The sequence below is a fragment of the Carcharhinus amblyrhynchos genome, chromosome 1 (assembly GCF_965287045.1).
Source record: "Carcharhinus amblyrhynchos chromosome 1, sCarAmb.v2.hapA, whole genome shotgun sequence".
Taxonomy (NCBI): Eukaryota; Metazoa; Chordata; class Chondrichthyes; order Carcharhiniformes; family Carcharhinidae; genus Carcharhinus; species Carcharhinus amblyrhynchos.
Genome location: NC_137324.1, coordinates 141949641 through 142071536, shown reverse-complemented (window position 1 = coordinate 142071536; position 121896 = coordinate 141949641). Strand labels below are relative to the sequence as shown.

At 44.4% G+C, this 121896-nt stretch overlaps 1 protein-coding gene across 1 annotated transcript; it reads right to left on the bottom strand.

The window, feature by feature from the left end:
* Positions 1 to 8604: 8604 nt before the first annotated feature.
* rbm46 (RNA binding motif protein 46) lies at positions 8605 to 91748 on the bottom strand. Its single transcript, XM_080199657.1, has 4 exons — positions 91598 to 91748; positions 64087 to 64554; positions 27957 to 28751; positions 8605 to 8807 (listed from the first exon to the last, which is right to left on the bottom strand). The coding sequence occupies exons 1-4, from the start codon at positions 91746 to 91748 to the stop codon at positions 8605 to 8607; spliced, it is 1617 nt and encodes a 538-aa protein (XP_080055783.1).
* Between the last annotated feature and the right edge of the window lie 30148 nt (positions 91749 to 121896).

The window sequence follows — 121896 nt, the reverse complement described above, 5'->3', positions numbered from 1 at the left end:
CCTTCGTATCGTCGGCGAACTTATTAACCCATCCCTCCACTTCCTCATCCAGGTCATTTATGAAAATGACAAACAGCAAGGGTCCTAGAACAGATCCCTGGGGCACTCCACTGGTGACTGACCTCCATGCAGAAAAAGACCCATCCACAACCACTCTCTGCCTTCTGCAGGCAAGCCAGTTCTGGATCCGCAAAGCCAAAGCCCCTTGGATACCATGACCTCTCACCTTCTCAAGAAGTCTTGCATGGGGGACCTTATCAAATGCCTTGCTGAAGTCCATGTAAACCACATCCACTGCTCTTCCTTCGTCAATGTGTTCAGTCACATTTTCAAAGAACTCAACTAGGCTCGTGAGGCACGACCTGCCCTTGACAAAGCCGTGCTGACTATTTCTGATCATTCTAAACTTCTCTAAGTGCTCATAAATCTTGTACCTCAGAATCCTCTTCATCAACTTACCAACCACTGAGGTCAGAGTCACCGGTTGGTAATTTCCCAGGCTATCCCTGTTCCCTTTCTTGAAAATAGGAACCACATCCGCAATCCTCCAATCCTCCGGAACCTCTCCCGTCTCCATCGACGATGCAAAGATCATCGCCAGGGGCTCTGCAATCACTTCCCTCACCTCCCACAGTAACCTGGGGTACATCCCATCTGGTCCCGGTGACTTATCTATCTTGATAGAATTTAAAAGTTCCAACACAGCCTCTTTCTGAACGTCCACATATTCAATCTTTTCAGTCTGCCGCAAACCTGTAGTACAACCTCCCAGATCACTTTCCACCGTGAATACCGAGGCAAAGTACTCATTAAGCACCTCTGCCATTTCTTCCAGTTCCACACAGACTTCTCCCCCTTCACCTTTTATAGGTCCTATCCCTTCACTTCTCATCCTTTTAGAACATAGAACATAGAACATTACAGCGCAGAACAGGCCCTTCGGCCCACGATGTTGCGCCGACCAGTTAAAAAAAAACAATGACCCACTAACCTAAACCAATCCCTTTTCGTCCATAAACCTGTCCACAGACCTCTTAAACGCCCCCAAACTAGGCGCATTTACAACTGCAGCAGGCAGGGCATTCCAATCCCTCACCACCCTCTGGGTAAAGAACCTACCCCTGACATCTGTCCTATAACTACCCCCCCTTAGTTTAAAGCCATGCCCCCTCGTGCTAGATTTTTCCATCAGAGGAAAAAGGCTATCACTATCCACCCTATCTAAACCTCTAATCATCTTATATGTTTCAATAAGATCCCCTCTTAGCCGCCTTCTTTCCAGCGAAAACAACCCCAAATCCCTCAGCCTCTCCTCATAGGATCTCCCCTCCATACCAGGCAACATCCTGGTAAACCTCCTCTGCACCCTCTCCAAAGCCTCCACATCCTTCCTGTAATGTGGGGACCAGAACTGCACACAATACTCCAAGTGCGGCCGCACCAGAGTTGTGTACAGTTGCAACATAACGCTACGACTCCTAAATTCAATCCCCCTACCAATAAACGCCATATTTGTAGAACGCCAAATAGCTTCTTTGTTTGCCTCTGTTTACAAACCCCAGGATTCTATATGCTTTATTAACCACTTCTCAATCTGCCCTTCCACCTTCAGTAAGTTGTGCACATTTGTGTTCTTACACTTGATTATATTTATGATGTTATGAGATTATGTTGAGAATTGTATCTTTTGGCTAATCAAATTACTATATTTTCAGACGGTAGCTTTAAATGTAAGATAAATTAAAGGAGTCATGTGACTTGTGCTCGTGTCTGCTTGACAGTAAGCCTGGGTGGTTTAATTCTTAAAGATGTGAGGAAGAGTCAAGTTGTTTTATTAAGGCAAGATGCAAGTACTGAATATACTGTCAAAACTCCAAGGACAGTTTTCCAATGGGTTTAATGGTGAGCGGTGTGGACAAATCAGCAAGAGCTGAAAAATTGTTTACTTGCCAGTGTGAAATGATGCCAGGAGTATGCACTCCTGCCGTTCGCCATTTCCACCAGAAGCCAGCACGATTCTATTTTGCATCCTGTTACTGGAATGCAGATGAAGTCGTGACTGCAATTGTACCCGCCATCCAATTTTCCGCATTGCCAACAGATCCGGAACACATCGACACCAACTTGGCAAGTAGATGTCAGGACTTACTGGAAGAAAGCATGGGGTGGGTTGTGAGATTGGAAAATGGGAGACCCCCAGTGATCATGGATCCTGAAATATTACGTGCTATGGGGGTGGATGGTGCGTCAATAACATGGATTTTCTCATAGCAGCCTCCAGGGAGTGTATCTTCTAGCTGCTGATAGTCGGCTGCGTAAGGGCAGCGATGAGCTTTGTGGGGAGGAGTCGGAGGGGAGATTTGACAAGCAGGAGAAGAATAAAGAGGTGAGATGAGTGTGGAAACCCTGAAAGGCCATGGATGTGCCATGAGGGTCATCGAATGGCAAAGGTATTGAGTGGGAGGATGGGAAGGGCCATTCTGGAGCTCAGGCAGGGGTAGGATTGTGCAGGGTAAAAGCATGTGGGCGTGTTGTGCAAGTCTGAATGGGCATGCTGGGAAAGAGGGGAAATGGATTTAGAGGGATTTGATCTCATTTAGTATTGTCACATGTATTGGTATACAGTGAAAAGTATTGTTGCACGCTCTACATAGGGAAGGGAAGAGTGTAGAATGTAGTGTTACAGTCATAGTTGGGTATAGAGAAAGATCAACTTAATGTGAGCTATATCAATTAAAAGTCCGATGGCCCCGATGGGAAGAAGCTGTTTTTGAGTCGGTTGGCACATGATCTCAGACTTTTGTTCCTTTTTCCTGATGGAAGAAGATATATCAGGGGTGCATGGGGTCCTTGAAACTGGATGCTTTTCTGAAGCAATGGGAATTGTAGGTAGTGCCAATGGATGGGAGGCTGTTTTTGTGATAGACTGGGCTTCTTTCATGATTCTTTGTAGGTTTTTGCAGTCTTGGACAAAGCAGGAGCCATACCAAGCTCTGATGCAACCAAAAAGAACACTTTCTATGGTGCATCTGTGGAAGTTGGTGAGAGTTGCGGCAGACATGCCAAGTTTCCTTAGTCTCCTGAGACTGTAGAGGTGTTGGTGGACTTTCTTAACTATAGCATCCGCCTGGAGGGACCAGGACTGGTTGTTGGTGATCTGAACACCTAAAAACTTGAAACTCTCGAGCATTTCACGAAGGTTGGTGGTATTGTGGATAGTCTGGAGGGACGTCAGAAGTTGCAGCGAGACATAGATAGGATGCAAGACTGGGCGGAGAAGTGGCAGATGGACTTCAACCCGGATAAATGTGTAGTGGTCCATTTTGGCAGGTCCAATGGGATGAAGGAGTACAATATCAAGGGGCAGAAGGACCTTGAGATCCAGGTCCATCGGACTCTTAAATCGGCCTTGCAGGTGGAGGATGTGGTCAAGAAGGCGTATGGTGTACTAGCCTTCATTGATCGAAGGATTGAGTTTAGGAGTCGGGAGGTAATGCTGCAACTTTATAAGACCCTTGCCAGACCCCACTTGGGGTACTGTGCGCAGTTCTGGTCACCTCACTACAAGAAGAATGTGGAAGCTATTGAAAGGGTGCAGAGGAAGTTTACAAGGATGTTGCCTGGATCGGGTGGGATGCCTTATAAGGATAGGTTGAGGGAGCTAGGTCTTTTCTCCCTGGAGAGACGAAGGTTGAGAGGCGACCTGATAGAGGTTTATAAGATGTTGAGAGGTATAGATAGGGTGGATTCTCAGAGGCTATTTCCCAGGGCTGAAATGGTCGCTACGAGAGGACGCAGGTTTAAGGTGCTGGGCAGCAGGTACAGAGGGGATGTCAGGGGTAAGTTTTTCACTCAGAGGGTGGTGAGTGAGTGGAATCGGCTGCCGTCGGTGGTGGTAGAGGCTAACTCTTTGGGGTCTTTTAAGAAACTTCTGGATGAGTACACGGGATTTAATGGGGTTGAGAGTTATAGATAGGCCTGGTAGGTATGGATATGATCAGCGCAACTTATGGGCTGAAGGGCCTGTTTGTGCTGTAGTGTTCTATGTTCTATTTCAACTTCATCCCCGTTGATGTAGACAGGGGAAACGCCCTCCAGCTTCACATGCTTCCTGAAGTCGATGACTATCTCCTTTGTTTTGTTGACATTGAGGAGAGATTATTGTCATTGCATGAATTCATCACATTCTCTATATCTTTTCTGTACTCTGTCTCATCATTGTTTGAGTTCTGACCCATAATGGTGCAAAATCAGCAAACTTGAAAATTGAGTTGGCGGGGAATTTGGCCGTACAGTCAAAAGTGTATAAGGAGTATAATAAGGGGCTAAGGACACAGCCTTGCGAAGCAACAGTGCTGAGGATGATCATGGATGTGTCGTTGCCTATCCTTATTGACTGCAGTCAATGGGTTAGGAAGTCGAGGCTTCAGCTGCAGAGGGAGGAGCCGAGTCCCAGGCCACAAAGTATGGAGATAAGTCCCTAGGAATAATGGTGTTAAAGGCTGAGCTGAAGTCTATGAATAGGAGTCTGACATAGCTGCCTTTTGTTATCTAGGTGTTCCAGGGTTGAGTGTAGGGCTAGAGAGATGGCGTCTGCTGTGAATTTATTTTGGCGATAGGTGAACTGTAGTAGATCCAGTTAGTCCAGTAGGCAGGAATTGATTTGTGCCATGATGGGTCTGTGGTGTTAACTAATAAGTCCTTGGGGCATACTGATGTAATTAGTGATATGAAGGGATAGAACATAGAACATTACAGCCCTTCAGCCCTCGATGTTGCGCCGACCGGTGGAACCAATCTAATGACCCTCTAACCTAAACTATTCCAATGCCATCCATATGCCTATCCACAGACGATTTGAACGCCCTTAAATTTGGCGAGTTCACAACTGCTGCAGGCAGGGCATTCCACCACCTTACTACCCTCTGAGTAAACAACCTACCTCTGACATCTGTCCTATAATTACCACCCCTTAATTTAAAGCTATGTCCCCTTGTGTTAGCCATCTCCATCCGAGGTAAAAGGCTCTCACTGTCCACCCTATCCAATCCATTGATCATCTTGTATGCCTCAATCAGGTCACCTCGTAACCTTCTTCTCTCCAATGAAAATAACCTCAAGTCCCTCAGCCTTTCCTCATAAGACATTCCCACCATACCAGGCAACATCCTGGTAAACCTCCTCTGCACCCTTTCCAATGCCTCCACATCTTTCTTATAATGGATGGTGAGGGTTAAAAGATGCTTTGGGAACAGGTAGAGTGGGAGGGTTCAGATTTAGCGATAATGGGTGAAGGGGTTCTGCTGGTTGGTGGGAGAGGTCACAGAAGAAGTGAATTCTGGGAATCAGCAGAATGGGGTGGGGGAGATCTACTTTCACGGTGTGGGCTCCTTGGGAAGGTAGGAGACATGGACATTCATCTGCACCACTTAGGGTGATAGACGCAGGTTGATGGATAATTGTGGGAAGCTCAGATGCTACACCTGGGGGGATCATCAATGGTTAAGTGGGTGGGGGGGGAGGGTGGTGGGTCACAGGGGGAGGAGGTTAAGATATTGCACTGCATGTTGAAGTGAACAACTATGGCTCCATGAAACTATGCAGATCCATGTGGGGAACATCTCATGATGCTTACATGGGAGTTAGTTCATAGAGTCATAGAGTTTTACAGCACAGAAAGAGACATGCCAGCCACAAAATAGCTAAGTTTTCTAAACCCATTTTACATCACTTGGCGCATAGACTAGTATTAGGAGTTCCAACAACCTGCTGACCAGTTTCTTCTGTTAGCCTTGGATAACCTTATTGGCCATCCTTTGAAGACCCAAGGCTTGGAGAGTCTGGCTTCCTTTGGCTGTCCTGCTGTGGGGCAGCTGCTCCCTCTGTGGCCAGAGATGATGAAGCTGAGAGGGGACACAGGCAAGGGGAGATTACAAAGGGCCAGGTGCATTCAGAGAATGTCCAGGAGTGTCCAACAACCATTCCCCTCCTTTTATGTGCCCTCGGACCCTTACCTGACTCCTGGAGGTGTTCCTTTCCCACTCCCGCAGAATTTGGATGTTTTTCTGGAGCACGTTCTCCGTGGTTTTCCAACCTCATCATTAAGATCTCGAGGCTTGCACATGTCAGCACCACTTCATCAGAGAGCATGTAGATGGACTCTGCAGCTTCACATGCCACACTGTTGATGATCTCTGACACCACCTCTTGAAGATTCTCTTGCAGGGTCCATCCCAGAGATTTGTCATCCAACTTGAGATGTTGCAGATGCTTCTTCTCCAGCAGTTCTCTGAGTGCAGATGAGCTTGGCTGATCTGTATCCATGCAGTGCCAAAATGTGAGACCCTGACTGAACTATACCTCGTACCCATTGAGGTGTGTGTCTCTGCATCGATGGAGAATGCAGGTGAGGCAGGAAGAATGCAGTCATAAATTCGTCTTGGTAGCTTAAAGCCTTTGAGGAGGAATATGTGCCTCAGTTTTGAAAGAACATTGCTTAAATCCTCATTAGCACTTTTCAATGGTGAGAATGCATGTGTATTTGTCGGAAGCCTGCATTTCTGAAGTCATCCTAAATGGTCAATTCATAATCCTCGTTCAATTCACCCACAGATGAATCCTCAGTAACCGCGGACACCAGCCCTGAGGGGCCAGCTTTAACCTCAGAGGAGGAGAAAGTCATCACATCCTTAAGCAATACCTGGCACCAGTGCAGATACACGCACACCCACGATTTGCACGAATTGCTAGAAAGGATATTGCTTAGGCCATACTTCATGCTGCATGCATTTCTGTTTGCCATTTCATCAAAAGTAAATGGGTTAAATTTCATCCTTGATTGCACAACGAATTAGGCCACTTCCAATTGGCAAAAACAGATTTCTGGCAATTTTTGTTATTATAGTTGTGAGATGGAATCTTATAATGAATGTCTGACACTCTGTGGGCAATGGTTATATAGCTATGAAGGTAACTGCTAATTTTGTTTGACTGATCGTTTGATGAGATTATTTCCTTAAAGTGTTTTTTCTCATACCTGCTTGGTTATTTGTACAAGAGCAAGAGATGTCGGCTGAGATTTTCTGCCCTGTTCCGCCACGGCATGTTTTCCAGCAGCAGGGTGGCTTACGCCAGCAGGATCTTCTGGTCCCACCAAAGTCAATGGCATTTTGCATGGCTTGCCCATCTTGCTGTTATCGTAGCCGTTGCGTGGAGTAATACTCTTTTCCCAATTAGTATGAATGGCTGTGTTGATTGACAGTGGCACAGTGCTGCCTCACAGTGCCTGGGACCTAGGTTCGATTCCCAGCTTGGGTCATTCTTTGTGCAGAGTCTGCACGTTTTCCCCATGTGTCTGTGGGTTTCCTCCCACAGTCGGAAAGACATGCTAATTATGGTCATGCTAAATTCTCCCTCAGTGTACCCAAACAGGTGCTGGAGCGTGGCAGCTAGGGAATTTTCACAGTAACTTCACTAGTATTAATGTAAGCCTACTTGTGATAATAAAGAAACTTTAGTTTTATGAACTTGAAAGAGGGCTAACCTTTTCAAGGAGATTTTGCATGGTTGTTTTATTTTCTCATCATCATTTAATATTTGCCTGGCTCATTGGTTTTATGCATAGCTAGTAATGTCAACATTTCATGAACAAATTAAAAACATCATTGCCACAAATTATCCCAAACTACAGTGTGATCATGTGGGAACTCCAGGCCAATTATTTTATCACTGAGGTTACTTTTTAGATATAGCATATCAAATTAGAGCTGTTTATCTAAAACATAAAAAGCAAGATTCAAGTTTCTTGCCTAGTGAAAAAGAAAAAAAATGCCAGCTTTTTAAAATAATGTGAATTTTATGATTCTGCAATGAACCTCATCTAAAATATGCTTTCCATTAAACAAAAAACAACCAGGAAAAATTTTAGTGATATTTAATTAAACACATGATTGCAACAATTCAACTACTGCAATATAAATAATTTTCTCTAAATAACTAGAACATGCAGGCATGGCAAAAACAAGAAAATGTCAAACTTAACAATTTGAAACAGTGTAGGTAATTTTAATTTTAAGCTAACTTGCTGAGTGTAAACACATTATCAGTCAGAACACCAGCTTTACATCTCAACTAATATTACTCTCCACTGACGACAAATTGGAAAGGATATGAAAGTAGCATTGCACCCAATATCATTGGTTTCCTGACGGATGGGTTAGGTGAAAAACTGACCCCAGCACGACAGTGAACACTGAAACATGAAAAGAAAATACAGCATTGTTCTTGAACATTAGCGCAGCTATAAATCCTAGTCTGAATTTCAGTGCATGAATTATGCTGTAGGCATTTAAGTGCAAGATAACTGAAGGGAAACAAACAAATAGACCGTTGCTGTGATGAAAAACTCGCCAAGTTCATTAACATTTTGCTTAAATCTTCAACAAGAACATAAAACAATTTGATAAAGTTCTTACACAGGAAAGAATTTCACATTTGTGCCTCAATAAATTTCTTAGCATAACAAATGGACAAAAATGTTTTCAGAAAGCCAACTTGCATTCCAAAAAAAAACTTACAATACTTGGGTATTCCATTTACAGTACTTTAGAAGAAAGACCCATGACTAGAAACATATAACCGTTGTCCAATATGATTGTTGTTACCAAGAGGTAGTGTTGTTGACAATGGATAGCTAGGATAAGAGTAAGGTCTAGATGTGTATTGAAGCAGACTGGATGCAGAAGTTGGAAGAGGTGTACCAACTTGAGAGAGACTACTGACTGAGTTGGTCCGGCGCAAACTGTAGTCTATAAATACAGAAACATGCACATTATTCCATAAAAATTACATAATTACAATATTCAGTTCCTACAAAAATGTAAAATGTGATATGATTATAAATTCATAGCCTTTTGGCTACAAATACCACATTGAAACAGCCACAATTTTATGTTATCATAGAATCCCTACAGTGCAGAAGGAGGCCATTCAGCCCATTAAGTCTGCATTGACCACAATCCCATCCAGGCCCTATTCCCATAATCTCACATATTTACCCTACTAATCCCCTGAAATAAAGTTATGATATATCGCTCATTTCCTCTGGTTCCATGCATAGATTCTGAGCGAACCAACCCTTTCCCAACCTACCCTTTTGCTCTTTACATATATATAACATGCCTTATGATTTTCGTTAATCCTGTTTGTCAAAGACTTTTCATGGCCCCTTTTAGCCCTTCTAACTCCTTCCTTAAATTCCTTCCTACGTTCTTTATATTCTTCAGGAGCTTCATCTGTCCAAAGCCTTTTAGGCCTTATGAAATCCTCCTTTTCCTTTTTGACAAGGTTCATAATATCCCTCATTATTCGGGTCTCCCAATACTTGCCCTTATCTTCATCCTTACAGGTACATGCGGTCCTGAATTCCAACTAACTGACATTTGAAAGACTCCCACATGTCGGATGTTGATCTACGCTCAAACAGTCTCCCCAAATCTACACTCTCCAGATCCTACCTAATGTTGTTGTAGTTAGTCTTCCCCCAATTTAGCACCATTGCCCAAGGACCACTAAGCACCTTAAAATTTATGGAATTATGATCACTGTGAGATGTTAGGGGGTTAACTTCCAATGAATCTCCTATGATCTTGGCCATTTGTAAAAAGGTTTTGCAAGCGGAGATCCTGCAAAATTGCAAATGCAGCCGGCTGCTTTAAGATAAAGTGAAAAGTCTCCATTAGCTTAAAGCTGTGATTGACTGCATCTTATTTGAAACAACCTGTGCTGAAATCACTACACACTCCCTTATTCTGGCCTTGTAAATAACGAAACTCTTGCTTTATTAAATGCTATCCTTGTTTGAAGGAGATAACATTCACTTTATGGGCAAAGTAACGTCCCAAGTTATATATGAGAACGGTTGCTATCTCACACTCGAGCAATGGTGGATGTGCAGTTTCGATGGTAACCGGGGGTGGGTTTTCAACATATTTTTACTCACATTTGTACTTACTTTCGCTGTTGCTAAGCACGTGATCTGGGTGAAGTTATACTGTGTGTAAGTGACTAATTGCTGTAAGAAGAGTATAAAGGAGGAGAATCGCCCTGTTAGAGACAGTATTGCTCAGCTAAGCTCAGAACACTGTTCTGAGTTAGTAAAATGATCCTCAAAGAGCTTGTACTTGCTTGAGAATAAAGGACTGGGTTTTTTTATACAGATCAGTGTCTTGTTCTTGCATCAAGTACGTAAGGGTCTCTGAAAAATGAACTTGACAACTGTCCCCTGAAATGCTCTCCTACTGAAATAAGCCTTGGCCAGGCTCATTCCCCAATACCAGGGCTAATATGGCTCCTTCCCAAGTTTGGCTGTTTGCATACTGTTTCAAGGAACCCTACTGGATGCTCCTTACAGATTCTGCGCCATCCAAAGCCCTAGCAGTGAGTCTGTCACCCAAGTATTCAAGGCTCGGCTCTGGATGGGGAAGGCAGTGGGTGAGGGATGGGGTGGGGGAAAAGCAGCAGCCCCATCCAAAGTCCTCGGAGCTTGTCTGCGGGACCTGATGAGGTATATCCCAGGATGCTGTGGGAGGCTACGGAAGAAATTGCGGGTCCCCGAGCCAAGATATTGGAATCATCGATAGTCACAGTAATGATTGGAAAGTGGCAAATGTTGTGCCTTTGTTTAAAAAACGCTGCAGGGAAAAGCTGGGAACTGCAGGCCAGTGGGGCTCACATCTGTGGTAGGTAAATGGTTGGAAGGTATTTTGAGAGACAGGATCTACAGGCATTTAGAGATGCAAGGACTGATTAGGGACGGTCAGCATAGCTTTGTGAGTGGAAAATCATGTCCCACAAATTTAATTGAGTTTTTTAAAGGGTTACCCCAAGAAGGTAGATGAGGGCAGTACAGTTGACGTTGTCTACATGGACTTTAGCAAGGCATTTGACAAGGTACTGCATAAAGTTGCATAAAGTTAAATCTCACGGGATCCAGGGTGAGGTATCTAAATGGATACAAAATTGGCTCCTTGACAGATTTTAATGCGAGGTAATGCATTTTGGTACATTGAACCAGGGCAGGACTTACTCAGTTAATGGTAGGGCGTTGGGGAGAGTTACAGAACAAAGGGATCTGGGGGTACATGTTCATAGCTACTTGAAAGTGGAGTCAAAGATGGACAGAGTGGTGAAGAAGGCATTCGGAATGCCTGGTTTCATCGGTCAGAACACTGAATACAGGAGTTGGGACGTCTTGTTGAAGTTGTACAACACATTGGTAAGGCCACACTTGGAATACTATGTGCAATTCTGGTCACCCTATTATAGAAAGGATATTATTAAACTAGAAAGAGTGCAGAAAAGATTTACTACGATGCTACCAGGACTTGATGGATTGAGTTATAAGAAGAGGTTGAATAGATTGGGATTTTTTTCTCTGGAGCGTAGGAGGCTGAGGGGTGACCTTATAGAGGTCTATAAAATAATGAGGATCATAGATCAACTGGATAGTCAATATCTATTCCCAAAGATAGGGGGATCTAAAACTAGAGGGCATAGGTTTAAGGTGAGGGGGGAGAGATAAAAAAGTGTCCAGAGGGGCAAGTTTTTCACATAGAGGGTGTAAGTGTCTGGAACAAGCTGCCAGAGATAGTAGTAGAGGTGGGTACAATTTTATCTTTTAAAAGGAGGGTGAAACGAGCTGCAATCTGGGGTGCAGAGCTTGGCTGGGGAAGTGGGGGAGTGCAGATTTTGGATGTTGGGAAGGGGGGGTTGCAGAACTTGGGCATGTGGGGCAATGTAGAGCTCAGGTTTGGAGGGTGCAGAGTCCAGGGGTGGGGGAATGCAGAGCTTATGCATAGGATAGGGTACAAAGCTTGGGGAAAGAGTGCAGAAAAAATTTACTGAGATACTACCGAGACTTGATGGTTTCAGTTATAAGGAGAGGCTGATTAGATTAGGACCTTTTACCCTGGAGCATAGGAGGCTTACAGACATAGATCAGCTAGAGAGTAAACATCTTTTCCCAAAGAAAGGGGATTCTAAAACTAGACAGCATAGATTTAAGGTGAGAGGACAGACATACAATAGGGGCAATTTTTTCACACAGACGGTTGTGAATGCCTGGAACAAGAAGCCAGGGGTAGTAGTAGAAGCAGGTACAATTTTGTTTTTTAAAAAGCACTTAGACAGTTACATGGGTAAGATGGGTATAGAAGGATTTGGGCCATGTGCAGGCAATGGGGACTAGCTTAGGGGTTAACAAAAGGGGCAGTACGGGCAAGTTGGGGCGAAGGGTATATTTCCATGCTGTAAGCCTCTATGACTCTAGTGGGGGTGCAGAGCTTCGGCTTGGTGGGGGGGGCGGTGGCAGGGTGGTTGCAGAGCTTGGGGCTTGGCACTGGCTGGTGTAAAGCGCATTTCCTCTGGTTGCTGAGCAATTCCCCCAAGGGGTCGCTTTATGAATGCGGAGAAAACCTCAATGCAGTCACCATGTTACCCTTCCACAGGTGTGCAAGTGCCTTAGGTTGATTAGCCATGCAACATTGCCCCTTACTGTCAGGAGGACTACCAGGGGGAGCGGTAGGGGGGGTTGTTTACAGACTGTTGCTGGTGCAGGCTCGATGGGTCAAATGGCTTCCTTCTGCACTGTAGGGATTCTATGATTCTATCTGTCAGCTACAAAGGCTCAGTGGTTGAGTGCTGGTATTTCATTGTCGTAACCCCACTAGCAGAAACAACAAGCAGATCTCAGAACTGCTGCGCCAAGCAGGTCTCAGAGCTGCTGCTCGAAGCAAGGAGTAAGGTATTAACTTGGGCCCTCACGTAACATGGTTCTGTTCCTTCCACTCACATTGTTGGCCACTTTAAGACTTGAATAGCAGGTTAGGTCTAAAGACTCGCATTCTAAGCAATAATCTGTAAACCGTCTGTGCTGTTTTATGCTCTGTCTGAGCCAGAACTCTCCATTCACCTGACAAAGGGGCAAACCCCGAAAGCTTGCGAGTTTACTATCAAATAAATCGGTTGGACTTAAACCTGGTGTTGTCAGACTTCTTACTGTGTTTACCCCAGTCCAACGCCGGCATCTCCACATCATGACTACAGGGGAGGTCCCAGAGAATTGGAGAATAGCCAATGTTGTTCCCATGTTTAAGAAAGGTAGCAAGAATAATCCAGGTAATTTCAGGCCTTTCATCAGGGGTAGGGAAATTATTGGAGAGGATTCTTCGAACAGGATTTTTTCCCACTTGGAAATAAGTGGACATATTAGTGAGAGGCAACATGGTTTTGTGAAGGGGAGGTCATGTCTTATGAATTTGATCAAGTTTTTCGAGGAAGTGACAAAAATGATTGATGAGTGTAGGGCAGTGGATGTTGTCTACATAAACTTCAGTAAGGCCTTTGACAAGGTTCCTCATGGCAGACTGGTGCAGAAGGTGAAGTTGCATGGGATCAGAGGTAAGCTGGTAAGGTGGATACAAAACTGGCTCGGTCAAAGAAGACAGAGGGTGCATTTCTGAATGGAGGGCTGTGACAAGTGGTGTTCCTCAGGGATCAGTGCTGGGACCTTTGCTGTTTGTAATATGATTTGGAGGAAAATGTAACTGGATTGATTAGTAAGTTTGTGGATGACACAAAGGTTGGTGGATTTGCAAATAGCAATGAGGACACCAGAGGATACAGCAGGATGTAGATTAGTTAGAGACTTGGACGGAGAGATGGTAGATGGAGTTTAATCCGGACAAATGTGTGAGGTAATGCTTTTTGGAAGGTCTAATACAGGTAGGAAATACACAGTAAATGGCAGAACTCTTCAGAGTATTGATAGGGATCTGGGTGTACAGGTACACAGGTCACTGAAAGTGGCAATGGAGGTGGAGGAGGTAGTCAAGAAGGCATACGGCATGCTTGCCTTCATCAGCCGGGGCACTGAGTTTAAAAACTGGCAAGTCATGTTGACATTTTATAGAACCTTATTAGGCCACACTTGGAATATAGTGTTCAATTCTGGTCGCCACATTACCAGAAGGATGCGGAGACGTTGGAGAGGGTACAGAAAAGATTTACCAGGATGTTGCCTCGTATGGAGAGTATTAGCTATGAGGAGAGGTTGGAGAAACTTCTTTGTTCTCACTGGAGCAATGGAGGTTGAGGGGAGACCTGATAGAAGTCTACAACGTTGTAAGAGGTATGGATTTACTGGATAGTCAGAAGCTTTTTCCCAGGGTGGAAGAGTCAATTACTAGCAGGCATAGGTTTAAGGTGTGAGGGGCAAGGTTTAAAAGAGATGTACAAGGCAGATTTTTTAAACAGAAAGTGGTGGGTGAACATAGAACATAGAACACTACAGCACAAACAGGCCCTTCGGCCCACGAGTTGCGCCGATCACATCAACACCTATCTATAACCCCCAATCCCATAAAACCCCATATACTCATCCAGAAGTCTTTTAAAAGACCCCAGCGAATTCGCCTCCACCACCACTGACAGCAGCCGATTCCACTCACTCACCACCCTCTGAGTGAAAAACTTACCCCTAACATCACTTCTGTACTTTCCTCCCCGCACCTTAAATCTGTGTCCTCTCGTAGCGACCATTTCAACCCGGGGAAATAGCCTCTGAGAATCCACCCTATCCATTCCTCTCAACATTTTATAAACCTCTAACAGGTTGCCTCTCAACCTTCGTCTCTCCAGGGAAAAGAGACCCAGCTCCCTCAACCTAACTTCATAAGGCATGCCTCCCAGTCCAGGCAACATCCTTGTAAATCTCCTCTGTACCCTTTCAATAGCTTCTACGTCTTTCCTATAGTGAGGGTGCCTGGAACTCGTTGCCGGGGGAGGTAGTGAAAGCGAATATGGTAGTGACTTTCAACAGACGTCTTGACAAGTACATGAATGAGATGGGAACAGAGGGATATAGTCCCCAGAAGGGTAGGGGGTTTTAGTTCAGTCGGACAGCATGGTCAGTGCAGGCTTGGAGGGCCGAAAGGCCTGTTCCTGTACTGTAGATTTCTTTGTTCTTCCTTGCAGTCATGATGTAGAGATGGCCTTGCAGGGCCATGGGGCTGGGGGTGGGGAGAGCGTAGACAGCCCGTTCTCAGGGTCCGCTGGAGTCCAGGGATGCCATGGCAGCTTATGTGACCCAGTGCGCCTGTGTGGCAACAGCAGCAATGACAAGTATACCACAGGCGCTTGGATTTGGAGATTGCATTTGTAGTGAGCCGAAGGGTGTTGACTACGCACAACAACTTTCGGAGCCCACCAGGTCAGGTCGGGTACAGTCATCTCCTTTGGAGAATAAAGACAGACATATTAGTGCAATAACATTTATTGATGAAAGAAACTGCAATAATTTGAAGTGATAATAGATAACAGTGAGATTGAACAAGTGGATGTCAGTGTTAAGAGTGCTGAATTGACTAAACTTAACTGGCATAGTCCTTCACCTATGCCCTCCTGGTGTCCCTACAACTTCTTTGTCTTATGTGGCCTTGCAAGATGTCGATGTGTCTCTCCAGGGTGCTTATCAGGGGTGGAAATGGTCAGCTACATTCTGCTTCCCAACATCCTGGTGGGCATCCCTGGAGGGCTAGAACTTGGGGAGCCCTGGCCAACTTTCTGGTGGCACCATCCATGCCACCCTGTTCATTCTTCTGCCTTTGAGATGCACTGGTGTCAGAAAGGGTGAGTCAGTAGGCGTTGTGACAGTCGGAGTCTCCGGAGTGGAAGGCCCCTTCCTCCTCTCTTGGAATGCTAATGGGACCCTGGATCACTCCATGGAACAGTGGAACAGCTGGACCAAGCTCCAGAAGGCCTGACATCTCCTGGACCAGCCAGTACTGGAGGCCCAACTGTGTTCACCCCACATTGAGGGCCATTGCCAAGGGCTAGCACAGAGATTGGGCCAACTCTGCAACTCCTCAGCCACATCCAGCTGTGACTGGAACATGTTTTCAAGGCCCGTAGCCATGCTGTGTTTCAGCCATGGCCCACTGAGTCACCAGAATGGTCTCAAGCCCCTCAACCATGGAACAGATGACTCAAAAAGTCATGGCGAATCATGACGTGAATCACAACTCATTGAAGTCCTCAGCTGGGATCCGCAGGGAATCCGTCATGGCCCGCTGTGACTCAGCCATGACTTACTATGACTCAGTAGTGGTCCGCTGTGAATCGGCCATGACCTGCTGTGACTAGGCCATGCTTTGGAGCCTGCCACCCATGGCGACCATTTCCTATCGCAGGCTTTCTACTACAGATGCCACACTTGCAGTGTTGGCCTGGATACCACACAATGCCGGCATCATCTCCTGCACCTGAAGGCTGTGGGCACTCCTCCCAACAGCCTCACAATTGCTGCAGTGCTGCTGACAGCCACTCCTGCATTTCCCGGCTCTACTGCTGCATCTCCAGAAGCTAAGAGAGGCCTAGCAACTGGATTGGGCCCAGCTGAATTCTTGTCTCCGGCAGGCCTCCATGCACCAGAGGCCTCAGACATTTCCGTCTCTATGCAAGGATGTCTCTGAACGGGCATGGGACACTCTGAAAGGGGAGGGCGAACAGCCAGAGATCATGGCATACATTGGTACTAAGAGTGACAAGGTCCTGCAGGGGGAGTTCAGGGAGTTAGATAGTAAGTTGAAAAAGAGGACCTCTAGAGTTGTAATCTCAGGATTACTTCCTGTGCCACATTCCAGTGAGGCTAGGAATAGGAAGATAGTGCAACTAAACATGTAGCTAAAGAGCTGGTGTAGGAGGGAGGGTTCAGATATCTTGATCATTGGGATCTTTTCCGGGACAGGTGGGGCCTGTACAAGGAGGACAGGTTACACCTAAGCTGGAGGGGCACCAATATCCTGGCAGGTAGATTTGCTAGAGTCATTCAGGAGGGTTCAAACTAATATGGGTGGGGCAGGGCGGGGGGGGTGGGAACTAGAGCAGTCGGTCAGCAGGAAAAATAACTGATGGAGAGCTACAGACTAAGGACAGTAAGATTAAGAGGAAAAGCAGGCAGGGAGTAGTTGCTGAACACAGCAGAACTGGTGGTCTGAAGTGCATTTGTTTCAACGTGAGGAGTATAACAGGTATAACAGATGAACTTAGAGCTTGGATTAGTACTTAGAACTATGATGTTGTTGCTATTACAGAGACTTGGTTGAGAGAAGAACAGGATTGGGAGCTAAACATTCCAGGATTTAGAAGATTCAGGCAGGGTAGAAGGGGATGTAAAAGGGGAGTTGCATTACTGGTAAAGGAGAATATCACGTTTCTACTGAGGGAGGACACCTTGGAGGGTTCAGGTAGTGAGGCAACATGGGTAGAGATCAGGAATAGGAAGGATGCCGTTACAATGTTGGGGGTTTATTATAGGCCTCCCAACAGCAAGCGGGAGATAGAGCAGATATGCACAGATTTTGTAAAGATGCAAAATCAAAAGGGTTGTTTTGGTGGGTGATTTTAACTTTCTCTATATTGACTGGAACTCACTTACTGCTAGGGGTTTGGATGGGGCAGAATTTGTAAGGAGAGTCCAGAAGAATTTCTTGAAACTATGTAATAGCCCAACTCGGGAAGGAGCCATATTAGACCTGGTATAGGGGAATGAGCCCGGCCAGATGATCAAAGTTTCAGTAGGACAGCATTTCAGGAACAGTGGTCATAATTCCATCAGTTTTAAGGTGCTTGTGGATAAGGACAAGAGTGGCCCTCAGGCAAAGGTGTTAAATTGGGGGGAGACTAACTACACAACATTAGGCAGGATCTGGAGAGTTTAGATTTGGAGAGATTGTTTGAGGGTAAATCATGTGAGAGTCTTTTAATGTCAGTTGATTGGAATTCAGGACTGGCATGTATCTGTGAGGATGAAGGATAAGTGTGGCAAGTATCGGGAATCCTGGATAGTGAAGGATATTATGAGCTTTGTCAAAAAGAGAAAGGAAGCATTTGTAAGGTCTAAAAAGCTTAGGAGAGATGAAGCCCCTGAAGAATATAAAGAACATAGGAAAGAACCTAAGGAAGGAGTTAGGAGAGCTAAAAAGGGTCATGAAAAGTCCTTGGCAAACAGGAATAAGGAAAATCGTAAGGCATTTTAAACGTATGTAAAGAGCAAGAGGCAGCCAGGGACATGGATGGTCCACTCAAGGACAGTGGAGGGAATCTATGCATGGAACCAGAGGAAATGGGCAAGATACTAAATGAATACTTTGCCTCAGTATTCACCAAAGAGAGGGACTTGATGGATGAGGAGCCTAGGGTAGAGTGTGTAGATACTCTGGTTCGTGTTGATGTGAAAAAGGAGGTATTGGGTGTCTTTAAAAGCATTAAAGTAGCTAAGTCCCCAGGGCCTGATGGGATCTACCCCAGCATACTGAGGGAGGCGAGGACGGAAATTGCTGGGGCCTTCACAGAAATCTTTGTATCCTCATCGGCTACAGGTGAAGTTTCAGGTTCTGGAGGAAAGCCAAAGTTGTTCCATTGTTTGAGAAGAGCAGCAGGGATAATCCAGGAAATTATAGGCCATTGAGCCTTATGTCAGTGGTAGGGAAACTATTGGATAAGATTCTTAGGGACAAGATTTATTCACATTTGGAAACAAATGGATTTATTAGTGATAGACAGCATGGTTTTGTGAAGGGGAGGTCGTGCCTCACTAACTTGATTGAATTTTTCAAACAAGTGACGAAGGTGATAGATGAAGGAAAGGTGGTGGATGTTGTATACATGGACTTCAATAAAGCCTTTGACAAGGTACCTCATGGTAGATTAGTATGAAAGGTGAAGTCACATGGGATCAGAGCAGAGCTGGCAAGGTGGATACCGAACTGGCTTAGCCATAGAAGACAAAGGGTAGCATCAGAGGAGTACTTTTCTCAATGGAAGGCTGTGATTAGCAGTGTTCCAGAGGGATCAGTTATGGGACCTTTGTTGTTCGTAGTATATATAAATGATTTGGAGGAAAATGTAGTTGGTCTGATTAGCAAGTTCGCAGATGACACAAATTGTACAAGACATTGGTAAGGCCATACTTGGAATACTGTGTGCAATTCTGGTCACCTTATTAGAGAAAGGATATTATTGAACAAGAAAGAGTGCAGAAAACATTTACTAGGATGCTACCGGGGCTTGGTGGATTAAGTTATAAGGAGAGGCAGGATAGGCTGGGACTTTTTTCTCTGGCACGTAGGAGGCTGAGGGGTGATTTTATAGAGGTCTATAAAATAATGAGGGGCACAGGTCAGCTCGACAATATCTTTTCCCAAAGGTAGGGGAGTCTAAAACTAGGCGGCATAGAGGGTGGCACAGTAGCACAGTGGTTAGCACTGCTGCTTCACAGCTCCAGGGTCCAATTCCTGCTCAGGTCACTGTCTGTGTGGAGTTTGCACATTCTCCTCGAGTCTGCGTGGGTTTCCTCTGGGTACTCTGGGTTCCTCCCACAGTCCAAAGATGTGCGGGTTAGGTTGATTGCCACGCTAAGAAATTGCCCCTGAGAGTCCAGGGATGCGTAGGTTAGAGGGATTAGTGGTATAATATATGGGGATAGGGACTGGGTGGGATTGTGTTCAGCGCAGACTCGATAGGCCGAAGTGCCTCTTTCTGCACTGTAGGGTTCTATGATTCTAGGTTTAAGGTGAGAGGAGTGAGATACAAAAGTGTCCAGAAGGACAATCTTTTCACACAAAGGATGGCGAGTGTCTGGAACAAACCACCAGAGGATGTAGTAGAGGCGGGTACAATCTTGACTTTTAAAAAACATTTAGATAGTTGCATGAGTAAGATGGGTATAGAGTGATATGGGCCAAATGCAAGCAATTGGGGTTAGCTTAGGGATTTTAAAAAAAAAGGCAGCATGGACAAGTTGGGCCAAAGGGCCTGTTTCCATGCTGTAAACCTCTGTGACTCTGACCTCACTCTTGTCCAGATGAAACTCCATCTACCATTTCTCTGCCCAGATCTCCAACCTGTCTATATCTTGCTGTATCCTCTAAAAATCCTCTTCACCGTACACAATGCCACTAAATTTGGTGTCATCTGCGTGGTGGCCTTCTTCACCACTCCGTCCACCTATGACTCCACTTACAGGAGCTATGAACATGTACCTCTAGATCTCTTTGTTCTGTAACTCTCCCCAACACCCTACCATTAACTAAGTAAGTCCTGCCCTGCTTCAATCTACGAAAATGCATCACCTCACATTTGTCTACATTAAATGCCATCTGCCATTCGTCGGTCCAGTGGCCCAATTGATCAAGATCCCATTGCGATTGGAGATAACTTTCTTTACTGTCCATTATGCCACCAATCTTAGTGTCATCTGCAAACTTACTAACCATGCCTCCTATATTCTCATCCAAATCATTAATATAAATTACAAGTAACAGTATTGCAGTTTGGAAGGTCCAATGCATATAGGAATTATACAGTAAATGGTACAACCTTAGGAGTATTACAGGCCAAGACATCTGGGCATACATGTCCACTGATCATTCAAAGTGGCAATGCAAGTGGATAAGGTCATCAAGAAAGCACGCTGGCCTTCATTGGTCGGGGCATTGAGTGTAAAAATATTGGCAGATCATGCTGCAGCTGTACAGAACCTTAGTTAGGGCTCATTTAGAGTATTGTGTACAATTCTGGTCACCACACTACCAGAAGGGTGTGGGTGCTTTGGAGAGGGCACAGAAGAGATTTACCAGAATATTGGAGGGTATTAGCTGTGAGGAGAGGTCGGATAAACTGGTTTGTTCTCACTGGAAGGATGGAGGTTGAGGAACAACCTGATAGAAGTTTACAAGATTGTGACTGGTATGGACAGAGTGGCCTCGGGTAAAAAAGTCAAGTACTAGGGGACATAGGTTTAAGTTGCATCAGGAAAAGTTTAGAGGAAATGTGTGAGGCAAGTTCTTTTTTAAACACAGAGGGTGGTGAATATCTGGAACGCACTGCCTGGGGAGATAGCAGGAGCAGGTACGATAGCGGCATTTAAGGGGCAACTAGACAAACGCATGAATAGAATAGGAATGGAAGAATACAGATACTAAGTGTATACAGTTTTAGTTTAGGCAGGCATAATGATCGGTGCAGACTTGGAAGGCTGAAGGGCCTGTTCCTGTGCTGTACTTTTCTTTGTTCTTTGTTCAATGTACATTGGCAACCAGACAGTGACCCAGAAGCCTCCCTCCTAATTTGTCCCACGGTGGTGATAGTATCTGTGATGTGGAATGCGTCAACTGTCTAATGCTAGCTTCAGAGGTTTTCTCAGGCTCTTCCTCTGAGATTTCTTCTGAGCTGTCATGGGGGTTTCAGTGACAGCAAGGGCAATGGCAATGCCAGATGGTCCAGAGGCATTGGGGTCATTTCCTGCAACAAAGGACATGAGGTTCACTGCAAGAGAGGGACTGGTATCTGAGCAGCATGCCACTACTTGAGAGATGTCTAATAAATGAAGAATTGTTGGATGCTTGCTTCTGTTACGCAGACCGATCTGGCTGTCACTCACGGTCCTGTCCTCCTCCCCCATCAGATGCAAAGTTCTCTCCTCAAAGGGAGTGAGGATTCTCAGGTTGATTACACTGTCTTCCCACTCACGGTGGTTATGGGACATCTAATCCTGTGGAGAGAGAAGGGGCATTGGCTGGAATGGCACAGGGTGTCTAGGGAAAAGGTGGGGAGGGGGGATGGTGGTGGGGGGAACAGAGGTCAGAGGATGGGCCTCAAATGGCAGGGGCTGTGAGCGGGGCGGGGTGTTGGTTGGTTGGTGGTGGTGGTGTGTGGTTGGAGACAGGTGCTGGGAGACTGCGGGGTGTCGGGGGTCACCTCAGTGGGCAGGGGCAGTGAGGGTTGATGGCAGGATGAGGGTCAGATGCTGGAAGGCTGAGGGGTAGATGGACATTGCAGGCGATATTGGACCTATGCCAGGACAAGATGGATACTCACCCTTGCTGTCCGAATGAAGTCATTAATCTTTTTGCAACACTGGTGAGCTTGTGCTAAGTGCCAGTGCACTGGCACAGACTGTCACTGCTTCTCAGGTCACTTCGCTTTCCTGGCCTTTGGGTCGTCACTCATCCATGGAGGAAAGAATATACCCCTTCCCTCCTCTCCACTTCTAGTAGAGGGCCCAGCTTTCCCTCTGTGAATCTTGGGGCTGTTTATCTTGACGCCATCTTCCTAAAATGACTGTATATGTGTCCATCATTAAAGTTTATACTGAGCACTCCCTTGTTAAGGGAATTTAGTTGGGGGCAGTTTGGGTAAGTCATGTGCCTATTGATGCCATTCCAGCAAAATTCACTACAGGCTGCTTTATTGTAATGGGGGGGGGGGGGGGGGGCGGTGGTGGTGGGAGAGAGGCAAGAGGAACCTTGTATGGGTGCTGACGTGGGGGTAGGACTCTGCAAGGGGGATGTGTGGATGAAAAAGAACGGCTACAATGATTTAACAACAATAATGGCAATGGTGGCTTTAAAATGGCTATTCTGGCTGAGAGCTAAGCATGCTGGGATTTTAGGTCAATTTATAGATTAAAACCAGATACATGTCATAAAGAGGCTCTGGGAGCTGTGATCTGAAGCTTCTTGCATTGGTCAGATTAGAGAATTTGTTTACATTGACCCAGACATTGCACCCCCGATTTTTATGACTGTTATATGTATGGAGTATGCAGTCTGAACGAAATGTCATTGCATTGTTCAAAATTAATTTTACTGGATGTTCAAGCCATGTGATTGGTTTCTGGTTACACAATTGGCTAGCTGACAAAGAATCTTCCAGAAGTGGAGAATTGTGGATAAAGAGACATGCAGTCATCATAAAATGATCATAGAACTCTACAGTGCAGGAGGAGGCCATTCGGTCAATCAAATCAGCACTGACCACAATCCCACTCAAGCCCTAAGTCCCATAACCCCATGCAATTATTCTAGATAGTCCCTCTGACAATTAGCATGGAAAATCCTCTTAACCCGCACATCTTTGGACCATCGCAACTAGACTTGTGCTCTGAAGGATGCTTCAGAAAGGAAGATAGATTCTACATTGAGGATATTTTCTAAACCTGGTAGTATCTATTTTCAGTTAAATAGTTGATGTTCAATTGAAGTGAATGTGCAGTTTAAGAGTTAAAGTCAGTTGTATGTTCAGTTCAAGTTAAAGCTCAGTAAAGACTTCCAACTGTTTATGTTTGAGTTGGTCGCGGAAGTATTAAATAGAGAAATAATTAAATTACTGTCCTTGTTTGTCTCATTAAACTGGAATGCTTGGAAGATGTTTAAATTAAAACCGTATAACAGGTGAGAGGGATAATCTCTGCAATGGTGATGACTGGGGGAAGAAGGTAAGGGAGGAACTCTGCAATGGTGGGAGGGAAATGACCAGGGGAGGGGTTGGGAGGGGGAAACTCTGCAACAGTGATTATCAGAGAGAGTGGGGTGAGAAGGGGGAATTCTGCAATGGTGGTGATTGGGGGAGGGGCAGAGAGGGGGAATTCTGCAATGGTGGCGGTCAGGGGAGGGGGTTGGGGGCGCACTCTGCAATGGTAGTGTTTGGAAGAGGGGGGAACTCTGCAACATGGTGCAGCAGGGTGAAGGGCTAAGTCCATGGGGGTGTGGAACTATCCGTGAGGGGTGATAATGTCTGTGTGTGTGTGTGTGGGAGGGGGCTCCCATTTCACTGGGAATTCGGGGTGCAGGCACAGTAATGCTCTTCAAGCTGAGCAGCTGGCTTGCTACCGAGATTAGGCCTGCTCCCTCGTCCTGCTGCTGAGAATCACATTGTGGATTTTTTTTCAACTGAGTGTCATAAGATTGGACTTCTCCATTTGCCAAAAAAAAGGTCTGAAGCTCTCCTGTTTTCTCACTTGTTCAGCACTTAGATTTTTCCTCATAAGATCGCACCCCCCACCGCCCCCCAGTCTTCTGGGTTTTATAATAAGGGCATCTGCCATGCCACCTTTAAAGATCTTAAGGTCCCTCTGCTCCTGCAAGCCTTTAAGAATTTTATCCCTTATTTTATATTGTCTCTCTGTGTTCTTCCTTCCAAATTGCACAATCTCACACTTCTCTGCATTGATCTTCATCTGCCCATTCCATCAATTTGTCTATGTCCTTTTGAAGTTGGGGCAGCATGGTTAGCACTGCTACCTCACAGCGCCAGAGGCCCGGGTTTGATTCCCAGCTAGGGCCGCTCTCTGTGGGGAGCATGCACGTTCTCCCGTATCAGCGTGGGTTTCCTCCAGGTACTCCGGTTTCTTCCCACAGTCAAAAAGACGTGCTATTTAGGTGTATTGACCATGCTAAATTCTCCTTCATTGTACCCAAACAGGCACTGGAGTGTGGCGACTACTGGGTTTTCACAGTAACTTAATTGCATGCTAATATAATCTGTGACTAATAAATAAACTTTAAAAACTGGGGTGGCACGATGGCACAGTTTCCTCCCACAGTCCAAAGATGTGCAGGTTAGGTTGACTGGCCATGCTAAATTGCCCCTTAGTTTCCTGGGATGCGTAGGTTGGAGGGATTAGCCAAGTAAATATGTGGAGTTACAAGGATAGGGCCCGTGTGGGATTGTGGTCAGTGCAAACTCGATGTGCCGAATGGCCTCCTTCTGCACTGTAGGATTTCTATGGTTCTATGATTAAGTTCCACGCATTCCTCTTCAAAGATTATATTACTTCCAAGTTTTGTGTCATCTGCAAAATCTGAAATTGTGCTCTGCAAACTAAGATCTAGATCACTAACATATATCACGAAAAGCAAAAATCCCAATACTAAACCTGGGGAACTCGACTACAAATCTTCCTCCAGTCTGAAAAATATCCATTGACCATTACTTTCTGTTTCCTATTATTCAGCTCCTTTGAACCCTTGTTGCTCTTTCACTTCTATTCCACGAGCTATAACTTTATTCACAAGTCTGTTGCTTCCTGAATGACTAAGTTCACCACATAAGCAGAATCAACCCTTTCTGTTACTTCCTCAAAAACTAATTAAGCTAATTAAATATATTGGTTTCCTCTGGGTACTCTGGTTTCCTACCACAGATCTGTAGGTTAGGTGGATTGACCATGCAAAACTGCCCCTTAGTGTGTAGATTAGGTAAGCGCGTGAGGTTATGGAGATAGGGCAAGGGGGATAGGGCTGGATAAATTGCTCTTTCGGAGAGTCGGTGCAGACTCGATGGGCCAAATGGCCTCTTTTTGCAGCACAGAGGTTTTATGAAATTCCTCTTCATTCTCAACTGTATTTTCTATCTGTCATAAGCACACTTTTCCTTCCTTATCCATTAGATCCCTATAGTGCAGGAGGAGGGCATCTGACCCATTGAGTCAATGTCAACTCTCTGATAGAGGAATACTCAGGCCCTTACATATTTACCCTACTAATCCCCCTAACCTCCACATCTTGAGACACTAAGATGGCTGACCTAGCTAATTTCTATCTCCTTTTTCATCCAGCGAGCTCTGTTTGTCCTATTAAGGTAATTTTGTTTGTCCTTTTAAGGTAATTTCCATTGATTGTGTCTAGACCATTTCTGTTTTGAAAGTAGCTGATATTTCAACTACAGATTTTCATGCCAATCTTTTGTTCCAGTCTAACCAACTCTTTCATCCCATTGAAGTCAACTCATCCCCAGTTAATTATTTTTATTTTGTACTTAACATAAGAACATAAGAACATAAGAAATAGGAGCAGGAGTAGGCCATCTAGCCCTTCGAGCCTGCCCCGCCATTCAATAAGATCATGGCTGATCTGTCGTGGCTCAGTTCCACTTCCCCGCCCTCTCCCCATAACCCCTAATCCCCTCTCTTATCAAGAACCCATCAACCCGCTTCTTAAAAATATTTAGCGAGGCAACCTCCACCACTTCAACGGGCAGAGAATTCCAGAGATTCACCACCCTTTGAGTGAAGAAGTTCCTCCTCAACTCCGTTCTAAACCGCCTCCCCTTTATCTTGAGGCTGTGCCCCCTAGTCCTACTGTCTTTTTTGAGCGGGAAGAGTCTCTCCACCTCTATCCTATCCATCCCATTCATCATCTTATACGTCTCAATGAGATCTCCCCTCATTCTTCTAAACTCTAATGAGTACAAGCCTAGTTTATTCAGCCTCTCCTCATAGCTCAATCCCCTCAACTCCGGTATCAGCCTAGTAAACCTCCTCTGCACTCCCTCCAGGGCCAAAATATCCTTGCGCAGGTGCGGCGCCCAAAACTGCACACAGTACTCCAGCTGCGGCCTCACCAATGCCCTATACAGCTGCAGCAAGACCTCCCTACTTTTATATTCAATACCCCTCACTATGATACTTCCTATTTTCCTTTTCTATCATCATTGTAAATCTTGCAATAAAACGATCATTATCCCCTAAATGCTCCCCCACTGAAAGGAGAATTTGTTAGTAGTGTGTTAATTATAATGTTAAATTGCATAGTTGAATTGTTTAATTAAATGTTTTGAATACATATATATCAGGGTCAGGTGGGACACTGGTAAGGGGAGGAGAGGTATGAGACTGAGCAAAGTAAATAAACTTGCTCAACGAAGAAAAACTCTTTTGACTTCACTAACAAGTTTGAATTCTGTTGTATCATCAAGATGTGCGAAAGAATTAGAATTCAACTTCCACAGGAATCCTCCAAATTGTAATGTCTGCAGGAGCGCCAAAGAATCCTCAAAAAAACTGCATCAACAGCTTTTATGTTGTTTCTCCAGGGTTTTCATCACATATTTTGGCCTTAGCTACTGCAAACAATTGGATTATCACTACTGAAATTCAACTCCATAATTTAACTGTACTTCTATCCCTCATTCTAAAATTTTGTCTTTTCCCCTTTGCTTTCCTTAGCATCAAATGTTTTATCCTATGCCCATAACATCCTTCTATAATAATAAATAATTAACATCAATCATGTACAGCAAGATGACCAGGACTCACAAGAGTGTTATTAAAAATTTTGTAATTGAGGTATCCATTATCATAGTCTGCCATTAAATGACAAGTCTCTAAGAAATGACTACACTTTTCCAAAGTTATCCTTGTCACAGTATTTCATCTGCTGATTTTTTAAAAAATTGGCAGTTATCTCAATGATTACAAAGTAGTTCTGGGGACAACAGATAGCCATGTTTCTTGGTGATGAATCCTTGCTATTTCCAAGTGTATTGCTCCACTATGTATTTGCTTTTATATTAGAGCAGCAACTGACTTTGGACAACGGATGACACTTTCCTAACTGCCTAGAGTTTTATGACTCTGGTGGACAAATGTTGCTGAAATGACCAGATGGCAAACTAACAAAACCAGATTAGAACATTTTGGATAAAAAATATGGTCAAAGCAGATGTCGCTGGAATATCCATATATGCTCTAATGTAACAAGACTAAAAGTAAAATTTAAAGTTTATTTATTAGTCACAAGTAAGGCTTCCATTAACACTGCAATGAAGTTACTACGAAATTCCCCCTGTCGCCACATTACGGCACCTGTTCAGGTCAATGCACCTAACCAGCATGTCTTTCAATCTGTGGGAGGAAATCACAGCAAGTGGAAGAAACCCATGCAGACACAGGGAGAATGTGCAAACTTCACACAGTGACCCAAGCTGGGAATTGAGCCCAGGTCCCTGGTGCTGTGAGGCAGCAGTGCTATCCACTGTGCCAGCGTGCTGCCCAAAGCCATTCACGTGTGCAACACTTCCCATGTCATTGCAAAATGATGTTCAGGTTTTGCAATGTTTCCCATTTAGAACATAACCTAATATGTATTTCATTTGTAATCTGTGGAAGTTATAAATTTATTTTAAATCAATTAAATGTGCAAAGTAAAGTGAAGCACTTTAGTTCAAAACATCAAAAATGCCTTAATTATAAATTTATATTGTTGCAATATAGTACAGACTTCATTAATTTTGTGCATGTTAAAATTAACACAAGCAGGAAAGCCATTAACACTTACCTAAATGTGTTAATGCATATTGCGCTGCCAGCTCCTTAGCATCTTCCAGCATCGTGCAGAGCTTATCAGGCATGAAATGGCTCAGTGTACCTTGTGAACTGTTTGCAAGGGATGGAATAACCACTTTATAAACAAGCAGTTGCTTCCCATCCTGACTTGTAGTTGAGTATAGGTAGTACTCTGGTGGTGCCCAGTTATTTTTGTTGCAGTAATACTCCAAGTGTGTAACTGAGGACTGAAAATGACTAGGCTTTAGTGAATAAATACTCAAAGGTGTAAGCTTTATTCCAGGGAATAGAGGATAGGTACACCTCTCCAGTTCAGGTGAGCATGGACTATGGTGACCATTCAACCGTGCTGGTAAGCTTGGTGACCTTCCTGGGGTTTTTGGTACTCCATCCTCTTTGCTGGTAAATGTCAGTCGTTGATTTTCACAGTTAAGATTGATTTGACTACCTTGACTGTATTTCCATGAGCCATCTTTATTAACTGGCTTTGCAAGAGTGACTTCAATGCTAGCACCATCGATACACTTCCCGTTCATAATATTCATAGCAGTAACTGCATCATCTCTGTCAAAAAAGTGCACAAATGCATAGTCTCTGAGTTTTTTCACACGTTCAACTGCTCCCGGTTTGATTTTGTTAAACTCCATCTTTATGGTCTCCTCTGTTGTCGATATCATCAGGTTTCGCACATACAGTACTTTAACCTTTTGCATAGTTTCCTCATCTACTTCTTTTTCTGGGTCTGCCCAATCCACCTGAATAGTATGTCCCCATAATTGGAAAGTACCTGAAACAAAGCGATGAGATAAGTTGTAATTTCAAAAGCAACACAGGAATAAACGTAAGTCGTAAATTGCTAAAATATTTATTTTTTATCACTATGCAATTACAAATACACTGTAACTTTGCCAGTCCAGAACTCCAAAATCTAGAAATGCCAGTTATCCAGGATCTTTTTTGCTTGAAGGGTTGCAGAGTTAGCTTTAAGGGATGTAATTATTTGCAACCCCCTCCACCAGTCACTGCACCACACCTCCTCCCACCACCCCCCGCACCATCTGCTGCTGAAGCAACAATCGTGACTGGTGAGGAAACTATCAATTCCAGAGGCCCTGATGGAACAGCCCTACTACCATTGAGCCGATGCCACCCAATGGTGATGGACAATGAGCCTAAAATGCTCTTTAATTTTAGAAACCAATTTTAGCAGTGAATGCCAAACTGATCCCAGATGATTGTGCACAAAGTCGGTGCAAACTGAGGCTGACAAGTGCAACTCAGTGACTGACTAATGTACTTAAAGGGGCAAGGACACAAGGTGATTCATCTGAGCTTGGGAAGATATGTTTTTGCTCCTGTCTGCCTGTTGTACAAGATCCTTACCCTGCTTTGCAGTCACTAGAAATTAGATGAAAAGTAGAGAAATAAGTGCTGATAAGAACTTTTGCTCTGGTAATTACTGTAGGTGTTGGGTGAGAGGGGTTGAAGGTGGGGAGGCGGGAGGAAGAGAAGCTATGTGTGTGTGTGTGTGTGTATGTGTATTAGAGAGGCAGCAGCATTAAGGGATACAGATTATATAACCTGAGATACCTGCAACTGTCTCCAAATGTATTCTGTGAAGTTGAAAGAACATTTAAAAGGAGTGCATTTCATAACTGTTGAAAATACCTGTTGAGAATGTTGGGCCTTGCCCATACTTTCAGATGAATGAATTTGAAAATTCACAACATTAGTTGTGATATGTTACGATTCAGGAATGTTGGCCAGAATTTTACCGTTCAGCCCGCCACAGGGAGCAGGGGAAGGCGGACCATGGAAAGGCCTGTTGACTTTGGGTGGGATTTTACGGTGCTGGAACAATGTCATTAAATCCCGCCCATAGAGTCATAGGGAATTATACGCTGGAATTTTACTCGCACGCCCACCCCTGAATTGGGCGATACCTGCAGAACGGCATTCTCCTTTGGCTTCAGGCAGGCAGGCCAGTAAAATTCCACCCACAGAGTTGTGCAGTGCAGGAAAGGCACTTTGGCCCATCAAGTCTGAACCGACAATAACCACCACTGAAGTCGCACTAATCCCATTTTCCAGCACTTGTCCCGTCCCCTATCCTTGACTGTTGTGATATTTCAAGTGCTTATCCAAATTCTTTTTAAAGACAACGTAGCCTCCACTACCTTTCCAAGCAGTGCATTCCAGCTTTCAACCACCCTGAGTGAATTTTTTCTCAAATCCCCTCTGAATCTCCTGCCCCTTAACATAAAACAATGCCCCTCCCATGACTGATCCCACAACCAAGAGGAACAGTTGATTCCTATTAAAGAGTCATAGAGGGTTACAGCATATATCAGGCTGTTCGGCTCAATTTATCCATGCCATCCAGTTTTTACCATAAAGTTAGGCCCAACTAACCGTGTTTGGTCCATATCTCTCTATATCAATCTTATCCATGTAACTGCAGCACACTGGCAGTGGTTAGCACTGCTGCCTCATAGCGTCAGGGACCCAGGTTGGATTCCCTGCTTGGGTCACTTCTATGTGCAGTTTGCACATTCTCCCAATACATCTGTGTGGGTTTCCTCCGGGTGTTTTGGTTTCCTCCCACAGTCCAAAGATGTGTGGGTTAGATGGATTGGCCATGCTAAATTGCCCCTTAGTGTCAGGGGACTAGCTATGGTAAATGCATGGGAATAGGATATGGGTGGGATTGTGGTTAGTGCAGACTCAATGAGCCGAATAGCCTTCTTCGCACTATAGGATTCTATGATAATTGTCTAAATGTAAAATTGTACCCGCCTTCATTACTATCTCTGGCAACTCATTCCAGACACTCATCACCCTGTGTGTGAAAGGATTGGCCCTCAGGACTCTTTTGTATCTCTCGTCTCTCACTTTAAACCTATCCCCTCTAGTTTTAGACTCCCCTATCTTTGGGACAAGATGTTGACTATCTATTTTACAGACCTCTATAAGATCACCCCTAAGCCTCTGATGTTCTGGGCAAGAAGTCCCAGTCTATCCAGCCTCTCCAACTCAAACAATCAAGTCCTGGTAACATCCTAGTAACACTTTTCTGCACTCTTTCTAGTTTAATAATATCCTTTCTATAATAGGGTGACCAGAACTGTATACAGTATTCCAAGTATGGCCTTACCTATGTCTTGTACAACTTCAACAAGACATCCCAACTCCTACATTCAATGTTCTGACCAATGAAACCAAGCATGCTAAAGCTTTCTTCACCATCCTGTCCACCTGTGACTCCACTTTCAAGGAGCTATGAATCTGTACCCCTAGATCTCTTTGTTCTATAACTCTCCCCAATGCCCTACAACTAACTGAGTAGATTCTGTCCTGATTCAATCTATGAAAATGCATCACCTCACATTTATCTAAATTAAGCCCCATCTGCCATTCATTGGCCCACTGGCTCAATTGATCAAGACCCCACTGCATTCCTAGATAACCTTCTTCACTGTCTATTATGCCAGCAATCTTGGTGTCATCTGCAAACTTACTTACCATGCTTCCTAAACTCTTAACCAGGTCATTAATACATAAGAACATAAGAAATAGGAGCAGGAGTAGGCCATCTAGCCCTTCGAGCCTGCCCAGCCATTCATGGCTGATCTAATAGTGGTTCAGTTCCACTTACCCGCCTGCTCCCCATAACCCTTAATTCTCTTACTGGTCAAAAATCTATCAATCTGTGACTTAAACACATTTAACGAGGTAGCCTCCACTGCTTCAATGGGCAGAGAATTCCAAAGATTCACTACCCTCTGGGAGAAGAAGTTCCTCCTCAACTTTGATCTAAATTGACTCCCCCTTATTTTGAGGCTGGGCCCTCTAGTTCTTGTTTCTATTCTAAGTGGAAATAATCTCTCTGCTTCTACCCTGTCTAGCCCCTTCATTATCTTATATGTCTCTGTAAGATCTCCCCTCAGCCTTCTAAACTCCAACGAGTACAGGCCCAGTCTACTCAATCTCTCCTCATAAGCTAACCCCTTCATCTCCAGAATCAACCTGGTGAACCTTCTTTGCACCCCCTCCAAAGCTAATATATCTTTTCTTAAATAAGGGGACCAAAATTGCACACAGTACTCTAGGTGCCTCACCAGTGCCTTGTACAGTTGCAGCAAGACCTCCCTGCTTTTATACTCAATCCCTCTTGTGATAAAGGCCAACATTCCATTTGCCTTCTTGATCACCTGCTGCACCTGCAAACTGAGTTTTTGTGATTCATGCACAAGGACACCTAGGTCCCTCTGCACAGTAGCATGTTGTAATTTTTCACCATTTAAATAATAGTCCATTTTACTATTATTCCTTCCAAAGTGGATAACCTCACACTTGCCAACCTTATACTCCATCTGCCAGATCCTTGCCCACACACCCAGCCTATCCAAATCTCTCAGCAGATTTTCTGTGTCCTCCACGCAATTTGCTTTCCCACTCATTTTTGTGTCATGTGCAAACTTTGTTACCCTACATTCGGTCCCCTCCTCCAGATCGTCTATGTATATGGTAAACAGTTGAGGCACACCACTAGTCACTAACTGCCAACCGGAAAAGCACCCATGTATTCCAACTCTCTGCTTTCTTAGATAGCCAATCTTCAATCCACACTAACACTTTACCCCCAACTCCGCGTGCCTTTATCTTATGCAGCAACCTTTTATGAGGCACCTTATCAAATGCCTTCTGGAAATCTAAAAACACCACATCCAATGGTTCTCCTCTGTCAACCGCACTCATTACATTTTCATAAAAATCCAGTAAATTCGTCAAACACGACTTTCCCTTCATGAATCCATGCTGCGTTCTGCTTGATTGAACCACTCTTTTCCAGGTGTCCTGCTATTTCTTCCTCAATGATAGATTCCAGCATTTTCCCAACTACGGATGTTAAGCTAACCGGCCTGTAGTTATCCGCCTTTTGTCTACCTCCCTTTTTAAACAGTGGCGTTACATTAGTTGTTTTCCAATCAGCTGGCATCTCTCCAGGGTCCAGAGAATTTTGATAAATTACAACTAATGCATCTGCTATCACTTCTGCTGTTTCTTTTAGTACCCTGGGATGCATTCCATCTGGACCCGGGGAGTTGTCTACCTTTAGTCCCATTAGCCTACCCAGCACTACCTCTTTAGTAATAGGGATCGTTTTAAGGTCCTCTCACCTCCTACAGTCCCATGATCGTCAATTATCAGTATGCTATTTCTGTCCTCCACTGTGAAGACCGACACAAAAAACTTGTTTAAGGCCTCGGCCATTTCATCATTTCCCATTATTAAATCCCCCTTCTCATCTTCTAAGGGTCCAACATTTACTTTAGTTACTGTTTTCCGTTTTATATATTTGTAAAAAACTTTTACTATCAGTTTTTATATTTTGTGCTAGTTTACTTTCATAATCTATCTTTTCTTTCTTTATTGCTTTCTTAGTAGTTCTTTGTTGTTTTTTTAAAGCCTTCCCTATCTTCTAGTTTCCCACTAATTTTGGCCACTCTGTACGCACTGGTTTTTAATTTGATACTCTCCTTTATTTCCTTAGTTATCCATGGCTGGTTATCCCTTTTCTTACATTCCTTCTTTTTCACTGGAATATATTTTTGCTGAGTACTGAGAAAAATCTCCTTAAAAATCCTCCACTGTTTCTCAGCAGTCCCACCAACTAGCCTGCGCTCCCAGTCTACCTTAGCCAACTCTGCCCTCATCCTATCGTACACCCCCTTGTTCAAGAAGAGGACACTGGTTTGGGACCCTACTTTCTCACCCTCCATCTGTATTAGAAATTCAACCATATTATGATCACTTATTCCAAGAGGATCCCTCACAAAGAGATCATTAATTTTACCTGTCTCATTACACAGGACCAGATTCAAGATACTCGCTCCCTCGTAGGTTCTGTACATACTCTTCGAGGAAACTATCTCAACAGCATTCTAAGAACTCTTCCTCAAGTCCACTGCATCCGACCTGAGTTGACCAATCAATATGGAGGTTAAAATCCCCCATGATTATTGCTGTTCCGTTTTTACACGCATCTGTTACTTGTTTGTTTATAGCCCGTCCCATCTCAAAGTTATTATCTGGGGGATTATAGATCATGCCCACCAGTGACTTTTTCCCCTTACTATTCCTTATCTCCACCCACATTGATTCCACATCTTGCTCCTTAGAGCCTAAATCGTCTCTCACTACCACCGTGATGTTATCCTTAATTAACAGAGCTACCCCGCCTCCTTTTCCTTCCTGTCTCATTGTTCCTTGGGAGCACATCAGACAGGCAGCGATTGGTGAGAGGAGAGCTTGTGGGTAAGCTACTGTGATTTTTTTTAACTAACGTCTTTAGTTTTTTTTAAATTTTAAACCATATACCGAAGTAGTCACAGGGAGGCCCATAAATTGGAACTGTGAGGAACCCCGACACTCTACACATGTAGAGTATCCCACCCTCCCCCCTCCTCTAATCTAAAAAAAAGTGAGTCGGAGTGAGAGCAGCTAAGTTTTTTTTGTTTCTTGGTAAGGGACGTAATAGGGATGGCAGTGCAGGCAGTGCGATGTTCCTCCTGTGGGATGTTTGAGGTGAGGGAAACCAGTGGTGTCGCGGCTGATTACACCTGCAGGAAGTGCATCCATTTCCAGCTCCTTGAGGACTGTGTTAGGGACCTGGAGCTGGAACTGGAGGAACTAAGAATCATTCGGGAAGCAGAGGCAGCTATTGATAAAAGGTACAGGGAAATAGTTACTTCTAAAAGTGATACATGGGTGACTGCTAGAAGGGGTAAAAAGCAGTCAGAGCAGTGATCCCCCGAGGCTGTTCCTCTCCAAAATAAGTACTCTACTGGGGACGAAGACTCAATGGGGGTAAGCCATGGGGTACAGGTCTCAGGAGTAGAGCCTGTCCCTGATGCTCAGGTGGGAAGGGGGAAGAAAAGAACAGGATTAGTGATTGGGGATTCCATAGTTAAGGGAACAAGCGAGACTCGCGGTTGGTATGTTGCCTCCCAGGTGCCAGGGTCCGTGATGTCTCTGATCGACTGTTCGAGATCCTTTTGGGGGAGGAGAACCAGCCCCAAGTCATGGTCACAGAGGCACCCATGACATAGGTAGGAAAAGGGACGGGGATGTAAGGCAGTGCGACATTTGATCGGAGTTGAGGAGGAACTTCTTCACTCAAAGGGTGAAGAATTCTCTGGAATTCTCTGCCCGTTGAAGTGGTGGAGGCTACCTCACTAAATATATTTAAGTCACGGGTAGATAAGTTTTTGACAGACAAGGGAATTAAGGGTTATGGGGAGAAAGCAGGAAAATGGAACTGATCCACTTCAGATCAGCCATAATCTTACTGAATGGCGGAGCAGGCTCGAAGGGCTAGATGGCCTACTCCTGCTCCTTATTCTTATGTTCTTATGTCCTAAGGCAGAAATTCGGGGAGTTAGGGTGGAAGCTTAGGGCTAAAACAAACAGAGTTGTTATCTCTGGATTGTTACCTGTGCCACGGGATAGCATGGAGAAGAATAGAGAGAGAATATTTGAACTCATGGCTAAAGGGATGGTGCAGGAGGGAGGGTTTCAGATACTTGGACAATTGGGGATCATTCTGGGGTAGGTGGGACCTCTACAAAAGGGATGGTCTGCACCTGAACCAGAGGGATACTAATATCTTGGGGGGGAAAATTTGCCAATGCTATTCGGGGGGGTTTAAACTGATTCGGGGGGGATGGGAACCTGAATTGTAGCTCCAATGTACAGGAGGATGAGAATAGGGAGGTCATGGATAAGGTTTCTAGGTCGCAGCAGAGTATTGGCAGGCAGGAGGGTGGGTTGAAGTGTGTATACTTTAATGCGAGGAGCATACGCAATAAGGTGGATGAACTTGCAGCCTGGATTGGTGCCTGGGACTTCGATGTTGTGGCCATTTTGGAGACATGGATAGAGCAGGGACAGGAATGGTTGTTGCAAGTTCCGGGGTTCAGATGTTTCAGTCAGAGCACAGAAGGTGGTAGAAGAGGGGGAGGCATGGCATTGTTAGTCAAGGACTGTATTATGGTGGCAGAAAGGACGTTCAATGTGGACCCTATCTATTGAGGTAGTATGGGCTGAGATTAGAAACAAGAAAGGAGAGGTCACCCTGCTGGGAGTTTTTTATAGGCCTCCAAAAAGTTCCAGAGATGTAAAGGAAAGGATTTCAAAGATGATCCTGGATAGGTGCAAAAGTAACAGGGTAGTTGTTATGGGGGACTTTAACTCTACAAATATCGATTGGAGAAGCTTTGGTTCACGCACGTTAGAGGGGTCAGTTTTTGTCCAATGTGTGCAGGAAGGTTTCCTGACACAGTATGTAGATAGGCCAACAAGAGGTGAAGCTACATTGGATTTGGTATTGGGTAATGAACCAGACCAGCTGTTAGACTTGGAGGTAGGTGAGCACTTTGGTGATAGTGACCACAATTCGATTACTTTTACCTTAGTGATGGAAAGGGATAGACATATACCGAAGGGCAGAAGTTATAGCTGGGGGAAAGGTAATTATGAGGCTATTAGGCGAGATTCAGGATACATAGGTTAGAGTAGGAAACTGCAGGGGCTGGGAACAACTGAAATGTGGAGCTTATTCAAGGAGCAGCTACTGCGAGTCCTTGATAAATATGTACCTGTCAGGCAGGGAGGAAGTGGTCGAGCGAGGGAACCGTACTAAGGAAGTTGAATCTCTGGTGAAGAGGAAGAAGGAGGCTTATGTAAAAATGAGACATGAAGGCTCAGTTAGGGCACTGGGGAGTTACAAATCAGCCAGAAAGGAGCTAAAGAGAGTGTAAAGAAGAGCTAGAAGAGGACATGAGAAGACTTTGGCAGATAGGATCAAGGAGAACCCTAAAGCTTTCTATAGGTATGTCAAGAATAAAAGATTGGTTAGGGCAAGATTACGGCCAGTCAGAGACAGTACTGGGAAGTTGTGCATGGAGCCTGAAGAGATAGGAGAGGCACTGAATGAATATTTTTCATCAGTATTCACGCAGGAAAAAGTCAATGTAGTCGAGGAGAATACTGAGATACAGGCTTTTAGACTAGACGGGATTGAGGTACGTAAGGAGGAGGTGTTAGCAATTCTTGAGAGTATGAAAATAGATAAGTCCACTGGGCCAGATGGGATTTACCCTAGGATTCTCTGGGAGGCTAGGGAGGAGTTTGCAGAGCCTTTGGCTTTGATCTTCATGTCGTCATTGGCTACAGGTACAGTGCCGGAAGACTGGAGGATAGCAAATGTTGTCCCCTTGTTCAAGAAGGGGAGTAGAGACCATCCTGGGAATTATAGACCAGTGAGCCTTACTTCTGTCGTGGGCAAAGTTTTGGAAAGAATTATAAGGGATAGGATTTATAATCATCTAGAGAGAAATAAATTGATTAGGGATAGTCAACACGGTTTTGTGAAGGGTAGGTCTTGCCTCACAAACCTTATCAGTTTTTTGAAAAGGTGACCAAAGAGGTGGATAAGGGTAAGGCAGTTGACGTGGTGTATACAGATTTTAGCAAAGCATTTGATAAGGTTCCCCATGGTAAGCTACTGCAGAAAATGCAGATGCATGGGATTGAGGGTGATTTAGCAGTTTGGATCAGGCATTGGGTAGCTGATAGAAGACAGAGGGTGGTGGTTGATGGGAAATATTCAACCTGGAGTTCAGTTACAAGTGGTGTACCTCAGGGATCTGTTTTGGGGCCACTGCTGTTTGTCATTTTTATAAATGACCTCGATGAGGGTGTTGAAGGATGAGTTAGTAAATTTGCTGATGACACCAAAGTCGGAGGAGTTATAGACAGTGAAGATGGATGTTACAGTTTGCAGAGGGACACAGATAAGCTGCAGAGCTGGGCTGAGAGGTGGCAAATGGAGTTTAATGCAGAAAACTGTGAGGTGATTCACTTTGGTAAGAGTGACAGGAGTACAGAATATAGGGCTAATGGAAGGACTCTTGGTAGTGTCGACGAGCAGAGAGATCTCGGTGTACATGTGCATAAATCCCTGAAAGTTGGCACCCAGGTTGATAAGGTTGTTAAGAAGGCATACGGTGTGTTAGCTTTTATTGGTAGAGGGATTGAATTTCAGAGCTGTGAGGTCATGTTGCAACTGTACAAAACTCTGGTGCGGCCGCACTTGGAGTATTGCGTACAGTTCTGGTCGCCGCATTGTAAGAAGGAAGTGGCGGCATTGGAAAGGGTGCAGAGGAGGTTTACCAGGATGTTGCCTGGTATGGTGGGAAGGTCTTATGAGGAAAGGCTGAGGGACTTGAGGTTGTTTTCGTTAGAAAGAAGAAGGTTAAGAGGTGACCTAATTGAGGCATAAAGATGATCAGAGGGTTAGATAGGGTGGATAGTGAGAGTCTTTTTCCTCGGATGGTGATGGCTAACACGAGGGGACATAGCTTTAAATTAAGGGGTGGTAATTATAGGATGGATGTCAGAGGTGGGTTCTTTACTCAGAGGGTAGTAAGGGCGTGGAATGCCCTGCCTGCAGCAGTTGTGGACTCGCCAACTTTAAGGGCGTTCAAATGGTCAGTGTATCGGCATATGGATAACATTGGAATAGTTTAGGTTAGAGGGTCATTAGATTGGTTCCACTGGTCGGCACAACGTCGAGGGCCAAAGGGCATGTACTGCGCTGTTATGTTCTATGTTCTATGTCTATCCTTTCTAAATGTCTGATACCCCTGGATATTCAGTTCTCAGTCCCGGTCACCCTACAACCACGTTTCTGCAATAGACACTAGATCATACCCACTTGTACTGATTTGTGCCATCAACTCATTCACTTTGTTTCAAATGCTATGTGCATTCGGGTAACATATCTTTATGTTAGTCTTTCTGATCTGGACCCGATTTGTTAATGCATTCTTTTGTTTGCACGCTCTGTCCCTTCCTGTTGCAGACTGGTTATCCTTCCCCAGACCATCTCCTGCACTGCATTGACCACCTCCCTTCTCATGCTTGTCACCTTCTTTATTCTGCCTGAGCTTAGATTCCTGTCACCTTCTATACTCTCTGTCCTATTACATGGTCTGGTAACATTACTATCCTCTCCTGAGCTCTCAACTCCTTTAACTAGTTGAAAGTCCTCATCATTAACCTGCACTCCTACCTTCTCATTTACCTTTGATTTTGTAATCCTCCGTACCACTGAACCCTCCCCCCCATCATTTAGTTTAAAGCCCTATCTACAGCCCTAGTTATATGATTCACCAGGACTCTGGTCCCAGCACAATTCAGACGAAGACCATCCCAACGGAACAGGTCCCATCTTCCCCAATACTGGTGCCAATGTCCTATGAATTCAAACCCATTCCTCCCACCCCAATCTTTGAGCCACGCATTTATCTCCTTTGCATAAATACAAATGACAAATAAGTGTGGACCCAGCACCAATCCCTGAGGCACACAGGCCTCCAGTTTGAAAAACAACCCTCTACAATCACCAAGCCAATTTTGTAGCTAAATGGTTACCTCGCCCTTGACCCTGTGAGATTTAACCTTGTGCAACAGCCCACCATGCAGTACATTGTCAAAGGCCTTGCTAAAGCCAATGTAGACAATGTTGATTGCACTGCCCTCATCTACCTTCTTGGTTACCCTTCAAAAAACTCAAATTCGTGAGACATGTTTTTCCATTCACAAAGCTATGCTGACTATCCCTAATCAGTCCTTGCCTCTCTAAATGTCGATAAATCCTGTCTCTTAGAATACCTTCTGACACCTTACCCACTACAGATGTTAGGCCCACCAGTCTGTAGTTACCAGGCTTTTCCTTGCAGCCCTTCTTAAACAAAGGCACAACATTTGCCACCCTCCTAGGAGGAGTAAGACTTGTTGATGGAGAAAAAAATGACTACAACAATAACTTAACAACAATAATGACAACAGTATCTTTAAAATGGCTGTTCTGGTTGGGAGTTAAGCATGCTGGGATTTTTGGTCAATTTATAAATAAAACCAGATGCAGGTCGTAAAGTTACTCTGGTGTAGGAGCTGTGATTTGAAGCTTCCTATGTTGGTCAAATAAGGAAAGTTGTATACATTGACTCAGATATTGTGGCTTTGAATTATATTGCCATTATGTGTGGAAAAGGAAACTTAAACCTTTGTTGTGATCAAGTGAGAAAGCTGAATAGAGGGGAGCCAATTCACTCCTTCTTACCTGGTCACAGCATTATTCATTCATGCAAGTTGTGAAATTTGAAGGAAATTTTCCCAAATTTGGATGTAGACAATATAGAGTCAGGTAGATTATATATTTAGATATTTTCATGCCTTTCAAAAAAATTACACAGAGGACTGGAATCTCTAACTTTGCTTGCAGCTGCGGAGATTACACTGAGCACCAATTTCTCCATTTTCACTGGCAGTGGCGGTGAGGCTTGAACAGCTGGAGAATTCCAGCCACAATCTAAAATTACCACTAACCTCAAGCAAATCTGCTCACCCACAAAGATCAATCTTTGGCAGCATGATATCCCCTTTCCAACTGTAGTTTGAATATGGTGTCAAGAAAAGGGGATTGCTACATATCCAGAACAGTGATGTCAGGATATAGGATAATGGCCAATCAAATTGATGTCTTCTCACAGAGAATGAACCAGGAAGGTTAAAGCAGTTCAATAATTTTTAATTGAAATATTTCAGGTAAATGTGTTTGGATTATGACAGAAACCAAAATGTCACAAACATTGAGAGTTTCCGCACTGAAATGAACAAGGTACCTGAATCACATAGGATAAATGGCACAAAAACAGGCCATTTACCCAACCGGTCTTTGCTGGTGCTTAAGCTCCACTTCAGCCTCTTTCCATTTTTTCCATTTCAATCTATCAATGTAACCACCCTTGATTCAGTTCTGTTCTTCTCAACACCAAAGCTCCTTTGGAACAAACTTACAAATAATTATTGTGATAAGCAATTCATCTTCACGCGCAGGAATGCCAGATCAACAATGTTAAAATCCTTTTACCTATATACTTCTTCATCGATAAGATATAGGAGCAAAATTAGGTCATTCAGCCCATTGAATCCGCTCCGCTATTCAATCATGGCTGATATGTTCCTCATCCCCATTTTTTTGCCTTCTTCCCATAACCCTTCAACCCATTACCAATAAAAAATCTAATTCCTCCTTAAATTTACTCATGGTCCCAGCATCCACTGCACTTAAGGGTAGCAAATTCCACAGATTCACAACCCTTTGGTAGAAGTAGTTCCTCCTCAACTCTTGTTTTAATTTGCAACCCCTTATCCTGAAACAATGACCTATCATCATTGAATGCCGCACCAGCGGATGCATCCACTCCACATCTACTTTATCCTTATCTTTTATAGTCTTGTATACCTCAATTTGATCTCCTTTCATTCTTTCTTCCACCTTCTTCCGTCGGGAAAAAGATACTGAAGTCTGAGGTCACGTACCAATTGACTCAAGAACAGCTTCTTCCCTGCTGCTGTCAGACTTTTGAATGGGCTTGCCTTGTATTAAGTTGATCTTTCTCTACACCCCAGCTCTGACTGTAACACTACATTCTGAATTCTCTTGTTTCCTTCTCTATGAACAGTATGCTTTGTGTAGCGCACATGAAACAATACTTTTCACTGTATGTTAATACATGTGACAATAATAAACCAAATCAAATCATTCTTCTAAATTTCAGAGTATAGGCCTAAACTGTTCAATCTCTCTTCATACAACAAACCCCTCATCTCTGGAGTGAACCTCCTTTGAACTATTTCCAATGCCACTATATCTTTCCTCAAATAAGGGAATGAAAACTGCACAATACTCCAGGTACAGCTTCACCAATGCCTTGTATAGCTCCAACAATACTTCCTTATATTTATACTCTATTCCTTTAGCTATATATGCCATATTCCATTTGCTTTATTATCTGCTGTATTTGCATACTAGTTTTCTGTGATTCGTGAATGAGGTCACCCAGATCCCTCTGCACCACAGCACCTTAAAGTCTCTCCCCATTTAAATAAGTTGCCTTCCCATTTTTCCATTGAAAATGCATGACCTCGAAGTTTTCCCATTGGCCAAAAGGGTGGCTTTTCCCTTACATATTCTGCAGAGACACTATCTGCCTTGCCCTTCATGTGTGTTAGGATTTAAAGGGGATTAATTACTCTTCTGGATTACAAATTGTATGTTAATCAGTTTTGCAATTTACATTTACAAAATAAGTTTTTTTAAATAACAAGGCAGTCGCTGAGTTTATTGAAAGAGGCTTGAATATGTCTATTTTATTCTGGATCTAACAAATAAAGCAAGTAAACAACTGGCCATTTTGGTAAGTGAATAAACTTATGGTGCAACCTGCAGAGCAGTAGAGCCAGAGAAACTGCACACTCCTATTCCAGTACAACACTTGCTCTACATGGTATCTGTGAACTCTTTGATGCATATATATGCGACAGACTGTGAGATGACAAATAAATCTGCAGGCAAAGAATCTGAGCATAGTGATCACCTTCAAGGTCACTGATAGGGGGTAGCTTTGACTCTGCCAGCTGTTAGCTCCCCTCAAAGAATGTGACAGATGTGATCTACCAGAGCTCAGGCCAAGTGCAGACATGCACAGTATTGTCTCATTCATCAGTAAATAGGAGTCTTCTTCAATGTACCCTAAGTCAAGCATGTTTCCTCCCATGTTTTGGGTCTATCTCCCTTATCCTCATGTTTTTGCTGTGGCTCCCCTGCAACTCAGGCAGGGCCCCCTCCTGAACTTATGCTTAGTGTTGCCTGATCCTCCTGCTCCTCCTCATTGTACTAGAATGCTTGAAAAGGCAGCATTGAGCCCTGGATCCAAAACTGTTTCATCCTTCTCTCTGAAAAGATAGATTGAATAGATTAATGAATAACAGGCGACCATATAATAGTGAAGCTTACAATCTTGAACCAATGACAAATGTTACAGTATATAGTGTTTTCTGCTCTATTAGCCATATAGCCTTACCAATGTCAATAAAATGAAGGAGATAATCATTGACTTCAGGAAGCAGAGTGGAGGACACTTCTCTGTCTTCATCAATGGAAATGAAGTGGAAATAGTTGACAGCTTCAGGTTTCTAGGTGTCCAGATCACCAACAATCTGTTCTGGTGCCTCCACGCTGACGCTATAGTTAAGAAAGCCCACCAATGCCTCTACTTTCTCAGGAGGCTAAGAAAATTCAGCATGTCTGCTATGACTCTCACCAATTTTTATAGATGCACCACAGAAAGCATTCTTTCCAGGCTCTTGCTCTGACCAAGACCACAAGCAAGTACAAAGGTTTGTGAATGTAATCCAGTCCATCACACAAACCAGCCTCCCATCCACTAATTCTGTCTACACTTCCCATGGCCTCAGAAAAGCAGACAGTAAAATCAAGGATCCCAACACACCCCAAACATTGTCTTTTCCACCCTGTTCCGTTGGGAAAAAGATACAAAAGTCTGAAATCATGGTCCAACCGACTCAAGAACAGCTTCTTCCCTGCCGCCGTCAGACTTTTGAATGGACTTACCTTATATTAAGCTGATCTTTCTCTACACCTTAGCTATGACTGTAACATTACATTCTGCGCTCTCTCCTTCTCCTCTAAGTACTGTATGAACGGTATGAATTGTCTTTATAATTCGCAAGAAACAACACTTCTCACTGTATGCAAATACATCACAATAATAAATCAAATCAAACAGGCACATCAAGGTGATCAAGATGACATCTCTGAGACTTAACACCTGAATCCCACAGTGGTTGGAGAAGGTTTGAATGACACATGCTAGCTGACTTAGCTCAGTGCACCAATCTCAGACCTCATTATTAATAATGAATTGCACATGATTAATGACTGGATGCCCTTTGGCCCATTACATCTGATAATTCTTGAAAGCAGAGGAGAACCTTCTATTGGTAGGATGCCATTTGTGCAATACCTGTGATTCCTTAATGGTTGCCTCCATTCTCAAATTTCACATTGCTGTGTAATGACTGTGATGTTAAGCCACTGATTCTCACATTTCTGTTACAGCATGGCAAAAAGCCTGCGATCCAATGGCTAGCTCTTCAAGATAGTCTTCTTCCTTTCTCTCAACTCTGACTCTATTTTAATATTGTGGCACCAGTAAGTTAGAGGGCATACACACATAAAGGGCCCCCTTAGCCCAGCTGTGTGCTCCTCCTGCACTGCCTCAAACCCCTCCCATGCAGATTCACTTCTACTTTTGATTTATTACTGTGTCATTAGTAGGAGGGTGCAAGTTGGTATTTCTTGAAACAAGCTTTGATGCTCCATATCTAACTGTACACCCAGAAATTTATCTGGAACCTCAATGTGAAGGGAAAGTTCCCTCCTAATATTCTTCGGCTGTCCCCAGCAATGCTAGAGCCCATTGTTGTTGTGGTCAACATTTCTACCCTCATCCCCAAGCCCGTCATTGTTGATATGCTCATTTCCCTATGTGCATCTCTACTTTCCCCTTCTAAAGGTGTGAAGAGAACCCCCCCTCTCCCCCACAACTCCTCACAAAAGCTTCACGTACCTCCTCTTCCTTTACTTTTTCCCCAAATATAGGCTCCTGATGTCGTTCATAATCATTATGATCCCTTTGCAGCCTTAGAAGGACAGACAAGTCCATGGACATCTGCACATCACTCTGTCCATTATCTCAATTGAGCACACAGCTCCTGACCCTCTCTGGAGTGAGAGTTAAACATGGGCATGCGGGGACCTGCAGCAGGGCTCACTGCACTCATGACTGCCTCAAGGGTCTGATAGGGAGAAACTGTTCCCACTCATAAAATGATTGAGAATGAGACGACACAGATTTGAAGTGATTTGCAAAAGAAGCAAATGCAATGAGAAAAAATCTGTAGTTACAGTCTGGAACACACTTCCTGGATATGTGATGGAAGCAGGTTTCAGTGAATGTGCAAACATATGGGGAAAAGGCAAGAAAATGACATTAAATCATAAAGCTCATTTGGAGAGCCAATGTAGACGTGATGGGCAGAATATAGCCTCCTTCTGCACTTTTACAATTCTGTAATGCTCTCTTAACTCCTGACTGAGAGGTCTAGGCATGTCTCTATTCTCTGATTCTGACCTGCTAGCCCCAGAGAACAGACTGACTTTCTGTGAGTTCTTCATTGCCCTCAGAACTAAACACCATGACCTCCCTTCCCAGTCCAGCCCTCCCAAATGTATCAATCTCAGTGCAACCCATCACTTTTATGCCACAATAATATTGTGGCACAAAGGAAGGAAGAAAGTTCCAGCGCTGACAGTTGGGGTTGGGAGGTGATGATTACCGGCTCTAATTGAGGGGGGTGAATGCTGGCTACGATACCAGGGCTGAATACTGGCTATAATGAGGGGACGGGGGAGCATTTTAGCGGAGGTGAAGGCAAGCCCCTCCAGATCTCCATGATGCAGTGACGATTACTCTTGTGTCACTGTCTGAAGGTGCAACTGCCTAGGAATAGATAGGGTGGATTCTTGGAGGCTATTTCCCCAGGTTGAAATGATCGCTACGAGAGGACACAGACTTAAGGTGCGGGGAGGCAAGTACAGAAGTGATGTTAGGGGTAAGTTTTTCACTCAGAGGGTGGTGAGTGAATGGAATCAGCTGCCGTCAGTGGTGGTGGAGGCGAACTCGCTGGGGTCTTTTAAAAGACTTCTGGATGAGTATATGGGATTTAATAGGATTGGGGGTTATAGATAGGTCTATGGATTGGTAGGTATTGATGTGATCGGCGCAACTCGTGGGCCAAAGGGCCTGTTTGTGCTGTAGTGTTCTATGTTCTATGCCTAAGTATCACTGCACAATTGTGGCCTTCAGGACTACAGAGGCACACACCAGGAACAGACCAACCTCATATCCCTAGCACTGTGGTGTTCCACTGGCAGTGCACTGAAACTGGTAGAGTGCTGTGGCAAGTAGGCAATGAATGTTACACTCACGTCACAGTCGTGAACGAAAATGAGGTCCAACTGCTGCACACCACACTTTTCAAAACGTGATTCACACTGATATGATTTCCTACTCGATATTGTAAGTCAGCAGGTGATTGTGCTGAGCAACTAATTTAATGTGAAATTCACACCACTAGTCGAAGAGATACCTGACCTGCCATTACTCACCATCGGGAGAATTGCGAATTATTTGTATATTAGCGGGATTCCGATATTTTGGCTCCTGCTAGTTATTCTGCTCCCACTCAGGCAGGTTGGAAAAATTCTGCCCTCCATGTTTGTCATCATTACTCCTCTAAAACTGACAGCAACTTCTGGAGTCTGCAAATGTGCAGTTCAGTACGAAGATTCATAAATTGATATCAATAATTCTACAGTTCTGGACAGGATGTCTTTTTGAGGTATCCATAAGACTGCAATCAGCTAGAAATTACTGAACTGAATGAACTTGCCTTTTTACAATGAAAAAAGACTTGCATCTATAGAGTAATTTCAAGAACAATTGTATTTCTAAAATTGCTATACAGCTAATAAACTACTTCTTAAACGTAGTCATTGTTGTATAAAACGTTCACTGGCAATTTGCATATGGCAAATTCCTATAACCAGTAATTGTGATAATAAATAGATAATCTGTTTGTGTGACGCTGACTGGGAGATAAATATTGCCCAGAACACGAGAATAACCCTCCTATTCTTCCTGAAATGGTGTCATGGAATAGTTTGCATTCTCCCCAGCAGAGATAGTGACACAGTTTAGTGCCTCAATCAAAAGACAGTGCCTCCAACAATGTAGTACTCCCTCAGGTTTCACAACATTGAATTCTGTGCTCAAGTCCTGAAGTAGAGCTTAAATCCAGAACGTTATGATTCAGAGGGATGAGTGCTACCAACTCAACCACGCTGACACTATGGCCTGGGCTTGCCATCTGCAAATATGATAGCATGGGCACAAGATCTGACAAAATCCAGAAGTCATGAATCACGCTGGTGAGATTGCATGGTGTCAACCTGTGCCAAGGGGCAGACCCCAGTGGGAGCCTCATTCGGTGGGGGGAGGAGGGGGGAATTAATTTATTGTGGTGCACATGGGAGCTGGACATGCTGACAATGGCCAGTTGGAGACGATGCTGGCATTTACTGTGTGGGTTGGTGTAAAGGATTCAATGTTCAGGGAGGAAGGGGCAGAGGGGCAGCAACGTTAACTGTAGATGGCAAGTTAGTGGGGGGAAATGGGTCCAATGTTCAGGAGTGGAAGGAAGTTCCAGCACTGATTGTTGGGGTGGGGAAGTGATGAATACCGGCTCTAATTGCTGGGGGTGAATGCCAGCTGTGATAACAGGGCTGAATGCTGGCTGTATTGGGGGAGTGGAGGAGCATTTTAATGGAGGTGAAGGGGAGCCCCTTGAGACCTCTGTGGTGCAGTGGGATGACGGTTACTCTTTGGTCTGACCCTTTGAACATTGTGCTCAATCTCCATGCAGCTGGGCTTTGCTGGTGTGTTGAGCTCCGCCCCTTTCTATGACAGCATGAAACATATCCACCTTTTTTTTGTGGCAGTGTGGGACAAGATCTGGAGAGAGGACTGGCATGTTTCTTTGGAAGGAAACACACCAATTTACTTGCCAGAACCAACATTCTGCCTTTTTTTTGGTAAGATTTTGCCCAATACCTCTAATGTTGGTATAATAATCCCTGTTGAATGAAGTGTAATCAGGTTTTTAACAGCATACCAACTGCATAGTTACTACCAAAAGATCTTCCTGGCCCTGGAAAATTAATTTGTGCAATGTCAAATATCTCCACATTTTCTCCATGATCAGAAGCAGTGCTGTCAAGTGGCATTGGTTGATGACTTGCTATTGAATTCCATTTTTTACTTTTGCCCTCCCATGTCTTTTTTAATTCTGTACCGAACACTACCCAGGGTATTGTTGCCTATATTGTTATTATTTCATCTATCATGTTTTTTTTCTCTGAAGAATATTTGAGAAGGACATCCTGAGAAACCTGCAATTAAATTATACAGAGAGCGTATAAGGATAAAACCAACTTCAGAGTTTTGATCAAAAGAGAAAATGCTGGAAAATCTCAGCAGGGCTGGCAGCATCTGTAAGGAGAGAAGAATTCACATTTCGAATCTAAAGTTGACAAAGGGTCATCTAGACTTGAAATGTTAGCTCACTTCTCTTCCTACAGATGCTGCCAGACCTGCTGAGATTTTCCAACATTTTCTCTTTTGGTTTCAGATTCCAGCGTCCACAATAATGTGTTTTTATTCTGAGTTTTGACCATCCTTTTCTTGTTCCCAAAGTTTTTGGTTGTCTTCTGCTATTTACCAACTTCTTGCTTCCCCCTACAGGCAATTTCTTTCTCTAATTAGCCCTCTACTTACCATTAATATGATGGATGTGCTTGCAGAAGCATTTGAAGTTGGGAAAAATGTATCAATTAAAACCCTGTCCCCCCTCCCTGCCCAAAGAATGACTCACTCAATCAGCCCTTCCTCCCAATCACTCAACAGCTCCTCTTCACAAAACCCCCGAACCTCACTCATTCCTTTGTACCTTTGTGAGGTGATAGCCTCAGCTGGGCAGACCGAGTCCACCTAGTTAATCTGCGGAACAAACAGCTGCCTCTCCCACTTGGACAATGTTTTGAGCAACAGCTGCTGCTTTCACTCTACCGCCATGTTGGGTAGTTGCCAACCACTTTACTGTTGCTCCTCCTAACACAAATTGTTTATCTCCTGAGCTTGCTTATAGATACAACCACATCTTACCAGTATGCATATTAGCAGTATGCAAGAAGTTAAAGAAAACGCAGAGATGTTTTACCATTAAATCAAGAGTAAAAGGTTGGTTAAGGAAAAAGTGGGACTTATCAGAGATGAAGAAGGGTACATGCGTGTATACATGTAGAGGCTGTAGGATGGGTTCTAAATGAATACTTTGTTTCTATGCTTACAAAGGAAAGGGATGATGCAGATATAGTCCAAGAAGAACACAGATATTGGATGGGATAATCATAAAGAGAGAGGAAATACTCAAAGGGCTGGAATCCTTGAAAATTTGTAAGTCACCAGAGCCAGATGGATTATTTCTGAGGCTGTTGAAGAATCGTGGAGGAGATAGCAGATGCTCTGAGGATGATTTTCCAATCCTCACTAGAGGAGAAGTACCGAGGACTGGAAAAATGCAAATGTAATTCCATTGTTTAAAAAGGGATTGAAGGAAATGCCAAACAAGTATAAGCCAGTTAGTTATACATCAGTGGTGGGCAAATTAGTAGAATCAATCCTGAGGGTTAAGTGTAACTTGAAAGGCATGGACTAGTCAGATGATCAGGATGGATTTGTTAAAGGAAGTTCTTATCTCACAAATTTCATTCAATTCAGAGAAGTGACAAGAAGAATTGATGAAGGTTGTGTAGTGGATGTGTACATTAATTTTAGCAAGGTGTTTGACAAAGTCCTACATGGCAGATTGCTCAAAAAAGTAAAAGCCCATGGGATGCAGCGCAATGTTGCAAACTGGATCAAAAGTTGACTTAGGATACAAAGGTCGTGGATATCCTTAAATTGGAAAGTTGTTTCAAATGGTGTTCCACAGGGCTTGCTATTGGGACCCTTACTGTATGTGTTATATATTAATGATTTGAAGGTGAACATGGGAGGCACGATTGGGAAACTTGCAGACAACTCAAAAATTGGCTGAGTAGTGGATAGTGTAGAGGATAGCTATGATCTCCAAAATGGTATAGATGAGCTGGTGGAATGGGGAGTAAAGTGGCAGAAGGATTTTAACATACAGAAGCATGAACATTGCATTTAGACAAGTCAAACAGTAAAAAGGAAAACACAATAAATGAGAATATACCAAGAAAGGTAGGTGAAGTGAGAGATCTTGACAGCAGGTCATGTCGACAAGGTTGCAAAACAGGCATATGAAATGATCTCCTTCATTGGCAAAGGTAAAAAATATAAAAGTAAGGATATAATATTGGAATTGTATAAAAGACTGGTGAGGCCACGACTGGATATTGTGTGCAGTTCTGGTCACGATATTACAAGAAGGACGTAATTGGTCTGAAGGTGGATAAATACTGGATATATTAAAAGATACAGGGCTATGGGGAAATGCCACAGAAAAGAAGTTGAGGCTGGCATTGATCAGCCTTGGTCGTATTGAATGGTGAGGCAGGCTTGAAGGGCCTGTTGGCCTGCTCCTGCTTGTAGTGGAGAAAGTGCAAAGAACGACTACAAGAATACTGCCAGGGCTAGGGAAGTGTAGCTATGAGGAGAGATCGGATAGGTTGGGGTTACTTTCCTTCGAACAAAGGAGACTGAGGGGTGACTTGATTAAGGTATACAAAATTATGAAGGGAAGAGATAGAGTGAATAGGATAAAATAGTTTGCCTTGGCAGAGAATTCTAGAACCAAGGGACATAAATTCAAGATAAGTGGTAGGAGTAGTAGAGGGGACATGAGGAAAAACTTTTTTACAGAGAGTAGAGGGTGTCTGGAATTCCAATTGGTGGCGGAGGCAGAGACCCTGAACTCAAGTGTCTGGTTCTGCACCTCAACTACTGTAAACTACAGGACTATGGGTCAGGTACAGACAGATGGCATTAGAAGGGGCACCTGGGTTTCCTGGTTGGTATGGACAAGATAGGCCAAATATGCCCAAATATCTACTCCTCTATTTCCCGCTGACTCTTTGGGGGCCTGTAATACACTCCCAGTAATGTGGCTGCCCCCTTTAAGTCCCTAAGTTGTACCATAAAGCATCATTTGAAGACTCTTCCAAGATATCACCTCTCCTTTTTGCAGTAACTGACTCATAGAACATAAAACATAGAAAAACTACAGCACAAACAGGCCCTTCAACCCACAGGTTGCACCGATTATATCCCTACCTACTAGGTGCAATCCTATTAAGTCTTATGTACTCATCCAGAAGTCTCTTAGAAGACCCTATCAAATTTGCCTCCACCACCACCGATGGCAGCTGATTCCACTCACCCATCACCCTCTGAGTGAAAAATTTACCCCTTATTTTCTGCGCTTCTGGGGATTCCGTAAATGTCTAAGTTTTGCATGTTTATTGATGTCTTTTCTTTTACTTCACAGGTGATTCGGTCGGCCTTGTTGACCAACAAGGGGCATACACGCGGTGGGTCGTGCAAGGGCTGCTCTTGGATGTTGCTTCGAGAGTTGCCTAGTGCTTCACGTCGTTAGTGTACGCTTAAACTGGACCATCTGACAGGCAACATGACAGCTCAGTGACTATCACTGTTTGCTGTGCAGATACGTGGATTTGGGCCGGTGTCTGCAGGAGTTTGCATATTCTCCCCATGATTGCGTGGGTTTTCTCCGGGTCCTCCGGTTTCCTCCCACATCCCAAAAACGTGCTCTTAGGCTGATTGGTGTAACAAATTGTCCCTAAATTCGTCTTCCCTCAATCTTCCCCAATAGGTGTAGACAAAGGTCATGAGTAGAGGAGAGCATTCATAATGTTAGAATGGTGGCGTGGGCTCGTTGGGCCGAAGGGCCTGTTTCCCGTGCTGTGTTGTTCTTTGTTTTTTGTTATATCTCCTCTGTACTTACTCCCCAGCACCTTAAACCTGTGTCCTCTTGTAGCAACCATTTCAGCCCTGGGAAAAAGCCTCTGACAATCAACCCAGTCTATACCTCTCAGTATCTTATACACCTCTATCAGGTCACCTCTCATCCTTCGTCTCTCCAAGGAGAAAAGACCGAGCTCCCTCAACCTATCCTCATAAGGCATGCCACCCAATCCAGGCAACATCCTTGTAAATCTCCTCTGCACCCTTTCAATAGCTTCCACAAACCTCCTGTAATGAGGCGACCAGAACTGAGCACAGTACTCCAAAAGGCATCTGACTAGGGTCTTATAAAGTTGCATTATATCCCAACTCTTAAACTCAATCCCTTGATTGATGAAGGCAGTACACCATACGCCTTCTTAACCACATCCTCTACCTGCGAGGCCGATTTAAGAGTCCTGTGGACCCGGATCCCAAGGTCCTTCTGATTCCCCTACACTGCTAAGAGTCTTACCCTTGATATTATACTCCTTCATCCCATCTGACCTGCCAAAATGGACCACTACACATTTATCCGCGTTGAAGTCCATCTGCCACTTCTCCGCCCAACCTTGCATCCTATCTATGCCATGCTGCAACTTCTGACATCCCTCCAAACTATCCACAACGCCACCAACCTTCGTGTTGTCAGCAAACTTACCAACCCATCCCTCCACTTCCTCATCCAGGTCTTTTGTGAAAATTACAAACAGCAAGGGTTCCAGAACAGATCCCTGGGGCACTCCACTGGTGACCAACCTCCATGCAGAAAAAGACCCATCTACAACCACTCTCTGCCTTCTGCAGGCAAGCCAGTTCTGGATCCACAAAACAACAGCCCCTTGGATCCCATGCCCTCTCACTTTCTCAACAAGTCTTGCATGGGGGACCTTATCGAATGCCTTGAAGTCCATATAAACCACATCTACCGCTCTTCCTTCGTCAATGTGTTTAGTCACATTTTCAAAGAACTCAACGAGGCTCGTAAGGTATGATCTGCCTTTGACAAAGCCATACTGACTACTATTGAGCATACTAAACTTCTCTAAATGTTCATAAATCCTGTCGCTCAGAATCTTCTCCATCAACTTACCAACCACTGAGGTTAGACTCACTTGTCGGTAATTTCCTGGGCTATCCCTGCCCCCTGCTCCAGTCCCTCAGCCACGCATTCATCCTCCACCTCATTCCATTCCTGCTCTCACTTTCCCATGGCACAGGCAGCAATCCCGAGATTACTACCTCCGCGTTCCTCCTTTTCAACTGTCTACCTAACTCCCTATATTCCCTTTTCATGACCCCTTCCCTCTTCCCACCTATATCACTATCTCTGGCTCCTCTCCCTCCCACCTCAGGATTTCTGGGACGTGACCAGAGACATCCAGGATCCCAGCACCAGGGAGGCAAACCACCATTCGAGATTCCCATCTATCTCCGCAAAATCGCCTATCTGACCCCTCACTGTAGAGTCCCCAATTAATATGCCTTCCTTCTCCTTTCCTTGGCCCTTTGAGTTACAGGACCGGTCTCTGCTCCAGAGACACGGCCACTGCTGGTCCCCCCAGGTGGGCTGTCCCCCCCTGCAGTACTCAGACAGGAGTACTTATTGTGAAGGGGCATATCCACTGGGGTGCCTTCTATCACCCGAGCTTTCCCCTTCCTGACCATTACCCACTTACCTGCCGCCCGTGGCCCCGTTGTGACCACCTGCCGGTAGCTCCTGTCTATCACCTCCTCATTTTCCCTAAACAGACAAAGATCCTCGAGCTGCAGTTCCAGTTCTCTAACACAGTCCCTTACGAACTGCAGTTTAACACACCCAGCACAGATATGTACGTCCAGGAGGCCAGGAACCTCCAGGACCTCCCACATCCTACACTGGGAACAACAGACTGGCCTCATACTCATAATTTCCCTTTTTTTTAAGGGACAGAGAAAGAAGTAATTAAGAATCAAACTTACCCTGCCCCGCCCTTTTCACCTAAGCCCGATGAGCCAAAGCTCTTTAGCTCTCACTCTGCTCCCAGCTCATTCTGTGCCTGCTCTCAACGCTGCCCGCTGTATAGAGTGGCCTGCTCTTTAAACCTCCCGCTCACAACTGGCTGATGTCAGACGCCTGCACAGCCTCGAGGGAAAAAAAACTCAACCTCCCAGAATCCCCTGCGGGCGACTTCCACTTCCCTTAGTTTAACCCTTGAAAAGAAAAACCCGTGAAAGAAAAACCCGTGAAAAAACAGAACAAATAAATAAAACACCAGTACTTTGGCTACTCGCAGCACTCCTGCTAAGAATCTCTCCCTCTCTGATCTGCTCCAGCCAAACAATTACTCCTTAAGTAATTTTGCAACAGCCACCTCTGTCTTGCCCTGAAGATCCTATACCTTGGAATGTTGAGTTGGCAGTCCTGCCCTTCCCTCCACCAAATCTCCGTGATGGCAATAATACCACACTTCCAATTATCAATCCACTCCTTTAACTCATCAGTTTTACCTATTATACTCCTAGCATTAAAGACCAGCCAGCCTTGCCTTTCTCTCTTGACATCCAATATAGCTGAGCTCACTTTGACTTGTTTCCTTTACTGTAGCATTATGTGTCTCTAATTTACTAATATTTTGTGTCCCCACCCCCTGCCAAACTAGTTTAAACTCCTCCCAACAGCACTGGCAAACCTACGCAGAAAGAACTTGGCCCCAATGTGATTCATGGTATAAAATATTTCATCACCCCAGTACACCAAGGTTCCTACTGGCCCAGAAAAAAGCCAACACCTCAGTGTCAGACCTCACTATTCAACTTATTGCATACATCAGCACTAAGTTATCACCCATTTACTTTGAGGAGAGAACATTGCTAAGGTATGGATGATCATGCTGTTGACAGTGGAGGAGCTGGTAGCTGCTGATCAGGTCAGTTCATGTTCTTCCTCAGCTGCAAAGCCCTCTATATATAAAAAGTGCTTTATACATTTGGATTTGTCCAAATCATAGTAGCTTTGCAGAATTGCAGTCCACCACGAATATTTCCAGCTTCACATGTAGCAAAGACTTTCATAGAACCATAAAGAACCACAGAATGTCTACACTGCAGGAGGTGGCCATTCAGCCCATCAAGTTTGCATCAACTCTCTGAAAGAGCATCTTACCCAGGCTCACCCCATCCTCATAACCCCATACAATTACCACGACTCACCCACTGATCCTACACATCTTTTGACACTAAGGGACTATTTAGCATGGCCAATGCAACCAACTGCACATCTTTGGTCTGTGGAGAGCACCTGGAGGAAACACATGCAGAAGCAGAAACTCCACAGTCACCCAAGGACAGAAGTGAACCAGAGTCCCTGGTGCTGTGAAACAGCAGTACTAATTATTGTGTCACCCTACTGCCTTCATCCAATTAGTATCCAACCATTCAGCAAATTCTCATGCTTAGTATCAAGGAAACAGGATAAGAGGCAGTATCCAATAATTTACAAATCTCAACAACTGCCAAATGTCTGCACCTAAATAGTTTGACATGGCGAAGGAATGTCCTACAACAGAACAGGCAGGCATGAGGTACAGTGTGATAGAAGATCTTGTCCATTCTCCTCCAAATGATTTGTAACATGCTGGATAAGACATGGGAGTGGAAACTAAAGCAGCAGGTGAGCAGAAGGTAGAGGTTAATAGGAGAAACAGGCAGGGCCATGATGAGTGAAGGAAACATAAAGGATCAAAAGGTGAGTTGAAAGTTGGAGTAAATGGAAGAGAAGAGGCTCAGTGTTATCAAGGATTAATGAAGAAGGATGGACAGTGTGGAAGGCATTGCAACAAGAAAATATTAGCAGAGAAAGACAAATCAGTGGGACTTATTTAAAAATCTTGTACCTAAATGCATGCAGTATTTGGAATAAAGTTAATGAGCTGACGACACAAATAGAGATAAATGGGTATGACCTGGTGGGGATTACTGAAAAGTGGTTACAGGAAGATCAGGACTGGGAGTTAAATGTCCAAGGCATTCCAGAAGGACAAGAAGGAGCTGGAGTTGCTTTATCGATTAAGGATGATATCAATGCTGTTTAAGAAATGACATTGGCAATAGGGGCTAAAATGTTGAATCAGTCTGGGTGGAAATAAAAAGCAAGGAAAGAACACCTTGGCAGGAGTAATTTACAGGCCCCTGAAAAGTACTTCTGAAGTAGGGCATAGTATAAACTATGAAATAATGGGGGCTTGTGAGAAGGGGACAACAGTAATTGTGGGTGATTCTAACATGCACGTTGACTGGATTAATCAACCTGGCAAAGGTAGCCTTGAGAAACTGTTCATGGAGTGCATTAGGGATTGTTTCTTAGAACAACATGTCATGGAGCCAACCAGAGAATTGGCTACTTTAGATTAGGTATTATTTAACAATGAAGTGTTGACAAATGGTCTTGTAGTTAAGAATCCTCTTGAAAGGAGTGATCACAGCATGCTAGAGTTTCAAATTCAGATTGAAAGAGTGAAGACAGAGTCAAATACTAAAGTTTTAGATCCAGAAGGTTGGGGGTAGAGTTTTGGCTTAGATAGAGGACAAGGGGCCATGGACTTAAGGTGAGGGGGGAGAGGTACAACACAGGTATTAGAGGGAGGTTTTTCACACAGAGGACAGTGGGGGTATGGAATGCTCTGCCAAGTAAGGTGGTGGAGGCAAACACACTAGAGTCATTTAAGAGTAACTTAGACAGGCACATGACTGGGTTGGAGATGGGTGGATATAGGAGATTGTTTTAAATAAGGGTCATTAGCATTGGGGCATCCCTGGTAATGTAAATGGATATGGTGTGATAATAATGTTTTTTTCTCTTTTCATTCACAGGTTTTAAGTCAGTCCACCTCGTGTCCAACGAGGGGCATACACGCGATGGGTCGTACTGGGGCTGCTCTTGGTTGTTCGAGATTGGCCTAGTGCTTCATGTCGTTAGTGTGTGCCTAAACTGGACAAGGTACTGGGCAAGACGACAGCTCAGTGACTATCTCTGATTGCTGTGCAGACACATGGATTTGGGCCGGTGTCTGGGGGAGTTTGCGCATTCCCCCCGTGCTTGCGTGGGTTTTCTCCGGGTGCTCCAGTTTCCTCCCACACCCCAAAGATGTGCTGTTAGGCTGATTGGCAGGAATAAATTGTCCCTAAATCAGATTCCCTCAATCTGGATGGCCATAAAACATTAGACAGGGGTCGTGGGTGGAGAGGGGGACTGGTGGTGTTGAGATGGCGGCGCGGGCTCGTTGGGCCGAAGGGCCTGTTTCCCGGGCTGATTTTGTTCTTTGTTCTTTGGCTGACTCACAGAAAGCAGAGCCGGGATAAATACGTCCTTTTCTGGATGGTGAACTGTAACTAGTGGGGTGCCATTGAGTTTTCAGTTTTTGGATCTCAACTATTTACAATCTATATAAATGATCTGCAAGCAGAGACAGAGTATAATGTAGCAAAATTTATGGACGATAGTAAAATAGGTGGGAAAGCAGGCTGTGGTGAGGAGATAATGGCTGGAATTTTACCATCCTGCCCTCTTCTGGAATCGGAGCAGGTGAGGGGCAGACCATGGAAAGGTCTGTTAACCTTGGATGGGATTTTACGGTTTCAGGACGAGTGAGTCCGTAAAATCCCATGTAAATAGTTTACAGATAGATATTGATTGTCTAGGATGGGCCAGAATCTGGCAAATGGGAATTTAATGTGGATAAATGTGAGGTTATCTATTTTGGCCACAAAAATAAAAAAGCAAATTATTACTTAAATGGGAGCAAATTCAAAGTGCATCAGTGCAGTGGGAGCTGTGCGTCCTTGAGCATGAATCATAAAAATGAGTATGTAGATGCAGCATATAGTAAGGAAGACAAATGAAATCTTGATATTTATTGCAAAAGGACTAGATTTTATAAGTAAACAAGTGTTGTTACAATTGTATAAGGCGTTGGTGAGACCACAACTGGAGTTTTGGTCTCCTTACATGAAGAAGGATGTGGTGGCACTGAAGGCAATTCAAAGGAAGTACAAAGAAGGGCTCTTGCACGAGGAGCAGTTGGATAGTTCGGGCTTGTACCCACTGGAGTTGAGAAAAATGAGGGGGAATCTGATTGAGGTATTTCAAATGCTAAAGGGATTAATAAGGCGGATGTTGAACAGATGTTTCCCCTTGTGGGGCAGTCTAGAACAAGAAGTCACAGACAGAGTGAGAGGAGGTAGGTTCAAAACTGAGATGAGGAGAAACTACTTCTTTCAGAGCATTGTGAATTAATGGAACTCACTGCCCCAGAGTGCAGCGGAGGCAGAATCAATCAACAAATTCAAGGAAGAAATGGATATGTTTCCAATGAAAAGCGATGGGGAGCAGGCAGGTAAGTGAATTTGAGACCAGGATAAGATCAGCCATGATCATGTTAAATGGTAGGATGGACTCAAAGGGCTGAATTGCCTACTCCACTCCTAATTCCTATGTTCCTAAATTGCCTCCTCTCCTTCAAATGACAGGTAAAATGCTGGAAAGCAGTAAGATCACAGAAGATCACAGAATCAAATTCCACACCAAGAGGATGACCAATTCTTGACCCAGAAAAGTGCAAGGCCATGTAAATCCCAAAAGATTTTCCTTGATACCCAAAAGCTAACCATTTCACTCAGTAGCTGAGAAACAGAAAGAGTATCAGATTAGATGCTGGAATACATGGAGCGGAAACAATAAAAACAGCACGACGTTTTATTTAAAAAAGGTCACTTTAAATATACTTTAAAGCAGTACTATAATACCATAGAAACAGAAACGATACACCATAGAAGGGGTCCATTCAACCCATCTTGTTCATGTTGACCTAAAAACAGAAAGGTGCCATCTTCCTGCACATGGCCCACAACCCTGCAATTTACAGCACAGCACTTAAAAGTGCTCTAAGGTACTCCTTAAACAAGTTTGGGTGTCCACTTCCAACACCAACTCACACAGCAAATTCCAGACACCTACCACCCCCTGCATAAAAAAGCTTTACCTCATGTCCCTGCTAATCCTTCTGCCACTTAGCTTGAATCTATGATCTCTGGTTTTTGAACTCTACCAAGAGAAAGATTCCTCCTGTCTACTCTCTCCCTACTGCTCACAACTTTGCATATCTCAATCATGTCATCCCCACAGCCTTCTCTGTTCCAAGGAAAACAATTCCAAGCTCTCCAATTTCTCTTTGTGGTTACAATTCTCCAGCCTTGGCAACTTTCTAATAAATCTTCCCTGCACTCCACAGCAATTGCATTATTCTTATGTGATGATCAGAACTGCACACAGTATTCCAGTTTGAGGCCTCACCAGTATCTTATAGTTTCATCATTATATACCTACTTTTGTATGCTCTACTTATGCCAACAAAGGAGAGCATTCCACATACCTTCCTTATATTACCTACCTGTACCTTTAGGGACCTGTGCACTTGCATGCCAAAATCTATCACTGTATCTATCTGTCCCAGTACATTCCTGTTTATTGTGTTTTCCCCTTCATTGTTTGACCTTCCCAAATACACTTATTAGGGTTGAACTCCACTTATCACTTTCCTGCCCACTCCATCGACCTATCTACATAATTTTGGAGCTTACAATTATCCCCTTACACTATCCACTACACAACCAACTTAAGTGTCATCTGTAAATTTCCCAATTGGGCTCTCCATGTTCAAGTCTAAATCATTAATATCTAAAACAAACAGCAGAGGTCCCAACACCAAACCCTGTGGAACACCACTTGAATCAGCTTTCCATTAGCAAGGGTATCCTGTTACTAAGTCAACACTGGATCCAATTTACCACATTACTCTGTATCCCAAGGGCTTTTACTTTTTTGACCAATCTGCCATGTGGGACCTTGTCAAATAGCTTACAAAAATCCATGTAGACAATATCCACTGCACTACCCTCATTTGATTCTCCTTGTCACCTCTTCAAAGAATTCAATCAAATTTGTGCGGCATGAGAAAGAACAAAGAAAATTACAGCACAGGAACAGGCTCTTGGCTCTCTAAGTCTGCACTGACCATGCTGTCTGACTGAATTAAAACCCTCTACCCTGCCAGGGACCATATCCCACTATTCCCACCCTATTCATGTATTTGTCCAGACGCCGAATAAAACTCACTATCGTATCTGCTTCCACTAACTCCTCCGGCAACCCCCACCCTCTGTGTAAAAAACTTGTATATCTCCTTTAAAACTTGCCCCTCGCACCTTAAACCTGTGCCCCTGAGTAATTGACTCTTCCACCCTGGGAAAAGGCTTCTGATTATCCACTCTGTCCGTGCCCCTCATAATTTTGTAGATCAGATCACCTCTCAATCTCCATTGCTCCAGTGAAAACAAACCAAGTTTCTGCAACCTCTCCTCATAGCTAATGCCCGCCATACCAGGCAACATCCTGGTAAATCTTTTCTGTACCCTCTCCAAAGCCTCCACACCTTTCTGGTAACGTGGCGACCAGAATTGAACACTATATTCCAACTGCGGCCTAACTAAGGTGCAACGTGACTTGCCAATTTTTAAACTCAATGCCCCGACCACTGACGGCAAGCATATCACATGCTTTCTTGACTATCTTCTCCACCTGCATTGTCACTTTCTGTGACCTGTGTACCTGTACACCCAGATCCCTCTGCCTATTAATACTCTTATGGGTTCTGCAATTTACTGTATATTTCCTATCTTTATTAGACCTTCTAAAATGCATTACCTCACGTATCCAGATTAAACTCCATCTGCCATCTCTCTGCCCAAGCCTCCAACCAATCTACATACTACTGTATCCTCTGATGGCCCTCGTCACTTTCCGCAAATGCACCAAACTTACTAATCAAACCAGTTACATTCTCCTCCAAATCATTTAAATATATTACAAACAGCAAAGGTCCCAGCACTGATTCCTGAGGAACACCACTTGTCAGAGCCCTCCATTCAGAAACGCACCCTTCCACTGCTACCCTCTGTCTTCTATGACCAAGTCAGTTCTGTATCCACCTTGCCAGCTCACCTCTGATCCCATGCGACATCATCTTCTGCACCTATCTGCCATGAGGAACCTTGTCAAAGGTCTTACTGAAGTTCACATAGACAACATCCACTGCCCTACCGTCATGAATCATCTTCATCACATCCTCGAAAAACTCAATCAAGTTAGTGAGACATGACCTCCTTCACAAAACCATGTTGCCTCTCGCTAATACATCCACTTATTTCCAAGTGGAAGTAAATCCTGTCTTGAAGAATCCTTTCCAATAACGCTCCACCAACGTGTAATTACCTGGATTGTTCATGCAACCCTTCTTAAACAAAGGAACAACATTATTGGCTACTCTCCAATTGTCTGGGACCTCCCCTGTAACCAGGGAGGATACAAACATTTCTCTCAAGACCCCTCCTTTTCCTCCTTTGCCTCTCTCTGTATTTTGGGATATATCTCATCAGGCCCTGGGGACTTGTCTACCTTAATGTTTCTCAAGAACCATAATACCATCTCCTTTCTGATCTCAACTTAAGTCAAAACTACGGCCAGTGGGAGATAGAGGAACAGATATGTAGGCAGATTTTGGCAAGGTGTAAAAGTAACAGGTTATTGTGGTGGGAGAATTTAACTTCCCCTATATTGACTGGGGCTCACTTAGTGCTAGGGGCGTGGATGGGACAGAGTTTGTAAGGAGCATCCAAGAGGGCTTCTTGAAACAGTATGTAGATAGTCCAACTAGGGAAGGGGAATGAGCCCAGCCAGGTGATCCATGTTTCAGTAGGGGAGCACTTAGGGAACAGTGACCATAATTCAGTAAGCTTTAAGGTACTGGTGAATACTTGTGAATTTAATCCGGATAAATGTGAGGTGATGCATTTTGGCCGGAATAATGTAGGGGGGAGTCATACGATTAAGGGTAAGTCCATAAGGAGTATAGAGTCGCAGCGAGACCTGGGGGTGCAAGTGCACAAGTCTTTGAAGGTGGCAGTACAAGTAGAGAAAGTTGTGAAGAAAGCCTATGGTATGTTAGCCTTTATACGAAGGGGTATAGAATATAAGAGCTGGAGTCTAATGTTGCAGTTGTATAGAACGATGGTTAGGCCGCATTTGGAGTACTGCGTCCAGTTCTGGTCGCCTTACTACCGGAAGGACGTGGAGACTCTGGAGAGAGTGCAGAGGAGGTTTACCAGGATGTTGCCTGATATGGAAGGACTGGGTTATGAGGAAAGAATGAACAAATTGGGGCTCTTTTCCCTTGAAAGACGGCGACTGAGGGGGGATCTAATAGAGGTATATAAGATTATGAAGGGTATAGATAGAGTAAACAGAGGTAAGCTATTTCCTATGGTAGAGGCACACAGTACGAGGGGCCATGGGCTTAAGGTGAGGGGCGAGAGGTATAACACAGATATTAGAGGGAGGTTTTTCACACAGAGGGTAGTGGGGGTATGGAATGCTCTGCCAAGTAAGGTGGTGGAGGCAAACACGCTAGAGTTGTTTAAGAGTAACTTAGACAGGCACATGAGTGGGTTGGAGATGGGTGGATATTGGAGATTGTTTTAAATAAGGTTCATTAGCACTGGGGCGTCCCTGGTAAGGTAAATGGATATGGTATGGTGATAATGTTTTTTCTCTTTTCATTCACAGGTTTTAAATCGATCCGCCTTGTTGTCCAACGAGGGGCATACACGCGATGGGTCGTACTTGGGCTGCTCTTGATTGTTCGAGATTGGCCTAGTGCTTCATGTCGTTAGTGTGTGCTTAAACTGGACCAGATGCTGGGCAAGACAACAGCTCAGTGACTATCACTGTTTGCTGTGCAGACACATGGATTTGGGCCAGTGTCTGTGGGAGTTTGCGCATTCTCCCCGCGCTTGCGTGGGTTTTCTCCGGGTGCTCCGGTTTCCTCCCACACCCCCACACCCCAAAGATGTGCTATTAGGCTGACTGGCAGTAATAAATTGTCCCTAAATTAGTTTCCCTCAATGTGGATGGCCATAAAACAATAGATAAGGGTCATGGGTGGAGGGGGGGAACTGGTAGTGTTAAAATGGCGGCGCGGGCTCATTGGGCCAAAGGGCCTGTTTCCCAGGCTATTTTTGTTCTTTTTTCTTCTTTGCTATTATCCATATTAATGATTTGGAGGAGAATATAGGAGGCATGGTTTGTAAGTTTGCAGGTGACACCAAGATTGATAGCATGGTGAACAGTGAAGAAAGTCATCTCCGATTGCAATGGGTCTTGATCAATTGACCCAGCGGGCTGACGAGTGGGAGATGGAGCTTAATTTAGATAAATGTGAGGTCATGCATTTTGGTAGACTGAACCAGCACAGGACTTACTCAGTTAATGGTACAGCTCTGGGGAGAGTTACAGAACAAAGAGATCTAGGGGTACATGTTCATATCTCCTTGCAAGTGGAGTCACAGGTGGACAGAGTGGTGAAGAAGACATTCGGCATGCTTGGTTTCATCAGTCAGAACACTAAATACAGGAGTTGGGATGTCTTGTTGAAATTGTACAAGACATTGGTAAGGCCACACTTGGAATACTGTGTGCAATTCTGGTCACCCTATTATAGAAAGGATATTATTAAACTAGAAAGATGCTACTGGGATTTGATGATTTGAGTTATAAGGAGAGGCTGGAGAGACTGGGACTTTCTCTGGAGTGTAGAAGGCTGAGGGGTGATCTTATAGATGTCTATAAAACAATGAGGGGCACAGATTAGCTAAATAGTCAAAGTTTTTTCCCAAACGTAGGGGAGTCTAATATCAGAGAACGTAGGTTTAAGGTCAGAGGAGAGAAATACAAAAATGTTCAGAGGTGCAATTTTTTCATACAGAGGGTGGTGAGTGTCTGGAACAAGCTGCCAGAGGGAGAAGCAGAGGCAGATACCATTTTGTCTTTTAAAAAGTGTTTACACAGTTACATGGGTAAGATGGGTATAGAGGATATGGGCCAAACGCAGGCAATTGGTTCAATTTTGTCTTTTAAAAAGCATTTAGGCAGTTACATAGATAAGAAGGTATAGAGGTACATGGGCCAAATGTGGTCAACTGGGACTAGCTTAGGGCTTTAAAAAAAAAGACGGCATGGACAAGTTGGGCTGAAGGGCTTGTTTCCATGCTGTAATCCTCTATGACTATAAGTTCTTAAAAAGCCTTTTCGTGTACAATTTAGTGCCTTTTTGTTTAGCTGAACTCATTTCTATCTAAAGGATGAACACACCATTTTTTCTGTTTAATTCACTCTGGATTTAGCTCCAAGTCCTGTGTGAAACCAAGAAATGTGATTTTAATTTGGATTTTTCCTTTGTCCTTTGCCATACAAAAATGCTTGACACACAATCAAAAGCCTGGCTAACATCAGGAGCCTAACAGTAATTCATATCAATGTTCTACAGGTTCTTATGTTTTTTCCCCAAATAATAGGATTGGTAAATTTGGTGATTGAACAGTAAAATCTGGTTGCCATACTAAATTACTCCTAAAATAAAATTGTACCTGGAATAAGTTTTCTTCTAGCCATTGCTGCAGCTCTGTGAGATTCATATTCCACAAATGCAAATCCACGATTCTTTGTCTTGTCAGTGGCACTGGGGTAGACAATAACATCAACGACGCCTTCAGTAACCTTCTTCATCTCCTCAAGGATTTCTTCCTTTTTTTTCTCTTTTGGAATTGCACCAATGAACAATCTGCAGTTATCCAAGCTAACACAAACACCAATAAATTTTCCAGGTCGAATTTCATAATTGTTAAGCATTTTGATTGCATTCTGCGCTTCTTCTCTTGTAGTATACATTACAAAAGCATAACCTCGATTCTCACCACTAAATTCCATCATTAGCCTAAACTCATAGATTTTCCCTGCTCGTTGAAACACTGGTACCAGTTCATCTTCATACATGTCTCGTGGAATCTTTCCTACAAAGACTTCACATCCTCGAGGTGGTGGAGGACCTTCCCAACCTGTTAAAACAGAGGATGTATTTAATCATTTGGTACAACTGGCATCAGATTAATGAATAGATTAGGGACTATACTATAATTTACAACTATACATACCAGATCAACCAATAATATATAACTGTACACAAATACCGGATCAACCAATGATTAAGTTTTAATGCCACATTACAAATTTAATATTTATTCATGGTGAATTGTGTCTAAATAGGATAACAAAATAGATTCAGTAACAAACTTGTTCGTGTTAAATGTTGATATATGCATGAGCCCCTCTTCAAATTATGTTGTCATGTTTTCTCAAGTCAGGCATTAACCGTATGGCGAGCCAGTTACCTTTCTGAGTTCTTCAAAAGCTCCCTCAAATAAGTCATTACAAAATGCATATTGATTACAAAATGCATATTGATTCTGTCAAGAATTTACCCCAACCCAAAAAGCTTTTTATACTCTGACGAATGGTCATCCAGACTCAAAACATTAGCTCTATTCTCTCTCCAAAGATGGTCAGGCTTGCTGAAATTTTCCAGAATTTTCTGTTTTGTGTTATTGTATGAGCTATTTATACTGTTAGATGAAACAAATGCCCTGTCTTTAGCAGAGGTATATCCTGAACGTGCTACTCTACATTGAACACCACTTCTAAGAGGCACAAAGGCATCAAGGGCACAGAATGTACTCTTGACTTGGGGACTTCAATGCATATTAGTTGCCTCATTCCTGACCAAACTGGGCTATTCCTGAAGGACATATTAGGTCTGTGGCAGTTGGTAAGAGAACTAATTGAAAGAAACACTAACTTGACCATGTCTGTCCATGGCAGAAGTGGCCACCACATAATGTTTGTGAAGATAAAGTCACGAATCCACACTGGCAACACCTGCCATTATGCTTTGTGGCACAATCATTGTGCTAACTGGGATAATTTAGGCCAAACCAAGTAACTCAAATATCGGCATCCTCTGAGGTACTGTGGGCTATCAAAAACAGCAGAACCGTACTTTACTACAATCCCTAACTTCACAGCATATCTCTTGCTCTAAAATTACCATCAAGCCAAGTGACCAACTCTGAAGCAAAGAAAAGTATCGAAGATCGAGCCAATAACTAGGCATCAACTAGTGAAACTACAACACAGGCCAACAAACATACAATACTGTGGAATCAGTATGCTATAGACAGAGCTAAGCAATCCACAACCAACAGATCAAATTAAATCGCTACAGATCCAATTATGATTGGCCTCCATTGCTCTTTTGTCAATTAAATCTGTTCCCTTGTGTTCTCAATCCTTCCACCAATGGAAACAGATTTCGCAATGTATGTTTTACAATATAAAAGAATATGCGGAATTAAATATATTTTCCTTCTTCTTTCACATTTTCCACCATTTACTCTGGCTCTTAATCAATCCACTTCCTGCTGCCATCAGACTTTTGAATGCACCGACTTCGCACTAAGTTGATCTTTCTCTACACCCTAGCTACAACTATAACACTATATTCTGCACGCTCTCCTTTCCTTCTCTATGAATAGTATGCTTTATCTCTATAGTGCGCAAGAAACAATGCTCTTCACTGTATACTAATACATGTGACAATAATAAATCAAATCAAATTACTGATCTGGATTTTATAGGTGTGAATAAAGCAAACTGATTTTGAATTGTCACTTTGCATCTGAAATCCAACCATTTTGTACAAAGTAGATCAGATCCACCTTGTGTCCAAAGGGAAAAAAACCAAAAGCTATATTTTTTTTAAGATAAGGCACCTTCTATGTTTCTACTTATTTCAAAAAGAATTTGATCTAGCTCTTGGGGCTAAAGGGATCAAGGGTTATAGGGGGAAGGGAGATCAGGATATTGAATCTGATGATCATCCATGATTAAAATGAATGGTGGAGCAAGCTCAAAGGGTCAAATGGCCTACTCCTCCTAGTTTCTATGTTTCAACTGATTCAGAGACAGCATCAGGAAAAAAAAACAAGGTTTAGGAGCCAGGGGAGACTATAGGGTCTGGTGAACCTGCTTTACCATTCAATATGTTCATAGCTGAGCTTGAGCTTCAACTCCATATTCCCACTAGGAAAAGAAAAAGACTTGCATGCATTTGCATGGCACCTTCCGTGACCTCAGATATTTCATGATATGGAGATGCCGGCATTGGACTGGAGTGGGCACAGTAAGAAGTCTCACAACACCAGGTTGAAGTTCAACAGGTTTATTTGGAATCACAGAATTTGGTGTTGTGAGACTTCAGATAGTTAAAGTTTTAAAGTTTATTTATCAGTGTCACAAGTAGGCTTACGTTAACACTGCAATGAAGTTACTGTGAAAATCCTTAGTCGCCACACTCCAGTGCCTGTTTGGGTAAGCTGAGGGAGAACTTAACATGGACAATGCACCCAACCAGGACGTCTTTCGGACTGTGGGAGGAAACCGGAGAACCTGGAGGAAACCCACCTGGACATGGGGAGAATGTGTAGACTCCATACAGTGACCCAAACCAACAGTCCCTGACACTGTGAGGCATTAGTGCTAACTACTCAAAAAACTCTGCAACTAATTTTTTTTTGAGTGCCACAGCTGTTATGGACAAAAGAGAAAGGCAAACTCTTCTTGTCAATTGTTTAGAAGCAGAGGATATTTTTGAAGTAGGCTGTGGTGTGTTTCCCCAACATTCAGTTTACAGGATCCATCTACTCATAACTTACAGCATATTCATGTTACGATTGACTCAGTAAGCTAGTTTATTCATATTCAGACCCAGGGGAAGGGCATTCACAATGTCCCACTCCACTACACACACAGTAAGGGGATAGAAAAAAATTTTCATCTATGGATAGTAATAGTAAGTGAGTCCAGTGAGGAGTTCTTTCATGTAGGAGGTTGAGTTCAACTGACTGAAGAGGCAGTCTTTACAGGTGATGCTGATGCCTTAAACTGAATTTGGAACACAGATCAATTTGACAGTTGATGGTAAGAAGTTTTTCAAGACTCAGGCTTCAAGGAACAAGCTGTTGTTCAGCCTGGAGTCCTGCTTCTTGGTGTTCACTGGATGGATGGACGGACAACATCAGATTAAGGGTTTTTCAGACCTCAAATGAATGTAGATTTAAAAATGGTCACTCAAGTCATATTATCTTCTTACTCCCCAGTAATTTCAGAGGGATGTTTAGTGTCTGGAACTGGCTTTGACATCAGGGCTGAAATGCCCCAATCATTCTGAAAAAGTTACCATGCATATTCAGGTTCTTTTGGTGTGAAGCCATTACCTAGGTCGACCCTCCGACTCCAGTAGAGGGGTAACATTATCAGGGTGCAAATGATTGTCAGTGGTCCCCTTTTGAAACAGACCCAGACAGTCCCAGGTGCAAGATGGGTATATCAACAACTCAAGGCATAATGGGTTGCAACCTACAAGTCCCCTGCTTTTGTGATTATTACGTCCTCAAAGCGGCCTAAGAGATTATTGGATGATGAGGATTATTATCTTGTAATTCTTCTTGGTAGCTTCCAGAACAAAAGACCAATCCATGTGTAGTGGGTAGCACGGTGATACAGTACTTAGCACTGTAACCTCACAGCACCAAGGACCCAGGTCCAATTCCGCCCTCAAGTGGCTGTGTGAAATTTGCACATTTTCCCCGTGCCTGCATGGATTTCTTCCTGGAGCTCCAGTTTCCTTTCACAGTCCGAAGATGTGGGGGTTAGGTTGATGGCCATGCTCAATTGCTCCTTAGCGTCAGTAAGATTAGCACGGTAAATACGTGGGATTACAGGGGTAGGGCCTGGGTGGGATTGTTATCAGGATAGGCTTGATGGGCCAAATGGCCTCTTTCTGCAGTGTAGGGATTCTATGAGCCACCAGCAGAAAGTCCATTTTAAAAGTAGCAATAAAAAGTTTGAATTAAATGATCGGATAATCTGTTTTCATTCTTAGTTGAAGGATAAATATTCACTAGGACATGAACTAACCCAGACAAAATGGTGGAAAGTTGGATATCCAGCTGCAAAGGCTAACAGGACTGCAGTTTGAAGTTCCATCCAAGACTCCAATAAAGTGATACTAAAGTCTCAGCCTAGATACATTACCTTTAAACCACAAATGATACAGATGCAGAGCACTACTACTGACTCACAGCAAGGCACAGAGACTCAAACAGAAAGATCAATTAACCTAATTCATAGTACTTGCTAGTTTGAAGTAGTTATTGATCTAGATGAGCAATGTGCTATGCCAGAAGCCTCACCTCACTCAAGTGCCTGACAATGACCATCTCCAACAAAAAAAATCTAATCATCAACCGCTACAGGTGAGGTGCCTGTTTGGATGTGGCAAATGTTGTGCCCTTGTTCAAGAAAGGATGCAGGGAGAAGCCTGGGAACTACAGGCCAGTGAGCCTCACGTCTGTAGTGAATAAGTTATTTAAAGGTATTCTGACAGACATTATCGACAGGCATTTAGAGAAGCAAAGACAATTGTGAGGTATTGCACTTTGGAAGGACAAACCAAAGTAGAACATACAGGGTAAATGGTAGGACTCTGAAGGGTGCAGTTGAACAGAGGGATCTGGGAATATAGGTACAGAATTCCCTAAAAGTGACGTCACAGGTGGATAGGGTTGTAAAGAGTCCTTTTGGTACACTGGCCTTTATAAATCGGAGTATCGAGTATAAAAGTTGGAGAGTTATGGTAAGGTTATATAAGGCATTGGTGCGGTCGAATTTAGAGTACCGAATGGGTCTAGATAGAGTGAGTGCAGGCAGGCTATTTCCACTGAGGCTAGGGGAGAAAAAAACCAGAGGGCATGGGTTATGGGTGAAAGGAGAAAAGTTTAAAGGGAATATTAGGGGGGCTTCTTCACGCAGAGAGTGGTGGAAGTGTGGAATGAGCTGCCAGATAAAGTGGTAAATGCGGGGTCACTTTTAACATTTAAGAAAAACTTGGATGGGTTCATGGATGAGAGGGGTATGGAGGGATATGGTCCAAGTGCAGGTCAGTGGGAGTAGGCAAAAATGGTTTGGCACAGACAAGAAGGGCCAAAAGGCCTGTCTCTGAGCTGTAATTTTCTATGGTTTCTATGGATTAGGGACAGTCAAATAGCTTTTGAGTGGAAAATCATGCCTCACAAATTTGAGTTTTTAAGAAGGGTAACCAAGAAGGTAGAAGAGGGCAGTGCAGTCGATGTTGTCTACATGGACTTTAGCAAGGCCTTTGACAAGTACCGCATGGTAGGTTGTTGCAGTAGGTTAAATTTCACGAGATCCAGTAGCCAATTGGATACAAAATTGACTTGATGACAGAAGACAGAGGATTGTTTTTCAAACTGAGGCCTGTGAACAGTGGTGTGCCTCAGGGGTCCACTGTTACTTGTCATTTATCTTAATGATTTGGATGAGAATTTAGGAGGCATGGTTAATAAGTTTGCAGATGACACCAGGATTGGTGGCATAGTGGACAGTGAAGAAGGTTATCTCGGATCACAATGGGATCTTGATCAATTCGGCCAGTGGACTGATGAATGGTAGATGGAGTTTAATTTAGGCAAATGCAAGATCGAACCAAGGCAGGACTTACTCAGTTAATGGTAGGGTGTTGCAGAAATTATAGAACAAAGAGATCTAGGAGTACAAGTTCATAGCTTCTTGAAAGTGGAGTCACACGTGGACAGAGTGGTGAAGAAGGCATTCAGCATGCTTGGGTTCATCCGTCAGAACACTAAATACATTTTGCTGAAGTTGTACAAGGCATTGGTAAGGCCACACTTGGAATACTGTATAGAGTTTTGGTCGCCCTATTATAGAAAGAATATCATTAAACGAGAAAGGGCGCAGAAAAGATTTAATAGGATGCTCCAGGGACTTAATAGTTTGAGTTATAAGGAGAGGCTAGATAGACTGGGACTCTTTTCCTAGAGCGTGGAAGACTTAAGAGATCATAGAGGTTTACAGCGTTCAAACAGGCCTTTTGGCCCAACTTGTCCATGCTGCCGTTTTTGTTTCAAACCTCTAAGGTAGTCCCAATTGCCTGCATTATCCATGTAACTGAGCAAAAGCTTTTTAAAAGACAAAACTGTATCCGTCACCTCTGGCAGCTTGTTCCAGATACTCACCATCCTCTGTGTGAAAAAATTGCCCCTCTGGACACTTTTGTATCTCCCCCCCTCACCTTAAACCTATGCCCTCTAGTTTTAGACTCCCCCATCTTTGGGAAAAGATATTGACTATCTAGCTGACCTATGTTCCTCATTATTTTATAGACCTCTATAAGATCACCTCTCAGCCCTTGACGCTCCAGAGAAAAAAGTCCTCGCAACTGTCAAGCATTTCCTTATATCTCAAACCATCAAATCCTGGTAGCATGCTAGTAAATCTCTTCTGCACTCTTTCCAGTTTAATATTATCCTTTCTACAATAGGGTGACCAGAACTGCACACAGTATTCCAAGTGTGGCCTTACCAATGGCTTGCACAATTTCAACAAGACATCCCAATTCCTGTATTCAATGTTCTGACCAATGAAACCAAGCAGGCTGAAGGCCTTTTTCACAATTCTGTCCACCTGTGACCCCACTTTCAAGGACCAATGAACTTGTACCCCTAGACCTATTTGTTCTCCCTGAAGCCGTACCATTCACTGAGTAAGTCCTGCTCTGGTCCAGTCTGCCAAAATGCATCACTTCATATTTATCTAAATTAAACTCCATCTGCCATTCATCAACCCTCTGGCCGAACTGATCAAAATCCCATTGCAATCCGAGATAATCTTCTTCACTGTCCACTACGCCACCAATCTTGGTGTCATCTGCAAACTTACTAACTGTGGCTTCTAAATTCTCATCCAAATCATTAATATAAACGACAAATAACAGTGGATCCAGCACCGATCCCCGAGGCACACCACTGGTCACAGGTCTCCGGTTTGAAAAAGAACCCTCTACAACCACCGTCAGGCTTCTGTCATCAAGCCAGTTTTTTATCCATTTAGCTACCTCACCTCGATCCCATGAGATTTAACCTTATGTAATAACCTACCATGTGATACCTTGTCAAAAGCCTTGTTAAAGACCATGCAGACAACATCAACTGCACTGCCCTCATCTACCTTCTTCGTTACCCCTTCAAAAAACCCAGTCAAATCTGTGAGACATGATTTTCCACTCACAAAGCCATGCTGTCTCTAATCAGTTCTTGCATCTCTAAATGTCTGTAGATTCTGTCTCTCAAAATACCTTCCAACAACTTACCCACCACAGATGAGAGGCTCAGCGGCCTGTAGTTGCCAGGGTTTTCCCTGCAGCCCTTTTGAAACAAAGGCACAACATTTACCACCCACCAATCTTTAGGCACCACACCTGTGACTATCGATGATTCAGATATCTCTACTAAGGGGCCCGCCATTTTCTCCCTAGCCTCCCACCATGTCCTGGGACATACTTCATCAGATCCCGGGGATTTATCTATCTTGATGCACTTTAAGTCATCCAGCACCTCCTTCTCTGTAACATGTACACTCCTCAAGACATCACTATTTATGTCCCCAGGTTCCCAAACATCCATGCTTTCCTCAGCAATAAATGCCGATGAGAAATACTCAATTAGGATCTCATCCACCTTTGTGGATCTGCACATAGATGATCTTGTTGCAGAGGAGATTTACTAGGATGTTGCTTGGTATGGTGGGAAGGTCTTATGAGGAACGGCTGAGGGACTTGAGGCTGTTTTCGTTAGAGAGAAGAAGGTTAAGTGGTGACTTAATAGAGGTATTCAAAATGATCAGAGGATTAGATAGGGTGGACAGTGAGAGCCTTTTTCCTTGGATGGTGATGGCTAGCACAAGGGCACATAGCTTTAAATTGAGGGGTGATAGATATAGGACAGATGTCAGAGGTAGGTTCTCTACTCAGAGAGTAGTAAGGGCCTGGAATGCCCTGCCTGCAACAGTAGTGGACTCGCCAACGTTAAGGGCATTTAAATGATCATTGGATAAACATATGGATGATATTGAAATAGTGTAGGTTAGATGGGCTTTAGATTGGTTTCACAGGTTCAGCACAGCATCAGGGGCCGAAGGGCTTGTAATGTTCCATGTTCTATGTTGATCCTTAAGAGACCCTACCATCTCCCTTGTTACTCTTTTGGCCTTTATGTATTTGTAGAAGCTCAGGTGATCTTACAGAGGTCTATAAACTACCGCACTCCCCCTTTGCACACCTCCACCGTCCCCCTCCGCCATCCCCCTCCACATACCGACTTTTTCTTTCACTCCACGCCCTCTCACTCATCTCTACATCCAACTGCCCTCTCTCTCTGCTCCGTCTCTCCCTACCTCACAGTCAGCACCCACAGCTTCCTCTCCTTCCATACCCCTCAACACCTTCTCTTTTGCCCCCTCACTTTCTGCACTTTCTCTCCAGCTCTCTCCATATCCTCACTCTCTTCCTCCCCTCCACATCCTCACTCTCTCCAACCCCACCTGCAGCCTCCCTCCCTCCCTCCCCTCTGTCACACAATCTCGCTCCCACCCTCCCACTCTGCATCTCTTCTTCCTTGCTGTAACGCCACAACATTTCTCCCTCTTCCTCCCTCCCACTATGCATTCTCTCCTTCTCCTCACCCTAATTCACACCCTCACCTTTCACACCCTCCCCCTCTCCAGACCCTCCCTCACTCCCTCCCCCTGCACAGCCTCTCCTTCAACCCTGGTACCCTCCCTCATCATTTGCATCATTTCCCTCTACTTGCCCCCTCACACACTCTCACTCCCTCTTCCTCACCCTCAGTACCATTTTGTTGTTTTTCTACACCGTCTCTTACTCCCTCTCCGCTCGCTCTCTTTCTCCTTCTACCACTCCACATCCTTTCTTCATCTCCCTGCCCTTCCAAACACTCAACCCCCCTCCCCTTCCACATCCCCTCTCCACACCCTTCTACATCCATGCTCACTCTCTCTCCTGCAAGCCTCACCCTCTCCACATACTTCTCATTCACACCCACCAACTCTCCCTCCTCGTCCGCAACAGCCCCCATCCCCCTCCACGACCTGCATCTCCCCACCACCACACACTCTCTCCCTCTCCCTGCCACACCCTCTGACTCTCTCCATTTCTCACTGAACCCTTTCTCCCTCCTTCATCCTCTACATCTCTCCCTCTCCATTCCCCTCCCTTCATTCTCACTCCCCCTGTGCACCCTCTCTCTTTCTCTCTCACTGCCAGTGCACTCTTTTGTACTTCCTCACTTCCATGCTACTTCCCTTTGCATCAGTTCTCCCTCTCCGCACCCTCTCTCACTCACTTGCCCTCTGCACCCTCTCTCTTTCCCTGCTGCACTGTCTTGCTCTCTGTCTCCCTCCACATCCCTTCTCCCTCTCCCACTCCTTATTCTATCCGTCTCCAAACCTTCCCCCTCTCCTGACCCTCCCTCTCCCCCTTCTCCTCCGCACGCTCTCCCTCCCTCCTTTGCATCCTCTCTTTCCCTCTCCTGAACCCTTTTGCACTCTTCCACAGGCTACACGCCATTTCACTGCTTCCAACCCTCCTTCGTACTATTTCTCTTTTCCTCCCGCACCATTTCCCTCTCTCCATTACTCTTTGCACTATCTCACTCTCCCTCTCCCACGCCCTCCACACTCTTTCTCTTTGTCCCTCCATATCCACACCCTCTCTGTCCCCCACCTCCGCAGCCATTCTCTCCCTCCCTTTCCTTCAGCACCCTCTCTCCTTCCACTCACTGTCCCTCCCCCCGTACTCCTTTGTTCCGTCCCCCTCTGTACCCTCCCCCTCTGTTGCCTTCACACCTTCTCTGTCCCTTCCTCTCCCTCAATACCTAAGAACATAAGAACATAAGAAATAGGAGCAGGAGTAGGCCATCTAGCCCTTCGAGCCTGCCCCGCCATTCAATAAGATCATGGCTGATCTGTCGTGGCTCAGTTCCACTTTCCCGCCCTCTCCCCATAACCCTTAATCCCCTCTCTTATCAAAAACCCATCAACCCGCGTCTTAAAAATATTTAGCGAGGCAGCCTCCACCACTTCAACGGGCAGAGAATTCCAGAGATTCACCACCCTTTGAGTGAAGAAGTTCCTCCTCAACTCCGTTCTAAACTGCCCCCCCTTTAGCTTGAGGCTGTGCCCCCTAGTCCTACTGTCTTTTTTGAGTGGGAAGAGTCTCTCCACCTCTATCCTATCCATCCCATTCATCATCTTATACGTCTCAATGAGATCTCCCCTCATTCTTCTAAACTCTAACCTCCACACCCTCTCTCATCCTCCCCTCTACAGCCTCTCTTCCTACCCCACTGCACTTGCTTCCCCCCCCCTCCACACCCTCTCCTTCTATACTTGCCCCTGCTCTCTGGTTGGCTCTAGAACTTGAGGCTCTAAGAAACTGATCTGAAAAACACACTATAAACTCATCTTCCACACTATTTTTGTTACTCTAATTTGTCCCATCTATTTATATTAAAATCCCGATGCCTTTAATGCCTGTTTTAGAAACCCTGATTATTTGTGCCTGAATATCACATCTTGCAGCATCTTTACTATTCAGCCTGTTGAACTACTCCCAGAACTGATTTTATGAACTGACTTGTTCTCTTTGCTAGTTCTTACCTTAACCTACAACAGAAACAAAGAAACATTGAAACTAGAAGCAGCAGTCAGCCATTCAGCCCTTCAAGCCTGCTCCACCATTCATTTTGATCATGGCTGATCATCGAATATACTGACTCCCCCCTTCCCCAATATCCCATGATCCCTTTAATCCCAACAGCTACATCTAATTTCTTCTTGAAATCAGACAATGTTTTGGCCTCAATTACATTCTGAGGTAGTGAACTCCACACATTCACCAACCTCTAGATGAAGAAATTTCTCACCTCAGTTCTAAAAGGTTTACCCCGATCCTCAAACAATGATCCTTGGTTCTTGACTCCCCCGCCATTGGGAACTTTTTTACTGAATCCACCCTGTCTAATCCTGTTAAAATTTTATAAGTTTTTCTGAGATCCCCTTTCACTGTTCTAAACTCCAGTGGATATAATCCTAACCAACTTAGTCTCTCCTTATCCCTACCATACAACAAGAACAAAGAAGAACATAAGAACATAAGAAATAGGAGCAAGAGTAGGCCATCTAGTCCCTCGAGCCTGCCCCGCCATTCAATAAGATCATGGCTGATCTGAAGTGGCTCAGTTCCACTTTCCCGCTTTCTCCCCATAACCCTTAATCCCCTTGCCTACCAAAAACCTATCTACCCGTGTCTTAAATATATTTAGCGAGGTAGCCTCCACCACTTCAACGGGCAGAGAATTCCAGAGGTTCACCACCCTTTGAGTGAAGAAGTTCCTCCTCAACTCCATTCTAAACTGCCCCCCCCCTTATCTTGAGGCTGTGCCCTCTAGTCCTGCTGCCCTTTCTGAGCAGGAAGAACCTCTCAACCTCTACCCTATCCATCCCCTTCATCATCTTATATGTCTCAATAAGATCTCAATAAGATCCCCCCTCATCCTTCTAAAGAACAACAAAGAAATCCCAGAAGTCAGCCTGGTAAACTTTTGTTGTACTCCCTCTAAAACAAAGACATCCTTCCTCAGGTAAAGAGACCAAAGCTGAACAAAATACTCTGGATATGGCCTCAACCTGTACAACTGCAGCAAACGATCCCTGTTGTACCTGCGTGCTTACTTTCAGTGACTGATGTACGAGGATTGCATGGTCTCGTTGAGTATCCACTTCTCTCAGTTTCATCCATTCAAGTAATAATCTGTTATTGCTACCAAAAAGGATAGCCTCACATTTATCCAAATTCTACTGAATCTGCTATGCACATGTCCACACACTCAGCCTGTCCTAAAGCATTTCTGCATCTTCCTTGCATCCTCCCACTCAACTTTGTACCATCTGCAAATTTGGAGATAATGCATTCAGCTCCCTCTTCCAAATCATTGACATATAATGTGAACAGTTGTAGCCTAGCACAGATCTCTGCAGAATCCCACGAGTTACTGACTGCCAATCAGAAAAAGACCCATTTATGCCAACTCTTTGCTTCCTGTCTGCTAACCAGCTTTCTATTCATCTCAAAATATTATCTGAAGTCCCAAGTGCTTTAACTTTCCATAGTAGTCTGTCATATGAGACTTGCTGAAAGCCTTCTGAAAATCTAAATTAACCACATCCACTGCTTCTCATCGATCAACTCACTAATTATATCCTCAAAATATTCAAATAGATTCGGCAAGCATGATTTCTCTTTTGTAACTCCATGCTGATTTTGTCTGATTATACCACCGTCTTCCAAATGCAGAGTTATGAAATCCTTGATAATAGACTCTAGCTACTTACCCAGTTTTGATGTTAGGCTCACTGGTCTATTTTCTCTAGACTTCCCTTTTTGAACAGCAGGCTTACATTAGCTACCTTCCAACCCGTAGGAACTATTCCAGAGTTCCAAAGAATTTTGGAAAATAACCACCAATGGATCTATTCCTAGGGCCACTTCCTTAAATCCTCTGGGATGAAAATTATCAGGACTTGGAGATTTATCCACTTTAATCCAATCAACTTCCCCAAAACCATTTCTCTACTAATATTGATTACCTTCAGCTCCTCACTAAAACATGTTTTTCTCAGCACTTCTAGTACATTACTCATGTCTTCCTTTCTGAAGGCTTCAGCAAATAATGCCTTTCTTTTGCAACTTGAAGCCTATGATGCAAGCACAGAAGACTAGGTCCAATACTGCCAAGCATATGCATTACTTCTTCCGGACTAATAATATTGAGGGTGATGAAAAGCAGAAAGTAATCCTGTTGATAGCATGTGGGGTCCCAACTTTCAGAGTGATAAAAGTTTGACCTATCCAGATGCCCTAACTTGAAAACTTTAACGAGTTAGTAGACTTGGTAAAAGGCTACTTTGACCCAAAGCTCCCTATTATATTCCATCAATACCACTTCAACACAGCATGGTCAACCTCTGGGGAATCTGTCACTGCCTTCCTAATCAGATTATGAAACTTGGCAGAGCACTGTCAAATCGGGCCATCCCAATCAACATGTTACAAGATAGACTAATATGTGGAACTTACAATGTGACAGCTCAAAATAAACATTTGGCAGAACCTAAAAAAGACCTAAAAAAGACATTGAGATAGCTCCATCACTGCTGAATGTATGAAAGGAACGACTGGAGGTTTTAGACAGCAGTGTCCTCTGATTGGGGGAGGGACCTTATGCAATGTCCATTCCTCAACTGAGAACATTTGCAAAAGTAGATTATCAAAGAATCTATTACAATGTTGAAGCCCAAGTTGCATCAATAGGAAGTCAAAGAAAGGCCGTAACAGTCTTAAGACTATTAGGGAACATGTTCCAATAGATTGGAGACATGGTTAGTAAGTTTGCAGATGACTTCAAGATTGGTGGCATAGTGCACAGTGAAGAAGGTTATCTAGGATTGCAACGGGATCTTGATCAATTAGGCCAGTGGAGTGATGAATGACAGATGGAGTTTAATTCAAATAAATGTGAGGTGATGCACTTTGGTAGGTTGAACTAGAGCAGGACTTACTCAGTTCATGTTAGAGCACTGGGGAGAGTTACAGAACAAAGGGCTCTAGGGGTATAGGTTTATAACTCCTTGAAAGTGAAGTCACAGGTGAAGAAAGTGGTGAAGAAGGCATTCAGCATGCTTGGTTTCATTGGTCAGAACACTGAATACAGGAATTGGGAGGTCTTGTTGTACAAAATGTTGGCAAGGTCACACTTGGAATACCATGTACACTTCTGGTCACCCTATTGTAGAAAGGATATTATTAAACTAGAAAGGGTGCAGAGAAGATTTACTAAGGTGCTATGGGACTTGATGATTTGAGTTATAATGAGAAGCTGGACAGACTGAGATTTTTTTCTTTGGACCATGGAAGGCTGAGGGGCGATCTTATAGAGGTCTATAAAATAATGAGGGGCATAGATCAGCTAGATGGTCAATATCTTTTCCCAAAGGTAGAGCAGTCTAAAACTAGAGGGCATAGATACAAAAGGGTCCAGAGGGGCAATTTTTTCACACAGAGGGTGGTGACTGTCTGGAACAAGCTGCCAGAAGTAGTAATAGAGGTGGGTACAATTTTGTCTTTTAAAAAACATTTAGACAGTTACATAGGTAAGATGGGTATAGAGGGATTTGGGCCAAATGCAGGCAATTGGGATAAGCTTAGAGGTTTAATAAAAGTTGGGTCGAAGGGCCTGTTTCCATATTGTAAACCTCTATGACTCTATTACAGATGCCAGATAATGGACTATTGCAAGTACTGTGAAAAACCACAACCAAGGCAAAGTTATTGGGGCAGGCACAACACATGATATTTAGAAAAGAGGCCAAAGCTCAGTACCAAACCACACCTTTTAGGAATGCCAACTAACGGAAACAGGGGCAATGCAATTAGACCACATTACCACAATGTAGGTCATCCCTTAATGGTGGAGCTGTTAGTAAATGGCCACCTATTAAAAATGGAGGGGGACACAGGAGCTGCAGTCTCTGTTATCGGGGAGCAGATCTATAATCATCTCTGAACTGGTATCCAGTTCCTGAGCTTAGAAGACACAAAGATCAGGCTAGCCAATTCCGCAGGAGAAGCATTGCAAATACACGGAGCCACAGTGCAATCAGCTCGACTCACACTCATTATTGTACGGGGACACGGACCTAGGAAGTTGGCTCCAGCACATCAGACTGAACTGGCTGGAGATCTGCAAGCTGAGTGTGAGAGGCTGCATCAACTTATCAAAAGGTACCCTGAAGTTTTCCAGGAAGGACTTAGATGACTAAGGAGAACCACAGCCAAGATCTACATTGATCCTGATGCTATGCCTAAGTATTTTAGAGTAAGACCAGTTCCATACTCTTTGATGGAAAAGATAAAGGGCCTGTAGGTACACTCGCCTGCCCTTCAGGATCTTATTCGCATGAGCCATTTTGCAAGAGGGGTAAATCCAAGAATTACCCCAAAGTGGCGGTGTCCTGATGATGTCCTGGTCACAGGGACTTCAAAACAAGAACACTTTGCAAACTTAGAAGAGGAATTGTGGGGTTTCTCAGAAGTTGGAATGCACTTGAAGGAGGAAAAGTGCATCTTTCAAGCAAATGCCATGACCTACTTAGGCTATCGGGTGGACAGCAAGAACCTACATCTGGTGGAGGACAAGGTATAGACAATTAAGGAGGAACCAACTTCAAAGAACAGAGTTGAAACCTTTCCTGGGGTTAGTAAATTATTACGAGAAATTTATTCCGAATTTGGCTTCCTCACCAGCACCTATGCATACCCTGCTATGTAAACACCGAAGTGGTTGTGGGAGGCATCATGGATGGAGGCTTTCAATAACAGCTTCTGTCATCTAACATACTGGCCTATTTTAACCCCAATAAGGAACTTGTCCTGACATGCAGTGCTTCACCTTATGGGATTGGGGCGGTACTGGCACACAATTTGAAAGATGAAATAGAAAAGACTATTGCATATGCATCTAGGACAGAGGTATTTGAAAATTGAGATAGAGAGTTAAGCAGTTATATTCTGCATCAAAAAGTTCCATCAATAGGTTCATGGTACACACTTCATAACAGTAACCAACCACAAATCCTTGTTGGGACATTTTAAAGAAGATAAGGCAATGCCTCCACCGGATACAGCGTTGGGCCTTGTTACTGGCAGTTTATGAATACCTTCCAGAGTATCATCCTGGAACCCAGACAGCCAACGCCGATGCATTGAGTTGTCTGGTGTTACCCAGAAGCCCAGTTTCTTTACCAGCATTGGAAGAGGGCGTGATTACAAAAAACAAAGAAAATTATAGCACAGGAACAGGCTCTTCAGCCCTCTAAGCCTGCACCAACCGTCCTCCTGTCTGAACTAAAACCCCCACACTATTCCGAGGACCATATCCCTCTATTCCAATCCTTTTCACGTGCTTGTCCTGACGCCCCTTAAAAGTCACTATCGTTTTTGCTTCCACTACCTCCCCTGGCAGCAAATTCCAGGCACCCACTCTGCGTAAAAAACCTTGCCCCTCACACCTTAAACCTATGCCCCCTAATAACTGACTTTTCCAGCCTGGCAAAAAGTTTTTGACTATCCACTCTGTCCATGCCCCTCATAATCTTGTAGTCTTCTATCAGGTCACCCCTCAACCTCCATTGTTCCAGTGAGAACAAACCAAGTTTCTCCAACCTCTCCTCATAGCTAATGCTCTCCATATCAGGTAATATCCTGGTAAATCTTTTCTATACCCTCTCCAAAGCCTCCACATGTTCTGGTAGTGTGGCGACCAGAATTGAACACTATTTTCCAAATGCGGCCTACCTAAGGTTCTGTAAAGCTGCAACATGACTTGCCAACTTTTAAACTCAATGTCCCAGCCAATGAAAGCAAGCATACCATATGCCTTCTTGACTACCTTCTCCACCTGCGTACCTGTACACCCAGATCCCTCTGTCTATCAATACTCTCAAGAGTTCTGCCATTCACTTTCTATTTTCATCTATATTGGACCTTCCAAAATGCATTACCCTAAAAGTTTTGGAGATTCTGCCAATGTTGGCATGGTGGCACAGTGATTAACACTGCTGCCTAATAGCACCAGGGACCCGGGTTAGATTCCAGCCTAGGATGACAATATAAGTACAATTTGTACATGCTACCCTTGTCTGCATGGGTTTCCTCCAGATGCTACAGTTTCCTCCCACACTCCAAAGGTGTGCAGATTAGGTTGATCGGCCATGGTAAATTGGCCATGGTAAAATGGTAAAGGGGGATTAGCAGGTTAAATGCATGGGGTTATGCAAGGGCCAGGGTGGAACTGTTGTTGGTGCAGGCTCAATGGGCCAAATGGCCTCCTTCTGCACTGTATGGATTCTATGATTATATGAAGACTAAGCCTACAGTTCCTAAACCCGGAAAGGAGGGCAAAGTTCCAGCAAAAGAACCAGAAGAAAAATCATAATCCTGCAAGATCAGAAAGAATAATCAAAACTGGTTCATTTGGGGAACTTTGGAGATGGCTTCAGCTGGTCCCTGGGATCATAATGGACAAAAATGTCTTGTCAAGTAGAAGTGCAGAGCAAAATTGTGAAGAACCACTACCTCAGGAGTAGGGAGTCTGCACCAATGCGGGCCTCATTACCAGCCATGGAGATGGCTGCTGCTGGGATTGGGCCATGACTTGTAGCCAACCCTGTGCCTGCCCCTCCAGATGAGGAGGAGACGGACTCCGAGAGAAAGCAAAAGAAGCTGGTTTCCTAAACGAAGCAAAGACTCAGAAAGAATCTGTGACTTTACAACACTCCCTCCTAAAACAAAGGTTACCAATTTGGTTCACACCATCAGGTCAGGTTCTGCCTTCAAACGACCCTGGATTGATCACCAAGCAGCAAAGAGGACTTTCCTATGAAGGGGCTAGTGGGGGAGGAACGGACTTAACAGGGGAGCAATGTTATGATGGCTGTCAGGGATACACAATAGATCATCCCATGGGTATCATGGAATATGAATTTCCCTACTGAGCAAGCGGAGACACGTCCAATAGGAAAGGAGCAGCAGAATCTTTTCACTGTGTAAATAATGGATATGACACTACTGTACTACTGTCAGGCTCACCACTCTTTCCTGGCTTCCTGCCCTCACAAAGCATCAAGTGCTCTTGAATATTAAGGCATTGGTCACATTGCACCCACAAAGAACAAAGAGAATGACAGCACAGAAACAACAGGCCCTTCAGCCCTCCAAGCCTGCATTAACCACGTTGCCCGACAAAAGCGTTCTCTCTAATGTCCATACTTATTTCTATACAAGCTGACAATTTAATTATTTTGAAGCAGAAATCAGCCATGATGTCACTGAATGATGGAGTGGCGCAAAGGGTGAATAGCCGGGTGAATAGATGGAGACAGGAGTACAACAACGATTTAACAACAATAATGGCAATAGTGGCTTTAACATGGCTATTCTGGCTGAGAGTCAGGCAAGCTATGAAAACAAGAGGAGGATTTGTTGCTAAAATACATTGCAGTCCTTTGTTTGCCAACAACAACTCTATAGAGATTAACCATCATAAGTAGCATGTGCTGAAGGAGATTTCCTCAGAGAAGACGACAAAGATAGATTCTACATCAGAAAGGATTTGGCCAATTCTTCCCTAAAACTGGTAGTATCTATTTTCAAGTTAAATAATTAAAGTTAATGTTCATTTAAGAGTTAAAATTCAGTAAAGTTGATGTTCATTTAGGAGTTAAAGTTCGATAAATGAGTTGCAACTGTTCAAGTTTGAGTTGATACCTGAAGGGTTAAATAAAGAAATTACTGAATGAATTGAAGAGTTGACTACTGTTCTCGTTTGTCTCATTAAATTCGAATGCTTGGAAGGTGTTTAAATCAAAAGCCGAACAACAATGGCCTACTCCTGCTTTTTTGTATCCAATTCAATCAAATCAATCCAATTCAGAGTGTCAACAAGTGAGACATTCCCGGTTCAAGCTAACAAAACAGGGCTCTCACCGGTCTTGGACTTGATCTACAGGATCCAAGCTGATTGGAGTAGACATTGCACTTCCTCCAAGACTTGATCTCATTTGCATCTTAGCCAAAAGGCTGAGATGCCGCTTTTAAAAATTGTTTCAAATGAAGCTAAAATGTAACCTAATGACTTCAACCAAGTACAGCATGTCGATACTAAACCTGATCTTAGCCAAAAGGTCGAGAAGCAATATTTTTATCTCATCCACTATTTCAACTATCTTCTCTTTCAGTATGTTTTGGGCAGCATCTTCTTGTTTGGTAAAGACAGATGCAATGCACTAATTCTGTATCTCAGCCATGCCCCACCCCTCTATATACATATTGTCTTATAGGTCCCAAATCAGTTCCACTCCTTTTTTTACTACCATTTTATTATTTATCTGCACCCGGATAAATGTGTGGTGGTACATTTTGGCAGATCAAATGGGATGAAGGAATATAATATTAAGGGTAAGACTCTTAGCAGTGTGGAAGATCAGAAGGATCTTGGGGTCCGGGTTCATAGGGCTCTCAAATTGGCTTCGTAGGTAGAGGATGTGGTTAAGAAGGCATATGTGTACTGGCCTCCATCAATCAAGGAATTGAGTTTAGGAGTCGGGAGATAATGCTGCAGCTGTAGAAGACCCTGGTCAGGCCCCACTTGGAGTACTGTGCTCAGTTCCAGTCACCTCATTACAGGAAGGATGTGGAAGCCATTGAAAGGGTGCAGAGGAGATTTACAAGGATGTTACTTCGATTGGATGGCATGCCTTATGAGGATAGGTTGTGAAAGCTCGATCTTTTCTCCTTAGAGAGATGAAGGATAAGAGGTGTACAAGATGATGAGAGGTATTGATCAGGTGGACTCTCAGAGGCTTTCCCCCAGGGCTGAAATGGCTGCCACAAGAGGACACAGGTTTAAGGTGCTGGGGAGTAGGTACAGAGGAGATGTCAGGGGTAACTCAGAGGGTGGTGGGTGAGTGGAATCAGCTGCCGTTGGTGGTGGTGGAGGCAAATTCATTAGGGTCTTTTAAGAGACTTCTGGATGAGTACATGGGACTTGTATGTCCAATGAACTTGTCTGGATGAGTACATTGGACTTTCATGTCCAGTGAAAGCCTGTACTTACTCCCAGCGGAATAGGCATTTAGCAGCACCATTTGAGATTTTTTGCATCAGTTGAGTTTTGTTTCAGGGTTAAACATTAACTTACAAGTGAGATGCTTTTGACTTGCTGCTGTTTTGGCTGAGTTTTCTAAGTACTGTGTTTTGGATGGCTGTTACTTAAAATCAGGTAGAATATAAGATCTATGCCAACAGTATGTTGCCTATGACAGGTTTAAGTCCAACTGATTTAGTCGATAGTAAACTCACAAGCTCTCGAGGTTTCCCTCTTCGTCAGGTGAATGGAGAGTTCTAGCCTCAGACAGAGCATATAAAGCACAGACAATTTACAGGTTACTGGTTAGAATGCGAATCTTTAACTTCACTTACTGTACTGTCTGGAGATAATACACATCTCTTTAACCTGTGATCAGTGCTCCTTCCACTCACGTTGTCAGCCACTTTAAGACTTGAATAGCAGGTTAGGTGTAAAGATTCACATTCTAATCAGTAATCTGTAAACTGTCTGTGCTTTATATGCTCTGTCGGAGGCTAGGACTGTCCAATCACCTGTCGGAGAGGGAAACCTCGAAAGCTTGTGAGTTTACTATCAAATAAATCGGTTGGACTTAAGTTGTCAGACTTCTTACTGTGTTTACCCCAGTCCAACGCCAGCATCTCCACATCATGCCTATGACAGGAACAGCTCTTCAACTCAACATGACAATGGAAAAAGCAAAGGCTTAAAAGAGGGGAAGTTCTTCAAGGACAGGGAAAGAAGAGGCGTGCTCTCCAATGAAGGCTCTGTCCAAAAAAGGTTTCTGGGAACTTTAAGGTATCCAGATCTTTCCAGCTGGCAATGGGTACCATCTTGAACATATTGACGCACACTGTTAGTCAGCATGCAGGTGTATTCCAGAAAAGTACACCATTTTCTCCCGCAGAAGGAACAAGCAGGCTTTACCTTACCAGCAGAATTCCCTATCAAGCAGAACAGTATCAACCATACACAAAGGTGGGTACCCATGACAACAGGGAGAGGTATGGAAACCACAATAGGTAACAATCTACAAGTGTGCAGCTATAGTATGGCAACCATCCCCAAACCAACATGTTGGTGGTGTCTTTTATCAAGTCAGCAGCCAACGTATATTCATCTTGCACTATGCAGATCTTCTGGCCACCTCAAATAACCAGAGGCTGGTTGCTTGGGAACAAAAGTGATCTTCTTGTATACATGCTTGATAACCTGTACGCCCATGCAGTGCTGCAGCAATGTTTACAGCAGGGCTGCGAAAGGCCGCTGATTCTCCCCGAGAGAGACCAGAAATGGATGTGCAGACTGACCTCAAGCATCGAGGGTTTCTTTAAGCCTTCAAACTGCATTATCACAGCATACTAAGTTAATGTTTCAGGTCATTGACACAAATGGTTCTAATGAAAAAGGTTCATAACTTGAAATATTAAGTCTTCTTTCTCTTTCCACAAATGCTGTCTAATATGGTGACAGTTTTAAGCATTTGAAAAAACAATCATATTGTTGTTGTTCATGGGAATTAATCAGCCCAATTATAATGATTACACACATTCACTCACTGTGAAATAAAGCAGCTTAATGGCTTCCATCTCGCCTTGTCATGCCAGGTGCTTTCTCCATTCAATCTTTGAAAGGTTGATAAAACATGCATAGAAGTCACAAATGTCCAGATCAGAACACACAATGGTTACTATTATTACTCTTGAAAGAGAACTGAGGGACTTCTGTGTACTCTGTTTCATGGAGAAGTGGCTCACTCCTGCTTTACTGGGCAGTGCCTTACAGCCAGAGGGCTTCTCAATCCAGCAAATGGACTGTAGAGTGGCTTCAGGCAAAGTGATACATCTTGTAGCCTGTTATGTCTTGCAGACCTTGCCATAGTCGACAGGGGTCAGAGTGGGGTCTGCTTCCTAATCAAAACCTTGTGGTGCCTCGACGTCGCAACACTGGCAATTTTCTGCTCTCCAGACCTAGAATATCCGATGCTAAAATGCCGTCCCTACTACCTTCCGTGGGAGTTCATCTCCGTTATCCTGATGGCGGTTTACATCCCACCCCGTACGGATGTGAAGATCGCGCTGGACGAAATATCCTAACGCTTTGTTCATCGTGGCCAGGGACTTCAATTAGACCAAGCTCAAAAGCATACTATCAAGTTACCACCAACATGTCTCCTGCTCCACCAGAAGTCCAAACATCCCAGACCACTGCTAATCAAATATCAAACATGCCTAGCACTCTATCGCCTGCCCACACTTTGGCAAATCAGATCACGAGGCTGTGCTCCTGCTCCCAGCTTACAAGCAAAAACTGAAGCTGAAGAATCCATCAAAGAGAGTCATGCAATGTTGGTCTGAGGAATCGGATAATTTAGGGGCTGCTTAGAGTCAGTGAACTGGTCAGTATTTAAAAACGCTGCGACCGACCTGAATGCGTATGCCACTACAGTAACTGACTTCATTAGTAAGTGTGTAGAAGACTGTGTGCCAAAGAAGCAAATCTGTGCGTTCCCCAACCGGAAACCATGGATGAACAGGGATATCCATGCGTGCTGAAGTCCAGGTCTGAGGCATTCAAGTCAGGTAACAAGAAAGCCATATACAATCTAAGGAGATCCATCAATAATGCCAAAAGACAATACAGGATCAAGCCAGAGCCCCAGGATAGCCACACCAACCCCACTGACTATGGCAAGGTCTGCAAGACATAACGGGCTACAGGATGAATCACTGGCTCCAATGCATCTCTCCCTGATGAACTCAGTGCATTCTATGCCTGTTTTAAGCAAGAGGTCAGTGAGAGCATGCCCTCCACCCTGGAAACCCTGGATGAATCTGTATCTGGGGTCACCATTGCAGATGTCAGAGTAGCTTTCTTGAAGGTCAACCCACAGAAAGCAACTGGCCAGATGGGGTACCCTGACCTGCACTCAGATCCTGCACGGATCAGCTGGCGGAGTTATTCACAGTCATCTTCAATCTCTCTGTACAACAATCTGAGGTCCCCTGCTTCAAGAAGATGACCATCATCCCGGTACCTAAGAACAATCAAGCAATGTGCCTTAACGGCTATCGGCCAGTAGGTGTGACATCCATCATTATGAAGTGCTTCGAAAGGTTAATCATGGCACAAATCAATTCCAGCCTCACAGACTACCTGGATCCACTACAGTTTGCTTACTGCCACAACAGGTCCACAGCAGGCACCATTTCCCTGGCCCTGCACTCAATCCTGGATCTCCTAGATAACAAGGACACCTATATCAGACTCCTATTTATTGACTACAGCTCAGCCTTCAATTCTATTATTCCCACGAAACTCATCTCCAAAGTCCGTGGCTGGGCCTTGGCACCTCCCTCTGTGACTGGATCCTGAACTTCCTAAGTCACAGACCACAATCAGTAAAGATAGGCAATAGCACCTCCTCCATGATCATTCTCAAACCAGTGCCCCACAAGGCTATGTTCTCAGCCCCCTACTATAATCCTTGTACACTTAACACTATGAGGCCAAATTCCCCTCCAATTTGATTTTCAAGTTTGCTGATGACACCACTGCAGTGGGTCAGATCTCAAACAATGACGAGACAGAGTACAAGAACGAGATAGGGAATCTGGTGAACTGGTATGGCAACAATAATCTCTCCCTCAAGTGAACTGGTGTGGCAATAGTAATCTCTCCCTCAACATCATAAACAAAAGAGATTGTCATCAACTTCAGGAAGCATTAATGAGAACATGCCCCTGTCTACATCAATAGGGATGAAGTGAAAAGGGTCCAGAGCTTCAAGTTTTTAGGTGTCCAGATCACCAACAACCTGTCCTGGCTCCCCCATGATGACACTATAGTTAAGAAAGCCCACCAACACCTCTACTTTCTCAGAAGACTGAGGAAATTTGGCATGTCAGCCATGACTCTCAGCAACTTTTACAGCTGCACCATAGAAAACATTCCTTCTGGTTGTATCACGGCTTGGAATCACTTCTGCTCTGCCCAAGACTGCAAGGAACTACAAAAGGTCATGAATGTAACTCTTCCCGCTGCCTCAGCAAAGCAGCCAGCATAACTAAAGACCCCATGCACCATGGACATTCTCTTCCACCTTCTTCCTTTGGGAAAAAGATACAAAAGTCTGAAGTCGTGTACCAACTGACTCAAGAACAGCTTCTTCCCTGCTGCTGTCAGACTTTTGAATGGACTTTTGAGTGCTGTCCTAAGGGGAGGGTGCTAAATTGGGGGAAGGCTAGCTACAGCCGGATTAGGCAGGAACTTCGGGATACAGACTGGGATAGGCTGTTTGAGGGCAAGTCCACGTTCGGCATGTGGGAGTTTTTCAAGGGAAAACTGAAATGGTTGCAGGAAAGACATGTGCCGGTTAAGAGGAAGGATAGGAAAGGTAGGATTAGAGAGCCAGGAATTACTAGGGATATTGAGGACTAGGTCAGGAAGAAACGAGAGGTGTATGTTAGGTCTGGGAACGGAGAGAGCATTGGAGGAGTACAGAGAGAGTAGGAGGGAGCTCAAACGGGGAAGGGCAAAAAGGGGGCATGAAATGGCTTTGGCAGACAGGATTAAGGAAAATCCAAAGGCATTTTACTCCTATGTCAAGAACAAAAGGTGATTAGAGGAAAAATTGGTCCTCTCAGGGACATAGGAGGGGAACTGTGCTTAAAGTCCGAGGGAATGGGGGAGATCCTGAATGAATACTTTGCGTCAGTATTCACAAAAGAGAGGGGCTTGATGTCTGGTACTGTCTTGGAGGGAGCTGTAGACCAGCTGAAGGAACTATCCATTACGAGGGGGCAAGTGTTAGGGCTTTTAGGTAGCATTAAAACTGACAAATCTCCAAGGCCTGATGGCATTTATCCTAGGCTGCTTGGGGAGGCGAGAGATGAAATTGCTGGGCCCCTGACACAAACGTTTGTCTCTTCTTTGGACACAGGTGAGGTCCCAGAGAACTAGAGGATAGCGAACGTGGTACCGTTGTCTAAAAAGGGTAGGAGGGATAACCCTGGTAACTATAGGCCGGTGAGTTTGACGTCAGTGGTAGGCAAGTTGATGGAGAGGATTCTTAGGGATAGTATGTATTAGCATCTACAGCGTTACGATCCGATTAGGGATATGCAGCATGGCTTTGTTAAGGGGAAGTCTTGCCTTACAAATCTGGTAGAATTTTTTGAGGAGGTGACAAAAACGGTCGACAAAGGACGAGCCGTTGATGTCGTCTATATGGATTTCATAAGGCGTTTGACAAAGTCCTTCATGGTAGGTTGGTTGAAAAGGTTAAGGCTCATGGAATACATGGAAGGTATCTAGATGGATTGATAACTGGCTTGGTAAGAGGAGACAGAGAGTAGTAGTGGAAGGGTCCTTTTCTAGCTGGAGGTCTGTCACTCGTGGTGTGCCTCAGGGCTCAGTACTGGGACCTCTTCTATCTGTAACATACACAAATGACTTGGAAGAGGGAGTAAGTGGTGTGATCAGCAAATTTGCAGATGACACTAAGATGGCTGGATTGGCGGACAGTGAGGAGCAGTGTCAGGCAATACAGCAGGATATAGATAGGCTGGTATATTGGGCAGATAAATGGCAGATGGAATTTAATCCTGATAAATGTGAGGCGATGCATTTTGGGAGAAATAATGTAGGGGTGAGTTATATGATAAAGGGTAGACCTATAGAGAGTATAGAAACGCAGAGGGATCTGGGGGTGCAAGTGCACAAGTCTTTGAAGGTGGCAGTACAAGTGAAGAAGGTTGTGAACAAAGCTTCTGGTATGTTAGCCTTTAGAGGAAGGGGTATAGAGTATAAGAGCTGGAATCTAATGTTGCAGTTGTCTAGAACGTTGGTTAGGCCGCATTTGGAGGATTCCCTTGAATGTGTGTATAAGGATGTGGATGATACTGATGTTTTTCTCTTTTAATCCACAGGTGCTTCGGTCCACCTTGTTGTCCAACAAGGGGTATACACGCAATGGGTCGTACAAGGGCTGCTCTTGGTTGTTTCGAGAACAGCCTAGTACTTCACATCGTTAGTGTACGCTTAAACTGGACCAGATGCTGGGCAACATGACAGCTCAGTGACTATCACTGTTTGCTGTGCAGATACATGGACTGCCAGTGTCTGCAGGAGTTTGCGCATTCTCCCCGTGCTTGCGTGGGTTTCCTCCGACACCCCAAAGATGTGCTCTTAGGCTGACTGGTGTAACAAATTGTCCCTAAATTCGTCTTCCCTCAATGTGGAATGCCATAAGCATAGACAAGCGTCATGGGTGGAGAGGGGACTCATAATGTTAAAATGGCGGCACGGGCTCGTTGGGCCGAAGGGCCTGTTTCCCGTGCTGCGTTGTTCTTTGTTCTTTGACTTACTTTGCATTGAGATGATCTTTCTCTCACTATGACTGTAACACTACATTCTGCACTCTCTTGTTTCCTTCTCTATGAATGGTCTGTTTTGTCTGTATATCACACAAGAAACAATACTCTTCACTATATGTTAATACATGTGACAATAATAAATCAAATCAAAATATTGGGCAATATAGGCACACCTCTAGACATAAGATAATCATTCATTGGAGAAGTACCTTGATACCCAAGGAAACATCTAAACAAAGAACAGGTACACATATAATTTCTTTGAGAGAAGGAAACGTGAGGAAAATGCATAAGTAGTGATATGGCCAGACCATAGACAAATGGGGTTCCTTGCCACTGAATCCAGTAGGGTCAATGCTAGAAAGGAGCATCAAGTACGGTCTTAGATGATGTGATGCGTGTATATTTGGAGATAAAATCTTGTAAGAAATGTTTCAGTTATCTATGGAATTTTCATGGATGTTCTTATATCCTCACCATTTATGTCGTTTAGAATCAGAGAAAAATTACAATGCAGAAAAAGGCCATTCAGACCATCAAGTCTTCGCTGGCCAAAAAAGAAAGAAACTTACTGCTCATTTTTATCGCACTTTCCAGCATCTGGTCTCACAGGCAAGTAGTGCAGCTTCATTCTGGGTCACAGAACCAAGTTTATTGGACTTTGCAGATTACAGCACTCTAACATGCATATCCAGGTACCTTTTAAATGAATATTTCAGCCTCAACCAACTTAGGCAATTAATTCCAGACACCCACTATCCTCTGAGTGAAAACGCTTTTACTCATGTCCCCTCTAATCCACATACCAAACACCTTGCAATTGACCACTCAGCTACGGAAAGTCTTTTGTGTCCACCGTATTTAGATACCTCTAATTTTGTACTCTGATGTTTTTCTGTCAATCTGTTGAATTTAACGTAGGAAATTGAGAAACAATTCCTGCCCCAGTTTTAACATCTCACTCCTACCTGGTGGTGGTCCACCGAACTTTCTTTGTCCATTTTCTTGAATCATAGTATAGCCTGTCTGCTCCATCAAAGCAAGTAGTGCAGCTTCATTCTGGGTCACAGAACCAAGTTTATTGGACCCATTTGTCATGTCCAGACTTTCTGCTGTCATGCTCAGAAAAGGAACTTTGAATCTATAGGACAAAGCAATAATAAACATGTTTGGTTTCACAAAATGTCTACGATAAGACCTCACACTTCTGATTTATACATAATTTTGAGGAACGTGAATAAGATATTTACGTTTCTAAGTTAAACTGGGAATCATTTGTATCACAGAATCACAAAATTTTACTGTGCAGGCCATTCAGTCCATCAAGTCTGCACCAACTCTCCAACAGAGCATCCCACCTAGATCTAGGGGCAATTCAGCACGTCCAATCAATCTAGCCTGCACATTTTTGGACTGTGGGAGGAAACCAGAGCACCCAGAAGAAATACAATAGACACAGGGAAAATGTGGAAACTCCACACAGTCACCCAAGGCTGAAATTGATCTCTTGACAGTTTTTGGAGGTTCCACCAAGATTGCAAACCCCTGGAGTTTCTGCACTAGAAGGAAGCGTGGTGCCTCGCTGACCAAGGGCTCGGAGCCCATGGCTGTCTGGTTTTAGGCATTGAGCCGTCTTCACTGGGGGCACGCACACGCTGTCCTGTGTAGACATTGCCAGGGTAAGCAGGGTCTTGAGGTCACGAGGGTTGGAGTCCGCTAAAGGTACAACATAAGGGTTGGGGTTGGACCCCCAGTACAGGCATTTTTCCAAGTTTCGAGTCCCTGGAAAACTGCAGTCCCAATTTGACTGATTATCTAATCCCAAATTGATTCAGATCTTTTTGCTGTTACACCCTCTTCTGCCACATGGCAGTGGTCTGAACCAGATGATTTTGCTCTGCCAGAATCATAAGTATTTTAACCCTTTGTTAGTTTTTTTTTGTGTGTCAGTCTTTGTCTGTCTGTGTGTAACCATGTCCCACACCGGCCGGCAGGATAGAACAGATCCCCTCTTTGATCATGGAAAATTCATTACAGAAAGCACATTAGCCTCCTCTGAAGGTAACACCCTTAGTTTCCTTAGTATTTTTTTCTCCAGGCTGTATTTTAATACTCCGGACTCTAAACATACACTGGCATAGGATACATAGCACAGTACAGGAACCTGATAAGGATGTTTTCTGTAGAGAAGTTTTGCTTGGTGTTCATGAATTGTTTGGATATAGCTCAAAACGCTGGAATGTGAGCGCTTGTAAATATTCTTATACAGGGTTGAATCCTGAGCTGAAGAAAATGTTTGCAATGACTTGTGTTGGATGGGAGGGAAGACAGAACCTACCCAAGCTTGATACAGTCCTCCAGCACTGTGAACGTCAGCTCCAATACCAGAAGCCAAAATCGAGAAGTTACACAGAATGTATGTACATGCCGGCCTGTTGGGGCAGACATTGAGGACACAGGCTGGGATAAGGCAATCTGCTGGCCGTTGAAGTGTCCCTGTTTCACCTGTGGTCTCCAAGTACACTGGTCCCGGGACTGTTTTCAGAGGCCTTCGGCTCTGCCACCCCAGCTCCTCCACCACCTGCACCTCTAACAATTCCCTATACTATGCACTGGCACTTAATTTAACCATAAATGTCAATATATGTGACTGCTGCTTAAAATATTGTAGAATTCACTTGTATAATTTGCTATGCAATGTTATTCCTGTTATAGCATTTTTTTTTGCTTGCTTTGATTTTCGTGACCTAGTGAAGCTTCAGTTTTGCTGTGTCGTTATCAGTACCCAGTATTGTTTTGGAATGTAATTTCCATTTGCTTGCTGTCAGCAAAGTCTGTCTTTATTTTCACAGCAGTAACTCTGTAGGATTTATGAAATTGCAATTTAATACAACTGGTAACTTACTTTGCTGATTATTTTCATTATTGCAATGGAGAGGGATATGGCCATATGGCAGGGCAAGGTTTATAATTGGGGGAGGCGTTATGATGCAATTAGGCAAGAATTAGGGAGCACAAGATGGAACATAAGAAATAGGAGCAGTAGGCCATCTAGCCCTTCGAGCCTGCCCCGCCATTCAACAAGATCATGGCTGATCTGAAGTGGATCAGTTCCACTTTTCCGCTCTCTCCCCATCACCCTTAATTCCCCTATCTATCAAAACCCTATCTACCCGTGACTTAAATATATTCAGCGAGGTAGCCTCCACCACTTCAATGGGCAGAGAATTCCAGAGACTCACCACCCTTTGAGTGAAGAAGTTCCTCCTCAACTCCAATCTAAACTGCCGTCCCACCCTTATTTTGAGGCTGTGCCCTCTCGTTCTGCTATCCTTTCTAAGCAGGAAGAATCTCTCTACCTCTACCCTATGTAGCCCCTTCATTATCTTCTAAGTCTCTATAAGATCCCCCCTCAGCCTTCTAAACTCTAACGAGTACAGACCCAGTCTATCCAATCTCTCCTCACAGGCTAACCCCTCATCTCCGGTATCAGCCTGGTGAACCTTCTCTGTACTCCCTCCAAGGCCTTTCGCAAATGCAGCCACCAAAACTGCACACAGTACTCCAGTTGCGGCCTCACCAGTGCCCTGTACAGTTGCAGCAAGACCTCCCTACTTTTATATTCTATACCCCTCGCTATAAAGGCCAACATTCCATTCGCCTTCTTGATCACCTGCTGCACCTGCAGACTGGGTTTTTGCGATGCGTGCACAAGGACCCCCAGGTCCCTCTGCACTGTAGCATGCTGCAGCTTTTCACCCTTTAAATAATAATCCCCCTACTATTATTATGGGAACAAAAACTGTCAGGAAAGGCAAAATGAAAAGTGGAGCATGTTCAAGGAACAAATATTGTGTGTCGTTGATAAGTATGTCCCTGTCAAGCAGGGAGGAAATGGCCAACTGAGGGAACCAAGGTTCACAAAAGAGGCTGAATGTCTTGTCAAGGGGAAAAAGGAAGCATATGTAAGGATGAAAAAACAAGGTTCAGTTGAGTTGCTTGAGGGTTAACAAGGTAGCTAGGAATGAGTTAAAGAAAAGGGCTTAGGAGAGCTTGGAGGGGGCATGAGAAGTCCTTGGCAGGTAGGATCAAGGAAAACCCCAAGGCTTTTTACTCTTATGTGAGAAATAAAAGAATGACCACGCTGAGGTTAGGGCAAGTCAAGGATAGAAAGTGGGAACTTGTGCATGGACTCAGAAGAGACAGAAGAGGCAATGAATGAATACTTTCCTCCAGTGTTCACCAAGGAGAGGAGCCGTGTTTTTGAGGATGAGAGTGTGATACAGGCTGATAGACTGGAGGAGGTAGATGTTCTGAGGGAAGATGTATTAGCAATTTTGAAAAACCTGAGGGTCGATAAGTCCCCTGGGCCAGATGGGATATATCCAAGGATTCTTTAGGAAGCAAAGGATGAGATTGCAGAGCCTTTAGCTTTGACCTTTGGGTCCGCACTCTCCACGAGGACAGTGCTAGAGGACTGGAGAGTGGTGAATATTGTTCCTCTATTCAAGAAAGTAAATAGGAAACACCCTGGTAATTGTAGGCCAGTTAGTCTTACTTCGGTGGTCAGTAAGTTAATGGAAAAAGTCCTGAGAGATAGGATTTATGACCATTTGGAAAGATGCAGCTTAATCCGGGATAGTCAGGATTCATGAAGGGTAAGTCCTGCCTCACAAATTTGATTGAATTCTTTGAGCAGGTAACTAAGTGTGTAGATGAAGGTAGAGCAGTTGATGTCCTATACATGGATTTCAATAAGACATTTGATAAGGTTCCCCATGGTAGGCTCATGAAGAAAGTAAGGAGGTGTGGGATAGAAGGAAATTTGGCCGATTGAGTAAGTAACTGGCTATCTCTTAGAAGGTGGTGGATGGAAAATTTTCAGACTGGAGACCAGTTGCCAGCTGTGTGCCACAGGGATCAGTGCTGGGTCCTCTGCTGTTTGTGATTTTTATCAATGACTTGGAGGAGGAGGCTGAAGGGTGGGTCAGTAAATTTGCTGATGACACCAAGATTGGTGGAGTAATGGATGAGATGGACGGCTGTTGTAGGCTGCAAACAGACATTGATAGGATGCAGAGCTGGGCAGAAAAGCGGTAGATGAAGTTTAACCCTGATAAGTACAAGGTGATTAATTTTGATAGAACAAACTTAAATGCGGATTACAGGGTCAATGGCAGGGTTCTGAGGAATGTGGAGGAACAGAGAGATCTTGGGGTTCATATCCACAGTTCTCTGATGGTTGCCACTCAAGTGGATAGAACCGTGAAGAAGGCCTATAGTGTGTTAGCATTTATTAACAGGGGGTTTGAGTTTAAGAACCATGAGGTTATGCTGCAACTGTACAGGACCTTGGTGAGACCACATTGGGAATACTGTGTGCAGTTCTAGTCACCTCATTATAAGGATGTGGAAGCATTGGAGAGAGTGCAGAGGAGATTTACCAGGATGCAGCCTGGTTTTGAGGTTAGGTCTTATGAGGAAAATTGAGGGAGCTAGGGTTTTTCTCTTTAGAGCGGAGGAGGGGACTTAATAAAGGTGCAGACTTAATAAAGGTTTATAAGATGATGAGAGGGATAGATAGAATGAATGTTCATAGATTATTTATTTGGGTGGATGTAGCTGTTACTAGGGGGTATTACTATAAGGTTCATGGTGGGAGATATAGGAGTGATGTCCAAGGTAGGTTCTTTATTCTGAGAGTGGTTGGGGTGTGAAATGGACTGCCTGCTGTAAAAATGGAGTCAGACACATCAGGAACTTTCAAGCAGCTATTGCAAAGGCACATGGAGCACACCAGAATGACAGGGAGTGGGATAGCTTGCTCTTGGTTTTGGACAAAGCTCTGCGCAACGTCGAGGGCCAAAGGGCTGCTATTGTGCTGTACCGTTCTATGTTCTACTTTAATTACTGCATTTGATGTATGTAATTTTATCTTTTTCATGTGTGAACAGTTTATAACTGCTGTTACTGAAAAGACCATGCTTTCACGATTACAGTAAGGAAAAAGTCTGCAGTCATTTGGGGGAGGGGATTGCTCAGCAAACTGGTTATTCAGATCCCGATGGGAATTATAACTGTATCCTAATCTTAAACATTAAACATAAAGACAAAAATAAAAAATCAGAGTAATAAGTTAGTTTTGAAAGTATGAATTAATTAAATGGAAGACATCAAAATTAAGAGAAAACGCTTGGCATGAAATAAATATCTAGTTTACATGAATAATAAATACAATCAAATAACAGGAAAAATTCCATACAAATGTGATAACATGATAATATCATTTCAGACAGCCTTTTTTTTTCCTTTTGGTGCTCAATATTAAAAGTTTGGGAGCAAATTGACTTTTGCCATTTGCTTAAAATGAGCAATTTTGGATTTACTGTTCATCTTACATCCCTCTCAAATTCAGGAGAGAGGGGTAACTGATGGTGAATGATGATCACCCATTTTCACATCGCCATAAATCACCATCGCCATAAATGATTCCACTGAGACACAGCAAGATACGGAAGCAGCCCTTGAGAACATGACCCAGTTGCAGAGGGTCATGGCTGAGGGGCTGCAGAGCGTGACCCAGTCTCAGAGGGCACTTGTTGCGGCCATTAACAGGTGGACCCTAACTCAGGTGGCCATTGCTGAGGGCTCGACTACCATGGGTAGGATGTAGGTGGTCCTCCAGGACTTAGAGGGCCAGGTGACGCCGTAGCTTCTGGAGCCTACTGTAGCAGCACCGCCATCCCATAGAGTAACCCAGAGGCCCACAGGAACCCCAGGAAGGAGGAACGGCTCAAGTCCATGCCCGGGCCTTCCAGCCAGGAGACTGTGACTGTGGCTAAACTTTCTGACTCTCCACCTCCTGACACCGGGGCATCTCAGGGGCAGCAGAATGAAGATGGTGTCATGGAAATGTCCCAGACACCTGAAAGCCAGCCAGGTCCCTCAAGGTCCAGGGCCTCCGGTGAGGCGTGCCTGCCACACGCATCACAGGCAATGGGACAAGATAGGCAGCTGGCCCCCTCCACCTCCGACGTACATTCACTGAGACGTAGTAGTAGGCCACATAAGATTAGGAAGTTGTAGTTGCGCTAAGGTGGCACTGGTGAAGGGCTGCACTTTAAGCACCTTGATGTTTTCTGCTCACAAGTTCTTATATTAGAACTTTAGTGTAATCATTAAGTGTTAAACCTTTATTGTAATCATTAAATGCTTTTTCACCACCCATCTGTGACTAATTTGGCTCAGATTTGTCTCAAATGGGAATCATTTTCACTGACGATCACTGGAGGGATACTTCATGTTGATGTCAGTTCAGGAGGCCCCTCAATGTTATGCCACTGAGAAAAGGAAGCCATTGGTTCCCGGAACATATGAGCAATTCTCTTCCCTCTTCTATCCCACCCATCCCAGGGCCCTGAAAGGGGGTTTCAGATCCCTTACCCATTATACAGATAGGGGCTCATGTGCATGCATACCTCAGGTAGGAGTCAAATTAATTTGTTCCAGGGCATCATCATAATGGTGCTTAGCAAGTTGTCATCATCTTCCTACCTGCCTAAGAAAATCACTAACACAGCATACCCAGCCCCCTCTCTGGTGTGACAATGTTGCAGAAGATAAAAGGACTTTGATGGTGGTGGTGGTAGTGGGGGGCGGTTTTGTAATGCAACCCACAAACACAAGCCTCTGGCGACTGAACCGCCTGGTGATCAAGGCCTCCCTGGCTGCCCTTGCATGCCTCATTCAAATTGCCAGCCCTCCAGCACTTGGATGATGTTGCTAGCCTTTTCCTTTTCTTCCTCCTCCTCCTCTTTGTCCTTCTGTTGGGCAGCCTCTTCCCCAGCAATTCCTAGCTGGTCAGCCTCCATGTCTTCCCTCTTCCTCCTCTTTACTGTGCCAGGTTGTGCAAGGCACAGCACACCACCACAATGTGGGTCAGCGGGCTGTACTGGAGGGCCCCGCCAGAGCAGTCCAGTCATCGGAATCGCGTTTTGAAGAGCTTAATGCACCACTCCACTGTCGCGAGGGTGGCTACATGGGCCTCCGTCTCAATGACAGGCGTCATCAGCGATGTCCGAAGCAGGCAACCCATATCACCCATGAGCCACCCGCATAGCCTGGTCTCCTCCTCAAATGCCTTAAGAAGTCAGAGCTCCTGACAATGAAGCTATCATGCAAGCTGCCTGGGTATCTTGCACAGATGTGCATAATGTTCATATTGTGGTCACACATCAGTTGGACATGCAGGAAGCGGAACCCCTCTCTGTTGATAAATCTTCGTGGATTCTGCAGTGAGGCCTCGAGAGCAACGTGGATGCAGTCGACAGCCCCCTGTACATTAGGCATCCCTGCAATGGTTGTGAACTCTGCAGCCCTGGCTTCCTGATGGGCCTGGTTGAGGTTAGATTTGATATATTGCCCTGCCCAGACATTCAGGGCTTCCATGATCTGCCTGACATAGGTGCGCACAGCTGATTGGGAAATGACACATACATCTCCGCTAGGGGTCTGGAAGGAGTCAACTGCATAAAAGTTCAGAGCGGCCGTCAATTTGATAGCCACCGAGACTGGGTGCCCCCCCCCTTGTCTGGAGGTATCAGGTCCTGCAACAGGTGGCACAGGTGTTGTACTGTCTCCTTTCGGAGGCAGAGCCATCAGTGGTACATTGTGTTCGACATCTGTTCAAATGATACTTGTGCACAGAACTGCCAAGGTTTCTGCTCCCTCCTCCTTCTCCACTCCCCCGCCCCCTCCACTTCCGGGCAAATGATGGCCACCTCATGCCTCTGGTGGTCGACTCCCTCGACTCCTGCAAGTGGTAAGACCTGGGTCTCCTGAGCCCGCAATTCTTCTTCCTGCTCCTCCTCCTCACTTCCAGCAGCAACCAAAAGAACAGCAAGATCAATTGGTTGCATAGCAAAAGCCATCTCATCACTCTGAAGCGGGGGATGGGGAGTACTTGGAGAAGGAGAGGAAAATGTAGAGATTAAGGAACACTGCTTGCCCCAGCCCATCAACATCACTTGTCCATACTGCCCATTCCCCCAGCTACATGCTCCCCAAAATCACAGACCCTCATTCCCACATGCTCCCTAGAATCACAGCTCCTTGAAAAGGTGAGAGGCTGCAGCAGTGCACTTTGCAAGGGCTTTGTGCATATCCTTCAACATGCAGAATGCTGAATGCACTATGACCCAGAAGTATCCACAAGACCTGAGGTCAGTGCTGAGACCCAGGTCCAAGTTGCAAATCAGACATTGGACACCCCCCCACCCCCAACACAACTTGCAGAGCCCCCATTCACCCAAGAAAGAAAATGGATGCAATGAAAGGACCCCATAAGCAGCAGAGAACCGCTGGATGCTAGACACTTACCTCCTCACTAACCCTCACTGATAGAGCACCCGAATCAGACTTAGATGGAGCATGTCTGTTTTGCACTGATTCCGGATGGGCGAACACGGTGGTAAAGGGGGAAGTGCTGATAAAGTTGGGCACACAACCCATTAAGTCAATTTAAATGCATTGGCCTTGTTAAAGAGGGAACCAGCTTGGATGCGAGCTGGATTGTGCTACTCACCTCATGCCTGACTTTACTAAGTTTTTGCACCAGAAAACAGACACAGCTTGATGTCAAATCGGGCCCTTAATCTCTGTCCACCAAACTGTTAAGCAGTGATTACGAATCGCAACACAAACAGGTTTCTGCTCATATCACCTCTGGTTATTTTGCCATTCTCCTTAAATTCTCTGTTTGTCTACCCTTCTGCCAGTGGGAACAGTTTCTCCCCATCTGCCTTTACCCTTCATGATTTTAAACAAAAAACAAAGAAAATTACAGCACAGGAACAAGTCCTTTGGCCCTCCAAGCCTGCACCGACCATGCTGCCCGACTTAAGTAAAACCCGCTACCCTTCCAGGGACCTGATTCCCATCCCTCTATTCCCCTCCTATTCATGTTTTGTCAAGACGGCCCTTAAATGTTACTATCGTATCTGCTTCCACTACCTCCCCGGCAGTGAGTTCCGGGCACCCATCACCCTACGTGTAAAAAACTTGCCTCATACATCTAAAAACTTGCCTTGTACATCTTAAGTCAAATTTCTTCTTCGCCTTTTAAAAGGACAGTGACAGCTTCTCCAATTTATCCAAATAACTGAATACCATCACAGCTGGAACCACAAGGCCTTCAAATCCTTGTTATGTTACAGTTGTAGAAAACATTAGTTAGACCACATTTGGAATACTGTGACCAATTTTGGTCTCCAGAAGGATGTGGAGGCATTGGAGAGAGTGCAGATAAGGTTTACCAGAATGTTGTCTGGTATGGAGGGTATTAGCTATGAGAAGGAATTGAATAAACTGGGAATGCACTGCCAAGTGAAGTGGCTGAGGCAGACACATTAGCAACATTTAAGACTTAAGACATAGAAACATGAACAGACAGGGAATAAAGGGATACATGCGGTTGGTCTGATACGACGTGATCAGCGCAGGCTTGGAGGTCCGAAGGGCCTGTTCCGGTGTTCTACTGTTCTTTGGTCTTCCTAAACGTGGTGGCACCTAGCATAAATATTCCAGACGTTGCCAAACTAGTATTTTATAAAATCTCATTGTAACTTCCTTCTTTGGGACTCTATGTTTAAAGTCAGGATCCTGAATGCCTCAATAACTGCTATCTTAAACAATCCGTGCACACATACACCCAAGTCCACTGTGCCTGCATCCCCTTTAGAATTGTATTGTATTCTTTATTTTATATTGCCCGTCCTCATCCTTCACACCAAAACACATCACTACACACAACCACATAAAAAAACACTTTCCACATGCCTGACCATTCCATGATTGTCAGTCTATCTGCTATCCTACTCATTTATCATGACTGTCAGTCTATCACTATCCTCCTCATTCACCAAAAAGGACTTGCGGAAGGGTGGATAGTTTGAGTCATGTTGAGATTAAAAAGGAGGTATTGGGGTTCTTGAGAAATGTTAAGGAAGACAAGTCCCCAAGGTCTGATGCTATATACCCCAGAATACTGAGAGAGGCAAGGGAGGAAATTGCTGGGCCCTTGAGAGAAATCTTTGTATCCTCACTGGCTACAGAGGATTGGAGAATAGCCAATGTTGTTCCCTTGTTTAAGAATGGTAATTAGGATAATCCAGGTAATTACAGACATGTGAGCTTTACGTCAGTACTGGGAAATTATTGGAGGATTCTTCGAGACAGGTTTTACTTTCACTTGGAAATAAGTGGCCATATTAGTGAGAGGCAAAATGGTTTTGTGAAGGGGAGGTGGTGTCTCACTAACTTGATCCGAGTTTTTTGAGGAAGCGACGAAGATAATTGATGAGGGTAGGGCAGTGGATGCTATCTACATGGACTTCAGTAAGGCCTTTGACAAGACCATGGCAGAAGGTGAAGTCACACAGGATCAGAGGTGAGCTGGCAAGGTGGATACAGAACTGGCTCCGTCATAGAAGACAGAGGGTAGCAGTGGAAGGGTGCGTTTCTGAATGGAGGGCTGTGACCAGTGGTGTTCCTCAGGGATCAGTGTTGGGACTTTGCTGTTGTAATATATATAAATGATTTGAAGGAAAATGTAACTGGTTTGATTAGTAAGTTTGCAAGATGACAGGACCATCTGAGGATGCAGCAGAATATAGATCATTTAGAGATTTGGGCAGAGAGATGGCAGATGGACTATAATCCAGACAAATGTGAGGTAATGCATTTTGGAAGGTCTAATACAGATAAGAAATATACAATAAATGGCAGAACCCTTAAGAGTATTGATAGGCAGAGGGATCTGGGTATACAGGTACACAGGTCGCAGAAAATGGCAACGCAGGTGGAGAAGGTAGTCAAGAAGGCATAAGGCATGCTTGACATCATCAGCCGGGGCATTGAGTATAAAAACTGGCAAATCATGTTGCAGCCTAATAGAACCTTAGTTAGGCCGCACTTGGAATATAGTGTTCAATTCTGGTCAGAAAGATGTGGAGGCTTTGGAGAGGGTACAGAAAAGATTTACCACGATGTTGCCTGGTACGAAGGGCATTAGCTAAGAGGAGAGGTTGGAGAAACTTGGTTTGTTCTCACTGGAATGACAGAGGTTGAGAGGTAGTCTGATAGAAGTCTACAAGATTATGAGCAGCATGAACAGAATGGATAGTCAGAAGCTTTTTACAAGGGTGGAAGAGCCAATTACTAGAGGACATAGGTTTAAGGTGCAGGGGGCAAGGTTTAACGGAGATGTAGGAGGCAAGTTTTTTTACACAGACGGCGGTGGGTGCCTGAAAGGGGGATAGTGGAAGTTAATATGATAGTGACTTTTAAGGGGCATCTTAACAAATACTTGAACAGGATGGAATGGAGGGATATGGTCCCCAGAAGTGTAGAAGGTTTTAAATCAGTTGGACAGCAAGGTCGGTGCAGGCTTCAAGGGCCGAAGGGCCTGTTCCTGCGCTGTAATTTTCTTTGTTATTTGAAAGATGAATCATAGCCACAAAAACAAGGGGAAAGACTGCTACCGGCAGCCCATAGAGAGAATAAAAGATGTGAATGGCCAAATGGCACAGAAGCTGAAATTGGAGGGTAAGCTGTGACAGATGAAGATGTGGGGGGAGTGGGGGGAAGAAATAGGTGGGAGAGAGGTAAAGTTGAGAAAGGGGAGGAAGGGGAGGCAAAGGCAGATAAAAGGTAAGGTATGGGGGGAATCTTAGGATTACTACCTACGTCACATGCTACTGAGGCTCAGAACAGAAAGATAATACATTTGAACGTGGCTAAAGAGCTGGCACGGAGGAAGGGCCTCAGATATGTGGATCATTGGGATGTCTTCCAGGGAAGGTAGGACTTGTTCCGGAAGGATGGGTTGCACCTAAAGTGGAGGGGTATCCATGTTGTAGCCGGGAGGTTTGCTAGTGTTGCTTGGGAGGGTTTAAATTTCTATGGAGGGGAAGTGGGAACTAGGACAGCAGGTCATTAAGTACAAAGACTGGGGAAAACTTTGAGACTAAGGCAATCATAGCTCCAAGGAAGAGCAGTCAAGGAGGGGACGTTGAGCTTAGACTGGAGTATATTCGCTTCAACGCAAGAAGTACAACAGGTCAGACGAATGAACTGAGAGCCTGGATTATTGTGCAGAATCAGAATGTTGTTGCTACCACGGAGACATGGTTGAAAGTGGGACAGGGTTGGCAGATCTAGGATATCAATGTTTAGATGAGATGGAGGAGGAAGCTAAAGAGGGGGAGAAGTTGCATTACTGGTTAGGGAGCATATTACAGCTGTTTCGAGGGAGGATATTTTGGAGGGATCTTATAGTGGGTAGAGCTCAGGAATAGGAAGGGGGCAATCACAATGCTGGGATTGTACTACAGATCTCCTGACTGTCAGCAGATAGAGGAGCTGATATATAGTCAGATCCTAGAAGACGTGAAAAAAAAGGGTTGTTGTGGTGGATGATTTTAACTTCACCCATATTGACTGGGACTCCCTTAGTGCGAAAGTTTTGGATGGGGATCTACTGTTAGATAAGTTCAGGAGGGTTTCTTGAAACAGAATGTGGGAAGTTCAACCAGGGAGGGGGGCCATACTGGACCTGATATTGGGGAATGAACCCAGGCTGGTGATCAAAGTTTCAGTGGGGGAGCATTTTGGGAATAGTGACCATAATTCCCTAAGTTTTTGGATACTTATCAATAAGGACAAGAGCGGTCCTTGGATGAAGGTGTTAAATTGCCGGAAGGCCATCTATAACCTAATTAAGCAAAAATTGGAGAATGCACATTGGGAGGGAAAATCCACATCGGACATGTGGGAATGTTTTAATGACCAATTGATTAGAGTGCATGTTTCTGTAAAAATGAAGGACACAAATGATAGGATTCAGGAACCTTGGACGGCAGGAGAAATTGTCAGCTTAGTCTGAAAAAAAGAAACATGCTCAAGATCTCTACAACATGACAGCTCAGTGACTATCACTGTTTGCTGTGCAGATACATGGACTTGGGCCAGTGTCTGCGGGAGTTTGCACATTCTCCCCGTGACTGCGTGGGTTTTCTCCAGGTGCTCCAGTTTCCTCCCACATCCCAAAAAACGTGCTCTTCGGCTGATTGGTATAACAAATTGTCCCTAAATTAGTCTTCCCTTAATCTTCCTCAATAGGTGTAGAAAAAGGTCATGGGTAGAGGAGGGCACTCATAATGTTAAAACGGCGGCGCAGGCTCATTGGGCCGAAGGGCCTGTTTCCCGTGCTGTGTTGTTCTTTGTTCTTATCTCAGCAACTAAAAAGGCTTTTTAGATGCCTTTTGAAATCTACAGAGAAAGTAGGAAGTAGGAACAGGGAGTTAGGAGGGATAAAATGGACCATGAAATATCCTTGGACAGTAGGGTCAAGGAGAATCTCAAGGCATTTTATACATTAGCAGCAAGAGAACAGCTGGGAAAAGAATAGGCCCACTTGAGGATAAAGGAAGGAGGTTATGCGTGGAGCCAGACAAAGTGGGTGAGATCCTTAATGAGTATTTTGCATCGGTATTCACCAAAGAGAGGGGCATGAGAAATGTTGAGGTTAGGGAAGGATGTGTTAATACTCTCTGGCAGGTCAATATAATGAAGGAGGAAGTTTTGGATGTCTTGAAATGCATCAAGATAGTCCCTAGGGCCAGATAGGATCAATCCCAGGATAATGTGGGAGGCAAGGGAGGAAATAGCCGGGGCCTTAACAGATATCTTTGCATTGTCTTTGCCCACAGGCGAGGTTCCAGAGGAATGGAGAATGGCCAGTGTTGTTTCTTTGTTTGAGAAGGGAAACAAAAATTATCCAGGTAATTACATGGCGGTGGGCCTGACATCAGTGGTGGGGAAGCTGTTAAAGAAGATAATGACAGACAACACTTATTCACATTTGGAAGCAAATGGTGTTAGTGATAGGTTGCATGGTTTTGTCTGGGGAAGGTCGAGTCTCACCAACTTGATTGTGTTTTCTGAGGAGATAACAAGAATGATTGATATGGGGAAGGTAATGGATGTTGTCTACATAAACCTCAGTAATGCATTTGATATCTGAGAAAGGATGTCCTTGCTATAGAGGGAGTATAGCAAAAGTTTACCAGACTGATTCCTGGGATGTCAGGTCTGTCATATGAGGAGAAATTAGGTCGGTTAGGATGACATTCACAGAAGTTTAGAAGAGTGAGAGGGGATTTCGTAGAAACGTATAAAATTCTAACGGGGTAGATTCAGAAAGAATGTTCACAATAGTGGGGGAGTCCATAACTAAGAGTGATAATTTGAGAATAAGGGATGAACCTTTTAGAACTGAGGTGAGGATAAATTTCTACAGCCAGAGGATGTCAGATGTATGGAATTCACGACCACACAATATAGTTGAGGCCAAACCATCGCCCAATTTCAAGAAGAAATTAGATATATAGCTCTTGCAGGTAAAAGGATCAAGGCATATGGGACAAAAGGGGAATCAGGATGTTGAATTTAATGATCAGCCATGATCAAAATGAAAAGTGGAGCAAGTTTGAAGGGCCGAATGGCCTACCTCTGCTTCTAGTTTCTAAGGTACCTCATGGTACGCTGGTACAAAAGGTAAAATTTCAGGATGTGCTGGCTAGATGGATACAGACCTGGCTTGGAAGAAGACAGGGGACAGCGGTGGAAGGATGCTTTTCAGAATGGAGATTAGTAACTAGTGGTGCTCCACAGGGATCAGTGCTGGGATCACTGTTGCTTGTAATATGTTCAAAGATGTGTGGGTTAGGTGGATTGGCCATGCTAAATTGCCCCTTAGGGTCAGAGGGACTAACTAGGGTAAGTGAATAGGGTTATGGGGATATGGCCTGGGAGGGATTGTGGTGCAGACCTAATGGGCCAAATGGCCTCCTTCTGCATTGTAGGATTCTATAAATAATATATATCAATCATCTGGGCAGCATGGTGGCACAGTTGTTAGCACTGCTGCCTCACAACACCAAGGACTTGGGTTCAATTCTGGCTTGGGTGACTGTGTGGAGTTTGCACGTTCTCCCGTGTTTGTGTGGGTTTCTTCCGGATGCTCCAGTTTCCCAGGGGGACCAATATCTTGGCGGGAAGATTGGCTAGGGCTACTGGGGGGGCTTTAAACTAGAAAGGTTGGGGGGAGGGAATAGAGATGAGGAGACTGAGAGCGAGGAGGTTAGCTCCCAGGTAGAGAAGGACTGTAGACAGTATGAGAGGGAGGTTAGACGGGTAATGGAGAAGGGAAGTGCCCAGACCGAGGGTCTGTGGTGTGTCTATTTTAACGCCAGGAGTGTAGTGAACAAAGTAGATGAGTTTAGGGCGTGGATTGCTGCTTGGAAATGTGATGTGGTGGCCATTACAGAGACTTGGCTGTCTCAGGGACAGGACTGGGTACTTCAGGTGCCGTGATTCAGATGCTTCAGGAAGGACAGGGAGGGGGGCAAAAGAGGTGGTGGAGTGGCACTGTTGATCAGGGACAGTGTCATGGCTGCAGAGAAGGTGGATGTCATGGAGGGACTGTCTACTGAGTCTCTGTGGGTGGAAGTTAGGAACAGCAAAGGGTCGATAACTTTGCTGGGTGTTTCTATAGGCCGCCCAACAGTGACAGGGAAGTTGAGGTGCAGATAGGGAAACAGATCCTAGAGAGATGTAGTAATAAGAGTTGTGATGGGAGACTTTAATTTCCCAAACATCGACTGGAATATCCCTAGGGTAAGGGGTTTGGATGGGGAGGAGTTTGTTAGGTGTGTTCAGGAGGGTTTCCTGACACAGCACGTGGATAAGCCTACGAGAGGAGAGGCTGTACTTGACCTGGTGCTGGCTAATGAACCAGGACAGGTGACGGATCTCTCGGTGGGAGAGAATCTCGGGGATGGAAATCATAATTCTATCTCCTTCACGATAGCATTGGAAAGAAATAGGATCAGGCAGGCTAGGAAGGTGTTTGTCTGGAGTAAGGGGAAATATGATGACATCAGGCAGACAATTGGACGAGTAAACTGGAAGGAGATGTTCGTGGGGAAAAGTACTGAAAGAAGGTGGCGGATTTTCAAGGAATGTTTGAATGTAGCTCTGCATGACAACATTCCGATGAGACAAGGAGGTTTTGGTAGATCACGGGAGCCGTGGTGCATGAAGGTTGTGGTGAACCTGGTCAGGAAGAAAAGAAAGGCGTATAAAAGGTTCAGAGAGCTAAGAGATGTTAAGGATCTAGACAAGTATAAGGCTTGTAGAAAGAAGCTTAAAAAGGAAATTAGGAGAGCCAGAAGGAGACATGAGAAGGCCTTGGCAGGTAAAATTAAGGAGAATCCCAAGGCGTTCTACAAATATGTGAAGAGTAAAAGGATGAGAAAAGAAGGGATAGGACCTATAGAAGGTGAAGGGGGAAAAGTCTGTGTGGAACTGGAATGGCAGAGGCGTTTAATGAGTACTTTGCCTCGGTATTCACGGTGGAAAGTGATCTGGGAGGTTGTACTACAGGTTTGCAGCAGACTGAAAAGATTTGAGTATGTGGATATTAAGAAAGAGGATGGGGTGGAACTTTTAAATTCTATCAAGATAGATAAGTCACCAGGACCAGATGGGATGTACCCCAGGTTACTATGGGAGGTGAGGGAAGTGATTGCAGAGCCCCTGGCAATGATCTTTGCATCGTCGATGGAGACGGGAGAGGTTCCGGAGGATAGGAGGATTGCGGATGTGGTTCCTATTTTCAAGAAAGGGAACAGGGATAGCCCGGGAAATTACCAACCGGTGAGTCTGACCTCAGTGGTTGGTAAGTTGATGGAGAGGATTCTGAGGGACAAGATTTATGAGCATTTAGAGAAGTTTAGAATGATCAGGGATAGTCAGCACGGCTTTGTCAAGGGCAGGTCATGCTTTACGAGCCTAGTTGAGTTCTTTGAAAATGTGACTGAACACATTGACGAAGGAAGAGCGGTGGACGTGGTTTACATGGACTTCAGCAAGGCGTTTGATAAGGTCCCCCAAGCCAGACTTCTTGAGAAGGTGAGAAGGCATGGGATCCAAGGGGCTTTGGCCTTGTGGATCCAGAACTGGCTTGCCTGCAGAAGGCAGAGAGCGGTTGTGGATGGGTCTTTTTCTGCATGGAGGTCGGTCACCAATGGAGTGCCCCAAGAATCTGTTCTAGGACCCTTGCTGTTTGTCATTTTCATAAATGACCTGGATGAGGAAGTGGAGGGATGGGTTAGTAAGTTCGCCGACGATACGAAGGTTGGTGGTGTTGTGGATAGTTTGGAGGGATGTCAGAAGTTGCAGCATGACATAGATAGGATGCAAGACTGGGTGGAGAAGTGGCAGATGACTTCAACGTGGATAAATGTGTAGTGGTCCATTTTGGCAGGACCAATGGGATGCAGGAGTACAATATCAAGGGTAGGAGTCTTAGCTTGGTTGAAGAGCAGAAGGATATTGGGGTCCGGGACCACAGGACTCTTAAATCGGCCTCGCAGGTGGAGGATGTGGTCAAGAAGGCATATGATGTACTGGCCTTCATTAATCGAGGGATTGAGTTTAGGAGTCGGGAGATAAAGCTGCAACTTTATAGGACCCTTGTCAGACCCCACTTGGAGTACTGTGTGCAGTTCTGGTCGCCTCACTACAGGAAGGATGTGGAAGCTATTGAGAGGGTGCAGAGGAGATTTACAAGGATGTTGCCTGGATTGGGAGGCATGCCTTATGAAGATAGGTTGAGGGATCTCCCTGGAGAGACGAAGGTTGAGAGGCGACCTAATAGAGGTTTATAAAATGTTGAGAGGAATAGATAGGGTGGATTCTCGGAGGTTATTTCCCAGGGCTGAAATGGTCGCTACGAGAGGACACAGGTTTAAGGTGCTGGGAAGCAAGTACAGAGGAGATGTTAGGGGTAAGTTTTTCACTCAGAGGGTGGTGAGTGAGCGGAATCAGCTGCCGTCGATGGTGGTACAGGCGAACTAGCTGGGGTCTTTCAAAAGACTTCTGGATGAGTATATGGGATCTAATGGCATTGGAAGTTACAGATAGTTCTCTGGCTTGTTAGGTATCAATGTGATCGGTGCAACTTGTGGGCCGAAGGGCCTGTTTGTGCTGTAGTGTTCTGTGTTCCTCCCATGATCCAAGGATGTGTGTGTTAGATAGAGTGGTTATGCTTAATTGCTCCTTAGTGTCAAGGGGACTTAGCAAGGGTAAATGCATGGGATTACAGGGATAGGACCTGGGTGGGATTATGGTGGGTGTGGACTCAATGAGCCAAATAGCCTCCTTCTGCACTGTAGGGAATTCTATGAACTGGAAGAAAATGTAAGTAGTCTGATTAGCCAAGTTTGCGGATGACATAAAAGTTGGTAGAGTTGCAGATAGTGACAGGGATTGGACAGGTTGCAGACTTGGGCAGAGAAGTTGCAGATGAACTTTAATCAGAACAAATGTGAGGTGATGCATTTTGGAAGATCAAATTCAGGTGCAAATTATACAGTATATGGCAAAACCCTTAGGAACATTGACATGCATACAGATTTGGGCACACAGGTCCACAGATCCTGAAAGTGGCAACAAGTGGATAAAAAAACATAGAAAATCATAGAAACCGTACAGTACAGGAAGAGGCCAGTTACCCAAGGCCGGAATTGAACACATGTCCCTGGAGCTGCAAGGTAGCTGTGCTAACCTCTATGCCACTATGTCACCCCATAAAGTGGGGTGGATAAGATAGTCTAGAAGATATACAGCATGCTTGCCTTCATTGGCCAGCTCATTGAGTATAAAAGTTGACAAGTTATGTTAAGCTGTATAGAACTTTGGTTAAGCCACGTCTGGAACATTGTGTGCAGTTCTAGTCAGCACACTACCAGAAGGACAGAGATGCTTTGGAGAGGGTGCAAGGAAGGTTTACCAGGACAATGACTGGTCTGGAGGGTTTTAGGTCTGAGGAGAGGTAGGATAAACTCGGATTGTTTTCACTGGAAGCTGACAGGTGACCTGATAGCGGTCTACAAAATTATGAGAGATAAAGTTAGGGTGGATAAGATCAACTACAAGAGGGTACAGGTTCAAGGTGAGAGCAATAAAGTTTAGGGATGACTTGCAGGGGAAAGTTTTTTATGTAGAGGATGGTGGCTGCCTGGAGCACACTGCCAGTGGAGATGGTGGAAGCAGGCATGTTAGAATGTTCAAGGTGTATCTTGATAGACACATGAATGGGAGGCAAACAGAGGGATAGTGATTGCATATGGGCAATAAGAAATGGGTCTGAATAAGGATTACGAATTGGCGTAGGCTTGGTGGGCCTGAGGATCTGTTCCTATGCTGCTTTGTTCTAAACCCACGATTGAAATAACCATTCACTACTTTCTTTAGTCCCTCATAAATAACAAAACCCACAACTAATTAAATCAAATTGGAATCAAAGAAAAACGTTTCCATCAGCCATTTGAAGGAGGACATTTAAGATGTTCATTGTTGCAGATTGCCGCTGCAAAGAAGACTGGCTTTTGGCAGGTTCAACTTTAATTACCAAGCACTTTTTTTAATGATGCTTGCAAACATTGCTTTCCAATAATAAAATGGACCAAGTTCGTTACTTTACGGTACTCATAAAAGGCATATGTCAGGACAATGCGCACCTACGAACAATCGTTTTCTACAACTTTCAATTATTTTATTGAAAAACAGAGTTGGTTAATTGGTTGAACGGGCTAATCCGGTGTGGGCTCATTTCTGGATCCAAAACTTCTGATCTGGCTGGGATGCTGACTTTCTCGTTACAGTACCTCATTATAAAGGAACAGAACACGAACCCCACCGAAGTATCGGCGATACCCAGTGATAAGAAGGGCTGTACCTCCTTTACTCGACGCCAACATGAACAAACTCGTGTTGGATAGCACATGCAACGGGAGTAGCTCGAGGCCATGGAACGCTGCGTGCCAGGGATTCTTTTCCAGTTAAACGGTTTTGTGCTCGGTGGGACAGCACGCGCCGGCGGGAACCGGCCCGAAACCCTTTATTCAATTCAGTTGTGATCGCGACGTGGCTATAGAGCTAAAGGTTGGCCGCACACATGGAAACTCATCAACAATTTAATGTACTCTCCCATGCACTCATCAATTAAATCCACTTTTCTCCAATGGGTCTCCTAACCTTCAACGAAGATGTAGGGGTTGGGCGGGATAGTTGGCTATTGTCAAGACTAAAATCGATGCCAGCCTCGATCACGGGCTCATTTTTTCTTTGGTCGCCCTGATACGTCAGTGTTATCGCAAGGCATTCTGAAGACGAACAATTTTTTGAAAGTGTGGACTGATACTCCACAAGAGGTAAAAGCGGGATTTCTTTAACGGCAATTGTTGCGTCAGTAATTTATTGATTAGCTGGAGACGAAAAAAAGAAACGACCTTTAGATATCGTCTACCAAGTGCTTGTTTCTACCCCTCACCTTAGTCACTTGGCCCTCCAGCTCTGAAGAAATCGCCTCTAACGTCCGGCACGTTCAAGTATTCCCTACAAGGGGGCGGGGGGTTGCAAGTGACGTCATCAAATAAACACCGAACATGAGGCAAGGGAGAACCTGGCGCTGAGACAGTTCCTGATTGACAAAGTATTCGGCCAACAACTGTCAGAGATCTGATTGTCTTCAAAATAACCAATCAACTGTGATGAGGAGTGGGATCAGGCAGCAGGAGAACAAAATGACACCTTTTTGTACGCAAGCGAAACGAGGCAAAGGATGGTTGAGAGACTGAAGAGGGAAACAGACTGGTTATCATTTTGTGATGATTGTGTGATGAAAGGGAGGGAGTACCTTAAATATTTCGGTGATTTGATTACTCAAAGAGCATTTGAAAAATTATTAATATTGTGGCTCAGGAAGACCAACTTTTTAGATCTACAATGACTTTCAACATTACATTGGCAGAGCAATTCAGGAACCAATGAAGTAAAAGCTGCCAAATAGGGTTAGTGTCCCTTTAATAGTTTTTTTTAACTATGCTCTCTGTAGCAAAGTCTTGGGGATGTCATTGGGGAGTGGAGATAACCTGCTGGCAGGTGATGTGTTTTTTTTAAGCTTTCAGTTTTGTTTTTGGCTGCAGTGAAAAATGTAGTGTTTGAATCTACAGTTTTCACTGCAGCTGGGAAAGAAGTCTCTATCTCTGAGGTTCTATTTCCTCACATTGTATCAGTTAGTTGAAAGCACATCTTGTGTGCCAACCTGCCTTGGAGATCTTGGTGGTGATCTTAAGACAAGAATCTGCTGCTGTTGGGCCTGGACCAGAGTCCCAGAGGTCTTTGAATCCTGTCCCTGTTTTCAACTGACATGAGTTACAGGAGTATTTTAGACTGCAGCCTCATAGGGAAAATACTCCATTACATTACAATCTTACGTGGTTGGATGTTGTACCAAACCTGTGAAAAGGGTTTTTCTTCTTGTCTATGGATTTTAATTGGGACACACAAGAGATATTCATTAAGATATTCACATTACTGTGAATGTCCTGTTCCTTGTTTGTAATTGATACAATTTCTTGCTAATTGTCTTCCTATACAAAGAACACAGACAAGTACAGCACAGGAACAAGCCCTTAGGTCCTCCAAGCCTGAACCAATCATAATGCCTGCCTAAACTAAAACTATGCAATTATGGAGTCTGTATCCTTCCATTCCCATCCTATTCATGTATTTATCTAGTTGCTCCTTAAATGCCACTATCGTACCTGCTCCCACCACCTCACCAGACAGTGCATTGCAAACATTCACCACCGTTAGTGTCAAAAACCTGCCTCTATGAAACTCCATCTAACTATCCATTCTGTCCATGCCACTCTTAATCTTGTAAACCTCTATCAGGTTACCCCTCCCTCTTTCAGCAAACCAAATAAAGCAACTCATTAACTCAGATAAAGGAAAAGGGGCAGGTCACCCCTCAACCTCTGCCGTTCCAGTGAGAACAAACCAAGTTTCTCCAACGTCTCCTCATAGCTAATACCTCCAGGCCAGGCAACATTCTGGTAAACCTCTTCTGTATCCTCTCCAAAGCCTCCACATCCTTCTGATAATGTGGCAACCGGAATTGAAGACTATATTCCATGTGCAGCCTAAGTAAGGTTCTATAAGGCTGCAACATGACTTGCCAATTTTTAAACTCAGTACCCCAGCCAATGAAAGCAAGCATGCCATATGCCTTCTTGATTACTTTCTCCACCAGCATTGCCACTTTCAGTAACCTGTGTATCTGTACACCCAGATCCCTTTGCTATCAAAACTCTTAAGGGTTCTGCCATTTACTGTATATTTCCTATCTGTATTAGACCTTCCAAAGTGCATTACCTCACATTTGGCTAGATTAAACTCCATCTGCCATCTCTCCACCCAAGTCTCCAATCAATCTATATCCTCTGATGGTCCTCGCCACTATCCACAAAGCCACCAACCTTTGTGTTGTATGCAAACTTACTGATCAAACCAGTTACATTTCCCTTAATCATTTATTTATTGATATATATTACAAAACAGCAAAGGTCCCAGCACTGATCCACTCGTTACAGCCCTCCATTCAGAAATGCACTCTTCCACTGCTACATTTTGTCTTCTATGACCTAGCCAGTTCAGTATCCATCTTGCCAGCTCACCTGTGATCCCATGAGACTTCACCTTCTGCACCAGTCTGCCATGAGGAACTTTGTCAGAGGCCTTACTGAAGTTCAGGTAGACAACATCTACTGCCCCTCCCTCATCAAGCATCTTTGTCACTTTCTAGAGATATGCACTTTGCTGCATATGAGCCTTTTGCCAAAATGACTCAATGGCAGTGAGAACCATGTGCAGACACATGGATTTGGGCCAGTGTCTGTGGGAGTTTGCGCATTCTCCCCGTGCTTGCGTGGGTTTTCTCTGGGTGCTCCAGTTTCCTCCCACACCCCAAAGATGTGCTATTAGGTTGATTGGAGGTAATAAATTGTCCCTAAATTAGTTTCCCTCAATGTGGAATGCCATAAGAATAGATAAGGGTCATGGGTGGAGGGGGGACTGGTAATGTTAAAATGGCGGCGCAGGCTCGTTGGGCCAAAGCGCCTGTTTCCCAGGCTGTTTTTGTTCTTTGTTCTTTGTTCACTTTGGAAATTAGCGTGGAGCAGGAGAAAGTGCTTAATACATTGAGATAAGCATGTTGCCACTATATCAACATTTTGGCCAAAATGACTGAATGGCAGTGAGAGCCACTTTGCATACAAGTGTGGAGTCAGTCAAAATGCTAAGTTTACTGCGGTGTGCACTTTGAAATATCAGTTGTTTGGCAAAAATGAGTCAACGGCAGCCTGTGCCACTTTGGAAACTACTATGGAGTTAGTCAAAATGCTTAAGTCAATAAGATATGCATTTTGCCACAAAGCAACTTTTTTTTGGCAAAAGTGACTCAATCTTAGAATCATAGAATCCCCACAGTGCTGAAGGAGGCCATATGATGCATCAAGCCTGCACCAACTTCAATCCCACCCACCCATAACCCCACGTATTCATCCTCCTAATCCCTTTGACACTAAGGGGCAATTTATCATGGCCAATCAAGCTAACTTGCATATCCTTGAACTTTGAATCACAGTGATTCCCACTTTGGATGCAAGTATGGAGTTAGTCAAAATGCTTAGCTCATTCAGGTATGCATTTTGCCAAAATATTGGCTTTTTGGCAAAAGCAACTCAATGGCAGTGAGAGCCTCTTTGCAAACCAGTGTGGAGTCATCAAACTGCTTAACTCATTGAGAACTGCACTTTGCCGCAGTATCAATGTTTTGGCAAAACTGAGTCAATGGCAGTCATAGCCACTTTTGAAGCATCTGTGGAATCAGCCAAAATGCTTAACTCATTGAGATATGCACTATGATGTGGATGCATCACCTTCGGTGTGCAAGGCTGGAGCTGGAATTGTCACAGAAGTGGATGGGAGTTAGATGTCCTGGACACTCCTAAAATTGCTGGATGGTAGGTCTTAGGTTATGGACCAACCTCTCATCCTCCCTATGGGTGCTGAGGGCCCTGACTTGCTCCTTGGAAAAGTAGACCAGTTTGAGTGAGGTCCACGAACCCTGCTGTTTTCTAGCATTGGCACTCATTGCGCACAAATGTCTGCAACGTGATGTTCACATACTCCACCATGGAGTCGATGCCCTGCAGCATGGAGGTTGTACCCTCCACGAGTGCAGAATTGACCATGGCAGGATTGAAGTCATGCACCAAGGTTCCCACTGTGGCCACCAGCTTTGAAGCATTGACCTGGCTTCTTCCCGCCAGCTCCCTTGGAGTGTTGACACAATCTCCTCAGACAGAAGGCACTGGGACCCCTCCAGTCGGCCTTGCAGTCCAAGGAATGATGCAGACATCCCTTCCTGGTGTTCCCCATTCTACCTCTGCAACTCCAGCAACTGCTGGACTACTGAGTCCAAGACATGACATCTAATTTGGGGTCAGAGCCCTGGCATCCATTTCCCTGTTTCTGCTTGCTGTGGATCAGAAAAACGAGGTGTTCGCTCGTTTGTGACCCGAAGCCTCTATTACTAATACCTACCAAGGTGTGTGCCTCTGCACTGCTGGAGTGTGCGGCTGAAAGCTGCAATGCTTTTTCCATGTACACATCTGAGAAATTCTCAGAGCTGCTGTCTGGGTTGCTTTCTTCATCTTCAAAAAGGCAGCTCACCACCATCTTCTCAAGGGCAACTAGGGATAGGTAATAAATGCTGGCCAGCCAGCGACGAATCAGTGAAGCAAAATAAAAAGTGCTTAACTCATTGAGACATGCACTAATACCAGGAAATCAATTTTTTTCTTCAGAAAAAAGAGTAGAATATTCTTTGAATTGCTTTGAAAAGAAGAACAACCTCATTAAAAATGCTTAACTTGTTGTGATAAGCACATTGGGGAGAAAACCAATGTGTATCAAAAATAACACAAAGTTTATTTGACCACTGTAAACAACTTGTAAGCAACATCATGAAATAAGCACTTTATAAACCACTATGAAACAACGACATCTTTAAAAATTCTCAACTCCTTGAGGCAAGCATTTTGGCCAGAAAATCAATGGGGGCATTTCTCCCAGCCCACCGTGCTGCTTGAGTAGTGTAGCAGGCCAGGACACACCAGTAAGCAGCCATTACAAAGAGCAAAGAACAAAAAAGATTACAGCACAGGAACTGGCACTTCGGCCCTCCAAGCCTGCACCGACCATGCTGCCTGACTTAACTAAAACCCTCTACCCTTCCGGTGACCATATTCGTCTATTCCCATACTTTTCATGTATTTGTGCAGAAGCCCCTTAAAAGTCATTATCATATCTACTTCCCCTACCTCCCCTGGCAACAAGTTCCAGGCACCCACCAACCTCTGTGTAAAAAATCTGCCTTGAACATCTCCTTTAAACCTTGGACCTTAAACTTGTGTCCCCTAGTAGTTGACTCTTCCACCCTTCTGACCATCCACTCTGTCCATGCCTCTCTCAATCTCGTAGACTTCTATCAGGTCACCCCTCAACCTCCAACGTTCCAATGAGAACAAATCAAATTTCTCCAACCTCTCCTTATAGCTAATGCCCTCAATACTAAGCAAAATCCTGGTAAATCTTTTCTGCACTTTCTCCAAAACTTCCACATCCTTCTGGTTGTGTGGCGACCAGAATTGAATGCTATATTCCAAATACAGCCTAACCAAAGTTCTATAAAGCTGCGACATGACTCGTCAATTTTTAAACTCAGTGCCCCGGCCGATGAAGGCAAGCATGCCATATGCCTTGTTGACTATCTTCTCCATCTGCATTGCCACTTTCAGTGACCTGTGTATCTTTACACCTAGATCCGTTTGCCAATCAATACTCTTAAAGGGTTCTGCCATTTATTGTATATTTCCTATGGGGTCTCAGGGAAGAGTAGTACCTCTGGTGGGGGAACATTCACATCTTTTTCAGGGCGGTTTGTCCACCCTTTGTCCCCACCTGGCACTCAGCTCTCACCTGTGGCTCCCTGTAGCTGTTTGCATGTGACAGCAGCCACACCCCAGGCAATGGCTTTGACAAGCCGGCTAAACCAGGTGAGGGTAGCCGACAGGTCTCAACCCTCGGTGAGATAGGGAGATGTCTATCCCAGCATGTGAAGACAGACTCCGGCAGATTGAGCAGACGAGACCAATGGAAGGTCCAACGGTCAAGAAGGCAGTCTCTGCAAGCGTCGTGGAACGTGAAAAGGTGGACAAGACACAGAAGACGTCCTGGTCATTCACTGTGCCCCATCCCATCTCCAACCGTCTTGACTCTTGTCTTGCCACTACATCTTGGTGGGAATTGGGAAGAGAGAGTGAGGCTGATGCTGCACAACTCTCCCTCACTTTAATCCAAATCAAGCGCTAGTATCGACACCATCATCATCATCCTGTTCAACCCTTGAAGTCCTGTGACAGTGGGCGAGTGACGAAGCAGCAGGTGTGGATACACTTGGAGCTGTAGTCATGTACCTGCACGCAGGTGGCTCAGGTCTAATGGTCATTTTCCGCTGACTGAAGCAGCAGTGAAACTTGGCATCTACCTGGGCGATTGAGCAGTCCTCTTCAGGAACGCACTGGTCACCTCCATAGAATGAGGAAAGATGCCCTAAACAGTGCCTGCTTCACTACACCCTGGCCAGTTTACTGTAGCTGGCAGGGATCCCATCTTGCGGTCAAACAAATAAAATAAATCACAAGGTGACACTGCTCACCATTGGCACTTGGAATGTGCGCACGCTTTTGGACAACCCTACAGCAGACAGACCAGAGAGAAGAACAGCCTTAGTTGTCAGAGAGCTTGCAAAATACAACATTGACATTGCAGCCCTGAGTGAAACTTGTCTTGCCAACATAAGTCAGTTGACTGAAACTGGAGGTGGATACACTTTCTTCTGGAGCGGTTGCAGCAGCGATGAGTGTCATGATGCTGGAGTTGGATTCGCTGGCAGGAGTCACCTTGTTTGGAAACTTGCTAGTCTACCCAAGAGTGTGAATGACCGGCTTATGACATTCCAGCTTTCGCTACAGAACAGAAGTCAAACCACCCTGATCAACGCCTATGCCCCCACAATGAACAACCTGGATGAGATGAAAGACAAGTTCTATGAAGAACTAGACGCCCTACTATCAGCAGTGAGCAGTATCGACAAGCTGATCTTGCTTGGCGATTTCAATGCAAGAGTAGGCTGTGACACTGCAATCTGGCAGAGAGTCATTGGGAGGCATGGAGTGGGCAAGTGTAACTGTAACGGCCTACTCTTAATGAAGACCTGTGCAGCAAACAACCTCCTGATCACCAACACAACCTTCCGCCTGGCTACTTGTAACAAGACCTCTTGGATGCACCCCCATTCTAAGCATTGGCATCTTATTGACTATGTCATTGTTAGGAGAAAAGACAGACAGGATGTCAGAGTGACCAAGGCCATGTGTGACTGCTGGACAGATCACAGGCTTATTGTCTCCGAAATGAGGCTCTGCATCAGACCCAAGAGGCAACCACAAGGAAGCAAGGAAGAATCAATGCGGCTAAGCTAAAGAATACCAGCATAGCTTCAGCACTGGCTGAAGACTTAGAAATCAAGCTTGCTGACCTACTCCTTGCAGGTAGCGCTGAGGACGACTGGGAACGCTTCAGGGATGCTGTCCATACATCTGCACTGAAGATGCTCGGGCCCTCTACCCGCAAGCAGCATGACTGGTTTGATGAGAATGATGAGGAGATACAGGCTCTACTTGTTGAAAAGCACTATCTTCATCGGGCCTGTCAAAACGACCCATCATCAGCTGCCAAGAAAAATGCTTTTACCAGTGCTCACAGGACAGTCCAGAACAAACTGCGTAAAATGCAGGATGCCTGGCTGAGTGCCAAGGCAGATGAAATACAGGGAAACGCTGACAGAAATGACTTGAAATGCTTCTGAAGCCCTCAACATTCTCTACAGACCTCAATCTCTCGGGAGTTCCCCACTCCTGAGTACAGATAGTACAACTCTCATTACTGAGAGGGCTTAAATCCTGCAGAGATGAGCTGACCACTTTGAAGCCGTCCTCAACGGACCATAATCTATTAACAATGAGGCAGTAGACAGGATTCCCCACGTCGATAAGAACAGCCGAAGTTACGATATCAGTAGCCGCAATCACGAAAGCTGTCAGCCAGCTATCCAGTGGCAAAGCCCCAGGGGCAGATGCCATACCCACAGAGATCTACAAACCTGCTGGTCCTGGACGAAGATGAGTGGAAAAGCAAATTGCGCGGAGGGTGTGGAAAGTCTGCAGAGGGATCTGGATAGGCTGAGGAGTGGACGAGGACCTGGCAGATGGAGTACAATGTTAGCAAGTGTGAGGTTATCCATTTTGGCAGAAATAATAGTAGGAGGGATTACTATTTAAAGGGCGAAAAGCTGCAGCATGCTCCAGTGCAGAGGGACCTGGGTGTCCTTTGCATGAGTCACAAAAACCCAGTCTGCAGATGCAGCAGGTGATCAAGAAGGCGAATGGAATGTTGGCCTTTATAGCAAGGGGAATAGAATATAAAAGCAGGGTCTTGCTGCAACTGTACAGGGCACTGGTGAGGCTGCAGCTGGAGTACTGTGTGCAGTTTTGGTCGCCACACTTGCGCAAGGATATTTTGGCCTTGGAGGGAGTGCAGAGGAGGTTCACTAGGCTGATACCGGAGATGAGGGGGTTGGACTATGAAGAGAGACTAAATAGACTGGGTCTGTACTCGTTGGAGTTTAGAAGGATGAGGGGGGATCTTATAGAGACATATAAGATAATGAAAGGGATGGATAGGGTAGAGGTAGAGAGATTCTTCCTGCTTAGAAAGGATAGCAGGACTAGAGGGCACAGCCTCAAGATAAGGGGGGCGCAGTTTAGATCGGAGTTGAGGAGGAACTTCTTCACTCAAAGGGTGGTGAATCTCTGGAATTCTCTGCCCGTTGAAGTGGTGGAGGCTACCTCGCTGAATATATTTAAGTCACGGGTAGATAGGTTTTTGACAGACAAGGGAATTAAGGGTTATGGGGAGAGAACGGGAAAGTGGAACTGATCCACTTCAGATCAGCCATGATCTTATTGAATGGCGGGGCAGGCTCAAAGGGCTAGATGGCCTACTCCTGCTCTGATTTCTTATGTTCTTATGTTATGTTCTCATGTACTTATCAAGAAGCTAAACAAGTTGTTCCATTCCTTTTGGAAGCAAGGATCCATTCCTCAGGAACTCAAAGATGCTTCCATTGTACACCTCTACAAGAGGAAGGGCAATTCGCAAGTATGCAACAACTACCAAGGAATCTCGCTGCTCTCCATCACAGGAAAAGCCCTCACAAGAGTCCTGCTAAATCGTCTGGTCACTCATCTGAAGCTGGGCCTGCTTCCAGAGTCACAGTGTGCCTTCCGCAAAAGTCGCGGGACGATTGACATGATTTTTGCTGCGCGTCAACTTCAGGAGAAGTGTCAGGAGCAGAATCGTGGGCTCAGCACAACCTGTGTTGACCTCGCGAAAGCCTTTAACACTGTAAGCCGACAAGGCTTGTGGAGGATCATGTCAAAGTTTGGCTGCCACGCCCCCCCCCCCCCAAATTCATTCAGATGGTGCGCCAGTTCCATGATGGCAGGATGGCCAGAGTACTGGATGGCAGAGAATCCTCTGAGGCATTCCCAGTCACCAATGGTGTCAAACAGGGCTGTGTGCTCGCATGTTCAGCATGATGTTTACTGCCATGCCGAATGATGCCTTCCAGGACAGTGTTGCTGGAATCAGCCTCAAGTAGAGTAGATGGAAGCTCTTCAACCTGAGGAGACTTCAAGCTATTACCAAAGTAAAGGTGACTGTTCTGAGAGACTTCCTGTTTGCCAATGACTGTGCCCTGTATACTGGCTCAGAGCCAGAGATGCAAGTCAGTATGGACAAATTTTCCACAGCTTGTGACAACTTTGGACTCACCACCAACATTAAAAAGACCAAAGTCATGCACCAGCCTGCTCCTCATGCACTGTATACAGAACCCATAATCACAATCAAAGGGCAAAAACTACAGGCAATGGACCAGTTCACTTATCTTAGAAGCACCTTCTCCCAAGCAGTGACTATTGATAGAGAAGTTAACTGCAGAATAGCAAAGGCAAGTTCCGCTTTCCTTAGACTGCGCTGCACTGTATGGGAACGTCGAGGAATCAGCCCAGCAACAAAACTGAACACCTACAGCGCCATAGTACTC

What these genes read in the sequence shown, in the direction of transcription:
- rbm46 (XM_080199657.1), bottom strand. Translation starts at nt 91,748, where the DNA reads ATGACAGCAGAAAGTCTGGACATGACAAATGGGTCCAATAAACTTGGT. An exon ending in TAGAAGAAAACTTATTCCAG is followed by an intron (nt 28,752 to 64,086) that starts GTACAATTTTAT and finishes GCTTTGTTTCAG; the next exon opens with GTACTTTCCAATTATGGGGA. An exon ending in ATATGCATTAACACATTTAG is followed by an intron (nt 8,808 to 27,956) that starts GTAAGTGTTAAT and finishes CTGTATTTATAG; the next exon opens with ACTACAGTTTGCGCCGGACC.